The following is a 122,358-nucleotide window of genomic DNA, read 5'->3' on the forward strand; positions in this document are numbered from 1 at the left end:
GATGGCAGCGAATGGAAAAGAAAAAAAAAAGACAAATGAACCTGTTGTCAGGATGGCTGAAAACTCATTTGATGAAAAGTGAAGCTTACGGGCAAGACTGTGTGTCATGTCAATACATGTATCCACTGCTCTGATACTCCCCTGCTCCTGCGAAGCTTTGGAGGGGTAATTAAGTCTTTAGAAGGGTCAGAAACTGAAACACTTCATCAAGGTTTCATCATTGGCATTCAGTGCAAAGTATGAGGGCCAGAAGTTTCCATTATGGATGCAGTTTCTAGGGGTAGTGGGCTGAAGGCACGAGAGTGCATCATCAGTCAGCCCCAATCCTTGTACAGAGCACTTGCGTGCAAAGATGGATTACTGAACGGACCCTACCAGGCACAGGCCCATGGGCCCAAGGTGTCAGGGGCTATCCTGGCCTTCATTCGCAAAATGTCACTCAAGTTAATACGTGCCGACCAGGAAGAGCCTCAAAATGACCCCAGAGAAACATGAACCAACTACTAAGAGACACAAAGAGACTCACAATGACTTTGCAAAGGTGAAAACAATCACAAAGAGGCACAAAATGACTACAAAGAGAGACAAATCAAATACAGAGATATTCAGCGTAATTACACAGAGATATAAAGTGAATACGAAGAGATGAAAAGCAATAGAAAACAGATTCAAAATGACTATAAAATGAAGAAAAGCAATTACAAAGAGACACAAAGCAGCTGCAAAGAGACACAAAGAGACTCACAAGGAATTTCTAAAGGTCAAAACAATCACAAAGAGACACAAAATGACTAAAAAGAGAGGCAAATCAGCTACAGAGATATTCAACATAAGTACGTAGAGATATAGAATGACTATAAAAAGACGTAAAGCAACAAAAACAGGTTCAAAATGACCTCAAAGAGAAGGAAGGCAATTACAAGGAGACATAAAATGACACAGAGACACAGAAATGACACAAAACCACACAGATGTGTGACGACTATGAGGACACACGGTGCCATAGCATTGTTCCGACCTCTCAGTGTTCCGACCTCTCATTAGTCCGATGTCCCGTTGTTCCGATATGTGATTATACTAGGCTTTACTGTATTTGTGTACCATAGAGGATCAGCAACACAACAAAAGTAGGCTACTGGTCAAGATACAAGTGCCATAGAGAGAAGAGAATGAAACACCATAACTTCCTGTTATTAACTCTGAGGTCCAGGTTGCGTGGGGAGCTCTCGCGTATTTCTGCCTTGATGGTGCACCGCGACCGGCTCTGGGTCAGCTGGGAAAGGCTTGAGGTGAAGCAGGCTCACAGCTTATGTGTTTGCCATTTTCTTTTTCATTTTAACCCACACCATGATCTTTTCCTGACCCTAACCAAGTGGTTTTTGTGCCTAAACCTAACCAGACCTTAACCACAGGGCATCATGATGATTTCGGAACAAGGGGACTTCGGAACAAGGGGTTTAATATGGTCGGAACAATGGGATGTCGGACCAATGGGAAGACCCCGGACACACAACCCAAAAACAAAAAAAAAGACCAAACAACTAAAAAATCGTTGTGTCTTACTAAATGAGAAGAGGTAATGGGGCTCTTTGAAATGAACTTATAACAGAGATAAAACTACTTGTTCTTAAGTTTATTTTCTTAGGTTTAGGCAAGAAAATTCTGTGGTTAAGTTCAGGCAACAAAAGCACATGGTTCATTTTAGAATAAAAACCTCATGGTTTGGCTCAGCATCAATACAGGAAGTTAACTGCAGCACCTATCCACCTCCCCTGCCACCCACCTTATTCAGAATTTCTCGCTCTTTATATTACAGTAGTTGGCTGTGACTTCACAAACTGCTGCTACCAAGGATGTGCATCATACTGCTCATGTCTCAAGTCGACATCCACTGATGAAGTGCATTTGCCAAGTTGAGTTGTTGCATGTTGCCTCTTAAACTGACGTGCCTGGTGTGTATCATACCAACACAAAGGATGCAACTGTGCATCCATGTCTCAAGCCGTCATCACTGACAAAGTGGTGGTATTTGGTAGTTGGGAGTGAGAAAGGGCGAAATCCCTCCGTGCTTGCTTGCCGTAAATGCCGCACCATGCTCCTTATTGTATCTGTGAACAGCACATTTTACATTTGTATTGTGTGTGTGTCAATGGTAGGATATATAAACACCTCTCAAATGTTTCACTGTCACACATTTGACCCTCCAACAATATATGTCCCAGTAGGGCGGGATGACATCATGTCACTCCTGTCTTCATGCATCATCAATCCTGTCAAAGCTCATTGCCGCAGTTCATCTCCAAACTGAAGTGTGACACAGGCCTGGTAATGGTATTGGCTTGACTTATCAGGCTTTGTCAGGTAGTCACTCCACGCTGAGCAGACAGTGTTGCGAGGTGCCTGGACCTCATGTTTTACTCAGTCTTATTTTATTACTCATAAATATCAATGAGACATAAATAATAAGGGCACAATAACATGATGCTGCAGCACAGGAAAACAAAATGTGAGGATACCTGCAAGTCCAGAGAGTCTACAGTTTGTGAAATGAAACCCCAGAACAGGTGGCTGCCCCACAGGGAGACTGGGAGCTAATGTGTCTGCGCTCCAAGGAAAGTGTGGATAATTTGGAATCACAGCGAAAACTCTTAAATCTTTTATCATGGCTATAAAACATTTTTAATAGGGGATGCAAAGTAGTTTCTAAATAAGGAATGTCACTAAACTTTTCTAGGCTGTTTTAATCAACATAAGCCAGACTGTACTCTTATCTGCAGAGTAACCCAAAGCAACAGAGTGTTCTAATTTCACAGATTTAGTCACACTGAAAAAGTCAGTCACTGTGAGAGATTAGAGATTTAAACATCTCTACACCTGCAGCTTTCTCTCCCTGCAGGGCCAGCATGCTAAAAAGGAACAGAGTAGCTGTGCTGGGTCCATGTGGCTGTGAGGGGTAGTAGGAAAGTGGGATTATTCACTACAAAAGAAGTTGAATGAATTTTAGTTTCCCAGTACATTGCTGCTAATCTTTTGAAAGTGAGGAAAGGCATTAATGACTTCTGGCAGGACTGTTGTAGGTCATGATGCTACTTTAAAACTTCTTTAATATGTGTGGTATTTTTTAAATGAACGTCTTGAATGATTCTTGCCAGTTGTTCTCATTAGTTCTGATGTGCCTGTTTTTACCAAAAAGCTTTATTTTATTCATAAGACAACACAAGTCACTTTGTTGATGTCACATTATAGAGTGTTCCAGCGATGACGTCTTTCTGTAGGCTGACGTGGAACTTGGCATCGCCTTGTTTTCTCGTCAAAAAGCTAATGGGATTTTCCATTGGATTTTGGATTATTGGAGAAAATAAACTCTGTGGCAAACAAACATTTATGATGCTTACAATTTTGTTCAGCAAGATAAACCACATGAACAAACACCACTTTTATGCCTATAAACAAACTACACCATTGTTGCATGACTTAATGTTGCCACCATACCGAGGCTTTAAAGCCATGTTTGGCCTGATGTGCTGTAGTCTCATTTAGCCACTTGGTAGCAGAATTCACGAGTCGGGTATTTAATGATGTATTTTGTGATGTAGAACAAAACGTGGAAGTCTCATAATCATGTGTTAATCTCAGATCTTATTTTAGTCATCTAATCAAAAACCTATTCAAAAAACCTATTGGCTTCAAGACTAGGGAACTGAGAGAGCAAAAATGCTAATTCATTTCCAGGTTTTATGATTCATTCCTGAGGCACCCTAATTTAATGGAATTTTAAGGGATACTTTGCTGATTTTCAACAAGGTCTGTGTTACTGCGATGCGTGCAGATGAACGAAGTGTGACCTCGAAGTAGTACTCTTCTTGGCTTCTCAGACTCAGTCACTCCTCACTCCTTCACAGCGCCATGCTCTCACCCAAATAGTGGTCACTTCTGGCTCCAAAAACCAAGAAGGCAGTGGCTGAAATGCTGAACTTGAGGCTTCAAAACAGGCATCCACAAACCAATGGCTGATGTCAGGGTAGCTACATCCATTATTTTTACAGTCTACGGTGGCTTCCTGTCTTGCCAGCAGTGCCACGGACTCACCACATGTGCCGTGTACAAAAATCCAGCATATTTTGACTGGCGAATGGGAAGCCATGTTAGTAATGCTAGCTTGAATGCTAATAATACTAAATAAACTAGTACTTTGAAGATAGAAATTGCATTTTTCAAATTACAGAGCCACAATTTTATCTGGCCAATTAAGGATATCTGAAGCAGCTGCAAAACATGAAAGAATTTTTCATCAACCATCAGTTTCTGCTGGCTATGCAAACATTTGTCGCAGTAGCTTATAAATGTTCCCAACTACAAAATGAAGCTCTTGTTGGTGTCTTTACAATTTAGACTTGGCAAAGATGGTTTCAATGAAACATCACTCACACCAACACAGTATTGGGTCCTTCTCTCTACACAGGCTGTTCTCATTCACAGTTAGTATTTTTACCTATGAAAAGTGATGCACCACAATTTGAACATAACCCACATAATTATAAGCCACTAGGCTGTGATCATGTGACCTGTGCACTGCAGGCTGTTTTCCCTCATATGACAGGAGCAAAGGAGGAGGTGAGGTAATGTAGTATTAAGAGCTACAAAGTCCACATATAGAGGCGGTTGGGGTGGCTAACAGGTCAAACAAACACTGGGCTGAGGATCCTGTTCCATGTCAAAACTAAAGTCAAAGTTGTTGCGTATGTGATGTCACAGTGGCAGTCTGAATCTTCGGCTGTTAAACTTTTAAGCACTCCATATTCTTTTAAAGCTGAAACACGTGAAAAGCTCTGAATCATAAAGACACTTATCCTGTCAGTCTGCTAAGGTTTCAGCAGCCACAGTATGTATAGTTGCTGCTAATGCAGGATTTATACTTCTGCATCCCATCAGTGCGTACCCGACTGCCTGAATGTCCACTAGTTGCGAGGCTAATTCATACAGTGTAAAATGCCATAGGTTTGTGCTAATAATTAGCATGTTATACTTGTTTGGACGCGTTTAGTATAGTTGTTTTGTCAGTGAACCTTATGAGTTGTAATGAAGCTGAATTTTGTAACATTACCTTTGTTAAATGTTGTTGTTGTGCCTGGCCTCATATGAGTGGAGGAAAAGCCTGCTAGTCGCTAGGCTAATTTATACAATGTAAAATGCAATAGGCTTGTGCTAAAAACATTAGCATGTTGTATTTTTGGGGAAAATTTGTCCAGCAAAAGGCAAGTGCTTTGTCTGTGACTGCTGCGAGTTATAGTGAAGCAGATTTGTGTACTTGTGTTTGAAATTGTCTCTATTAAGCCATGTTTAATGTGTGTTTTGGGCATGTTTTGAATCAACTAAACTTTACAGCACTGCATAGAAACCTCTTCTGCCGACTAGTGTTTGTAGGTGTAACAGAGTGACACAGGCACACCACCACACAAGTATAAATGCTCACAACAGCGTAGACCATGTGCGTAGATTACAGCATCGGCCCTGCATAGAGCTGACATACAAGTATAAATCCAGCTAAACAATAAAAAATAACACCACTTTTGAATATCATGATTATATGGTACGATATGCTTGACCTAATACAGGTCTTATTTTCACAGCAGTAATCACAATTCAAATTGCATTTAGAAAATTTGCAATCACATATTTTCCTGAAATTGTGCAGCCTTAGTGACTTGATATCAAAATGAGATCTGCCTCCAGTTTTGTCATGAGAGCTTAAATCAACTAAACCAACCTGCACCTGCCACTGAGTTGCTGCTATCTCAGTGATGTAAATAAACATGTATGAATGCCATGATATCCTATTTGAAGTTGGTCAAGGCCAGCCAACCATTCATCTATATGGTATCATCTAAAATAAATGTGCATGTTTCCCTGCTTCTTGCTCCCCAGTGTTTTCCAGTGTCAAGAGCAACACCTGAGGCTTCCTTGACAGAGCTGAGACCCAAAGCGACCTTATTTCATGCTATATGTGAGACTGCACAGACTTCAGCCGAAGTAACAACTTAACAACTCGACCTCTACCTCATACTTCAGATACAATGAATGTTTAATGATCCCTGAGGGGAAACTAGCTCAACTGCATCAGCAAATAGCAACAGGGTACAGCAAAGAAATGTAGAGTAAAAATGGATCGAGTGGTGATACATAGAAAGATAGATGTCTGCTGTAGGGAAGGCTTTTGGATGTCACTTCCTGGAAAGTTTACATTTTGGAAAACAGCGTTAGGACTGTATATAGACAAATGTGAAATGGTTTCTACATACTGTTTATTGCTCACATTCTAACTTTGTTAAGGCTGTTTGGGAGGAGATGTATAGTCTCATGACTGCTGGCAAAAGTGTGATTCTGAAAGTTGCGCCTTGGAGGGATGAGAAGAGCGATGAAGGTGATAACTTTAGAGGGTGTGGGAGTTGGGTAGATTTTTGCTCAGGATGCAGTACAGTCCTTGTTCTCACCTCTGTTGCTGCTTGCAGGGTGCCAAGCTCAGCCCAACAACACATCCAGACTTTTCCACTTCTCCATATCCCCAGTATACCGACAAAAAATGACAGTAGCCATTGCAAATTGGTAGAAGACATGACCTTCTGCCTTCTGTTGGTGGTGCAGATAGAATTAGTCAAATTCACCACAACATGTTGTTATTAATTACTTAAAAAAGTGAAACTAATAAGGTATTAGTAAAATTTGGCCAGACAATAGATGTGATTCACGCTCTAGGCTTCCAAAGTACCAGTGTGCCTCTTAGTGCAGCACAGCAAGATTTTGCACACTAACTGCCCGTGTATTAATGATGTAACATCATCACATGCATTTTCCTGATCTGTCCTGTTGTGTTTATCTCTCTGTGCATCTATTTAAGAAGTTTATTAAAAATATTTGCTGTAAGCGGATGTAAATTCTGCTGAGAATGTCAAATTTGCAAAGCAAGAGCTGCTTGCATTTGGCTAAGTGCTGGTGGTGCATCAGCCGAGATTTACCCCCTTAGCTGTGGGTGACCGGCTGTACGTGACCTTGTTTTTCAGCTGTTGGGTGTTTTTTTTATTGGTGCCTTAAGTGTAAATGTTCTGCTACAAAATAACACTTGCTGATGCCATTTTTGGGGCTGAGAGAACATGAGAGAGAGAATATGAAGGTTTTTTTTTTTTTTGATACAACAGCATTTTATACATATATAGTAGGGCTGCCCCTAATTAAGAATTTTCCTAGTCGACCAATATTCATCATTTAGGGCCATTAGTCGACTAGTCGCCTGCATGTTTACGATATTAATTTATTATTAAATTACATATTTAGGGTGGTTTGAGTTGAAGGTGTGAGAAAGAATAGTATCAGTAACATTGTTAACACTGTGCTACATTACAGACAAATACAAAACCGTACTAATGAACCTTCATTAATATAGGCCTATATTTTATCTACAAGTGCACGTCACACACTGAGCGGGCCGCCTGTTAATGACGCTGTGGGCTAATGGGCATGTAGCTACTTCCATGTTTCAGATGATACGTCATGTTTGTAGTCGACCAATGAAGATGAGTTTACATATCACCTTGGGTTCGTCCTTCACCTTCTCAAAATGATCCCACACTTTGGATTTCCTGCCCGAAACCACAGCCAGCTTTCAAGAGGACAGTGGCAGGTTGCATCTGAGGTTGACAAGCACCATATAACTTGTTTACCTGAAATCCTGAGTGCAGAGCTGATCTTCTTCCAGCCGCTGTTTATAAGTGTGTAGGTCTATCGTCCGTGGGACAGATGTAAAGCTCTGGGTAGCCCTGCACTAACATGACCAACTTTTCTTTGTTGATCAGACTGAATATTTACAGAAGAAGGGAAAGATATCTGTTGGCTGTGATTGTTTTGTAAAGTGACTCCTGTCTGACTGCTGAGCGTTGCCTCTTCCTGTGTCTATCCTTTCAAATTAAATTTCCACATGGTCCAGTTTTGATTTATTTTGACAAGGCAACTGGCATTTTTTTTTCCTGCAACTAAGCGACCAATGGAATCTTGCCAACTAATGACCTTTCTGACTGACTAACTTTTAGGTGGCAGCCCTAAAATATATAATACTAACTATATACTGTGTATTATATATACTATTTTGATGGTAGAACACACATGTAATATTTATTATTTATACAAGTCATATTTGGTACAGGAATTTATGTAATGCAGTTTAGTAAAATATATTCACAATGCTTGTGCTTCACAATGGCACTTCATATTGTATTTTTTTTCTCTCATCTAAATTTACATATATCTGTAAATAAAACAACTTCTAGCACATTTAAGAACTTCAAGAAAGTCAAATTAATATAAAGGGGTAACTTTGCTGAAGAACTACAGGAAGCCTCGAGTGTGCAGCTCCAGGCATCGAGGGTCATTGAACTTAAGTTGCTGATAAAGCCTGTGGTTTATGGTGCTTTCACTTCATGTTAAATGTAGCTTGTCTACAAAAAGACATTGCTCAGAGAGGTCATACTGTGCTGGATCTTAGCTCCTACACTGAAAAGAAGAGTGTACAAGACTTTTTATGTTGGTCAGATTTGTGTTCAGCAAATGGGGAAAAAAAGAGAGTCAGATACTTAAGGTAATTCTTTCTCTCAAACACATTATATCTGTAATGCACCTCTGACAAAACAGTAGCTGCTGTACACGTCAGATAATTTCAGTGGCATCTTAAAGGGGCAAGTTCTTCAGATATGGCTTGTTTTGTCTTTACTCTGTATCACCAGAGGCCCAATCAGCAGTTAAGAATAAAGGTAACTTTGTAACTTTAAAACAACAGGGATTCTCTTTGGAAACAGAACACCTAGATGGCATTTAAGAGTATGACTATACATTCAGCACCAGTACCATTAGCCTGCTGCTCCACACAAGCTCCTCCCTGCACCCACTTTACCAAATCTGGATTTAAGCAGCTTAGTAATAGATAAAATCACTGTAGGCAAATTACTCAAAGCTTCAAAATGTCATTTCAGATAGCTCTGGGTTTGTCTGCCTGTAACCTCCTGTCAATTACTGTCTGCACATATGTAACTGCATTAGTGATTTATGTTCTGTGCATGTTGTTCAGCAAAATGTGAGGTTAGAGTTGCAGGGCAGGACAGAACTTTTCATCTCAAAGAAAACAGACATTTTTCTTTGAAATGGTACATGGGCACAGCTTTGCAGCATAATTATTTTTTTCTATTCAACCTCAGTATTTCTCTGACCTTAACCAAACAGTTTAGTAACAGTAGAAGATCAAATATTTATTATCTGTTAATTATACCAGTATACATTATGTCTTAGGGCTGGGCAATTGATAGAAAACTAATCAAAACCAGTCAGTAATTTTTTTTTTTTTTTTATTCTTTTAATGCTTTCCCCACTGTGTGTGTTCATGTACTGTCCCCTTAAAAACGTACTACTGCATGTGTAGTCACGTGACTCCACGTGACTCTAATGTGGAGGGGTAGCTCGTTCCACAATTTAGGAGCGGCAACGGAAAGAGCTCTGTCCCCTCTGAGCTTCCGTTTGGACCTCTGTACCTCCAGATGCAGCAGATCGGCTGACCTGAGGCACCAAGTAGGAGCGTAGGGGTGAAGAAGCTCAGAGAGGTAAGGTGGGGCCAGACCATTTAAAGATTTAAAAACTAATAAAAGAATCTTAAAATGGACTCTAAAGTGCACAGGCAGCCAGTGGAGGGAGGCCAGGATGGGAGTTATGTGCTCCCTCTTACGTACTCCAGTTAACAGTCGCTGGAGACGTGCGAGGGAGGACTGGCTGACTCCAAAATAAAGTGTATTACAGTAATCCAGCCGAGATGTAATAAAGGCATGGATTACTGTTTCAAAGTGCTGTTGTGCAAGGAAAGGTTTCACCTTAGCCAGCTGTCTAATTTGAAAAAAGCTGGACTTCACTACAGAGCTAATTTGCCAATCCAATTTAAAATCACTGTCCATCTTAAAACCCAAGTTTGAGACTGTTGGCTTTAAAAAATATGCCAAAGGGCCCAAGTCAACGGGGGTGGGTGGGTGGGTGGGTTTACAAAGGCCACTGGGACCAAACCCCATCACTTCTGTTTTTTTCTCATTAAAATTTAAAAAGTTCAAGGCCATCCAGTCTTTGATGTCTTCAAGACATGCCAGAAGTGGTGTGAATGAGAAGGCATTTTCTTTTTTAGTGACACATATATCTGACTATCGTCAGCATAAAAGTGGAAAGAGATGCCATGCTTTCTCAGGATGGATCCCAGGGGCAGTAAATACAAAGAAAAAAGCAGGGGCCCTAAAATCGACCCCTGTGGAACCCCATACGGCAGTGGAGCAGAGCTGGATTCTGAGTTTCCAAGGCTTACACTCATGCCTCTGTCGGCCAGATAAGATATGAACCACTCCAGTGCAGTACCACAGATGCCCAGAACAGATAGAAAATAAAATGTAAACACTGTGGAAAAACCATTTAAGTGACCAAAGGTCATACCACCAATCAGTTTCAGCACTTGGATCACAATCACATGACCGAATATGAACAGTAGTAGCTCCTGATAACACAAACATTTACAAAGACTACACGATATGGAAAAGATTCAAGAAAATGGAAAGAAATAACTGTCACCATTTCCTACTGCACTGCAAAGGATATGGCTCCCATAGCTACAGTGGGGCACAGTGGGTTTAAACACCTCGTTAAAACCCCCAACAGTAGACACAGTGTTATTGTGAAAATACTTTTTACTGAACTGCGGTGCCAAACATGTACAACTCATGTTGTAAAAAGCAAGTGATGCAAGTTATTTTCTACTTTTGACATGGCAATATCTAAAATGTATTTTGTTTGCAAGAGATGCAAGTTATTTTTTTAAATACTGTTTTAGAGAACTTGATTTTTACTTAAAAACTAAAATGTGACATTTTTGAAGAGATGTGAGTTATTTTCTAATTTTGACATGGCAATATTTAAAATGATTTATTTCTTTGCCAGAAAAGTTATTTTTTTTAGGGAGCTTACTTTTTACATTAAAACTAAAATGTGACCTTTTCACAAGATGTTTTCATTTCAAGCAATGTGTGCTTTGATTTCAACCACAAAATATTAAAAAAAAAATCATAAATGGTTCATCTATGTGTTTTTCCTTCACTTATTTTAAAACCACAAAGATAAGGTATGCATTCTTTCATTAGAAAAAGTATTTAATAGTTGAGTAATTTAAAGTACAAACCTTGTCAGTGATCTATGAAAGCAAAAAGCAAAAACAAAATTGTTCATTAATCGTAATCGAGGTAGAATGTTCAGTTAATCGTGATATATCCAAGTGACATATCGCTCAGCCCTATTATGTCTGGTTGACAGTGTCACCTCGTTGATTAATTTCATCTCCACCACATATCACCAACAATGAGGAGAACTTTTTACCAATAAAACTCTCACCCACCATTGCTATTTTTTGATCGGGCAGAAAGTTCTGGATTGAGGCCTCAAGTGCACCTGACCCATACATTTATAAACTGAAATAACTACATTTATTGCAACGTTATTAGGACGTGCCAAAAATGTTAAATTCCTCTTTGATTGCTGCAGAATTATATATATATATATATATATATATATATATACACACATTATTTGGAGCTGTAATCACTGTAAGAAACCCCAGCAGAATAAGTGCTGCAGTGGAGGAGAGTGCAGACAGCTGCAGTTGTAAGGAGTGAAGCTGGGTGTGAATTTAGAAAGCATGAATGTCAGAGGTCTCTACAGGCGTTAAAGTCTGCTAATTACCAAAGTGAAGAAAAAAAAATCCAATCTTTTTTCATTTGTCTTTTACTTAACTTGAGTCTACCAGTTTGTCCTCTTTGGCCTTTTAAGTTGGAGATATGAGACGTGGGACTTCACTGTGGGACAGCTGTTTCGCAGTGGTTTGTTAAAGTCCACCTTGTTCAATGAGAAATCCTTCAATGTTGGACTTCAGAGGTAAATAAATAAAATTAATGTTTTATTTCATTCATTAGTGTCAGAAATTACAAAACATAATGAAAGTGTGTATGTGTGTGTGTCTGCCGTAGTACTGCTGGTGCATTTAGGATCCTATTCATCCACAATCAAGTGTTGATGATGTGGATTGGAGTATCTTGACAGTAAACCCTGGTAATTAATCCCTGTTTATACAATGTCTTGGCTAAAGGAGGAAGTTATGCAACCATCCCTCTGTTACCCCGCTCGCACTGTTACGGAGCCCAAGCAGATTACATTTGAGCTGTTAATGAGGGGTTCAGAAAATCAGGCAGAAACATGCACGCACTGTTAAATACATGTCACAAACAAGAGCGGGAACATCAGAAGCCCTAGAATTACATACATGGGCACTGGCGGTCACACCCACCAGCCCTCAGTGCTAACACAGAGGGTGGGGGGGCACAGTCGAAATGAATGTGAAAGGTCAAATTATTTTATGGCTGACATTTTACAACGTTCATCATTGATTGAACAGTTCAAAAGTCACTAAATGCCATCTGTAATGAAGTCTGTGGTATATTGATGTAACGGTGGTGTCTTCAGTATCACGACTTTTCAGACATTTTAAAAAGAGGTCATCATCATAGGCAGTATGCAAATCAAATGTCTTTGTGGTTAATGTTTTTATGATAAGTGTAAAGGAATCAGTGGTGATGACTAATGAGATGTTGTTGATTGCACTTTAAAGTGGGTTTATTAAAGGCCCTGTGTGCAGGATTTAGAAGGATATATTGGCAGAAATGGAATATAAAACATCATAACTAAATTTTCTTTTCTTTGTGCATGTTCACATTTAGGCTGGTGGTGTCCCAAAACAGAACTGAGGTAGTGGAAGAGGTTTCCAACACCTAAAAACTGCCCTAGATTTCAAGGAGCCCCGACCCAAACTTTCAACAAAGTGGAAGATGAAATTTCCCAGAACACCTTGCGGAGTCAGCAACTTCGGGAACTTTTGGAAAACAATTTGTTACTGTACGATCGGAATGTAGGCTATACAAACAACAACAGATGGTTGGGCTAGCGTGAACTCATCAGCAACTCGGTTGAACACAGCGTCAAAATATTTAAACAAATCAACTTACTCGAACAAAATCGATCAGAACTAGAAGACGTCGTAGGCGCCTTCTGTTTTCAGCAGGACATAAACATAGCACACACCACAACACAAGCGCTGGAGCCGGCATTTTCATTGCGTCGCTACAACGCGTGATGTATGCCTGCACGTCCGCCACGCCGACTTGCATGAAGTGGTGTCCCATTTCTTAGGCAAAGATTTCTACCCTAATATTTCTCACTTCCCTCATCAAGGGTTATCTCGCAAACGAGGGCACTCAATACCAAGTGGAAGATTTAAGGGGTAGATATGGGACAGGAGAATCATTACCTTAGAATCAGCTGTCCCTATCTACATAATTAGCAGGTCCTCGTCCCCAGAGTCCACAACCATTTTCTTTCAACAGTAGCCCAGAATGGACAAACCAAACACTGGCTCTACACTGGGCCATTCACATTTTTGTGTCAGCCACCATAGCTCTCCTACATGCTTGGTGCAGAGGAGAAGCTTCACTTGGTTGCAGTCTGCAGCCTCACAGCTAGATGCCGCTAAATCCTACACATTAAACCTTTAAAGGGGCTTAAAGGTAAATTTTCAAATGCACTTGTACAGCCAGACATATGCTATTTGACAGTTAGCCTGTTGAACTATATTTATCCCTTTACTTGAACTCGTCTTTTAATTTCCCATATGCCTCTCGAGTCCCTTCATCCGTGTTTTGTCACATGGCTGAAATGTCACTTTGATCTCCGTATCGACCCTGCGCCGTAGGTTAATAACATGTCATCCTTACTTGTCACATGTTCTCATATAGTATTTTACTTGCTTTGCTGTAATCAGTTTGAAATACAGTGTGAGGGAATGATGCTTTAAATACATACTGTCAGAAACAGCAATTAAATGGCTGCAGTAATTAGCAAGATCACAGTGTTGCTGGGTTTATTCTGTGTGCTTCTGCAAGTTGGAAAGTCAAGTTGTAAGTACTTTTTGCGAGATATCATTAATCTATGTGACAAATGTTGCTGTTGGTTATCATATACTGTTCCTTATGCAAGTTTAAAGGGGATTTTAATTTATACACATTTTGTGGGCAAGACATGGCAGCAGGATGGTGGGACTGACTCAGTGATTAAAGGACGTTTCCCAGTGATCGATGTGGTTTGATAGGTTTTCTTGAACAAAAATCTACAGTATATCAAAGAAGAAGAAGAAGAAGCTAGTCAGGATACACAGTCAGTATTTGGTAAAAGGATCAGTTCATTGTTGGTTTTAATCTTTTCATGTAATTTTTTGAAGGTATAGAATATTGTAATTTTTAAAAATCAGTCATCACAAGTGTAATGCACTCACTTGAGAAAAAAACATTTATACATATTTGCCCATTTGCAGTGTTTTTCGTTCAATTATAATCTCAGAATTCTGAGAAAGGTTTTCATGAACAAAATGTGCTCTTCTTTTCGAAGATTATATTGTCTATTATCTCAGTTTTTTCTCAAACGAATGAATTACGTGTTTGGACTGTTAAGTATTTTCAGAAAACAACTGATTTTCCTGTTTAACCATTTTATAAGCAAACATCTTGATTGATATGTATCAGCAATCCTTAGAAAAAAAATTATTTTGACTTATTATGATTATTCCTCAAAGCAGTTGGTATATTCATATTCTGGCAATCTCATCATGCACACAGTGATGAAAGCATAAGGGTGAAGTTCTAAAAAGTGAGCCATGTGCAGACTGCATTATTCATGCAGGACTCCCTGCACTCCCAGCTCGGTACTCGCTGAAGAGCCTGTACCTCAGCTGATGAAAGGGCTAGCTGTGACGGCAGGGTGCTGTGGTACATTGCAGACGGTTGTGTAATAATCAGAGCGATTCACATGGCTGTCCTTTGCAGCTGCCACACTGCCCAGTGGAGGGAGAGGTGCCAGCACAGGGGTCCATCAGCCAACTGCTGCTCTGTTTCAAGTGCACTTTCCTGGAAGGAAGAGAGTCACTGGACGGGACTAGAACAGGCCGTGCTATTCTTACATAAAAACTGTCCTATTAAATGAAAACACGCTCCTGGTAGAGTCAAGTCAGGCCTAATCTAATGTCCTGGGCTGTTACCCTAAAAGCAGGTTAGTACTCAAACGACCTTTGTTTACTTGCATATCAGATCACTCAGTGTCACATGCATGCAATTATGCTGCAAAAGCACACACGAGCCTCATTATTGCACTGTAGGCGTAATAAACGATATTCCAACACATGTAACATCCACCAACCGCTTCCTTGCAACTTGCTGAAGGTATGTTAGTTACCTCAGCCTCAGAAAAAGATGCAGTTTCACAGTCAACAGCTCGTCAAAATGACTGACAGGTGCTGAAGTGTAAATTTGGCTAACTGACGCAGAGGAAGGCGGGATCAATCCTTTCCGGGCAGGTTGCAGACGTAGCTATTAAAAAGTCTCAACATGTCAGTTGTAATTTCTAACATATAATTAAAGTGACCTCTTGACAGTTTATCAAATGACAGTGAAGCTGGATAATGTATCTACTTTAAATACAGCTTGTTCAACAACTCTTTCCTTGACAGTAAGTTTAAATATGAAGTCTGTGAGTGGCCACGTAGCTGGTTTCAGTGTGAACTCTAAGCAGCTATTTTCACATATCCTAGCATCCATTCCATATATTATGTTTTACCTGACCAGATCAAATTGATTTGTTTATTGGAAACATTATGCTGTTCTGGCAGTAGTGGGGCTTTGAAAAACCATATAATTTACCACTTTTCTTACACCACCAACAGTGTTTTCTCATACATAAATCTGAATCTGAATAGTAATATAGGCTGTGCATTGATTTCTTTTTAGTATATCAGCAATTGTTTGTCTTTAGGGAGTCAGCATCATAGATATGGATTTGAAGGGGGCTGCTACACCCAGTGTTTCAGATTCAGACGGCCATTATCAGACTATTAAATGGCTGTTAAAGTTATTGTTAAGTGGCACCCTTTCTTGGCTTTAATAATTATGAGCAAAGGAGGAATTCAGGTGACATAGTATGAAGACCAAGAAAGTCCCAGGTGGGTGGTAGGGAGGGAGGTGAGGTGAATGAGGCAAACAAACACAGGACTTTCACCCACTAGAGTTGGAGCAGTGTCCAGTGTAAAGCCAAAAGTCAACTTTGACTTGAGTTAACCAGAGACAGTTGTTTTTTTTTTGTTTTTTTAATATTTTTTTGGGCATTTTGCCTTTAATGGACAGGACAGGTAAGTGTGAAAGGGAGAGAGAGAGAGAAGGGGGGATGACATGCAGCAAAGGGCCACAGGCTGGATTCGAACCCGGGCCGCTGCGGCAACAGCCTTGTACATGGGGCGCCTGCTCTACCACTAAGCCACCAACGCCCCGAGACAGTTGTTTTTAACTGACTTATCATGATATATTTTAGTAAATGTAAATAAATAGTTTTTTCACTTAACCTTAACAAAGCAAAACAAAACAGCAATTGTTTCACGACATTGGATTTGCAACCGCAACATTCAATGGCCTTATAACGACAGCTGTTTCATAACAGTGGATATGCAAATGGCCATATAATGGGCTGATAATGACTTCTGAACCCAAGAGAAGGTGTGACATGCCCCTTTGTACCATATCTTTTAGGCTGAAAACCTCAGATAACACACATTTAATGCACTGATCACATCCAAATTAAGTGATTTATTACTATAGTGTGGTGGTCACTCTGCCATTACAGCATATATAGCCTTCTATCAGTATCTGGATTTCTATCCTTTTTCAGTCTATCTTCTATTAACACCAGCCTCTCATTTCCATCATACTGGAACACTGCAGTGCTGGACTCTTGACAGGTAATTTTAATGCTGTCTGCCACTTTTTTTTCCATTAGCCAAAACAGTAGTGGTAAAGTTTTCATAAAAAGGTGGTTTCTCTCGCAAACTTTGATTTTGGTAGTCTAATTGTGCAGGAGCTGTCTGCTGCCAAGTTACCTGAGCTCCTGACAAGTTGTCAAAAAAGTGGTGGAGAGGAACATTTACTCTAGTACTGTACTGAGATACAGTGTTGAGGTACTTTTACTTCACTTGAACGTTCCCATTCTGCGGAATAATACTTGTTACTTCAATATATTGATTTGGAAAGCTATAGTTACTACTTGCTGTACACACTCTGATTGTATATAATCAGACATAGATGAGCTTATGAAATACACTGCACTGTTAAAAAATAAACCAGTGGTTTCTAGCCTTTTTGGCTTGTGATCCATTTACACAAAAAGCAGTATCTTGGGGCCTCTTGTCACATTTCAGATGTCTATGAAGTGTTATCAGTTTCACCAAAGAGACATATCCCCTCTAAACTTATTACATGACTTCACTGAAGTAACTGTTTTAGGCCACGCTGAGAGCCACTGGACTCAACTAACTGTGTGTAAAAAGTCGATCTAATTCCACCTCGACCAGTAAAACAACGTAAAATGCTGCTCAAACACTGATAGAAATATATCACAGGTACTTTAATGAAGTTTTGCTGATAATGCTTCTGTGATTTTAAGAATGATTTTGACCAAAACAACTATTAACATTAGTACAAGTAATAAATTAATAATGATGAACCTATACACACTGATAAATGCAACCATTTTATTGTAAAATTCCACAGCTATGTGCAATTCCCTTATGAAAAGGATGTTTTTCCAGTACATTTATAGTATATTATGCAGACCCTAACAGAATTGATCAGTGCCCCTATTATACAATACTCAAATATACATAGATGGCAAACAACTAACATAATGTATGTATGAGGATCATATGAAATTCAGTTTGTTCTCAGATACCTTTAACAGAGCCCTGTAATTCCAGTGCGCAATATTTTGTTTGTTTTTTTTTCTGCAGTTTGACAAAATACATAACAATAGAAAATACCTACATGTGCTGTTCACATATATGTGTCATTTGTGGGTCTCAAAATAAATAAAATCACTCTGTCAAAAATAAGTACATTGTCGTAAAAGTCCATGTCAGTGCAGGCGAAGGACTGAGACCGGATGAAACACTGCTTGAGTTCGTCCCAATTCTGAAAAACATACCCAACATGCACACTACTGAATATAAACAGTATCTCCCATACACCTTTATAGATCTGCATTTACAGTAGAGTGCACAAAAAATAAATCAGAGTTAAATAATAAACAAGCTTTTATCATCATGGAAAAAAATAAAATACCATAAAGTATGTTTTTCTGCACCACTGTTCAAACACAAGACATGCTCGGTTATTTACAAACCCAGCGTACTGATAAAGTCAGAAACAGTCTGAATCGGAGATGTCTCCCTCTTCACCCTGATACAACAATTTGATTTTATTGGACTGGTCTACAGTTGAATAATTGGTTCTGTACCATATGAAAAAACAAACAGAAAAAAGCATAAACATAAAAAACAGGGAACATCAGTGTGTCCAACTTCCACTGTATAACATTTCCTTCAAGAGAACCTTCGCTATTCACATATGTCTCTTCTTCAAGGCAATAAAAGTGGATTCACAAATGATATTTTAGTTTGATATTCTCTATTGCATGTGTGTCAGTTTGGCACTTTATAGGATGTAATCACTCTTCTACACTTCTTTAAACTACAGAACACTGATGATGACCAGTCTACGTCGCTATTGACACACATACGTCCCTAAAGATGTGAGCGATAAGAGTATGTGCACACTGAAGACAGGTTTAGACTACTACTGTGAGCGGCAGCTTCGGAAACACAACAGGTCCACCATTGAATACAAAAGGGAAAGAACCTTTAGGAAATATGAGATAATCTAGTAAATGCATGTGTTAGTGTTATCACTGATGCTTTATTAAAGATGAAAGATATCAAGACCGATGAAAAACCCTTGTGGAGGTGGAAAAAAAGTGGAAATAATCAATAGTCACTTAGACGAGCAAATGTTCTTCTTCTGGTGGCTCGGGAACTGTTTTTTGTGATTTTTTTTTTCCCCTGAAAAATATTCAAGTCTACTACTCAGAAGCTGCACAACAGGTAATGTTGCAACTCACTAATTCAACAGATATAACAGTTTGACAGGCCTTTGTGAGAGTAGTGTACATCGATCACAACATAGAAAACACAAGATAAATAAGCTCAAGCTCCATTGACACATCAAACAAAAATGTATCTTTGATATAAATGACAGCATTCTGTGTTTCTTTTCAGGGGCTATATGGACATAAAATACTTTTTTTTGTTCTCATTAAAATGAATAAATAAATACCATCAATGAATAAATAAATAAATACCCCATTACCCCCAAATATTCTACATGGTCAGTCCAGCATAATACAATAAGTCTAATATACTGTAGGATGATATACTGTAACAATGCTGAAATTACAAAATATATACCCTTTTACAAAATCCCAAGGGCTTGACGAGTGTTTTTCTTCCGTTCATAATTTATGTACATAAACAATGTGATTTACACCCATTCCTTGTGAGTTTACAAATCGTACCGAAGCACTGTCTCCATTTGTTGCATACTGGTGTCTATCAAAACTGTGATCTGCAAGGGGTCGTGATTCATGTGCGTCACGTGTTATCATACACAACATTTACAGTTCAGATGCTTTCGCTGTGTTCTCCGCTCTCGTCCCGCAACATTGCAGCATTCGAAGCTAATTTTAATGGAGCCAAAAGTAAAGAAAAATATAAAAATAATGAACTTCTGCCCAGCCAGTGAATCGATTTCCTCTCCATGTAATAATTTACATTCTCAGTGTGTTTCTCCTCAAAGAGACGGGAAGTGTGATGCTTGATAATAAGGCTTACACAGCTTTTCTCGACACAAGCAGATGTTTTTTTTTTTTTTTTTACTTGAATGAAGCTCTTAAATTTATTTGATATCAATTCATATTTTTCAGGCTTTTTTTCTTTGTTCCTATTCGGAAGAATGACACATAGAATTAACCCGGTCCCATTGCAGGGATTTCAAAATACCCAACAGCTGTCTGTATTGATATTCGCATTAAAGTGTAGATTAGTTTGAATTTCTCTCTCTGAAACTCACCCGCTGGTTGCGCAGTTTCAGTTCTCACTCTGCTAATGTAAAGGGGCAAAAAACAATTCTTTTTTCTTTTCTTTTTTTTTGTGGAGAAAACCTAACTTGTTTTAATACAGTTTCTCTTGTAAAAGCTTGCATAACCAAAATACAGTGTGTCATTATGTAAATGCACGCTTTTAACAGCAAATGGAGGAGAGGATGAGAGGTCAGTGTTGTCTATACTGTAAGCTAATAGCTGCGAGGAAAATGATTAAACCAGTTATCTGGGCTGATCCTCCCACCATTATGTAAAGATGGTTTCTCAACTTATAAACGGATAAACTGGGCACAGTTTTTTTTTTCATCATTTCATTTTCCAATTTTCCTAGAAAATAGTATAATTAAATCTTGAATGATAATCAACAGTGCTCTTTTTTTCCATAGCCAACAATAGAAGACCATAAAAGATGTTGATTTTGGCCTGAAAGGTGCATGCAATAAATGTAAACCACTATGTAATAGTAAAATATATACAGTGTCTGTACAGTTGAGCATTGTCCATAAACAGCATCATCTCTCTCTCCGACCACACATGAAGAATGTTTCATTGTGCTAACACTTAAGCATAATAAATTAAAAAATAAATTAGCATCACGGTCTAACATAGCTCTATTAAAGTGCTTCAGATTTTGTGTTTTAGTAAGTGAAAAATGCAAGAGAAAAGAAACCATAAGACGTAATTAATGTCGTTTTGAGTTTTCTGATAGGCGTTTGCTGTGATCTGAATTGCTAGTTATTTAAATTGCTTTCTATGGAAGGAATGAGTCTTTCTAGAAATAAAGCAATAAGTAAAAATCCCATTGAGAGGAAATAAAGAGGACGTTCCAAATAAAAAGTCTGTCATCAAATCATAAACACAAAACTTCTTCTGAAATGCTCACACAATCAATGTTTTCACAACACGTCTACAAACCTCCTCATACCAGTTAAATGTAGTGCTACAAGATTTGCAGTGTCTGTCAGAGTTAAATAAATGACTAAAAGAGATTAAAACTAAGGAATTCAAGGAAATGCTTTGAATCAAATCAGTGGTTATTTCAGTGGGTCCCCTCCTTCAAAATGTCCCTTGCTGGCACAGAGCATATGCAGAATGTAATGAGCTGTATGATAAGGCTGGGTACACACCCAGGCCTAGAGATAGAGATAGGAGACCCAGTAGACCAGGTTGAAGAGACCAAATGCAGTGGGGAAGAAGATGCGTGCATATGAGTCTATCTTGGCGATGCGGATGTGCAACCTGCCGTGCCGCCAGGCTCCGGAGCGGCAGTCTTCGAAACAGCAGAAGAAGCTGGTGCAGTCCTTCCCGTCCAGACACTCGTAGCCGTACTCTTCGTCTCGCTCCTGCATGTGCGTGGCGTTGTTCATCTGAATGGCTGTGGCCGAGCGTGGACGGATGTCTACCGTGGGTGTCTGCTTTTAACAGGACAGAATGACACAGTTAGCCGTCAGAGGTCCAGAGTGCCATAATCAAGACCTCACTGACAGAACAGGGGACCTAATTTGAGCTGCCATTTTCTGTCTTGCGCTTCAGTTTCTGTCAGTAGTCAGCGGAATGTAATTTGCACCTTCAACTTGCCAATGGACCCTTTCAATGTCAAGAAAATACAAATTGACCCATAACTACCACCTGTGGTTGTAATTAGTGAGGCTTATAGCGACAAAGGGTCAGTCCCAGTGGAACCCATGATGCAAATTACACATTTGGGCTGGGGAATAGCTGCCGGCTGACGCAGTCATAATATTTTTAGTACAGTAGTCCATATAGCTTTATTTAGCAGCTATATCAAGCTAGTGCTGGGCAATGCCCCTGCTTTTTGAAAACACTGCAGCACACAGATGTGTGTGTCATTTGTTCTTAGCAGTGTTTTAAAAATGTTTTGCATGCCCAGTGACTCAACAGAGTGTACAAATTTGGACCAGTATGGTTGTTGTAAGCAATTTCTCCAAAATACATTTATACGATATGTTGTAACTGGCTTATGATGCATCATAAAGCTCAGCTTAGGGAGGAGCATGTGTTGGCAGATGTGCAGCACACAGCTCAATATTTCTCCGGCCCACTCTTTCTGTCACTAAATGGGTTAAAATAAATCTCCTTTTCAAACTGCGCTCGCCACTGGAGGGCACATGTCTTTTATTTGTAAAGAAGCCTGAAATAGGACAGTGACATCAGAGAGTCTGTGGCCCTGTCATTCTAAAGGGAGACAATTAGTATTCAAACAGGCCGTTTTCATCAGCTTTTATCTTGAAATACCATGCCACCTTTGCACAAATTGGAATTCTGGCTGTTTGGCAGATTAAATGCTCCCCACCCTTTTACAGAGGTTCCTTGACCTTGCTGATAAACTAGGGTGTCAAGCTCATCATTTAAAAAAGACACAGTGAGTCGAGCGTACTCCAAAGTTCAACTTCTAAGAATTTAACATCACCACTTTCCCTCAGAAAAGTGCCAGTAGCTGTCATTTAGGTTGTTCTTTATGTTTTGTCTGTGTAACATAGGAACAATAATCTGTAAATGACTGTACTTGCACTCCAAGCATGTTTTACAGCATTTATTTATGCCCTGCAATAATTCATTCCTTTTTAATTGCAACAGACATCACGAAACAGTGAATTGTTTTTTTTTTCCATGGATGTTTTTTGCCCCAATTTTGTGTATCTACAATAGGCATGCTTGCTGCAAAATAAAGTAATAAATAAATAAAATAAAAATAGGTCATTGCAGTTTTAGTTTGAACATAACATTATCTGCTGTAAGCATGCATCCTCAAACAAGCTTAAAATACTTAAACTTGATTGAACTGTTCATTCCCTACAACTTCTCATGTTGCCCAGCACTAGTGCACAAACCTGCGGTCCCTTTGAAAACCATACATAACCACAAACAAAACAACATACGGGTTAGTTTCAGCATTTTTAGTCCTTATTAACGGACGGTATGTTGAGGTAATGGGGGGGAGGGGGGCGGTTATCAAAACAGGTTATGACTCAGTTCTCAAAGGGGGATTGGTTGCACTGGAGGAAGCGCAGTGGAAGCTCAAGCAGGAGGAGCATTAACAGCATCCTGCCGCATGGCCTGGTCAAGCTGGGCTGTGCTGTGTCAGTGTTAGCAAAAAAATAAATAAATAAAAAAATAAATAAATAACAACAAAGAAACAACACAGTGGCATCGGCAACTTTAACTGGCTGAAAGTAGACAACCTCTCAGGGGACAAAAGGCGGAAACATTTGGGATTATTGCCTTGTTATCAGCAATACACTTAAACTCTAGACTGAAAATCTGACTCATCTGACCTTTATAATATTGCTCCCTAATGTTGTTCCCTGTAAAACATTAATGTAGACCACTATGTGGAAAAGCAGATTATCTTGTGTTGGGTTCAATTTAGGTCTTTGCTAGCTCCCGCCCACCCTGGATGCTTTTTGGGTGTTTAAAGATTAGCACGTGTTAATCTTCTGATTGGACCTCCACCTCTAATTAGACTTAAGACAGTGCAGGGGTTGTCTGTTTCAGTCTGTTAAGGCTCTGCTGACTCTGTAGGAAGCGTCAGGTTGAGAAGCCCAACAAACACACAGGTATAGATTTACTGGCAGGAGAAGGGAAAGAAGAGGAAGCTATTGCAGCGGCTGCTAGTTCACTGTGGTTACAACAACAACAAAGAGTGAAACAGGACAGAGGGAGCCAGAATGAGTCCACGCTGGGCCTGGACTATTACATTCCTCTGGACACGGGATGTGTGGGATGCTTATTTGAATTTTAAAAACTGTATAAGTACGTCTGGCTGGCTGCCTCCGCACTGTGCACTGCAGAGCGCCCCTTTTTTTTTTGTTATCTCTGATACCTATTTAACAACTGATGAGGAGTACGGCAAGAATGCAGGTTGATAAAGAGGGACTAGAGAGAGGCGTATCTGCTGTAGAACAGACAGAAAAGCAGTGAGGTGCTGGGGGCTCAGAGAGCCAAAATGCAGCAGACACATGCAGTCAGACACAGGCAATATACCTTTGAGGAAAAGAGCCGGAGGAGCTTTTGTCCAGACAGGAAACAAAGAATATGTGGAATTGGAAGAGAGTAACAAAAAACAAAGAATACATGTAAACATAGAATGAAAAAAAGTCCATAAACAGAAAGACAAACACAAGATAATGTGTGAAATATACAATCACTCTACTGTCTAACTCAAAATGGAGAGAGAAGAAATATACTGTAGAGAGACAAACATGTTACAAACAGACACAGGGGGAGATGCATGGTGGGATATATATGTATCTCACATGCTTCTTACGCCAGCATCACCTCAGGAAAAATATTACAGATGCAAAACTGGAGAGATTAAGTGAACACTATCTACTATGCAGAGTTCAAATACTCCCTACGAGTGCGACATCACTACAGCATTTGTCTCACACAGCCCTTTATCAAGCGTCGTTGTCAGTCCTAGTGTTTGACATTTAACAAACATTGTGGTAATGTATGTGGCTAATCTAAAAGAAACAAAATAAACTGATAGGAGGGCATCTGAAAATCGGAAATCCGTCTGCATTTTAAGATCACAAGGAACCAAAACAGCTTCAAAGTAGTGAGAAAAAAGTTCTTTATTTATATTTCCTTGATTTCCTATTGTTTCTGTGCTTTTAACAATTCATGAACACTGAAAGAATCTCAGTCGAAGACTTTCTTTACTCGGGCACTCCCTCCTGCCCACATCTCGGCAAATCATGTTAAGGACCTAGAAAAGCCCCTCTGAGATAGTGAACTGGCATTACACCTTCTGCTTCATTAGTCATTCATTCGTCCAAGAGACAGTTAGACCATGTGCACAACCTTAGTTACAGCGGCTGAAACTAGAGCGCCCCACTTTCCCCCACGTTCCAGTTCAATACTCATGTTCACCCAAGCCCAATGTACTTAGAGGTTTAAGATTTAATATCTCTCAAGTCCAATCCCAACATAAAAAACTTCAAAGATAGTTTTCAGTTACCTACAACCCTTAAAAAAGTATTGCAACTAATTTTTTTAAAAGTATAACAACAATAAACTTTTCCCACTAAGCAGACTTAATGCAAAATCTTGATTTCTTGAACCATAAGGCGACCCCGGCTGATCTGCTGTCAAGGGTAAACGTTCTCGGCTCCATAAGTGCTCATATATATGCTGAGAGATCACGACCCTCCAATTGAGCTACCATGATCTCTGGAGGGATTTAAGGCCCACATGACTGCAACTCTCCTGTCATGTGATGTTGGTTTAAATTACAACTGTAACAGATATGTGGCGGATTAAGGAAAGGTTCAAGCAGCATGCCTTCGCTCATTGAGTAATTTGTGTGGTGGTCCCTGGGAAGATGCTCCCTTCGAGAGGCAGCATATAGCTTTTTTTTCTGAGGCTTAATCCCTGTACTGTAATACAGTGGGGGAGGGTCAGGGAGTGTGTAGGGAGAACTTGAACTCTCACCTAAAGAAAGGATACTATAAACACAGTTGTAAAGATATTACACAAATAAATAACACATGAATCAAAATGTAATTGAGCAATCTTAGTGAAACCTCAAGAAAACTATTGAAAAATACTGCTTGAGTTAGTTTTAGAAATATACTCACCGGGTTTTTCTTCTTCTTGTCCTTTTTGGCACTTGGCTTCCTGTTGCTGACAAAGTAGTGCAGCGTGCCATATTCTATAAGCGCAGCGAAGACGAAGATGAAGCAGACGGATACAAACAGGTCCATCGCAGTCACGTAGGAAACTTTTGGGAGGGATTTCCTGGCAATAGTACTCAGCGTGGTCATAGTCAGCACCGTGGTGATGCCTGGTGTGAGATCGGAGAGAAATCAGAGAAAATGAGATCTGCGCTAAAACAAGGAAAATTAGAAATGTGTAAGTTAAAGTTTTGCACTTTCACATAGCGCTGGATGCTATTGTCACATTCTGTATTCCTATTTTATCTAAAAATGTTATGCTTGTCTTATATTGTGCATAATAATGCTAAAATAAAGCAACACAGTGGTAGTTATAATATTAATCCAAGCACCTTGCAGTGCTTTTTGTGTTTTTAAATCTGTCATGAAGTTGTGCACGGTGCTCACAGCTTTATTCAAGCTTTATTCAAAGACAAATTAATAACATGTTACTAATAGGATATTCTCCCCCATAATAGTTTCACAGTTGGAGGGAAGCTGAAACAAGCTGAACTTCGAGTAGAGATTCAAACTTGGCGAGGATGTTTTTATTAATTTCTACGGATTGCGCACCAGTGTGTTAATACAATTTTAAATTCATACAGCCATGTGCTCATACATTTTTTTCCCACCTAAAAACACATGTGCACCTAAATGTTTCAGTATGGGATGTAAATTTTCAATTTAGTCACAGATGTGCCTCAGGAAATAAATTATTTTATTAATGTCATGCAGGTTACAAATCATCTGATGTTTGTAACTAACAATGTGAGGGAGAAATATGAAGTCATGTGGCTGATATATAAGCACATATATAAATAGGTAAAAGAGGATTAATGCTGGCTGTTCAATTGCGAGCTCTTGCAGTCATGGGGACGGAGTGAGCAGCTGTTTTATTGTCCCCTTGATCCACATACTTTACTGGTTAACGGTTTAGCTGCCACTGACCACCATCACACTGACATACAACATTCCTTTATCCACCATCTGGTAATCCTCTCCTCTTTCACTCCGCTCTGTCTGTCTCTAATGATGATGTAGATGGAGGCGGGCTGATGGCACAAGACAAGGAAATGCGTTTATAAGTACTACACTGATACAAGAGATTACCAACAGCAGTATTACAATCCCCTAAACACCAACAAACAGGCAACTAACAAGAGTGCCTCCTTCCTTTAAACAGATAATGTTTATAAGGGGACTTTGCTTGTATATAGGAGATGATTTATGTCTAAATTTAACAAGGACTGAAAGACATCAGTCTGCCTCAAGCTTAACACCGCAGTGCTGTGGGTGAATTGATATATTTCTGGATGGCACTGAAGGATTAAGAATTATGTCATCTGCATAAATCCGCTTCCTAACCACCTGGCTTCCTGTACCTTCCGCATCATCTTTCAAAGGAAATGAAGATATTTGACTCTTGGTACAATTTTAGCAAGGAATTAATAGTGTTATTATTTCCACTGGAAATCATGTCTGGAGCTGCATAAGCAGGGGGAAAAGAAACAACAACCTATTTTTAGAGAGATTAATGATGGACAAAGTAACGATGACGGTGAGGTAGAATGAGGGTTTCTGCCTGGAGGGATTGCTTTACATTCAGTTATGCTCGCTAATGATCACATCACACGGACCTGAGGTCAGGCTTTGGAGCCTTGAGGGGCCAAAAGGAAAGCTGACTAAGGAATATGCAACGTAACTGCATCACGATTGAACTTCTGAGGATGTCCACTGGACGCCAAGGGCAAGTTCAAAAGCTGACAAATTTCCTTGAAATCCTCACTCTTGCCCTCTTTCTCCATTGCGTGTCCTCTTATTGCATTCAGCGAGCAGGCCACCTGCATTATTATTGTGCTGAGGCTGCATCTCTGCATCTTCCCTGCTGTATTGCATAATTAATGCCTCATTAAGGCATGCATGAAAACATATGTGGCAGGAGAGGCTCTCCTAATCAAGATGGACTAGATTCCTAAGCAGCTGCCCGGTCTCAGAGGGAAACAGGAGGAGGAGGAAGGATGGTGAGTGAGAAGACAGAAGGAAAGGAGAGAACAGCAGGAAAAAAGGAAGCTTAAGCGGACTCCTTTTCAGTTTCAGGTGGCGTATGACTACCACAGGGTGCTTGATGTGTTTCACAGCAGAAAGTAATTAAGGCCAGGATGCCTAATGAATCTCAATGGTACAACTACAGCATGTGTATTCAGGCTGGGTGGACTGATATTAAGATGAACTAGAGCAAAGGCTGTGTCAAGAGATGATGAGCAGTTACAGAGGAGAGGGCTATGGGGTCTAAAAGAGAGAAAGTAAATGTATCTCTTAATAAAAAGCACATAAAATCACATTCTTTCTGCACGTACAATAAATGCTGAACATCTTGCTTTATTGTGCTTCTTACCTAATGACGTCCTGGCAGGTACTGCATCCTTGTTGATCCAGAATGAAACCCAGGAGAGGACAACAATCAGTGTGCAGGGGATGTAGGTCTGGATGGTGAAGTAGCCCATCCTCCTGCTCAGGTCAAAGAAGACGGTCAGCACCACATAGTCTCCTGGAGAGAGAGGAAAACAATTGGAGAAAAGAAATTAAGATTGAGGGCAGTGTGGAATATATGACGAAACATAAGCGATAAAAAGTTTATATGTTAGATGGAATTACGGTAGGGTCTGTCCCAAATATAAGACTGTTGAGTTTAGTGATTTAAGCAAATAATAGCTGGGCTACTAATTTAAGTTTTACGGTATGATAAATAATTATCAATGATGTGGATATAATGACTTAGTGGGTAAGGGCAACAGCTACAACAGTCTGGTAAGCTCAGAAAATGACATCTTCACTATAATGCAGCCTTTTAAACCAGTGAAAGACAACATTTATCACAACACTAATACAATATCAGAATATTGCCCAGCCCTTGATTCAATCCACTTCATTACACAAGTGTAAAAATTGTAGAAACAGTAATTAGTCTTGAGTACTAATGTTCACAGTCAGTACAAGGACAGGATAATCTAAAATGTAGCGCCCCAATAAAGTTTAAAACCCATATTGTTGCGCTATGATCAAACACAGAAACACCAAGCGTGGATTAAACAAACCGTTACGTCATGGACTGATCAATATGTAATGTTGTGTAACCGAAATCTCCACAGCATGTTTGCCCCAAGGCGACTCCACATCCAAAGTGAAACGGAGTGTTTCAGAGAGCTAGAGCCGGACTTGCTTGGATACACAAACCCTCGTCTCCTGCCAGTCGTTAGCTGGACCATGAACACTTGCATCCAGCTGATGATGAGCCATCCCTGGGCTGGCTGTCCGACCCCAGCAGATGTTAGGTGTTAAGAGGTTGAGGTTAGCTGAGCCCAGATAGCCCTGACCCTGACAATATGGATCATCTGGCCTGCCTGTTTAAAATGCAAGCGAAGCACACACATGAACGCACTGGCGCGTGCACCCTCTTGTGCCATACACACACTCTTGCAAATGTGCTTCTAACATCTGTGTAAGGAGGGTGAGTTGAACCAGGATGAAACAGAAAGACAGGCATGCACGAGAGCAAACTCATCCTACACACACATTCAGTGGCGTTCCTGCCAGCTTGCCAATAGTTTCTTTCCTCTCTAACCGTCTACCCATGTACCTGTCTGTCTGCTTCCCTGGGTTTAATGGCAGTTCACTGCTGGCCTCCAGCTCTGTCAGTTGTCTGCTAATTGATTAACATCAGACTGTTAACGGTGTCGGAAACCTCCCCTGGCCTCTCGCTGTGGCTTGTAACCTGTAGGGCACAAACCTACTCACTCTCAGCCATGTATCTACAGTGTGTTTGTGTTTGTGTGTGTGTGTTTAAGCACCCACAGCACATGGAGTAGTCGCTGCAGCTGGGGATAGAACAGCTGGCTAATAATTTTCCTCATGAGAAAGGGCGCATAACAACATACTGCGGCTTATTGAAAAACAGCCAACATCTGTGTATTTGTGTGTTAATGAGAGACAGAGAGAGAAAGAGATGAGACTGTCAGTGTTTATTACGCCTGCGAACATGTGCACTCTGTGTGTGAGTGAGTCCTCGTAGTGTCTGGACAGGGACCAAGTCTTTGTGATTCATCCCACCATGCACCTCTGTTCACCCAGCCATTGATAGCATCATTAAATAAACCAAGTGCAATAACCCCAGCAGCACAACCATAACTGTTCATATCACCACGTGTGTTTTCTGCTGATGCAGGCAGGTGCACGGCATATTACAACGCCCCGCCTTGGTTTGTAGGAGTACGGGAGACGCATGAAGGCTGCTCTCAGGGGTCCCGCAGCCCACTATTTTGTTTTTATTAACATTACATTAGCAGGGGCCCAAAACCGAGACCCCTGACAGCTGAGAAACTGCCGGTTAATACACTTATTCCAGCTTGGTCAGCAGCTCAAAGCCTCCTTCACATTTCCTCGGACTCTTAATGATAATGGGATTTCCACCACAGGGGTGAGGTCGGCTGGTGTAAGACCCTCCTGCCGTACGCCTCTCTCCGTCTGTTCGCAAGTTTCATTATAGGCCACAGCACTCGCCAGGAAGACACTTTGAGGAGGTGTTATCGACCGATGCCCTCCATCCTGGCAGGCTGATGTATCTGCATCAGCCCGCCTGCCATTATGGCTCGGTAGTAATGCATCGCTTTGTTAATGACTTCCTGATTCCACTCAAAACAAAATGGTTTCCAGATCCCTCGCTGGTTTAAGTGTCTGGCCGGGATTTCACAACATTACCGTACAGGGAGCAAACAGTTTAGTGTTCCAGATAAACAGTCCCAACGTAATTAGTGGACTGTGTGAATACGTTTCGTGCTTTGCGTGTTATTTAATACCTCTGCCAAGGAGGTTGTGTTTTCGGTTCAGTTTGTTTGTTGGTTTGTTTGTCAGCAGAATTACAGAAAAACTCCTGGCCCAATTTTCATGAAACTTGGTGGGAGGGTGAAGCATAGGCTGAGGACGAACCCATTAAAATTTGGAGCAGATCTGAATCACGGTGCGGATACACAAATTATTTTTCACTTTTGTTAACAATGCAAGATAGGGCATTTGGGCTTGGCAGAGGTCTGTGCTCTTGGGAACTGCCCATTGGTCCGACATCCCATTGTTCCGACCATATTAAACCCATTGTTCCGAAGTCCGTTCCAAAATCATCATGATGCCCTGTGGTTAAGGTCTGGTTAGGTTTAGGCACAAAAATCACTTGGTTAGGGTCAGGAAAAGATCATGGTGTGGGTTAAAATGAAAAAGAAAGTGACAAACACATAAGCCGTGAGTCTGCTTCACCTCAAGCCTTTCCCAACTGACCCAAAGCCGGTCGCGGCGCACCGTCAAGGTAGAAATACGCCCGCCGGGAGCCGTTGGGATGTCGGACCAATGGGCTGTCAGACCAATGACATGGACCCGTGCTCTTTGAGTGCCCTTCGAGCTTCTAACTGATTGCCTGCTTGAGTTTAAGTGTCATGTTGTTATGTGATTCTTCCATCTTTAAAATAATTCTGAGGGCATATGCTCAAAAAAAACATGGTGAAACTGGTGGTGTATGTGCTATAATAGGTCGCCACCACTAGGAGCAATCAATGTCAGATATTTCAGGACCTTACCCACACCTAGGGGCTTTAAATATTAATATTACACCAATAAAAGAAGTTCATGAAGCTGTCGCTCTGTGTCTCCACTCTGGACACAGGTCACATCAACTTCATCTAAAATTATTGCCATGGTGTGTCCCTTTGCCCCACAGTACACCTTGTTTATCATGCAGCAAGCTTAAATCCTTTAAACGTAGAACTAATTTTGCTCGTTGTTGTTGAAAAACACACTAAAAAGCTGAACCTGATTGTTGTTGCTAAAAATTCCAGTTGACTTTTGTTTAGATTTGAACATTTTTTCAAGTTGTGAAGAAATGTGCTGCTCAGGCAAGGTGCTTCACACGTGTACGCACTGATTCCTGTGTGTGTGTGTGTGTGTGTGTGTGGGATGAAAGGTCCCTGTTTATTCCTCAGTGTAAGACTGCAGCTGGGATATCAAAGCTTCCAAGCCTTGGTGCCTGCGTTCCTCCTAATGGGAGCCCTCAAACTAACCTTAGCCAGCACTCCCCATCTGTCAACGCCAGGAGACGAGGGCGTGTTCACGAGACTGCTCATGCTCACATCTTCACAGGGTCTATAGGAAGCTCTCTTTTTCGAGGCTGTTACCACTGAGGTTAAATTTACCTTCTGTGGATCAACAATGAATATAAATGGCGCCGCTATACATGAGATGCTGTGATCTCACAGCCTTTTGCATGTTATCCAACAACACCCACCTCTCCTGTGATCAAACAGACAGCTACAGTCTGAACTCTTTCATAAGCTTCGCCTCAATTTCGTGTGCTAATTTCTCCAATAACAAGAACACACTCAGAGTTCAGATCCCAGTCGAGGCCTCTCATGTACCCTGTTCCTTTGCTCCTTTTGTTATCAGAATTCCTAAAAGTTCAAATTTCTTCAATCCTGTCATCTTATCGCTATAATTACATCGCTATCAATTTAATCCGTTCCTTTCTGTTTATAATTCGGGAATGAAAGATGCTGATGACAGCTGTGTGAAAAATTTTGCAGACAACAGCTCACAACTATTGTTTGCATTAAGATATGGTTTGAAGTATTTTTATTAGGATCACACATTTCCTTGGTGAAAGCGATTTACTACGCGCTGATGTAATCTACGAAAAGCAATAAAAACTTGGCGGGGATGATCATTCATCAGAAAACAGTGTTGCTTTGTTGTTAAAAGCTGCAGAGACGACACACTCAACAGAATCAGATACACACACACAGAAGAGGAGGGGGAAAAAGACTTCTTCCTCCAGTATGAGAAAAATCCACCACGATTGGATGTTTTATTATTATTAGAATACAGACATTGTCACAACATTCTGTATTTGATGGGAATGTTGGTCCCAATGTGGCTTTACATTATTGCAGAATAGCCACAGGGGAGTTCATGGGAATAAAACATGGTATAAAAAAGGGGAGAAAAAAAGCTGTCACATGAGAATATCGTTCCGCTGGCAGCCAGGCTGTAAATTGGTGTGGATATGGATGGGCAGGAGAGACCTGAGGCACATGCTGGCCATCCAGTGAAGGGAGACGAGCCAGACACATTGCAGAGCCGCTGACAGGCCGTCTTACTGAGCTCCTTTCCTGTCAAGGGTCATCTATATCAGAGGTGACAGCGGATGCTATCGTGCAGCATGCATGTGTGCGTGTTGCCGAGATAGACAGGAGCTTTGCTAATGACCAGGGTTATGCCATGGCTGGTTGCCAGGGTCAACAATACTTACAGACAATGTTAACTCATCACTTTCTGTGACATGACTCGGGGCTATATGCCAGTGATTAACTGGTTACTATGGCTGTGCATTTTGCATCCACGGGCGACGGCAGCTATTCCTGTCCAGCAGCGGGTGGCAAGATGATGTCACGGCAAAAGAGGCAAAGCATTGTCATGGTGAGTAACTGCGGGAACACGGCGGCATGATTAAACAGCAGACAGGAGTCTGCAGAGTTTGATTGCCTTGTTGTTAACATTGTGTTGAATGTGACAGAGACAGATGATGATTTCTCTCAGACACACTAATAGCTCTCAAATTATTGAGAGCAAGGCTGTTTATAGAATTTATGAAAGGTTGTAAGAAGCTGCCAAAACTGTTTTCATTACCATCATTCGAAGACGTTAGCAGAAAGAGGAAAAGTTAGAGAAGGAAGTTTAGTAACTGGTATATCTATGTAAAGGATTTTTTTTAGATGATGATGTCACATGTTATCATGAAGGGCCTTGGGATGAAGTAGACAATGGACACACACACAGTCACAACAATCAACCAGTATTTTAATGCTGGAATATTACTCCACCCAGGAAAATTAACTAAGGTACTAAAACTAGATTTTGACACGTTTCTAGGGCACGGGCTGTGCGTGGAATCTCATACTAACTTGCTGCCTACTACACACAATCTGTGTGTACTACATACTGCCCACTAAATGAATGACTAAGCATGCCATAAACAACAGACTGTTCACACTGAAGTATACTTAAGCAACATGACTTAAAGGAAATGACCACTTCAGAATGAAAATACAGACAGTACTTACTGACCCTCATGCCGACGAGAAGTCCAGTGTAGTTTTTTAATCCACAAAACTCATTCGGGGTATCGGAGGATAACAGCTGGCCGGATTTTTCCATACACTTGAAGTGCATGGAACCCACGTCCAAAATCATTTTGAAAATGTAATAAAACTCTGCTAATGCATTTCAAAAACGTCAGAACGGCTCGTCCGTCGCAATCCAAGTGCCCTGAAGCCGCGGCATGCAAAACTGACTTGAAAAGACGTGATTTACTCCACTTTTATAGCATAATTTCTCACCGTGGTCAGTTAGCCTGCCCTGCAGGAGTGCTGTGTTTACATGGCAATGACATTTTTGAAATGCATTAGTGGAGTTTTATTACATTTTCAAAATGTGGGTTCCATGCACTTCAAGTGTAGCTGTTATTCTGGCTAGCTGTTATCCTCCAAAACCCCGAACGAGTTTTGTGGATTAAAAAAACTACACTGGACTTCTTGTCGGCATAAGGGTCAGTGAGTGCTGCCTGTGTTTTCATTCTAAAGTGGCCATTTCCTTTAAGGACTTTGCACACTGGGTCTATTTTTTCGTCGGAAATTGTTGCAAATTGTCGTCGTTGAGTCAATCACGTTTGCACACTGAGTCATTAAAATTTTCGGACCAGGTTAGATTTTATGGATTTTTCGCATCTGTCAGAAGCCTTTACAGACATTTGACTAAGAATCAGTGAAACAAATGTGGCAGCAGGACACAGCCGCGTCAAGACAGAGGAATGGGATGCACAGAATCATTTAAAGACTCAGACAGCTCACTTTCAACAGGTCAGGTAGTAATATTTAGGTGCATGATCATGAAGAGGAGGAGGATGTGGACTGCACATAGAATGTGGAAGACAGAGAGGGAGGATAGCTCCACCCCTTCATGACGCTGTGGTGCCAAATGAAAGACGGTGAGGGAGTGGTGACAGCCAGTGATGGGCAAAGCATGTTACTGAATCACTAGAATCAGTTCATTAAAAAGATTCGTTCAAAAGATTCATCCACCGAATCGTTCAGTGCTTGGCGGGAGGAGCCCTGACTGTGTCCTGTGTAGTCCGACTCACTGAACTGATACATGGCTGAAAGATTCATGATTCAGTTCAGTTCACGGCCTCCGAGAGTGCTGAGTCTCATTACTGCTGCCAGCCTAACGTTTTAAGTTTGTTTATCTGGAAACTCAGTCTGTTAAAACAATGGGGAGGTTTGTGATTGTGTTCATGTGGCTTGACTCCTGGCTACATTAGCTGTTAGCTTGGAGAAAACGGTCTCTATGAAAGTGTATCGCTGAGAAGAAATGATTTGAATCACTCAGGGATCAGGGTTACGTCGTTCACCAAGTGATTCGTCACGCAGTATGCAGTCCCTCCCTGCATCCTGGCTGCCTCGCGACTCACGAACTGAACTGAGAAATGAACGAATCAGTTCCAGAAGTGATTCACTTCAGTATGTTCACTCAACAGATTGGTTCTTTTGAACGATTCGTTCACGCACAACACAACACTAGTAACAGCCAGATAGGTAACTCCAGTGGAGAAAGGCAAAGGTGGAAATGTGTCTTTTCGTTTTGTCATGTATTGCGAATTTTCACAACAAATAGAACAAAAAATGCATCTGTGTCTGAGTGTAACAATTGTTTTTTGGATGACAGAATACTGACAGATGCTGCATTTTAAAAAATGCATCTGAAAAAATGCAGTGTGTAAAGGCCTTTAATCACATAGGTGATAGTCGCTCTGACTTGGCTAGTGTCTCTCACATCTCTGAAAATGTTGCAACATATTTCCAGGCATTATGTGGATACATTGGCCACATATTGGTAATCTAATAATTATCACCTGAAAAATATTGTGGTGTTGAAGTGATATATTAACAACTTTTTGCCTGGCTCAAAATGTCTGCCGTTGCCAGCTGTTGCATCGTCCAATGCATTGTGGGGCAAATGAGCATGTCCAGTAAACTCATGTCTCATAGTCTTTTGCCGGGCATTTCTTCAGTACACAAAATCCATATACTATGCACTGTGAACACACTTTTATGTCATACTTAGAATGAATGGTATGCTAGTATGTGATTTTGAAAACAGCCCTGGCCTCATAAGTTGGGTAAAAATGCAGCTGCCACCTCAGTGCCACTTTAATTGAGCTTTAAATCATTGGACAGTCACCCCTTGTTCCAGTCTCGGCTACCATCTTAAAAAAAATATCATGCTTTACATCTTATTTTAGGCCCCAATCAAACATCTTGGTTATTTCCTGTCCTCATCTAAAGATTTTATTTATCTACAGAAATTGAAAAGACAATTTTAATAGTTTTAAAAAACCATTAGTGAGTTCGTTTCCATCACGTCATATAATTAAAAACAAGGCCAACACGTTCACAAGCCGCTTCTCTCACTTCTCTCTCAGCCTGTCTCCACTGTATCTGTGTTCCAGCTTACCTCGTCTAAAAATGGCTTCATTATTTCTTATTCACACACTGAGGAGAGATGCGATTCACACTCATTACATAAGCTCCCAGTTCTAAAATTTAACTCTCGCTCTTCTTTCTCCCCCATGTTTAATATATCACCTCCTTTTATATTTTGGTCTTTTTTTATGTTGTAACCACTTTGGCCGGGCAACAGCACTTATCCTCACTGAACAGTCACAACACTGATGGCTAGACTTGTTTGTCTCACTTGCAGTTCAAAATAAATACAGCTAATTTGGGAATGTAAAACGAGCGAGGAGAATGTGATGCCATGTGTGATGCAGTCACGGATAAGCGAGCACACACGACAAAAAGCTTTGCAGAGGCCTCTTGGTAGGGGGATCTGTTCAGCTTTGATTTGTGTGCTCATGCCTCAAAAAGAAAATATACAGGGAACCTTAAAACACAGATGGATGGACAAGTGACTTGATATGTTAAGACAGGCAATCAGAGGGAGATAGATGGACAATATTTGCAAATGTTCTCAGCAATATCTGGCACCATATGGATATCTTTTTCAGTGGTAAAACACAAGAGTGATTCCGCTACACCCGTTTTACATTTCAGCTTTCATCATTCTGCTGTGCACACCTGGTGCAAGACTGTGTCTTTCCAGAAAAAAAAGCCCTCAGCAAAAAAAGGAGTGTTGCAGCAGGAGCAGTAATTTGCTTGCAATAAATAGTACAAACACAGAGTAGTTAGCTTCAGTTGTAATAACCACTGTGGCTGAAAAGCCCACAGAGCCTCCAACAGAAAATCGAAGGGCAAGGATGTCACAGTGGTGGCCATATTTTTTTTTACAACTGAGTAATGATCTTGTGCAAAAACACCACAGCAGTAATAGTTTATCATCACGGCTGCCTTAAAAAAAAATCTGCAAGTACTTCGCACATGCCCCATAATGGAATATAAACTTTGTAATTTTATGACATGATGTTTCAGAACATTTGAAGTGTTAAATGACAGACTGATTGAGCTGTAAAGATTAAAGTCACTTTGCATTGCTGATTACACTCATCAGACTGAGCCAGATAAGAACATGGTTTGCACAACATATACAAAGAGTTCACATTTACATCTCATCTTTCTGTGACTTTAATGAATCATAAACGCTGTCAGATAAACAAGAGAAAAACTCAATATTACAAGAGATCTTCAGGATGATTTCCAGCCCTAATGGCATAATGTACTGTTCTTTACAATAGCAACAATGTCATTTAAATCTAAATTCGATGGATGAGCTCAGACAAACACTGTAGAAGCCAAGACAATCAGTCCCCCACTTCATTGCCAATGGCTTAGTGCTATTACAGATTAGAGTTTTGGATCCCTGGTTTTAAGCTTTGAAATCTAATTAATCATATTCAGCACACTGAATGAATCGCCCAAAACTACAGACAGATTTATGCCTGTACACACTCACACTAAGTAGCTTTTTTTTTAAAAAAAAAAAAAAAAAAAAAAAAGTACCTCACGAGTAATCACAAAGCTTTGCCAAAACAGCACTGCCAGAAAAACACATGTGCAGTAAGCCTTGTGTGCAAATGTGCTCCTTAGGCTTAACTCCATACGTGATCCCAGCTATCCAGCATGAATATTAACAATGCATCCCCTCATACGGATTCATGGACAGTTTCATAGAAGGTAATACATTTCCAAGTCCGAGCTTACATGACTTAAAAATTAATTTCACCACAGCCTTTGCCTGACTTCCTGGTAACAGGCCTCTGTACGTTATCGTATCTGTGACATGTATTAGCATAATATGCAGATATAGCATGTTCTTTTTAAGGCTTAGCAAAGTAATATCATGTGCCATATATGACATATACATATTAAATCTGCAGAGTTCTAATACCACAATAACAAGGCGAAAAAAGCCGGAGAATTCAGGTGATGTTCTGCACAGTGTCATTATGATTCATGGAAAACTGCTCCTTCTGTTTTTATTGCAATCTGAGGTTCATCCTATCAGACACAAGATGTTCCACAACTCTCTCCTCATTTCGTAGAGCTAATTATTTTAAAACCTTGGGCTGCAGGATATTGCACATGGCCAATAAGCTGAGTGGGAAGAGTATCCAGGACCAAACTTTATAACAATTTATTGAGCAATGAGGGCTTGGCCTTGGAACAATTTCTCCGCAGAGTGCCATCAACTTTGAACGCTTTTAGCCTCTAAACCAGCTCCGGCCGTCTCAACAGGGTACAGAGGAGAGACCGTCCGTCCGTCCGTGTGTGTGTGTGTGTGTGTGTGCATGCAGATGTGAGCATGCACAGTACAACTCCATTTAGGCAACAGTAATAACTGTTCCAATCCATCATTCTGCACTCTCTGAGAAAAGGAGCCCTCTTGTTTCACTTTAAAACAACAGTTTGAACAGAAATACAGCGCACCTTCTCTGAACTACACACTAGCTACGATATACACTCCCTATTCAGGTATTTGTGTATTGCAGCTATCTAGTGCTTCTAGGCTTGTGCTGTGTCTGTTTCAAATTCTGAGCTGTGGTACAATTTCGAGGCACTTGTGCTTTACTTGACTACTTCTTTTTTTATGCTTCTTTATACTTTATTATTTCCACAAGACGATACTGTACTTATTTTTTTTGTTTTATAACTTATCTCAATTCATTTGACAGCTGTAGTTTATTTGTTACTTTGCAGATATTTTACATACAAAATATGTGATCAGTAAATAAAATAGGTTGCATTGTTAAAAATGAATCTTCCAACAGTATGTTAAACAGCTCCAGCTCTACCTCTCTAGTCTTCTGACCTCTCAAAGTGCTTTAACAGTACATGTCACATTTACCCCTAGTTCACACACATATTTACACACTGGTGGCTGAGGCTACCACACACGGTGCCACCTGCTACTCAGTAACACAGTAACCACAGCCGACCCAAGGAGCAATTCTGCATACTGAGTATTTTTACTTTAAGTGCACTTGTCTGATTATACTTACATACTTTTACATATAGTTCCTGAGTAATATGTTTCGAGTATGTCGAACACTGGTCTGTTTTTAGTGCACAGTAGGGGCAATTACCACTTATTTACGTCATCAGTTATCCTGTCTATTATTTCCCACTTTTGTTTTCTTTTGGAATTTTGTCCTATTTGGCATAACCAAATGTAAAAGCATATGACAGAAGCACTGTAAAGCCCAAATACTTGTATGAGGCATCATTTGAAAGGTAACATCTTCTAGTTTCTGAAAATTTGCTTAGTTTGCATGTGGCTAAAACACAACTTAAACTACATCAGTTCAAACAAACTATGATAACTCATATTTGAATAACAGTAAGTCGGACATGCTTTATGCCAGACGATGCATACAACTGTCTCTGCTTTCTACATCTTGTCAACCACACCTGTGTAAAATTTGAACCCTCTACGTCTGACCCAATGGGAGCTGTGGGGTTTGTTTTGGTAGTAAAATTTCAGGAAATATAGAAAATTGACTGTCACATTATCCCAGAGCCCAGTGTGGCAACTTCACATGACTTGGCCGCTTTGACCAAAACCAAAAATGTTTAAATATTGACCAAAAATCAAACAGCCTTCCCATAGATCTGTTATAAAGTATCACTATTTATTGTACTGTATAAAAAAAGACAAAGTTGTTGCAACCACATGCCAATACTGCACTACCAACACATTCTCACTCTGACCTCATCACATATTGACTTTTGGTCATGGACCTTCCACGTCCACATACAACATGCAAGGTACCCTGGATGCTTGGTTGTTGATGTTCTTGGACACCGTGTCAAGTTCTGCCTGTTACATGCATTGTATTCTTTCAAAATAAACGCACTATGTTGGTACAACACCGCAACAACAAACACACATGGTTGGGTTTAGGAAAAAAGAACAGGGTTTGGTTTAAGAATCTTACGGGACACAAACAACACTCTCTCGGGTGAAAGTCTGTGTTTATTGGACCCATTCACCACCCCTACCGCCCGCCTGCCCCAGTCGGACTTTCACCATCTTGACTTGTCCCACCATGTTTCCCCTCGACACTGCCAGGCACTGTTAAACCATAAAGGCAGCCAGCTGTGTATCATGTCGAAGTTTAAGGACACCTTTATTTGTTGGTGTGTGAAGCTGCGAGTCACTGCTCAAGCATCTGATTTCGCCGACTTCTGAGCGTGATCGGGCTCGCACTACAGATACAGTGATACTGTAAGTACTAGTAATGGAAACATTACTATCAGAAGCAGATGTAGTATTAGTAGCAGCAGTAACATTAGTAGTACTAGCAATAACAGTAGTACTAAAATAGTTGTGGTACCAGCAGGAGCAGTATTATTAGTCCAAGTATTCATGACTATCTCCCATCCCGCACCTTCAGACTTACAAAGTCACCCACTCTCCCCTTGTCGAAAGCGAAGACCTCCTCAACCCCTTCCACTGCTTCATACTGTTATAGCGTGAATGATGTTTCAGAGTGACAGCTGCACCAGCAGAAGTCAAGAAGGACACAAACCTCCAGAAACAGCATCTCTAACAGCTTTGACCTGTTTTGGTATTGGCTGAACATCCTCTTCTTTTTTTCTCTCTCTCGCTCCTCTTTTTTTTTGTACTTCCATCTCTCCGCCCCATGACCTCCATCTCTGCCTACTGGCATCTCAACCAAAAACAGGAACCAGCAACAACCTCACTTATTTACGTCCACTCGCTCCCCCCCTTCTCCTCTCTCTTGCAAATTAGATGACTTTAATTTTGCAGTCAATGTATTCCAGTGTCCTAGTTTATCGCTCTGAAACTCATGTTGCAGCTACAGTTAGCTGCGCGGTGGAAAGGTTTGTCACTGAAAAAAAAAAAAAATTACATCAGGAGGACGGTTACATTCACGTATCAAGGTGAAGTAAGTTGCAGGAGTGGAGCAGTGGGCTGCCTCTGACACTGGATATTATTCTATTTCTCGACCTTCACTCACTGTCTTCAATCCATATCCCTGTATGCTTCATGGCGGGTCGTCCAAAAAAGAACAAACATCTATACCGAACACACAGAGCGCCGACAGTCTCACAAAGACAAAAATAAAATCTATTTCTCTAAATCTGTGCTGCTCTGCTGTGCACCACAGGCGCTCTTTTATATGCAGGTGGTGGTCGATGGGGAGGAAAACAAGAGCCTTATTTTCCCAAAGCAATCTCTTCTCCTATGGCCTATCACCATTCTCTGTTTTCAGGTTTTAATTACTAGCTTATTAGACTGTCAACTGTGAAAGGCAGAGGGAGAGAAGGTGAGGGGGAAGGGGGGTGTAAAAAGTAGGACACAGGAATACACGGGGCACAAAATAAAAATCATCTCTTTTGCGAGAGTGAGCAGGGAAGAAGGGAGAAGGGGTGAGGGGTGGTGGGGGGGTGTATAGAGCAGACACTTGTTAATGTGAATACTGTTCAGTGTATGGGGCGGGTTAGGGTGTGTGTGTATGTGTGTGTGGAGGATGGGAGGGGGGATGGGGAGGAGTGTAAATTGGTATTTAACTTCACAAAAGGAGGATTCTGGCTGAGTCAGAGCATTTTTCCTCCCACTCCTGCCCATCACAACTATCACCCAGAAGCAAGAGGGAGAACACACACACGGAGACAGTGAGAGAGAAGGGTGGGGTGGGGTGTGTGTGTGTGGGGGGTAGAGATTAGAGAGAGCAGCTATTATAGCAACAGAGTCGCACCACGGCTAATGGATTGTTTCAGCGCTTCTTAACCTTTTTCCTTGAGCGAAGACGGAGTGATCGTCGTCTGATAAAAAAAAAAATTGCAGCGTATTATTACTGTGATTAAATTACTGTTTTCATATACAGCATAATGTCATGGCTAACTTACTGTGCCTATGTTGTAGTTTTTTTCACCATATGTCTGATTTAATACTCTCTAAAGGGATTTTTCAGGAACATTAGGACTTACAGTTTCGTCTCTGAACTGGATTTAATGCACACAACAGTGCCTCTGAAATGCTTGACACAAACATGATTGAAAAACCTTTAACACAAGCAAAAAGTAATATTTGAACATTTTGCTCTGCATCTACATATTCCTCAATCTCACTTTTCTTTTTCTTTTAACATTTTTGGTGACTTATTCTCAGAATGAAGGGTTACTCATCGAGACAATTTATGCATTGGAAACTGGAATAATTTCACACAACATGCTTGTGCTTTCACAGGTGCTTTATTTGATCAGGGATGCAATGTCTCCGTAACAATAAAAAAAAACTATTGGCATTTTGGTTTTATTGCTTTTTGTCTCCCCTCCATCTTTTCTTGATTAAACCAGGCAGGTGGTGACAAGCATCCATGCCTCTGTGGCATCATTCCGTTTTGAGGAATTTGATAACATTTTCCCTTTAATTTGCTTTGGATTTTTGCTATGGAACTCATATGTGGCGTGCATGTTACCACTCCACCACTGGGGGATTTCATAAACCTCCTGACGCCAAGACCATGTTGTCATGTCTGAGCACCTCTGTTTTAAGTGGATATCCTTAAAGGTACAGCTTTCCTGTTTGGCAGTGCAATCGTAAAGCAACACAGTCTTGATAAAATGTATCATAGCTACACCCTGAGGTGGGACCAAGTCATTGTTATGCAAGTCTCAAGTACATCTCAAATCTTTGCATTCAAGTCAGAATTCAAGACAGGCAAGTTTTGAGTCAATTTCCAAGTCCTAAAGTCTGAGTTTGAATTCCTAAGCAAACATAATGCACTCCTCAACAAATGTAATGCCAATTATTAAACTTACAAATATCATGAATACTCTTTAAAATTTGCATTTAGTTGTAAAACAAGTTTGTTAATATGTTTCTTAGCTGTTAAGCTACTGTTAGCTAAGGTAGCTAGCTATGCTAATTTTGGCATTGACTTACTGTTTGTGCAACTCAACAAATGTTGAATGAAGTAGGAAGTTGTTGTGTCTTTGACTGTCATTTTCAACCCACATGTGTCTCATACTGTAATTTAAATTTGCGTTGACCAGCTGAGTAGTTTTTGTACATGAACAAAAAAAATGTTGGCGTAATTTTTTCAACTAGCGCTCAGTAACGTTATGTTAGCTCTTCTTGGTTCTCTCCTAAAACTTGACTAGATGCTGTGAGATTGATTCAAACAAAGTGGATCTGGGAATTAGGCAGCTTGCTGGGAGTAAATAGTCTTGGCTGGTTTTGGAAATAAATTGATTCATGGCACACTTAAAAAAACACACATGAAAAAAATCATACTTTTTAATCTTTGGGCTTGGGGGAAGGTATCCAGTATTTCCAAGTCAAAAGACTCTTGTCGAGTCATTGGTGTAAAAGTCAAGTTGCAAGTCTTTGTTTAATTTTGTCAAGTCAAGTCTAAAGTAATCAAATTCGTGACTCCAGTTTGTCTCAGTTCCAAGTCATGTGACTCGAGTCCACACCTCTAGAAACACCTGATCCAAAAGTAAAATCTTTATATATATATATATATATATATATATATATATGATATATGGACCCAAATCAGAACGAAAGATGCGGCAGATCTGTCTATTTTAGTCATGTATGAGTATGTTTGTGTATCAAGTGTGTGTATCATGATCTAAGTCCCCAGTCGCAGCACCAAGGGCCTAAAGATAGGGCAGCCATGCACTCTGCCAAGCTATAAGGGGAATCCTTTGGCATGTCAGAGAGTGACTGCGCTTACATGAGTGTGTTTATTTATACATACATATATATATATATATATATATATATATATATATATATATATATACACACACCGTGTGCATGGGCGTTCATGTGTTTGTTCGGCTGACTGTTTCCCTCTCGTCGGGCCAATTCCTTTCAACCATAATGCCTCCAGATTCGCCCCATCAAAGAATCATCTGCAAACTGTGGAGCTCCGTAATCGGGAGAGGGCCACTGATGTGTCCCTGGGCTTTCTCCACTCTAACTGAATCACACAGGCGGGCGCACACAGACAACAGGGCTGCACGGCATGGCTTTTGGAAGGTCACTCTAAGAATAGCTTTCAATACGTAGAGAAAAAAAAAGGAGACTCGTATCCAGTGGAGAGTGCACACTGAAATGTGCATGCAAACAAATGGACACATAGGAGCATGCATTAATTCGCGGACACAGGCGCAGACCAGAGCACTCTGAAGACTGTCAGCCACACACAGATGTGTACCATGTAGCACGCATTTGTGCTTGGCTTAAAGGGCGGCAAATTAAGCACCTCCTGCCCTGCTTAAAACATCCAAACGTCCCACAAAAGTGAGTAACAAAACAAGGAAGAAAGACAGCAAATAGCATTGACTCCCTTTATGCTCGAAAGGAAAAGCTCCTTGGCAATCTAAGCGATGCTTTTCTGAGCTCATTTGTTCCGCTAATGTGCTGGGAAGATGGTTAACGGCCTCAGAGAGATCCCTGCGATAGTATTTGGTAGTTAATGTAAATGCACCGCGCTGGCTACATTAATCAGCAGCTTTGGACAAAATGACTAATCACCCATTTCTTGATAAAACAAATCACTCATTCATCTTGGTACTCCCCTCATGATACATCTTCTTTTATCAAACACATGCATCCATAATGTATTAATGCAACCACAGCGCTGTTGTTGGATGCAAATAGGTGGCCATTGATACTTTAGGTGCTAATAAAAACTAACATTAGTTTTATTGAGCTCTGAGAGTGTACTTCAACCTCATGCACACACATTACATATTCCAGCTCCCAAGTCACACTGCAATGCAGAGTCAAAGGTAGAAAGGTAAACCTGTTTCTAATCTCCTGATCATTTGCTTGCAAAACTACCAAAAACCCAATTGGAGAGCAGGTTTATATAATGTTTCTTATGTAGTTATTGAGACACAAGTCCCCAAAATGTAACCTTAGCTGCAGTAAATCCACACATTTTGCTCAAAGCCTCACATCCCGACCTCTGTAAAGTGGAAACATGGCTTCTGTTCTGTAATTTTCCTTTGCAGGACCAATAAAACCCCACAACTATCATCCCTTTACATTTTATTCCCATCCCCCCTCTCTATGATTTGTCCTCACCTCCTCCTCCCTCTGCTCTCTCTTTCTTTCCTCTCTGTCCTTGTCTGCACTATGATGTTCATCCCCAAACTCAAACCTGGCAGATGGGTGAGAACACAGCTCCCAGCATCAAACTTAACCCAGTCACTGAGGGGTTAACTTTGAGGTTAACTTAACAGCAATGGTAGCTTTGTACCCAACGTGCCTAGTGTGCCTTGGCTGTCCTGCCTTCAAAATCCTCTGCATCTCTTTTTAGCTTCTTTCTAGTCCACTGGCGTCCTTTCAAGGGTCCTTGCTTGTCATAAGCAACAGTGAATGTGTTTTTTTATCGGCCTGAGATGGCGTGCGTGCATGCAAATGTGTGTGTGTGTGTGTGTGTGTGTGTGTGTGTGTCTGTTTTTATAAATGCAGGTATAGCCTTCCAGGCAGTACAGGCGGCTCTGATGTGAAGTGACATGTTGAGAGACCAAGCCTTTGGACAGTGGCTGAGGGAGAGAAGAGGAACAAAATAAAAACAGACATAGCCTTTATAAAAAAGCTGCAGCACAACTGCATGAGAGCAGCAGATGGCATGTCACCGCCCCGGCCCCCTTCAATTACAATATCACTCAATCGCTCTTTAATCATGCATCACTTTTTATTAAAAAAAAAGATACTCGGAGAATACAAGCACAGATACATTAATTCGTGAGAGTAGCGCTGTGACAAGTTGAGCCTGGGAGAGACTGGCTTGTCTCATAGAATGAGAGGGAATCTCTTCCTCTGACTATTTGCTGCAGTCTTCATTGCCTGGATCCGGCCAATTCACCTGCCTGCCTGTCTGCTTAGCTTATCATTATGTGTCCTTCTGTGGCCTCACCTGACCCATTTCAATTCTGTTAAACTGATGGTGATTCAGCATACAGCGCTTGAACTGAAATGCTGTGAAAAGCTTTGTTTCTATAGAATAACTGTAACTACCTATAAGTAAGACACACAAACTGTTAGCTGGCAGGGGTTCAGTGTCTCACTCAGGGACGACACAGTGTGATACACACCAGCTGATGCTGAGATGGGAGCTTGAGCCCAGGGTCATATGGTTGAAGGACAGTCTTCCTACTCACTACTGTTTAGCAGTCATACAGCAGCAGAGCTCAAGCTTTGCTCTAGCGCTACGTCTGGAACACTATACTATGCACAACATCCTCCATATGTGTACCATCATTTGACACACTTATGTGTAAATAAACAGTTGCATGTCGCTTCCTGAGAGCTTCCTTGCCAAATGGAGATGCGTAACTATGGTAACCCGTGCCAACATCAGCTCCACCAGCAATTTAAAAAAATATTTTAAAAATGTTTTACGCCTAGCAAAATAAAATCTTCCTCTTGCACTTATATTGAAGCGTTATGGACGTTACAAAGCTGTCTCGGTTGCTGTCCGCTATTGTCTGTTATGGACGCTGTCCTCTACCTCATTGCACTGTGGGATATTTATGCAGGTATAGTATCCAGTGTTTCCATACTTTGATAATTCACTGGAAAAAAATTGCAATTTATGTGCTATTGGTTTCACACTCAGGTTCCGTACATACTAAAAAAACATTTCTCATACTTTTTTCATGTACTAAATGGCATGTTAATAGCATTTAGGATGTAGCCACACGAAAAATGAAAAATTGTTTTTTTATTTTTCTAAGAAAAAAAACACAACTACTTGTATTTGACTGTTTATATTCTACCTTTCACGCAAGATTCAGTCCTTATTGCTTCACATAACATGATTAAAATAGGGAAACTTATCAGATACATATCAGATATGATAAATTATGATAAGTAATAAAATTCTTGTAATAGTCTAACATTTCTATCAGCAATTTGGAAACCTTGTGTTTGTTAAAATTGTGCTATATAAATAAAGTGGATCGGATTGTTGGGCAAGCTACTTGGAAAATGTAGTGACCTAAGCTACTAGTTACTCTAAATCAAAATGAAATTTCACTACATTGAAGCTATCATTAGAGAAATGCAGCAAGCTAAGCTATGAGAAAATGGAAAAAATAACTTGCTCCTGCAAAGCTACTTTTATTTTTGTGTTACTTTGTCAAATCAGTGTTATCTCAGTCAAACACATAGGCAGGCAAAAAAAGGCTTTCTTCTTTTTTTAAAGACTTTGTGACATTCGGACATGTCCTCCAATGACACGACATCATCAGTGGGCCCATCGCTCGCTCTCTTTCCTCCTCTTTCCTTTTCCTACTTCATGCATTTCTCTGTCCTGGCCTCTTTCAGTTGCTCTCTGGCTTTATCAGCAATTCAAAAACATCCAAAATCTATTTTTCATTCAATAAAACCATTATGAAAAAAGACAGTATATAAACAATAAAAAACAACAAGCCTAAATTAAAACTTTTCTTTTTTGGGAGACATTAGAACATGAAATGCAGATAACATTAGTATGTCTCTGTCCTCTCTTCCTACTTAATCCTGTTCTCTGTCTCTCCAGCTCTTTTCTTGGCCCTTGTTGTGTCTATTTCTCTTGTGTCCACTGCAGATCCACTAAATATCTATAGTCTATGGGCAAGACACATGAGAGATTGTCAACAAGTGCAATGTCGCCAATCAGAGGCAGAGTGGGGCGGGTCTTGCCAAGAAAAGCCAATAGTGCCGCAGCAAGCAGATTCCCCTCGTCTACAAACCTTGGTGTGGCGCTGATGTCAGTCACATTACTTATCCTCAGTTTTATTGCCTCCACCAAGGAGGTTATGTTTTCGCCAGCATTGGTCTGTTTGTCTGTTTGTCTGCAAAATAACTCAAAAAGTATTGAACGGATTTTGATGAAATTTTCAGGAAAGGTTGATAATGGCACAAGGAATAGATGATAAAATTTTGGTGGCGATCGGTTGAACAGCGAAGTGGATAAAATAATAAAATGGCAGGAAATCCAAGCTGCTTGGTGGAGGTCTGCGCTCTCCGAGTGCTCTAGTGATCCTTAGTTTTATCCAGACCTCTGCAGAAAAAGGCAGCTGCACTTCAGAGCTTTTCCTGGTAAAAAGAGCTACTCAATTAATTAACTTCGCTACTGAAAAGTTATTTGACTCAGAAAATATTGACGCTACCACCACACTACTGAGAAATGTAGTTAAATTTGTAATGTTGCTACTTGTAGTGACGCTACTGCCCAACACTACTATTTATATGAATCTGAATGCATATTTGACTTTCATAATTAATTAGAAATACCAAGAGATGAAACCATGAAGCAACTTTAAAAGCCAAATGAATCGTCAAGCAAGATTTTCATTGAATTTACTGCAGAAAAAATTAGAATGATATACTGTCAGAGAAGTGGATTTATCATCTCAGCGATCAAAGCAATAAGGCAGAAACATCTAAATCACCACCACAACTGTTTATTATAATAATGATTGTCTATATTTAAAATGCACAGAAGAAGCTGATAATGATGCAGCACATTAAGGAATATTTCTGACATTTCCAGCACACCTTTCAGGAGCGCTACGCACTGCATCGCGAGTGCTTGAGATGACTGGGTAATTATAAGGCCCTAACTGAGTGCTTTTTGAGACAGATGTTGTGTTCATGAATCTTGAAGCAGGTCAGATACCCAAACTGACTGCAAAATGAGACAAGAGGTCTCTCAGCCACAGTCAAGGTTCTCTGCTCTGACAAGAGAGCAGATGGCTGTTTGTGGAAATAACAAAACCAGATCAGAGAGAGAGAGTCAGAGGACGCTGCAGATTCTCCACTACAGCTCACCCTCCTACACAGATCGCCTTTTTATGTTGTCACTTGAAAAATGTTTTGATTTAAACAGAGAGAAAATTTACAAGCACGATTTTATTATTTATCTTTTAATCAACTTGCACCACTGCTGTTCAAGCATTTGGTCTCTCAACGCACATGCACCGTACACACCACAACCCTCCCTGTGTGTGTGTGTGTGTGTGTGTGTGTGTGTGTGAGCATAACGTTGCAGTGACACTCTGTTGAACTGCGGCGAATTACTGAACGACTGGGTGACTTTGGTTATTCCCTTGGCTACTTTGTGTGCGTTTCCATAAAAGCGTATTTCTGTTCTGTGTCACATGGAGCTCGGTTTGTCAGCCAAGTGAGCATTTCACCTTAACGTGATTCTGTGCGTCCGCTGACTATATATATTCAAATATTTAAAATCATAAACTACACTGCAAAGGCCAGTGCAGTACATATGTGTATGTATTCCTATGTAATCAAACATTTCTAAAATGTGCTGACTACAGAAGCTGATGGTTCATGGTGTTCTGTCACAGATATGTTTGTAACCATTACAGAGCAAAGCAAACACTCCAAACACAATATTACCTTAAACTTAACTGTTGATTATAGGGGAGGATTGCCTCTGAGTTCCACAGCTATCCCATTTAAGCTGAACATTAAAGAAGCTGTATGCAACGTATCTATGATTCAGTATCTGATTCAGATTGTCTGCACACAGCTCTCAACATGGAGGTGGCTGAGCCGGCAGCTAGCAGCTAACAGCGCTAACATTTTGAACATCACCAATGACAGCAACTATGCTAAGCTAACTGTGTTAACCTGGGGGGAACTGGAGGGTAGGCGCTACCTTTTGCAACAATATGTTGCCCTTATCAGTGGCAACCGCCTTCTGAGCTAGCTCGCCAGTGGGATATACACACACAGGGACTTGTGCACTAATATGCATGCGTGACAGGACTGTATACCACAACGAAGAACAGGAAGGCTTGGATTACAACACATACAGAGGGAATGTGACTTTTTGCTCAGGATGCCAATATTCTACTATATCTTTATAGCAGTTGTGTCAAAGTCATTTTTCTTCACGGGCCACGGATTTGATCAGAGGTGGGCCATACCAGCAAAACCACTGTGTAATATCCTATAAATTACAAACACAAAATTTTCCCCATTTTCTTGTTTAAAGAAGTACATATTAAAAACACTAATCCATTTACAAATCAGATGACAAACAGCCTGTGATGTCTTCAGAAGAATAAATCCAGCTTCAACAATATACCTCGGTATCACGTTCAGTAAGTTGACTACTCACTGTCACGACATGCATTTTTCGAAACATTTCCACTCCTGTGTAGTAATCCTGACATCACCACACCAAACTAACACCAAAACTAAAGTGAGACTGTACTCTGGTCGGCGTGGAGAGGCCTCTGAAGCAGCATTTTACATAAAGAAAGCTACTCACTGTTTCACTTGTTCCTGAAACCTGGCACCCCTTAGCCTTCAAAAGTGCATCACTATTAGGTGTGCAAAGTCATCCAGTGGGCTGGAATGGGCCCTTTGTATGTTTGACACCCCTACACTTGCATCGCCAAAAACACTCATTCACATGTTGAAAAAGATCAAAACTCTATATGGTAATTTTTCACTTTACTATTTGCCTGTTTCACTACAGTGCAGATAATACTTCTCACAAGACAGCCTGGGCTTTTATTTTGAAAGGGAAGCACTAATGACTAGACATACTGAGCTGCAATTGAAAGCCAGAATAATGACCCTACTGCCACACATCTGAAACAATGACTTAACTTCCTGTAGCTTTTCAGCCTATAGTATATTATAGACAAATGGAGAACAACCAAAAACATCCATTCCCCCTGATCAATATTCACATCACAGATAGATTTGGATGAATTGAACATCTCATAAAAAGAAGATTGCGTTGAAGTACGTAAACCCGTCTATGACCGTGTTTATAGGGAAACATATGGCAGCTTTTCTTTTCTCATCACCTTTAAAGTTGCAAATTTAAGCAAATAATTGCTGAGATGGCTGTATTTCTTTCCAAGCAATTTAACTGTGGGATTCATGAGCGTATATTTTACTTGTACATATATAATAGACCCTTATTTTAATCTTTTATTGTCAGTTCCTCTGGATAATGCAGCTGCTCTAATGAGAATGAACTCTCCTTTGGCCAAAGCTAATCTCTGTGGGAAGGCTTTCTCCGATTCACACCACAGACAGGCGTAAAGAATACATATAATTCCTTGCAGAACATTACATACATTACTTACCGACAGCTCATGAATATAAATGTAAACAAACAAGCATATGCATGCAAACACAGTGGCTCTCCTGTTTTTCCTCGAGCAAATATTCATATTCCTCCATCTTTGTGAATGGAACGCAGCCAGTACACCATAAATATACTGCATGAATGATGCACAATGTCCTCTGTGTAATTTAATCGGCACCACATTATTTATCCATCCCCTCTTGTTAGGGCATGCCATTGTGGACAGTTGACACAAATGTAACAGTAGAGGAATAGGAAATAAATGAAGGTGAGACAGTCAATATGTCAGAGCAGAGTCCTGCACCAGGTTGGGTAAGCTGCCAAGACAAAGCTGTGTAACGGGTAAAAATGTGTATATATATTAATTCATGGGTACGGGCAAAGGTAAAAATGAACTACATGCGTGCAGGCATCTGAGAATAAAAATATCTTTTTTATTTTTCACAATAAAACATAAAGAAGATGTGCAGTATATGTGTAACATTTTGATATCTAAATCACTATTATTAAGCCTCAATTCCTTTTTATTTAAAAAAAAAAAAAAATCAATGACACAAGTCGAACCTCGACCCCATCGTCACATTTGTCACCGGCGTAGAGGACTCCAGGAATGAAGGAATGAAAGTTTGCAGCCTGAGGATGGGGTGGCAACCTACACTGAGTTCAAGACACCCAAGGAGGGTCCTTTTGAGGTTTTATGGTGGTGGAAGGAGCATGCTCAAATGTTTCCTAACCTGGCAGTGATTGCGCGGAATGTTTTTTTTTTATAATAGCGATAACAGCGATATATGAATGCAGTAGGCAGCCCCTGTGGATTGTACATGAGTCAGTGAGAACAAAAGGTGGATAAAAATCACAACAGGTCGTGTCCCTGTCCTGAGTCAAGCTCATGTGGTAACCCCTAGCAACAGACACGAGTCAGACCAGTCTACACATCAGCAGTGATTGCTTATAGGTCAGCCTTGAAAGAGAAATGGCAATTTTGAAAGAGTCAGAGAGAGAAATTCACTTTAGTTTATAATGTGTTTAGAGTCAGTGGCATGCACGGCTAAGCTCGATAATAATAATAATAATAATAATGCCTCTCACTCCACCGTATCATCACATTAAGGTGATGCTGCCTGCACGCTCCTGCCTCCATCAGATTAAATATATCATGCTCAACATGAATGCTGTGTCGTGCAGCACCTGTGGAGTCCCCGATTCTGTTGCTGCATGTTCAAGAAATCACTTCTGTCACTCATTCGACCGTCCTATGACACAAACAGTGTGTCACCGGCAAAGAACATGCAGTCAACCCTCACTGGAGACATGTAGAGGGAAAAAAGGCATGTTAGATCAAAGTGTTTTCTTACCTGAGACAGTCCTGACGATCTCAGAGGTGTTCCTCAGGCCAACGAAGGAGAACTGGTAGAGCCTCCAGGAGCGGATGTCCCCAACCTCCACTGAGCTCCTCTTCCACTTGTACACGATCTCCTCCCTGGGGTAGCCATCTGAACAGGACAGAACAGAAACATGGAGCTTTAGCTTGGTGCAAAAATTCATTCCTTTCAGAAGATATCTTAAGGCTTGACTCCTTGGATAAGCTCTCTGCTATTTAAAACAACATGTTGAAGCGCCATTCAATATAAAACAAAAGCACAGAGCACAGTCTGTTTTATTTCAGAGTAATCCATACACACAGTCAGCTAGCTTGCAAATAAACCTTTTCATGAAAGAACCATTACATAACAGACTCCTGACAAAATATGCAGTCCATCTGTGGAGTGAAACTTTTTTTTTTTTTCTGGAACACTCAGCTGACTTAAAAGCAAAAATTACAAAATTGATCCACGTCTGTCTACGAGTTTGAATCCAGTAATTTTGTTTCCTTGAGAGGATGCTCCCTGCTTCTGAGAATCAAATAACAATCTTAGATGTCTGATATGGATTCACTTAAGACAATGCAGATGCATTATCACAATCAAATGATATTTTGAATTTACGTCTGGTATCCAAATGTGAATAAAAAGGCACAGTTAAGCCTCCTTTAAACTAAGTTGAATTTGGAATGGGGGCTCCTTATCTTGTGAATAGTCTAGTGTTGTCTTTTGTCAAGTGATGAGCTGTGTGCTGCTGAGTGGCTTGAATAATGCAAATGAAACTTCCTCAGCTTGAACTTTAAATGGCTTTATTACTAAAGTGCTCTCAGACATCCAGTAATGCTGGACCTCAGAGGAGCAGGGGATGGAAGGATCTGCCCATTTGCCACATTACAGCCGGGCACGCAGACAGGCAGGCCGTCTGCTCCTTCACTGGCAGTGCGTCCAGGACAAATTATTGATTCAGTGTCCTTACTGAGAAGCTCGAACAACAATGCTCATGGAGCTCAGTGTCGTGAATTCACTTTGGAACATGTTGTGGCTACAGCTAAGAAATTAAAATGATACAGTATATGTCATTGAAGTCTGCTTAAAAGTACATGTGTCCAAAATCACCGCAAAAGAGGTTGCACTGGAAAATCTGCAATGCTTTGTTGCTTTGTGGCACGTGTTGAGAAAATATGCCGCGTGATAAATTGCAGCGCAGTGCTCCGCCTGCTGCCTCTGAGATTGAGCTCATGTACTGTACATCAAGCGATCCTCAAAGTTCTGAAAACATCCATGGCTTTCATCAAATTTAAATGAATGCCTCTGTTCCATTTTTAGGCCTGCTACCCCCACTACTTCCTCTTTCTTGTTACTCTGGAGCTATTTGGGAAGCATTCTCTCTGGAGAATATCCCATGGTGCATTTCTCTGTAGATCCATAGCGGCCTCATTAGCATAACTTACCCCCCGTCCGTTCCTCACACGGAGGGACTGACTCATTTGGACTTGTGTCACTTTTTGAGATGTCTTTTAGAGGAGTATCGACAACGTGCAGGAAAATCAATCAGGACTTTACCTCTGGTCGAGTTAGCAGACGAGACATCTATTATTAAACGCCAGTACATACTTTGAATAAAGATGTTTTTGTTCACATAAATGCATATTGTTGTATTTTCCCTTATCTGTCACAGAGCTCTCTGAAGCATGTGGTAGCATTTTTGCTGGCAGAGAGAGCAAGATGTTCTGTACATACTGTAAATGCATACAAACCTTAATATATGCATACATCTGTGAAACCTCAATATATGACTCATCTTATTGGAGATTAGAGTGATCTAAAAAAAAAAAACTAGTGCAGCTTAAATTCCTTGATTTAGGCTGTTGCATAATTACACCTCGAATGATGTCTTTGTTAGGCTCATATGTTGTTCGTTCATGGCCACAGCGTGTGTGTGTTTGAGATGAAAGAGAGGAAGAGGTAAAACAGTAGGGGATCAGCATATGGCCAAACTTACAGCTTGAAAACTCCAGGGGACACGAGTGCTCATCCATTGGGAAGTTGTTCAGTTTAAGCTGGCACTCGGCGTCGATGGTCAACCTGCAGAGACACAATATTTGGATCCACTGACTCAGTCACTATAGAAGAGTGTATATGCGTGAATATACATTTTAAATGACACACCAGTCCACCACAAAACAACAGTTTACGTTTAAGAGGGTGTTGAAAGGTCTGAATTAAACCCTGTAACCTTATCAGCATTAACACAAGGAATTATTAATTAGAATTTCACTAAACTAAATTGATGTTTTTCACAGCAACACACCCGTCTCTTCCTTTTTCACACTTGAGGGAGTTTGAAGGCAAAGTCATTAAACTTCCACTTAATGAGAGAATGACCTTAAATGACTTTACCCATCCATGCACCCGCTATTGTCATGTATCATTGTCCTCCCAATCACAGCGGTCATCCTAATTAACCACTGGTTAAATTCTGAGTTCCTTAACAAATTAATGAAGTGGAGGGGTAGTGTTCTGCATAGCAGAACATCCATCACAGCTTGATTGAGTCCAGAATAGTTCACTTTCTCTCTTATTATCACTGATGATATATTGTGGTGTTAGTGTGAACGTCTGCTGTATTTATGATGGCATGTAAAATATTATAATAAGCACAATTAATTTTCCCCTTCAATCTATCCTCCTCTTTTACACCTTTAACATGTTCCTTGTTAGTTCCAGGGATTTTACACCAACCCATCAGACAGCAGTGACTTCTTGACTGCTATACTATACTGCTTCCAATCAGTCGCTCTTCAGGCAAGAATGGGCCATTGGATCATCAAGCAATATTTATAAGTTGCATAACATTTATAATATTCAAAAAATATTCCCAAAGATTTCAGAAACTCAAACTAATAAAAAAAAAAACAATAAAAAATTGAAGAAGCCAAATGCTACACACAAAAGTGCCTACAAACATCAGTTTATGGTGATGCAGTTCCAGCGTTTCCTTGTCACTAACAACATCCTGCCTGATTCAGTAGGACAGGTTTCCTGCATGCAGATTAATGTCAAATTTAAAATGCTGGAATTTACAATTGCCCTGAGCCTGTTCAGGATAATCAGTACCGTGAATCATTTATGTCGAGAAGCCGTAAGTTGTTGGGTACTTCGGAATACTTTAGTGAAGTACATGTGTTGCTTGTGGTGGACGCCAGGAAGAGCAGGGAGCCCCTAAAACCCTGTTTCCACTGAGCATTACGGTACAGTTCAGTTCAGTATGTATTTTTTTCCGTTCTCACTGTGGAAAGTTGTGGATGGTACCAATGGAACTGTTCCGCACTGTCCCCATTTTTGGTCCCCCCTCTGTTGGGGTACCTAGCACACAGATCTGGTACTAAAAGGTGGAGCTGTGAACACTGCAGTCTGTTGACTGGTCAATAGCTGACGGTCACTGTGCTCAGGGCTGAGTAGTGGTTGATTTTGAAACCACTGTTCATACTGTGGCAAGTTTTATATTAGTAAACTGCAACTATAAAAATAAAGGATATCTTGCTGTCTCTTGCAGCAGCTGGAGTCTGAGAAAAAATACTCAATTCACTGGGCCGACTGCCGACGACTTTTAAAGGTACAACGTTTACTTGCAATGTTACTCAATGCATTGAGTTGACGACTTGAATCCATCAGCGCACCTTAAATGTCAATATGACGACTTTGACCATTCAGTTGTTTTTTTGTCAGTCTTTGATGCCACAGACTTTTAGTAACTTAGGACTACATTCACAAACCCCCTGTTTTTTAGTATCCCATCGAGAGACTCTCACTGTTCTGTTTTGCTCTGAAAATGTTGGCGTGCAACCTCATTGTGTGGACAGCAAACAAGGTATAGACATCCGATCTATGAAGAAATACAGCGAGTGCTGGATGGAACAGTGGGTGACAACAACCTTGCCCACATTTAAGAGTACTGTTTTCAGTGGAAATGCTCAACAGACCTATGGTCTCGATACCATGTCTGAAGGGTTACTTTTGGTTCCAAAGGTACAATACCGAAAGTGTTTGGTGGAAACTGGGCTGGCAACAAATTGATAATCATCCAAACAAAAACAGAAAATGCTGCATAGTTATTGTTAGTCCAGCTTTAAATGCTCAAATTGTTGAGCTGAGACTAGTTACAATGCATTTTCACTGTTATCTTTTGCTTTCTGCTTTATTCAGCAGAGAGCACTAGAATTAATAGCTTATGTAAATATATTTTGAACTCCCCATCATCTTTGCTATCATTCCACTAAATCTAAAATTAGATGCCTTTTTATCTCTCAGTTTAAACATAGGAGCATTATAACAGGATGCGTGATGGCAGAGATAATGACAGCTGACAATTTAAGCTTTCAGTGTAATAAAATGGTGGTGATAGTGGTAAGTAGAATGATGCAGCCGTCCAGTCACACAATCAATCAAACTGTGAGTCTCAGATGAATGACAAATACCCAAATCAGTTCAACAACTCATATCTCATCGTAAGCATCCCTGACATTCTACCTGAGGGTGTAGAGTATCCGTCCATCATTCCAGATTCGGAGCATGCGATTGGGCGTGGTGATCCAGTGGGCGTCGGCCTTCTTGGAGTTGCGGAAAAAAGTGTCTGGAATCCAGATCTTCCCGACCATGTTGCTGTTGAGACGCAGGACCTTCATCGTGCTGTTGAATTTTAACCTCCTGTCGTACCAGGTCTGGGCGAAGAAGATGTCGATGGTGTATTCCTGGCGACAGATAAAACACAGTCTTACCCGAATTGTTATGTTGAACTTGAGTTTAAAAGCTGAACATGCTTTATGTAACACTCGAGATGAAAGTCTCTGTTTGTCAGGGGAACCTCGCAAACAGTACTGTTTGCAACCACTGCTGTCACCAGTGTGTGGCTTTTAACTGTGAGATGCAATGAGATCAAATGTTGGCTGCAAAAGCACTCATCTGTTTCTTCTGTGAGGGGAACTTTTCTATGTCAGTGGAAACTTAACGCTGGAACACATTTTGCAGGCACTTTTTTTTTTCCTCAGACAAGATGGTTTCTATTCAGGCCAAGAAGTCCTTTTGTCCCGACTAAAGATTTCTGTTGAAAAAGACCATCTTGACGCCCTCAACCTGAAAATTAAATGTTCAACGGGGCAATTAATAATTCCCCTTGTTTGGCTCGAGTATTATCTAACCTCATAACCTGCTGCCTTGGCAGCACTTTGTCCTGAGCTTGACAAAACCTTCTGTCTCCTATTCAGCCCCTGTGAGAGCTGTTGGAAGCTACATATTAGGGATGAAAAGGGGCATGTGCAGAGTTGAAGAGCTGAGAGCAAAGGTGTGATGTGGTCTAATGTGAGGGGGGCAGGAGAGTCAGCGAGTGAGAGGGAGCTATCAGTCTTATTTATTTTGTTATTTGGAATGGTTGAGCCCTGAGGTTCAAAGTGAAGTACAGCAGGAGAGAGAGAGAAAAAAAAAATCTGGGGATTTGTGTGTAAGAGGGCATAGAGGCATTAACTTCCTGACAAAGCTTAGCCCAACAATAAAGCCTAAATCCATGCCAAAGAGTCCTAAACGAGATTTGAAAAACAACATTTTCACCAGGCAACATTCCCATCCTTTCAACATCTTTTTCCCCCCACAAAGGACAGGCAGACAGCTCAAATACAATGATGAGAGAAAGACTGAATGCCTTAGGATCTTCATCTGGGCCCTGCTGAGTAGGATCATCAGTAGGAACATTTTTTTTCCCTTTAACCTATACATACTCTGGGATCTTTTACAGAATCTCACTTTAAATTCAAACAGAAGCACACATTCAAGAACAGCACAGAACAGCTCAGCTCTAGTGGCTACAAAGCATCAATAAATGATTCTACTTCAAATCTCTCCCTCTCTTCCTCTCTGTTAGTCTGTCCCACCCCCCCTCCCCCTTAACATGGGCTGCAATTTACCATATTTCAAAAATGTCTGCTCAATTAAAAATTTAGAATCGTGTTCATGTTGAGATGCTCTTCAGAAAATCTACCTACCACACCACATTTGTCATATCACAGTGCGAACACACTGGCCCAACCACGCTGATTACATATGAATGTGCAGCAATCAGTCATCGTTTCATGTCAGCGTGATGCCCTCATCTCACACACACACACACACACGCACGCACGCAGGCTCCCTAATGTGAGCACAAAGTCACATTTTCTATCTGATCTCATCAATGCTCCAACTTCACTGCGGCTGCCGTTATTGAGAGTGGGTGTTTTTTAGCTAAGACTAAGTGAAATGGAACGCCACCACCATGTAGAGCAGACTGCTCGGCAGAATTACCATAGAAGTGGGTTCTCAGCGGGAACCTGCCACAGAAAACAATGACACAGAAAACAACGCTGATGCGAGATTTGCCAGAGACTCTCATTTTCTAATCCTCCTTCCTCTCTGACAAACATTTCCCTCTCCGCTATCAGATGAACTGTTCTGCCCTATTTTGGTCATCACTGGAGCATGACAGCGTCTGGATATATCCTATTACTATTCCCCAGTTTTCAAATACATATATATATGCGTACAAATACAGTATATCCATGTGTTATTGTGGAAAACGTTACCAAAACAACATGGAGTAGGGTCTTCTTATCTGAATCTGACTTTCAATTGTGGTGATTTTTATAAAAAGGAATACACTGATGTGATTTTTGGAAGCAGGTCTCCCACTCATATTGACTGAAACTGATGTGCATCATTTTAAGAGTAGTATAACAAATGCTACACAGACTTGGCTTCACAAACATCACAAGCTTCTTATTTCTCAAAGGAATAGTGTTGTTAAATGATAAAATAACACTAGAAGTGTACAATAGAAGACATGATGACAAAAATACTAGAAAAATACTAGACTATTTCATGGTTACATTTCATGGTTCTCTAGATTACTGGAAGATTTATTAAAGACACAAAGGTTTTATTTGCACATTTTTATAGATGTAATGTTTAAAGAAAATAAACAGTCCTGCAGCTGTTGAACACAAACATAATTCAGTGCAACCAGTACGCAATTTACATGTGTCACTCTAACCACAACAACAGACAGACATGATCAAAAGCTTAAAAAACAACAACCTTGTCTTCAAACCAGATCCAAGGAAAATCAAAAACCAGTTGTTTATTTGAACAAACCACAAAGAGCTTGAACAGGTGACACCTCAGATTGTCGCTGATGCAATTTCTTGGCAACTACAAAGTGCGAACATCTCAGGATCTGCCAACTCATGCAGCCATTTGCAAATATGCTGCTTTGAGATCTGCCCCGCATGTTGAGCAACACAATTGATCAACTGTTAATTGCATTAAAAGCCTCTCATTTCTGGCAAAATATCCAAATAAGAGGCGTTTAATGCAACGCAGATGCATTAAACGGACCACATTCTTCCCCTGTGGTGCAGAGGCCAGTGCAGTAGTTAAGTAGCTGATTGACACCTGCATTGTGTTGCTGCACTGCAAGGGCAGTGGGGCAGCATAGTGATTAGGTGGACCAACCAATCCACCATGACAGCAAGCATCTGCCCTGCTGAAGTGTGCTTGAGCAAGACAGTGAAACCCTGCCAGCTCCGGAGCAGAGAGCTATACTCTCTGAATCATTATACGCTCAGCTCCCACAGGATCATGGAGGCAGGCTGAACACAAATAGTTAGAAAAAAAAAATTCTTCTTCACTTCTACATGCAGTTTGAGGGTGATTATTGATAACAACGATGACACATTAACAGGATATTGCACTCACCATATTGATGGCATTTACTGGACCGATGCTGTTGACAAACATGTCTGTGTGGATCACTGTTGGTTTCACTGCAAAGAAAGCACAAGAGATGAACAATGATTTATCATGCAGTTACACAACAAGATTTAGGAAGTTGTAGTGGTTATCATCATTATCATCAGCGAAGAAAAAGCAGGAAATAATCTCCCTGTTGCAATGTGTGAATACAAAGCTGCTGCTTACTGCTCAGCTAGCTTTCAGTGTAATATACTTTTAAAGTTTTATCTAATACACATTTGACAGACAGGTGTGTATGATGAAATCATCTCAAAGAAAGTTTTGGATTCTTGTACACTGTCTGCACCAAGTTCAGTGGAACTGTTGTCACCGACCTTAATGAGGATGCAAATTCACAATATGAAACAACATATTTATATTCAAGCCACAGGCTGAAGCAAAAATCAAAAAAGCAATAAAAGACCATCAATAATTGATTAAAACAATACACTGCTAAAATTAGACAATGCAAAGTAGGTGATGGAGAAAGGGCGAGGAAGATCTGATAACAACCAATCAAAGTGTCCTATCCAAATTGGAAATTACTTCAAAACCTTCAAGAGGAAATCTTCATACAAAAGAAATAAAATAGAGAAAAAAAGAAATAAAACAAATTAAATTAAATTAAATTAAATTAGATTAACTTAAATTAAATTAAATTAAACAGAATAAAATAAAAGGAAATGAAATAAAACCAATTAAATTTAATTAGATTAAATTAAATTAAATCAAACAGAATAAAATAAAATAAAACAAAAATATAATACACTAAATATCAAGATAATATTTTCAGTAAAAACATTAAAACCAATAGTAAAATGTTTTATGACATACTGGGTTGATATTTCAATGCACTACTAATGAAGACAAATGTAAAAAGAAAAAAAATGATTGTCTCATTTCAATAATGTTTTTTAATCAATTACTGACGTTGTAATTGTCTCGGGTGTTTGTAATTTGGTGTTTGATTGTTCAATAGGTTGTTGCAGCCTGTTGCTAAGTAAGAATATGTTGTAGATCTCATATTGTGAATTTCTGGCTCTGACTATATAATAATAATTAACACTGTGATGCTACCCATTGGCTTGTGAAGTCCTGTTTTGAATCTCGGACATTCTGCCCTTCGCAGTCTTAGATTTTTGTAGCCAGAGGTGACCATACTTGAACAAGAGGGTAGACTGAGTATACATGGTGAGGCCTCGCAGACAACCTTAGACAAGCCCTTAGTTACGCATAACTTTTAGCCTTAATAAAATGTAAACGGGTTTAAAGTTGTCATGAATGGGGAAATTAGCTATAGAGACCAAAATTGTATTTGTGTTAGGCTGTAAACATGTTTATTTCTGCTGTAAATTTGGACATTTTCATAATGTAGGTCGATGATAATTGCCTCACTTTTGGAGCCAGCCTCTAGTGGCCATTAGAGGAAGTGCACTTCTCGGCACTTCCACATTGGCTGTAATTTTCAGCCCCGGAGATTGATTCATTTTAGCTAAATTCTAGGCCACTGACATTCAATTCACTCAAGCATATACAGTATTTTACTAAAATATTCTGACTGTATTTTTATTCTACTCTTTAACATTATCAGAATGTTATCTGTCGTGAGATGCATCAGAAACTGCTGATGAGAGAGAAATCCCTGTCCCTTTGTCTGCAAGGAGACTACACCACAACCTGCAGGGCCAACTTCATTTCTAAACAGGCTTCCAGCCAATGTCAGAGAACCACATGCTTTGTCTGTATTTACGGCCAAAATCCTGACCCATTTAACACAATACGTTTGTCCCCTCTGCAACATCCCATCTATCCTTTTCTCTACCCTTCTATGCTTCAGGCCACTGAGCTCCTCTTGATAGCCAATCAGTTACTGTCTTTTCTCACAGACCTGCTGATGCCTGACGCTCCCACAGAGACGCACTTTTAGGGGTAAAAGTGCCTCGTAAATATTTTGACTTGGAAAGATTTGACAGAAGATTACCCTTCCTATCAATAAACACTGCAACATTAGAGCAGCAGTTACATGGAAACTGTCTTCTCTTGAGCCCCTGCATGTCTTTATCTGTCCACTGCCATGCATTACACATCTTAGTGTCTTACTGAGGTGGACAGACAGATGTCAGACAAAGTATGGCTGAGGAAATTGGACAGCTTGGTGTCAAACGGGACGCTTATGCTCGGTCACATCCTCTATGTCAGCTTGGATCACTACTGTACGCTTTACTATGTAATGCGTGTGTTTATGGATGAGTGGACGTTATGTTGGAGAGGAGAGGAGAGTCGGGTTAAGACTTGATGTGGGAGCTGCAGTGAGTACGAGTGATAGACGGAGGGAGTGAGTGCAGGTTTGCATCCATTTTTCATGTCACTCACAGGCATACATCAATGTGCATTGCACCCCCACCCTTCAACATACACTTTAACATACATGAGCAAAATCATGCACACACACACACACACACACACACACATAGACACAGGTACACAATGCTCTCAATGAACACTAGATCTCACAGCATTTTCTAAACAATCAAGTATTCCTTTTGTCAGTACATGATGAAGACTAGTGCACATTACTGAGCCGACATAATTGAAATTACTGTTACTGAAAATGTGATGCAGAGATTATGTAACCCTCGGCTGCTTTATTAGTCAAATCTTACATAAAGATACAGGCATGGTATAAATACAATATTAATAAATAAAAACAAATGTGTCTTATTTCATACCGCCAACTGGAAAAGTGGATGTCTTTCATAAATACGGCAACAGATGCCAAGGAAACATTATTCCAAGATGCCAGTGAACATGAAGTGGTTGTGCTAAGATTTCTAACTCGCTGTCTGAGACGACATAATACATGCCAACACACCCACCACAGGCGTCCTGGTAAAAGGCTGATAGAATTAGCTCATAGACCCTGACCAAATGCAGCATCATGCATTAGCAATCATTTGGACCTGTTAATTAAACTCACTGTTTAATAACGTTCTGTCCTTGTCGTTTCTCTCCTTACTTGCGAATTCTATGAAACAATCTTTTTTTATTTTCTAGCAGGCAATGACCTTGATCAAAGCCAGGGATGCACTGTGATTTAAGAATTACAGATTTTTCTCTCTCTCTTAGTGTCTCTGTCCTATTTGCTTCAGTTTTCATACGTACAGTAGACTCCAGGGGCATTAAAATTAAATGAGCATCACAATGGACTTCAAAGGGAGAGTGTGGCACAATCGGCGATGAATCTAAATCCACAGCTTTTCAGCACTCTGAGGAGTGGAGGAGAATCTTTCTTTTGCCTTGGTATGGTTGGTTGATTGGTTGGTGGATCAGATGACAGTATAGCCAGCTAATTATAACCCCTCTGTAGCTGTGGAACTTGGCAGCAGCTGGAATACCACCGCTGAGTGAGCGAGATCATAGCGTGTTTGAAGATGATGGTTAAGACGGTGGCAGCCTGCCGCCCAGCTATGCAGCGGCTCTCTGCGCTGAAGCTGCACCTCAAAGCACATCTGAGCTGCTCTTCAATTTATAGCACAAGCCCTCTTCTAGAGTCTTAAGAATAAAGATGCTGGCCTCCATGAAATGCTTCACATTACATGCAGCATTGTACATATACATAATGTGGAAAGGACATAAAACGGATTTACTCTATGTATCCGTGTTACTCAGCTGCTTTCATCTTGTGCCAACATTTCAGTCAATTCATTAGTCATACTTTAAAGTTGCATCAGGTCAATCCTTGGCAGTGTTATGTCCAGCTTGGTCCACCTGAAATAATTGGCCATGGAGGGGGCAGCTAAGCCCCAAGGAATAGCGCCGTGCTTTGAAGCCAATTTAGCATAGTGGCCAAACCATGGAGTTACAGGGTCCATCACAGGATGCCACCGGAGCCCAAAATAGACTTATACTGCAAAGTAGATCAGTATATCCACTGTAGATCAGTGGATATATTTTTCAAGAGTCACACCTCCCTAAAAATAACTCATTTCACTGATGGGATTTCATCCACTGACTCCAATAACGGTTGTAGTGGCAATCTTACAACGGTTCTCAAATCTAAAAGAGCCGCATATGATCGCCATTCAAGTTAGCAGAGGGCTAAACTGGAAGCTAGCTGCTTGACGGACAGAAGTCTCTCGTGCACTTGTGCAATGGCCCAACGATGCAGAAGGTCTAGTTAATTTCATACCCTGGAAGTTGAACTTTTTTTTGGCCCCATATGCCACTGACAAACATTTTTGGAATGAGCAAGGCTTTGCCTCCAACGCTGTATCCAGTTCTCTTTATACATCCATATACATCCTTATACATCCAGGGATAGCAAGAACCTCTTAGTGTCAGGTGTGAAGAAGCCGCTAATTAGGTTGAACTATACTTCCTCCTTAGGTCAACAGAGACGGGAGCAAAGTCCGCAGCACATTCCAAACCAGGAGTAATAATTAAAAGCTGGGCAGGTTTGGAGCATCGTAGTAGCTGCCATGTAACCACAACATCCAAATTCCAACCATAGTGTCGCATATTATACCTTTCTGTCTCTCCTGCCTTTGTCCAGTCTGCCTACAATGTTCATCTGTCCAATCAGGGCAAAAATACCAAAAAATAGGGAATAATGATAATAAAAATATATAATAAAATAGGCAAGTTTAAATGTTGGTGGCTCCAAGTAGCATGGACACCTAATTAAAACCCAGAAATAATATGAAGTCAGATAAATGAATCTGTTACCTGCCCAGAACATGATTCTACTAACTGAATAAATAAATGAATTGGAAACTGGCTCATCAGTTTGTGATTACTTCATCTGGCAGAGATACAAAAAGGGTCAATATTTCTTCTTTGGAAGGAGCCCTTTGTTGCTGCTGTTACAGGTGCAGGTTGCATATTTCAGTTGCAGTTTTCCTCTCCCTGTGTGTGTGTACACCAGCACAATACACAACACCTTATTTAGGCAAACAAGACAAATGTAAAGTGTCTCCATTGTAACTCTGTGACATAGACTGATAAGGCCGGGGCATTCTGCCAAACTATTCTTGCCATTTGCTGCTTGAACACAGCACTACCCTGCGCCCTTACAGAGGTTGGAGAGGCATTTCATTGCTAGCATATAGAGTGGTATATCTTTATTATTCTGTAAGGGTCTGTGACAGATTCTGACTTAAACCAGTTTTCCCAGGAATACTGACCCATGAATCAAGTATTCAAGGGTACTGAATATCTCCCTATTCTGCTCTTGCAGATGGACGTGACAGGCTTTAGGATATATGTGCACTTGTGCAGACAAGGGAGCCCTACCCAGCTGTCTGTCAAATGGAAGGGTGTAAGCTACTCGTCTATTTCTCACATCAACAAGACGGAGCTTGCAGGACCATGATGGACCGCTATCTTGACCATAACATATGCATGTAGATAAACACAAGTATGCACACTTTATAATCAGCCCAGCAGCCTGTCAACACACTGCACAAACACACACATAGAATAGACAAAGGCAAACACACAAGGACACCTTGTACTACCCAGCATGGAGTAATAATGAACTGTATGCAGCGCATATTAAATCCTCTGTGTTCAATTTCTACAGCCAGTGAATATGCATAGGCCATCCAGCTGCAGCTGGCCTACCATTTTCATTTCATGCCATTAAAAAGTCATTATTTCTTATCATTTCACAATTTGCAGGAGAGATATTCAAATATGTATCAGGTGGCAAGACTAACATTATTACTAGCTCCGACCAGAGGTGAGGAAAGTCTCAAGTAGGTCACAAGTCTTAGCTATGGAGGCAGAGTTAAGTCCAAGTCTTAAACTTTGTGTTTTGAATCTTCAGCAGGTCACGGGTCCTCCGAATTTGATGCCTGCAAAACTCAATGGTAAGCTCCTGGTAAATAAGCAAAGACTGCAAAATGGACCTTCCCCTTGTGTTTGTGCCATGTGACCGGCTGCAGCTGCCATATTAATTAAAAATATATGACTGTTGTCAGGAAGAAAAAAACTACTTTGTATAACATGATTTTAGGCTTTGGGCTTTGGGAGGATATCAATTGATTCCAATCCATCAGGCCAGAGTCCAAGTGAAGTAATGTGTCTCTGGTGTTGAAGTCAAATTGCAAGTCTTTGTTTTTATAAAGACAAAAAGTCAACAGATTCCTGACCCACACACTGTTGTTGTGTGAGAAGCCAATTACACCAGCAATGGTGATTTTCGTTCACTCTCACATCGTCTTCTGCCTGTTGAGGAACATGTCTGACCACAAGGCTGTTTCCTCAGCTCCGTAAGACCTTGTGTTTTTATTTAAGAAAAAAAAATCTGCTAAGTATGTGCACATGAAGTGTCACTAGATGTGTTTTTAGTAGTATCCCCGCAGTTTGCTTAAGTGCCTTAAGATGCAATTCGTCTAATTGCTGCTTGATTCTACCAAAAAAAAGGAGAAATATTCCCTTTAATGTATTTCTTAGTGACAATTTTGAGAATCATATTAAAGATTAAAGAGGGGTGTATTTTGGGGCTGATTCGCTTTCATTAACAAGTGTTTCAGGCTTTACACCGTTGCACAAGCACAGATTATCTGCCTTCAGCAAGTGAAAATATGGCAGGCTCCAGGCTCCTTCTAGAAATCAGTGGGTGACATCACACATGCTACATCCCCTATTTTCTACAGTTGATACGCAAACTGCTTGGATATAAGCATGTATGTCAGTCAATGAGTGCATATATGCAGTTGATTGCACAAATGTGGGTGTATGTCTTTGTGATTCTACGACTAAACGGATCATCTGTGGAAAATCAGCACCCACCTCCGATGTCAGGTCTGAGTTTGTTGTCATATCCGTCTAGTAGGCTGTTTAGGATGTGCGTGACGTCACTCTCGTACACTTTGGGAGTCAGCACCCACGTCTTGTTAGACACCTCATCATCGTCATCAGTCTGGAAGGAGCTGCGGGGAGGAGAGAGAAAATAAATGCATGCAATCAATATTTTTTTTTTAAGGAGAGCAAGCAGTGTTTTTCCTTGTGTGCTCTGCTTGCTTTATAAAGACATGTTTGGAGATGAGAGACACAGCCAGAAAGAAACGTCTTTTGAATTTCTCGATCAAGGTCAGGAGATGAACTTGGGACCATTTTCAGGGCTTTTCATCACCACGTCATTGCTACTACAGACACACCGAAATATATGTGATTAATCTTCCCTTTCTTTTTTCTTTCTTTGATTTCAGGTAAAATAAATGAGCTGCATCACTGAAAGACACTAATAGGAGATGCAGAAAATAGTGATATAATGTGATTATGTATCGTTTGAATCAAATATGGTACACATTCATGTTCTAGAACATACATTTTCTCAAGTTTTTCATACTGTAAGGTTGTCATTACTCAAATATTCATGTTGTTTTGGTCTACTGCCTGTTAAAATCATGTTATCTTCATTATATACCGGTCTATAATATGTAGGTTTATCCTTGGTGAGATGTCTGAATTCTTAGAGGAATGCCATCATTTAATTTTTTTTATTTAACCAGGAAGTCCCATTGAGATTGAACGTATCTTTTACAAGAGAGACCTGGCCAAGGTAGCAGCCAATCAAAGCGCATTTAAAATGCAACAAATACAACCTATAATACAAAAATCCACAATAAAACAACAACTTTTCAAGCATAGTGGCCTCTCAACAAAAACAAGCACATGTCTCTGTCACCACATTCTTTATGATGCCCTTTAATTCATCGATGGAAATAAGTGTTTCTAATTTTAGATCTTTCTGAAGATTGTTCCATGTCCATACTGTAGAGTCGGACAATGCAGTTTCCCCCAGATCTGTTAAAACCCACAGTACATTAAAAAGCAACCGCCTGGAGGAGTGTAGCTGGTAACTACAGGAGCTGACACACACAAGGGTGCAGAGGTAGGCCGGACGTTTGCCCAGTATTCCTTTATAGATAAAAATATACCAGTGCTGTTGTCTGTGAATGGTCAATGATGTCCAAACCACCAAATTATGAAGAAAGAGCCAAAGCGACATCGTCAAATTGCGTATTTGTCCAACCAACTGTCCAAAACCTGAAGACTCTTCATTTACAATCATAAATGACAAGGGAAATACTCACATTTGAAAACTATCAGCAATAATTGGCATTGTTTTTTTGATTGACTTATCGATTAATTGACTAATCTCTGAAGCTCTACTTTAGACTGCATCACTTAACACAGATGAAAAACAAACTGTGTGCTATCTGATGTTTGATGTGAAAATGAGAAGAAAAGGCTGAATGTATTTGCTTTAGATATTTGCATTCCCTGCGTGTCGATGGCATTTCCATTTAATAATCCTACAGTTCTCAGTCTTGTTCGTGCCATAGAACAGTTGGAAGAGATGCAAATATGACAAAAGCACAAAGCAATCATTGCCTGCAAATGGCACAAGGCTCATGCATATATGCTCATCTAAGAGGATATAAAATAGATATATGGAGAGCTTATGGCTGACGGGAATTATGTTGTCACCGAGGAGACGTACCGTCAGATGATTTAGAAGCAGATAACTCATTATCTGAGTTTAACACTTTTTGGTTTATTTTCAATGGAACCGACATCAATGCAAATTAGTGTGCACCACCAATCGAGCAGAGAGCCACTGTCATCTCTGAGACACATAACTCTCTTCCGGTACAGACTTTCTCCCCATCGAGATGTATTAATGTTAAATTAAGTAATGTGGGAAGATAGTCAGCAATTTCGTTAGCATCAGTCATGCAAACCCACCGCAGTTTAATCAGCTGATGTTAGCATTAATGTCAAGTAAATTGGATGTAACATTAAAGGCCCAACTGGACAGATTCATCATGAATTTCTTCCTCTGTTAAGACTGAAACACAGTCAATAATGGCCACTCTTCCAAAGTGAGACGTTTGACATTTGTTGGCTTTCCCTAAAAAAGCTGCATGGCAAAGGACCGGTGTAGAGACGCATGAGATACATTAATACATTAACTTAAAGTGCTGGATTTTACCACTGCAAAAAGTACCATTTATAGAGAGAAAAACTCAAGATCAAACTTCAGTCTTTCCCCTGCTTTTCAAAATGGCCTTCACTGCACAAATGTAGACAAAAGTAACAATGGCAAACGCTCTTAATGTAAAGCCTGGAATTTAAATGACAACCTTCACAATCACCTTCAATAACAGCTAAAGCGCTCCTTCAATTTCCAACTCCGTGAATAAATTGTGAGATGGCAAAGTTGAGGAACTTGACGGCGGAATTGTTTGTCGGATCGTAAATAGGGTTTTTAGGGCCCCCAAGCTTCTGCGAGAGCCGGAGAAGACAAGCCAATTTTCCTGAGTTTACTTCCTCACCACAGACGTCTCAAACTGAAAGGATAATGATGTCTCAAGAGCCCCCGACCACAAATACCACCGCAGCGGGGCCGTAAATGTTTTTCCTGCTCTCCCACAGACAAGTGTGATCTTGGTAAATTATATGTCTGGAATAAAGGTTTATTCTCTGTTACAATAGATCATTTTTTTCAGGTTTGAGACCTCAAATAGAAGATGGAGGTATGACAGTGCATTAGGACGAATAAATGTCAGGAGACTTGATGCTGTCTGCAGTAAGAGGGGAGGTGTGTACTGCCAGAGGGCAGGGGTGATGTGTACTCTCTGTGTGTGTGTGTGTGTGTGTGTGTGTGTGACAAAAAGAGAAGAGCAGACAGACGTTCATGGACGTGACATGTGAATGTAAGTGAAAGAGACTGTCGGCCAGATTTATGTACGTGCATGGGGCAAATTTGCGCTGCATCTTTTCATTCAATTTGTGCGAGCATTATCTGTGTGTAATTACTCTGTGATTTACTAAGGCAGCAGTCCATTACGTAATCAGTGTCTGGGGTTGCTTTCCAGATGTGTTATGTGTGTCAAAGATTCCAAAAAGGGCAGTTTGGTGAGGTGATTTTTGTAAGATTACCAACCTAAAAAATAAAAATTGAAAACAAGTCACAAGATAATGTTACGTGATGAAGTAGCAATCTTCCAAAATTCAGCTGAGAAACTGATTTAGGCATCTGATAAAGTTTTAATCTTGACATTACCTCCAAGAAATGTTTGTAAAGTACAACAGTGGAGTCATACTACTGCCAAAAAATTTCAAAAAGCAACAGGGTGATAAAAGTGGTGCCAAACAAAACACGTCTTTTTAAAAAGAAAAAAACGTTTATCTTGACTAAACATGGAGGAGCAGTGCCTCTTTGAATTATATGTTAAAATTTCAGGTCTGCTCCAATTCTCAGTTCTCTGAATCAATACTTTAAACGTTTGTTTGCCATATCTACATATTTTATTAAATTAACAGTGGGACTATTCATTCATGTCTTGCCCTCCACTGTTACTGCAGTGTGATTTGTGTTATGCTCTTTAATCTGTTATTTTATTGTACTCTTTTTATATGTGTCCTTTACAGTAATATTTCTTTTTTATACATCCTGACTTTTTTTATATGTTAAGTAAAGCGCTTTGATTTATAGAGCACCGTTCAAGAACAAGGCAGTTCAATTTGCCTTGCCTTGACTTATCAAGAGTGCAATCCATATCTTTGTACCGCAGCAGCTCGGGGAATGTCAGCTTTTTGTTTATGACAAAGCCACATCTCCCAGTCCTGTGTTTTAGTTTGTTGTCTTGTTTTTAACCAAACAGTTTTCGATAGATTACATGATAATTAAAATATCTTTTCTCTTATATACCAATGTAAATGTGCATGCATGTCTTTGGAGGGAGGTAATTTTCCATGGAAACCAAGCATCGAGGTGATATACATTAGAATGTGCAATCAGCCTCTTGTTTCATATCTCCTGCTATCTGTGCCATCTTTCCTCAATGCATATGTATTAAAGCGAGGCCTTCTCCCCTAATTACATGGAAATTGTGCCTCAGATGACAGAAAACTTGCATAAATAACACAGATTCTTTCAGGCGTGCAACGCATCACAAGCAAGAAAGAAACAAAAGTGACTGATGAGATAAAAGAGAGTGATTCCAAGAAAGAAGGGTTTGGAGATCTGGCCAACAGCACAAAAGGGCAACAGTGAAACAGTTGGGAGCTTTCAGCAAAGCTTTAAGAGAAGAAAAGAGACTTCTGAATGAAATAATAAAGAATCAGAAAAGGTGAGACTGTTTCCATGGTAAAGCACATAGATAGAAACCCTGATAGCTTTCTCATGTTGGGTGCGAGGAATAATGTTTTGACCAGCACTCTGCCTCAGACTGCATTAAGTGCCATCCATCTCCTCTACAACACTAGTGCCTAAAACATTAAATCTTAATTTTACTCAGGTGGACCATTTTAGATATGCCTTACTGCATGTCATAAAAGATATATCCAGGGAGTATCTGTCCGGCACAGACAGGATAGATGGACAGATGTACAGAGAGAGAGAGAGAGATAAGCAGGGCAGATAAGGCTGTAAGAACTTGAAACTTCTCTGCTGTTTTGTAGGTTGCTGCAGTTTCATCATCTATATTCATCTTGCAGAGTATCTCTGTGTATATGGAAATGCTCCAAAGACAAGCAGATCAAAGGAAGAGCCATGTGTTCTCCACTGCAGGCAGATCTGAGGTTTTGCCTACTAATTCGGTACCTGAAGATCCACAGAGAGGTCTGCGCCAGTGTGTGTGTGTGTATTAGTGTCGAATGTGTGTGCTATTATGTGTTTGTGGGCATATTCGCTTTTGTTTTTCATGCATATGTATGTCCATGGCTGTGTATGTAATGATAGAGCGTACTGGAGTTAAGTGTTGTGTTCACAGCTACTCTCATTGAGGACAATCTGATAGTTTCATATATTCTACCCCTTCACATTTAGCACCATCATCAAGGAACACTCTCATCTGTTCCATATGCAGCAGTCAGAGCCCGTCCCTACTATTAAACAGATCTCAATTAAAATCTCATCTCAGGTTTCATGTAAAGCTGCAGAGAACTGCCCCATCCTCTGCAGTTTTACTTATTCATAAGAAGGTCTAAGTAGGGTAATGATAGCAACACCAGCTATTGAAACAGCTATGTGCCTGCCATTAGCATCCACATCAAGTTCCCTTGAGCTATCATCTGTGCGTGGTTTAAATTGCAGCTAATAAAGGAACCAAATCCAATGAACCCTCGTGTATATTATCAGCCAACATGAAATTGGTCTTGCACCTATGGCAACAACACAACAAACCACTCTTGCACATCAAGTTGCTGCTACAACCCTCCTCCCACAAGCTCTACTGTTCATAAAACAAAATAACACTAATTAACAAACTGTAGTTGTTTAAAGCAGATGGAAATTGTGCTTCTGCATCATCAGTCAGGCTGTCGATTTGCTGAAATGAACATCTGCAGTTATGGCACTTGGATACCGGACTGTTAACGACCAATCACTTGGCTGATGTTAGCCTGCTCTTCTTAACTGACCTCTGGTCGTGAGCAAGTGTATTTACAGGCTGCACTCAGTCCAATCTAAACCAGCTCACATAGATTAGCTGATACTGGCATGCCGTGTTGACAAGGCATGGCCAATGTGCAGTGTTGCCAATGTTGTGTATCAAGTTAAGGGGCCAATCAGAAATCTCTTGGACTATATCAATGTGTGGTTTGACTTAAAGATGATATAAACAAACCCTTAGCAGCAGCAAGCTAAAATATTAATCAGTAATTAAGATGCTGTCTAACGTCTGGGGATTAAAGAGTTCGTCAAATATTAAGGGAGTGATGGCAGGGTCCAATTCTGTGTGTGGTGAGCTTTCCAATTGCATTTGAATCACAGTGCTTTTAACTTTTTGGAGTCTCATGCAACATTGGGTGTTTGGTAATAAACTCTTCCATGCATGTAAAAGCAAGCCACACATGGAGGGGAAGAAAACATCAGTGGACTAGTACTAAGTATCCTCTCTCTACTCTAGTATCTTCATTCACCTGCCATGCACCTGTGTCCTTAAAATAGAACTGCACAAACCCTTTTGGACTTAGGGTAGTAGATCTAAATTTATCCACAGTATCTCTTAGAATAAAGACAGAACTATCAGGGCTGAAGCAGCAGGGACAGCCATAGTGGAAACACTGTAGATGGGACACACTCTCAGCCCAGAAATAAGCCGTGACCCTGCTTCGGGTTTATTGTGATACTTAATGTGCTGAGTAAATTAACTGCCGTTAATTCACGCAACCCTATCTCGGAAATCTAAAATCGCTCTGACCTTAATACCTCATGGGTGATGATTATGAAAGACTCTCTGAACTGTAAGCAAGAGGCAGCTATGGACTCTGACTGTCGTCTTCTACTGTCCTGTCACACTGTCTTAATCAGCAAAGGGAAAAGAAAATTGACAGCTGCTTGATATCAACCATATTTTAGGGATTCAGAAACATAAATACATATGATAGTCATTATGGGATACATGACAGATTGACAGTTTGTCACAGTTATACATCCAGACCATTTCCGAGTGACAGAAGGCAGATATTGTATGAATATGTGACTGAGTCCAGTGCATTTTAAGTTTCCCATTTCAGCAGATGTACTTTTAAAGGAACTGCACTTATTAATAACAAGTGTAACTGGGATACAGAAAGTGCCAGGCTGGATTGCGGGTTGAAATTATAAAATCGGCATTAATTTTGTCCTTTTTTGAAGTTTGTCCTACATTATCCACACTAATGACAGCTCAAAAAAATACTACAAATCTACTAAAGCTGTGATTATTTTTTATACCATCTTCATTTCATGTATTAGATCCACAGTATATTCTTGCTAGTAAGCTAATTTTATCCAGAATTAACATTACAGGTCCAGAGGTCTCATTTGAAGCAACTGATGATAGATTTAATTTAACTCACTTTATCATAATTCCTTTTATATGCAATTATGCCAACTGCTGATAGCTGTGTGGGTGTATATGTTGTTGGCAAGGTATCTGCTACTTGTTTGTTACTTGTTTAGCAAAACGGCGTTTTTGTTAGGTTGCTGTGGGATGTTCCCCTTACGTCTAAACTACATGGAGCACCATATTGCTTTGGAAACTTACTGGAAACCTGCGTTGTTGGCATTGATACGTGGCACGAGCTATGCATGTTCAACATTAAATATTTAGTTGATGAGGGATAGAGTTAAATTCACAGCGCATAATTTTTACATCTAAGGTGTGATGCTGTTAAAACCTTGAAAGATTTCGAGAAAATATGCAATGCCAAGATGTTTTCACTACTTTCTATGGAGAGTAGACAGCCAGTATTATCCTGCTGGATCTACTAGACACTAGTTTTTATTTTCCATAGACTTACGAAAGATGATAAGAAATGCATTTTTCTTTGGCAGAGGAAAATGTCTTGATAATGTAATATAATCTAATGCAAATATTTTCAGTAATGGTAACTTAAACTCAATGATAATCCTGAAATGTGATTTACTAGGAGTTGTAACTCTGGAGAAAGATAGTTGATTGTTACATCTCATTTGCCAAGTCATCAAATATCAACACTTTGGGTAGGTGGGTCGGTATTTGATGACCTGGAAATAAGAGTTATATACAGCACCCTTAAGTATCACATTAAATCACATCAGTATAAAAAAACAAAGCCATAGCAAGAAAGCAGAAAATGGAAGACCTTCAGTAGCAGTTCAGATTCAGTCAGAATAAACTACCTGCTAGATCAGAAAACTTTCTGTTACTGCTGTTACACAGGTAAGACCTAGCCTGCTACAGTCTCTGGTACTGAGGAGCTGCTACAACGGCAACTGCAGGTCCATCTTCAGAGCAACTGCTTGCTCTCCTCCCTTTGAATAGTTCCCATTTAAATACTGAAAAAAAATGTTGATAATGTGGCAGCCACCACAAATAAATCATTGTCTAGGAAAAACTGCACTAGCTTGCTAATTCTTGTTTCATTTGTGGTCTGATGAACAGAGAAAGAACGAAAGGGGCAAGGAGGGGCTGGGCAAATCAATACGCAGCACGCAGCTCTACGATTAAATATGATTTAACCCATTAAAATAGTAAAAAGAAAAAGACATAGAAAATAAACATATGGCTGTCAATGTTGATAACGTGGCCACCACAAATAAATCATTGTATGGGAAAGACTGCACTAGCTTGCTACTTCTTGTTTCATTTGTGGTCTGATCAACACAAGATATCAAGCAGCTGTCAATCAATACTCAGCATGCAGCTCCCCGATTAAATATAATTCAACCCATTTAATTAGTAAAAAACAAAGACATACAAAATAATTATATGGCAGTCAATGCTGATGATGCGTCAGCCACCACAAATAACTCAATGTATGGGAAAGACTGCACTAGCTTGATGTGCAGGCAAGCTAGCGAGCTAGCAGTTTAAGATTACTTCAGAAAATTATGTAATTTTTATTCATTATATTGTGTACAGTATGTGCATTTTACTAAGTAGGTATATTTCATATAGCGCCTTTCACAGAGCAAAGTTACAAAGTGCTTGATGGAATAAAATTGTTAACAAATGAAACCATAAAAACATTTCTTATCGTCCATTATTTGAAAAAAATAAAAGTTAACAAATTGTGATTAATAGTAATAATGACTTGCAATAGAATTGCAATACTTAAAAACTGCAATAAATATCGAATTGGCACGCAAGTCGTGATAGTATCGAATCAAGATAAAAGCATATCGTCTCAGCCCTTTAATTTACCGTAATGCCCCATGTACCAGTGTCCATGTCCATCAAACACATGTAGGAGAAATATAAATTAGTATTAAAATATGTTCTTGTACAGTTGTGGTTAGAAACGTAAAAACAGGCAATTTAAAAAGATTAATTGTAGTTGGGCCTGAATTTGTGATTATATGATGAATTTCATCTCCCACCTAAAATGCTTGAGGTGAGTAAAAGGAACAGTAAACACCATTTGACATAATAGACAACCCTCACTGTGACACTAAAACACTTCCACCTGTCCTGACCACAACACCATGATCTTGGGCCTACATCCTGAGCCTAATTACTGACTGATGGAGCTACATGGTAAGACATTTGTAACAAAATGTCTTGTACTTACACTTGAGGGTGGATGCTGTGATACCTTTGTGTCAGTAATTGACTGTGCACTGGGGTTAATGTATGGTGATGCAATCAGACATCACTACGCATAGTAACTGTCAATGAGTCACAAAGTAGCATAGATTACTGAAAGCATGCTAGAGGCCTTGAAATATGTCTTATGTAAGAGGTCTCATACATGAATCACAATGACTCCCAATGCATCTTACCGGGCAAAAGCTGTCTTTTAATTTTAATACAATGCACAGGACTTGTGTATAATGTATTTAAAAAGATAACATATGTTGCTGTCACAGGTTTGAGCCCCAAATATTACCTTTGCAGAAGTGTTTACACACCGAGCTCACATTCGGCCTTGTTATGATTATCCAAAAAGCACTTCACATCTCGATTTCATTATGTTTCAACCACTCATGCACAACTTAAAATCCATAACCTGCCCGTACATCTCAATTCTGGATGCAATTCAATGGGACAAGGTGCAGTGTTTACTCAAGCATATTGCGAGCACTACTTGTGCATACAATTAGAAAATACACAGGCCTGACAACGAAGGCTGGGCAGGGAGCCCTGAGGTTGCGATCACCATGACAGTGATTGAACGTCGTCTGATTTATCTGCCTCCATTTTTCACCCTCCAGCAGCACAAGACGAAAGCGACGCGAGGAGCCTAACCATCCTTCCTCTTGACTTCTCTCATCTTAGTGCACGAGAATAATGTCTTGACAGGGAGGGGGGCAACCAAACAGCTTCTCTCAACAAACTCGAATCTGCACCTCAGTTCAAGCTGAAATGCCTTTTGCCTGTGTGTGCAAGACCAGGATGAGTCCATATGTGTTATCTTTGTCCTTATTGTGCCTTTACACTCTCTGTGTGATTGTCTGCCATTTTGAAATGTATTTTTTTTATTTGGAATACATGGGAATACCCTCATCTAGTCCTAAATTGCCTTTATAATAAAGCATAAAGCTATTCCAGCTCATCCACATCCGACACCTGCCTTCAATAATGAGGCTTTGGCTCTTAGAATAGACTTGATCCTTAAAGACAGCTTTAGCACAGACTATATGTAGCCTTAGCTTCAAGCAAATTAGCCTGCCACTATGCTATTTCTAACGCTGGGCAGATTGTGTGAGATGCTGCTCTCTGTAGAAATAGCCGGTGTTAAATTAAATGGTTTCTACAGCCGGATATTTAAGGCAGTATGTGGCTGTTTGTCGCTTTTGTTTTCTGTGGAAAAATAAACAGTGAAGCCCGAAATCTCCCTGTGATGCGATGCATGTGTCGCCGTGGCTATGTAAAAAAAATATTATCACACTCCCATGTCGAGGCGCAGTTTAAGGTGTGATTTATCCGCTACATGCATTGGTTTTCTACTAAATCTAGATTCCTTCAGCTACATAATAGCTCAGGGTCCCTCTAAAAGCAGGCTTGTGTGGGCTTTACATGGGAGGCACCGCTGTATAAATTAAAAAACACGCTCCCCAGTAAAGCCGACATGTAATAATGGTTTGGATGGGAAATATGAGGCGGTAATATCTTACCTTGAAGGAAGATTGACGACGATAAACACCCAGAGAAACAGCTTCAGGGGGAGGGAAGCCTTCGCCATTGCTGTCGAGCATTTGGAGGCTAAATTTGGTGGAGCCATCATCACCATCTTCGTTTCCTCTTTATTGCAGATGGACGTGTCCGTCTTATTTACTGTGTTTCCTCTCTACGATACATTACGCACGTTAGCGGGAGCGGGTCTGCAAATCTAGACCCGAGGCGGACGTGCGGTGGTGTGAAATCAGCCAAAACAAAATCGATGCGAGTGGAAAGCTTGATGATTTCGCGTCGCTTGTTTTTTTTTTTTTTTTTTTTTCTGTTCTGTGCGTGTCAGTTGCCCAATCGTCAGCCCTAAACAGGGGCCCTGCAAAAACTCCGGCTGACGGCGAAGCTTCCCCCCCTGTAATATGCTACTCTTAATATCGAGCAGCTGAAAAAAGAAAAAAAAACACACACTCACACACACACACTCAGTGGAGCCTCAGTCTGAATGCAGATTAACACTGGGGTCAGAGAGGAACTGATGCACGTTGCTGCAGCACGGATCAACACATGCGTGGTTTCACCAAGCGGAAGCAGGGCTGCAACTGAGTAAGGGGGGGGGGGGGTGAGGGGAGCGTTAGCTTGGTGCTACAACAAAAATGGTGGTTTTATTTTTACTTTAATTTTTTTTTTGTTGCTGACACTCTGTTGGTGCACACCACGTGATGGCTGTTAATATATTTGTTAATATGTGAAAATAATATTGTGTGAAGATGATGATTTATGTCTTGGCAGCTGCCCGATTTGGCAATTGCTGTCAAATAATATGATGCACACTACTTTAAGTCTCACAAAATGAGATCTGAGGTGACACCCTGGGGTCCCTGCCAGACTAACAAGGAGCTATACACCACTTTATGTACTGTAAAGTATTGCACTTTTTGTATCGCCTCCTGAGACCTGAACTTTTGTTTGGTATGCATTTTTAATTCCTTCTAGCTATTTGGGATCAGTAGGACCGGATAAGTATCAAAAACTAAACATTTTCAATGATAATTAAGTCCCAGTGTCTTCAAACGAGACGATAATGAAGTCGTAATGTCTTCATAAGAGCACTTTGTTGCTATATCAAACTCCAAATATTATTAATCATAAATAAACAAGTTTCAACCATAAAATGTGATCAGGTTTTGGATCCTGTCCACTTTTGTGTCAGGATCGTCTGCAGACTGACTTGGCAGAGACGGCTGCCATCTTGTTTTCACATGGATCAGTGTATTGTGCTCTTACTACCACTAAATGGCACATAAAAGTGTCCACGAATGAGGACAACAGGTCTAAGTTCAATAGAAGTATAAGGTCAAGTAACTCCAAAATGTGATGTCGTTACATGAGGACACAGGCTCTCAGGAGGATAGTGCAGACAAGGAAACATTCCTTTAAGAATTACACAAACCACTTCAGGTGAGGCAGTGTGTGTGTGTGTGTGTTTGTGTGTGTGTCTCCTGATGCCGTACAGATCTATTTAGAGTCCAAAATGAGCCGCATGCCTGAGTCAAGTCCTGTCACGCTTTCAGCACCTTGGACAGCTCTATTAGTTTCATCTGCATAACAAACCACCCATCAGCACCAAGGACAGCTTCTGTCAGCGTGTTGCTGCCTGAATAAGAGGAATCCTGGCTCTCACAGCCCAGTTGGTTTGACAATGAATAAATAAATAAATAAATAAAAACAAATACATAAATACTGTCATCCCTCCTTAAAACGGAGCTGATTACCTTACTGTTTATTTTGTACTTTAATTAATTGTTTGACTGAATGAGGTTAAGTAGCCCATGCCAGATGATATATTTATATTTTGGCAACATGCACAATTCTTTTTATGATATATGTGTTTTTCCAAGTCTTTTGACATTTTTTGAAACCACTCCAGAAAGAGTATCCTGAGGTTTGTATTGTCCTTTGTAAGGTGCTCTGGTACCCATTTCAATATCCTTATATAAGTATGCTAATGCTGCTGCTTTGGTGGGGTGTAACTTCTTTTCCAAGGACTCCTTGAGGGGATGTTTGAGAAAAAATATGTGTTCATAATATAAAATACAAAATGGTAGCCTATCCCACACTGTCTCATAAATTACTTTGATACTGCTGTTACACTTTCACTTTGCAATTTCTCTCCTCCTCTCCCTCTCTCGATCTGTAATGGCGAATTTCGGATTGCTTTAAATGCTGCTTTAAAAGACAGCAGGCAAGGAAATCAAGATAAGAAATACAAAAAAAAAGAAATGCATAAATTACAATTAGTGCTTGTTAGGACTTTGTGCGTGACACGAATGACAAGAGCAAAGTAGGTCCAGTGTCCTCAGCAGCATTGTTCTGTCTTGTGTTTTGACTGACCCAAGGACACATCTGCCAGGTTTCTATTTTAAGGTGTGTACAGTGTATGCTGAAGATATTTTTAATATGAGCTGAATCTCATATGTTGTTATCGTCACTGAAAAAATGAGGAGAACAATTTTCAAACAATACAGCAACATAGTGGCTTACAAAATCAAAAAGAACCCAACATGCAGTGTTTTTTTAATGTCCTCTCCTTATCCAGGGGAAATGTTATTGTCAAACAAGCAAAGAGAAATATAATTAATTGATCTCATTTTAACATGAAAACCCACCAGCGTGAATGCTGAAGGGGGAAAAATGAGCAGCAAGGAGAGTGGCAGGTGCAGTGGAAACAAGCAGGTGCCTGCAAAGTCGTCATCTTGTCATGGCGCATTAGCCCAAATTCCCCTATGAACATTTATACCACAAGCATACAGGCAGTGAACATGCTGCATTATCACTTTTACGGTCCCATGAGGCGACAGCTATGGTTAACTGTAGCACTGGGGGGTTTTTTCGTCTTATGTTTGTGGCCTTATAAACTCAATCACTCAGAGAGACAACCAGCCATTGTCTGGTTCCTGTTTTTTTAAACATTAGTTATTAAAATGCGACTGTGGCAATCAAAGTTGATTGCAGCTGTTGCCGCCTAAGTGTGACATGCATGGAAGATGAGCTGTGTCTGATTTGAAAACACCATCGTGTGTTTATTTGTGGCAAGTGAGGCTCAGCGTAGGTTAATCATCTTAAGAAAATTGACAGATGCTTCATCAGGCATTCGGCACTCCTTAAAGCAGAGTGAACCAGCAAGCACTGCCTAATATAGTATAAATAAAGAGAGGAGGTCTCCTAGTGTTTAGCTCTTATAACCAGTTTGCAGTGCACATTCCTTGGCTATACTGTACCTCACTGACTGTGGACATAGGTTTTACAAGCCAAACTGGGAACACATGACAGTAATACACTCACCGGCCACTTTATTAGGCACACCTGTTGAATTGCTTATCATTGCAAATAGCTAATCAGCCGATCATGTGGCAGCAGCTCAGTGCATTTAGGCATGTAGACATGGTCAAGACGACCTGCTCAAGTTCAAACTGAGCATCAGAATGGGGAAGAAAGGTGATTTAAGTGACTTTGAACGTGGCATGGTTGTTGATGCCAGATGGGCTGGTCTGAGTATTTACTGGGATTTTAACACACAACCATCTCTAGGGTTTACAGAGGATGGTTTGAAAATGTCTTGTTGATGCCAGAGGTCAGAGATGACAGGAAGGCAACAGTAACTCAAATAACCACTCGAGTCTGGATTTCTGCTGCCACATTCAGATGGTAGGGTCAGAATTTGGCATAAACAACATGAAAGCATGGATCCGTCCTGCCTCGTATCAACGGTTCAGACTGGTGGTGGTGGTGTAATGGTGTGGGGGAGATTTTCTTGGCTCACTTGACCCCTTAGTACCAACTGAGCATCATTTAAACACCACAGCCTACCTGAGTATTGTTGCTGACCGTGTCCATCCCTTTATGACCACAGTGTACCCATCTTCTGATGGCTACTTCCAGCAGGATAACGCACCATGTCACAAAGCTCAGATCATCTCAAACTGGTTTCTTGAACATGACAATGAGTTCACTGTACTCCAATGGCCTCCACAGTCACCAGATCTCAATCCAATAGAGCACCTTTGGGATGTGGTGGAACGGGAGATTCACATCATGGATGTGCAGCCGACACATCTGCAGCAACTGTGTGATGCTATCATGTCAATATGGACCAAAATCTCGGAGGAATGTTTCCAGCACCTCGTTGGATCTATGACACAAAGAATTAAGGCAGTTCTGAAGGCAAAAGGGATCCAACCTGGTACTAGCAAGGTGTACCTAATAAAATGGCCAGTGAGTGTAGTTCTCGTACACACTTTGCACATGCGAGAATTTTCAGTTTTGCAGCATCATTGTTTGATGCCAATAAATCCCATACACTGGACTTTTAATTAATATGGCTGTGATACTTACACAATTATATTTATCTGTATTTGTTTTAGCAGTTTTATGATTATTGAAGCTAAAACACTGTGAGTATGAGCTGAGTGAATTTTTCAATTTTATATCACTGTATAGATTTTCTGCATATCTACAGCTTTGGAAATAGAATTGCAAATTTATCCCTTCCTCATTATAAACTGGTCTAAACAGATGCACACACCCATACACACATACATGGCCCATATCATTTGGTCCCTTGGGCCATATATGTCTCTCTGCCCTGCAGCCATGTCACCGCAGCTGTCAGAGACTCCAGCCATGCAGGTCATGACCCAAACGCCAGCACCAGACATCTTGGTTAGCAGTAGGAGGTATCGATCCGGCCAAGATGGATGAGGTAATTTAGATAAATGCTGATTTATCCATTGGCTACTAAATTGTTACAGTTAATTAACCACTGTGGATGTATTGTGTTAGTGGGAGACAGTCATGGTGTAATTAGATACAGGAATAAAAGGATGGGTGTAGCAATAGAGGCTTTTGATTACTTGTTTGCTTTTCCAACATGTGACTAGATGTTTACTTTCAATCTATGTGGCTTATACCAAACATTTATTCTAATGATACAAGGCAGCCAGTTAAAGTTCCAAGCAGAATCTGCCTCTGTTTCTCCTTTTTTTTATCCTCTCTTTCTCTCTCACACACATATTAGCAGACAGAGAGAGAGAAGAGAGAAAGAGAGATGTCAGGTTAGATCCTCTTGGTTCAATAGCCACAGCAGAAATTTGAGCCAAATTGGCGCATCCTCATATCAGGGAAGCACCTGGGCTCTCATGCACTGACCTACCTCCAGCAACATATTCATCTGTGTGTGTTTATTACATTTAGAAAATGCATGTGGGTAGTTACCTTTACTGACATCAATTCATAATTCTAATAGGGCCCCTGGCTTGCACATGTAATAAGAGTTATACAGATATATTACACAGACCTGATCCAAATATCTGTGGTAAGCTAAACTGAGCATTTAGTGCATGAAATATATTGCCTATATTACAATACCTCATAATAACATAATTACCAGCAGACTGGTACAAAGCATCCAGGGTTTTCATTTCTATAATCAAACACACTGGGTCCATTGTGGGCAGTGACAGCACTGGCATGGGAAGGCTTAGTTAAGTGGCATGTCCGTTTTAAAAAAAAAAAAATCAATAATGACTTCATCTTTCATGGCACCCATTCTCTTTGCAGACAGGGTGGCATGTGTGAGTCTGGCTGTGGTGATATGTTGTGTCATCTTTAGATAAGAGCTGGGGGAGGTATAGTCCTCTATAATGGCATCACTGAACACACAGATGCCCAGTTCCACTATCATTCCAGTTTTACAACCCACACATATGCTGTCACAGCCCCACTCGGTTAGCATCAAGCTGTGGGAGCAGAATGATCTACTGTAAGCACTATTGGATATGAGAAACAGGCTGGCAATCAGACCACAGTGATGTAATGTCAGAAGCTTGAATCCAAAAAGACATAAACAACAAATTTTGTAACTTCATGAGGATATTTTAGTGTGATTCTGCTGCAGCGAAGACAAGAAACAGAAAATAAAGAGCACTGAAACTGGAAAGGAAGCATGCATTGTAAGGCCAGGTGTTTTGTTTTTAAAATATAGCAAATGCGCAAACACATCCCTCCTTGCTGAGAGCTTTCGGACGTGAACATGAGAAAGCACTCTCTGTGGTCTGACATTGCTAAAATTTTTAAACCACATCTGAAACGCCACCAGACTGGCTTCCACCTTCTCCTCCATCCAACTGACTCTTTTTATTTCCAGTGCCGTTTATATAGCTCAACTTTCTTTAAAATCTGTCTTTATTAGACCCCATTTAGAAATTGTTCCTTTATCTAACCACATGTCATGCTGAGTCATTTGGTGCTCTCTGCTGATATAATGAGGGCCCCCATTAAGAGTAACGTCACCACATCTTTTGATTTGCTGCCGTTTGTTTTTACCTCCGAGCTGATAATGATTTCTGTCATACTTCGCACATCATGTAAAAAAGAAACACATTGAGATAACCTGGTGGACATTCTCATTAGAGAGTAGCTTTAAAAATAAGCTTCTTTTTTTCCAATAGTGACTCAGCAAATGTAGGTTTTTACCACCTTATATTAAAGCTATCATTGGTAACTGTTAGGAAAATAACTTTGTGTCATATTTGTTGAGACTGTCACTATGTTCTGAAAGAAGTGCATGTGACAGACTAGTCTCGCCACCAGATAATCAGAGATCTCCGCCTTCTGATAGTCTGGGGACACTCCTTTCTAAAGTGTGTTTAACACACCGGAGAAAACAGCCGGCAACAAAGCAACACCTCTTACATTTTTGAAAAGGACACACCCTCCCGGTAATGTGCACTCCCCCTTTTCTCGTCCGCAAGGAAACAAACACACACAGAGGTTGAAAATGGATGCCGAGAGATTTAACTCAGTTTTATCAAACGTGTGCTCAGTCCACAAGATTGTGGAAATGAAGGACTTACAGCGACTTGAGCCATTTTGTACCGCTACACGTGTTTCTAGTTGGACTATGTTTATGAGCACAAGAGTTCAGCGAGCCACTGAAGGACCGCCCTGCGGATTTACTATTGGTTCTGCAACGTAGGGAGTTTTTTTAAACTCTGAAATTGTATCCGCCCATCTAAACACAAAATCAGGGAGAAAGACATCAGTCTTTAGTTAAGCAAAGCGTCTAAAGACTGACTTGTGAGTCTAGTGACAGGCAGTCTCTAAAAAAAACAAAATCATGTCCCTCCTCTTCCTTCCTCCTCTAATGGCATTAGCTAGAATTGATCACAGCATGGCAGCAACAACCAATCAAAGCCAAGGAGCATCAGTCATGTCAATCACCTGGAGAACTCTGATCAAATCGTCATACTAGGCGGTGTTGATCAATTATAAATCAAGATTCTGTAAATGCATTGCCTAATTCTCACCTTAAATGTTTTCAGAAACATATTTTAGTGTACTGTTTAGCTGTAAAATGAGAAGGTTTCTCATTTTACAGCTAAACACAGATTTACAGATTTTACAGATTTATCACTTGTCTTAATTGGGTGTTCTCACCAACACTATACACAACTCTGTGGTCACACTATTGACCCCAACCTACTGTTTCATTTTTACTATTTCATTGTAATGGCACATGTTACAGCTTGGCAGCCTGGAGGTTTGCAGCTGAATAACAACCACGTTTTTCACCATGAAGGATAATATCACTGTAGGCCTCCTGTGAGATGCCAACAACCCCCTCACTGTGGACCAGCAGCTGCAGAGGGTGTGAACTGTTTCATACTTGTGTGCATTCAGATCTGTCAACCTGAAGGGGGCACAAACCGCAGAATCAATCACAGCTCCGACAGAATGGCACGTCTAAACAGGCTTTCACCCTCATGCTGTTTGCATTTAACCTGGCAAACGGCGTGGACTGCATTTGCATCGTGGGTGGATCGCACTTTAAATACTGATCTTTAAAGGAAGGAGAGTCTGCGAGTAAGCAGACATGATGAATGATTGGCATATTAGACCAAGGGTAATGTGCAGTCGGGCAGCAATGAAATAGACATTGTGGCCGCTTGTAGACCAGACATTTTCCACAGGAGTCTGGCAGTAAAGTCCAGTCTAATCGACTGTACAACCACCATAGGCCGATTTGTTATTTGTGGGTTTAGAAGGTGACATATTACAGAAATAACAAATGTAAAATTGTAGAAGATAAGCTCAAAGGGCCAGTTTATGACATATATGTCATGTTTAGAATGGTCTAAAGTCATGGCTTTTTAAATGTTGTCTTAGGTAAGGTAGAATTATTGTACATTAAATAGATACTAGTCCATACCCATTGAGTGCACAGTTGCCCACGCATAGCTTCACATGGTGTGTGTTTGGGATACAGGTCATAGGAAATTGCAGATTAAATAGTCAGCTGAACCCATTAAGAAGAGCAATGTGTTCAGACAGAGTTTTTGTGAATTTGATAGTACGATTGCTTTAATGAAAGTACAGTAGTACCATTGCCAATAGTGGGATAGTTAGTGGGCTAAAACTGTACGTGGGGGGCGCACTGGTAGTTCACATGGGAAAGGTGCAGCTAGCCCTTGTTGCAGCAGCATACCATACCATGACTTAGTCATACCAAAAATTAGAAAAAAACAACAACATTGGTCCACAGGGGGAGCCACAGCGATCGGTCGCATTTTAGCCGTTTTGAAGCATTTTTCTGTTGTTATAGCGCCACCCAGTTGCCAATTAGAGTTAAATTTCTACAATCACCTTGAGGCGTCCTGTTCTACATATCCACCAAGTTTAGTACAAATCCATATGGCGGTTAGGCCTAGATAAGAAATGAGCTCTCTAGCGCCCCCATTTTGTTTGATGGGGTCAATAATGGAGGGGTCCCCTCAGCTTATGTGTGGTCATATGCCTACAAAGTTGCGTGGTGATGGGTGAAACCCTTGAGATGTTATACACCTTTATGTGATGAGCCACGCCCTCCGCAATATTCATTGCCTTATAGAAGCTCAGTTTTAGTAAGTTTTCCAACTTTTGCCAAGAGGGAACTTTAGATATTGGTCCCTAGATTATGTTCACCCAGTTTCATGCAGATCAATCAAACTTCCTAGAAAGAGATCGATTTTAAGTGTTTTTCAAAAAATTCAAAATGTAAAAAAATCTATATAACCGGAAGTTATGGGTTCTTGAGGCAAATTTGTTCCTCATGAGGAGAGGCATCTCTGTGCAAAGTTTTATGTCTCTATGACATACGGGGCATGAGATTATGACCATTCAAAGTTTGCAATTTCAGTTGGTTGCTATAGCGCCCCCCTTTGGCCAACTGATGTAATATTGCTTCATTCACATCCTCCCATGACCCTCTACCACTGTACCACATTTCACATGGATTGACCAAGTCAGTGAGGAGAAAAACGTGGAACAGACACACCCACACACACACACAGACAGAAAGAGTTTCGTCATTATATAGTAAGATAAGATAGTAAGATTTTAGTCCAGTATTCAAATCATTTGCAGCAAACAATGCCTTCAACACAGTAAACATGAATAAATAAATAAATAAATCTAGCACAGTGGCAGTGACAATGCAGGCTACTCAACAAATGCCCTTCAAATTACAGTGGGAGTAGAAAAATCTAAGGGAGAGTGCATCAGCCAAGAAATATAAATAATATCTGAGGTTCAGTTTAGGGTTTCAAGCTTGTTCTACTGAGTTGAAATAAAGTTCAAAAAGACAACACGTATGGCTCTATCTAAATTGTTCTGATCCACTTAACCACCCATTGTATATGGATTGAACAAACCATAAGGATTATTTAGAAATTCAGTTTGCTCTAAGCCTGTAACAGTGAAGCTCAGTGATCTGCTTTCCATGAGGCTTGCGCACATGTTCCTGAACTGTGGCTTGCGAGGCGCCTGCCAGCATCTAACCTCTCCACTGTGATTAGGGAGAAATTTAGCTGGCTGATTTCATAGCCTCTTTATATGGTATTTGGTCTGCTTGACGTTAAGCAGGTATAATCTCCACTCCCAAAGGTAGATCACAGGGAGTTTCTGCTTTCAGCTCTGGTATTATTTCTGAGGCTTTTATGTTCTCTTCAGGGTCACGGCTTTATCAAACACAAACCACAACTGAGCCCAAAGTCACTGATGCAGATACTACAGATTACATATGGGGGAGAAAATGCCAAAATAGAAGATTGCTGCAACTTGCAGGCTGAGCACTGCCAAGTAAGTTAAAGCGGAGGGATACTGGCATACGTGGGGTGTTTTTTCGAATACCTCCACGTTGAACCCTCAGGAATTTGTCGGCTGTTTTTTCTAAAGCCTCTTTGTGAGGAAAAAAAACTGAAGCGTGAGAAAGCTGCAACACAGAAGTGCTTCCACATAAACACCGAGCGAAGATACCAAAATATTTATCTGCTTTGGGATGTACTTACAGTATGATGTGTTTTTCTATCAAAAGTAAATCTCCCTATCATTACACAACAGTTGTCATCAAGATTAGCTGCTCCCCTGGCAGAATGCTAATGCTCTGAATATTCCAGCGATGCTTTTAGTGCTGTACCGAACAACCTCACGAGTGCATTTCTGCCTGTAGCCTTCATTGCACCCTGATGTTTCCGAAATAAAGTTGTTCTCCGCAGTACTGCAAGTGTCGCTGGTATTTTCACCTTCAAGGTGGCCTCCCTGTTTCCATTTACCTTTTTGTTGTTGTTGAAGATCTGCCAGAACCCCACTTTGTCATCTGAAGAACACTAATGCTCTGCCATCTCCCCATTCATCATCGGCTGGAGTCTCCAAAAAAACTTCAAAACTTGTTTGAGAATCCCTGTTATCTTGTCAGGAGATTGAAATATCTTTAAAGACGCATATTTGCTTTGATCACAGCTAATAAAAAAGGCTCTAATGTAGCCTGATGCGTGTGTCAGAAAGAGGAGAGGCCGCTAGCACCCGCTGTCACTAAATGGACAGTCCCTAGGGAACACTACAGCATCACCTCGACCATCAGATATACACTCGTCTCTCTGTGTTTTTATGGTTTCCGAAGTACCACGCTAGAAAAGGAGCCATTTAGTCCATTTTACTCTGGCTGCACCACTATACATTCCCTTCAGAAGGAGAGCGTGTCACCTAAGTCATTAAGAAAACAGCAGGAGAATTGATTCTGAAGGCCATATTTTTTTATGTCTCATTTTGATAATATTAAAAGGGTTTCCTAATGGTGACCAAAGGCTGTGACTCACAATGCTGCAGATGGGGGAGAAAAGCACCACTGTAGCTTAAGTTATTCTATAGCAACATAGTGATGTCACAGCCAAGTTGATTGGGCTATAGCTGTGAGAAAATGCTTATGGATAGTGTGGGCACTATGTGAAACTAAGATTTTAACCAGCAGACATACGTTTCTGAACCTAACATGGGATACTATTCATCGTACAGTATTAGCTGTAAGGAATAAAGATGGTGTAATGTAACTGTGGCTTTCACTGGAAACATTATATGCACCGGGCACAGAGCAACACATCCCTTCCACTTTAGGATGACATTCAAAAGGACTAGAGGAGAAATGAATTACTGTCATTCAGCACAACAGTTTTATTTTTATGAATATGGGGCCTACCTCACTTAATCAGTGCAGTACATCTTCACACACCTCAGTGGTTTTTAATGCCTTTGATTTAAATTCATTGCGTAGGAGAAGGCTTTATCCAAAGCTCATCACTCTTTATCTGCGTCTCCATCCAGATGCTTACGTAATATCTTTTTCAACCCAAGGCCATAGCACTCTGTCCCATTGTGCACAGCAGGCATATTGGTTACTCGCAATAACAGCTGATAATTCACTCTGCCTTGTTGCGCTCATGGTGGAGGGGGCCTCCTATTTAGTCTCTGAGAGGACACACAACAGCCAGAGTTGACACATTTATGGAGTTCAGTGTTTTTTACTTTTAGTTTCCACGACAAACAACAAAAAAAGTATTACTTAAACATGTTCTGTGTGAAAAGTAACACACAACAAAACTGTCCACAATCTGTGTGAACTCTCTGAAACATTCCTCCCCTGTAGGTTTCAAAGTTGGCGATGAAAAATCAGTTGCTCGCTCCTTCAAAGAGGATGGCATCTGTAGTGAGCTTGGACTCACAACAGTTAAAATGGAATTCAGTAGCAACTTAGCTGCATGGCAGAAGAAGAAACGAAAAAATACTGTATCTAACACAAACTTCTCAAACTACTCCTGGAACACAATGCACTTCTCCACTGCCCGTCCCTGTGTGAGTGGGCTCCAAAAAAGTTGCTGCAAGCAGTTTGTAGTATTTAAAGCCAAAACACATGTCCAATAACTGGGACCCAAGCTTTTATTTAGTATGCATTTTTAATTTCTTCTAGCTGTTTAAGATAAATTTGACCTGATAAGTATAAACAACTAAGCACTGTCTTTAAACAGTAAGTAAGTTTATTTTTAATACTGACAAGTGTGTAGTAAAGTATAAATCTGTTTATTTCAGTGCCTGAATATTACTGCGCAAAAATGAAATTAAAAACATTGCAACACTCATTTTTTTTAACTCTGTGGGTTAGGGCAGTGGCTTTCAAATGTGTTTGTGCCAGGGTACACTAAAGGGCAAGCCAACATCTCAAGGCACACAAAAAACAAGGCAGGTACTGACAGTATTTCTCTTTTCTCTGTGTTTTAGGTCGTCTTCGCTGATATTTTGTTGTAATTTGCTCTGTACAATAAAGCGATCCATTGTCTCACTCACTGCTTTCTCCTTTTAAATATTATCATCTCTCACACTGGCTGCCAACCAGGGCTTTTGATGTGTCACATATTTATATTTCCCATGCGCAAACTGCGACAAATAGGTTGTAAAGGCTGTAAAGGTTTTTTGTTTTTTTAAAATCAAATTTAAGATTTCAATCAAAAATGCAAGATTTCAATCAAAAATTCATTCATGACTTTTTGTAAAGGCTTATTGAAAATTGCAATAATACACTAATGTGTGGTTATCAAAATCCCAAGACACACCTGGATTGGCACACCATTTGAGAACCACTGGGTTAGAGGTCATTGTTCAAGCCTAAAACTGCCTAAACATGGCTGTGCAGAAATAAATAAAGAAATAAATGCAAATAATGCAACAAGCATTTTATTAAGCATTTTGTAATGCTGTGTGAATTTTCCTTGCTCCATACTCCAGTCAAGGAATTCCCTTTTTGTCATATTAAACTGTTACTTAAAATATTATGAGCAAAAATAAACAAGTTTTAATCATAAAATTAAATCAGGTTTTGTATCTTACACTTTTGTGTCGGGATCAGCTGTAAACTGACCTGGCAGAGATGGCCACCATCTTGTTTTTACATGTATTAGTGCATTGTGCTTTTGCTATCACTGGATGGCGCATAAAAGTGTCCACAAATGAGGACAACAGGTCTGAATTAAGCAGAATGAAGTAAAAGGTGCAGCAAGCCCAAAATGTAGTCCTCAACATATGAGGATGCAGTGTTGCAGGAGTTAAGGGGGGGCTAGCCTTACCAAAATTCAAGCTAATTTTATGTGCGGTGTGTGTAGAAACTTTCAACGTTTACATGGTCTTGACACTCTTTTACCTTAACGTGTCTTTCTGGGCAAAACATGTTGACTTTAACATGTGACAATTTCCTCTTTTCTCATCCAGCAGTCATGGAGAAACATTAGCATTTACTCTGTCATGCTGCTTGACACATGATTAATCTGAAATTCATTCTCTTTGTAACTTTGTTTTGGTCTCCACCAATTTCTTGGGTAAATATTTGACTCTATAACTGCTCCACTTTGTTTACCAACTAGAAATTAAATGGCTACCTTTTGGTGGTTTGCAGGTACCGTACAGTGAGTTCATCCAAGCTCCTTCTCTCTATGCTACATGCAGAATCAGCTCCAGTGTTTATACCACCTGCTTGCATGTCTGTACACATCTGTATTTGTGTATCTTGAGATTGGGCTGTAAACCTGGTAAGTGCAGGCCGTCTGCCTGCCTCTGTGTCTGTTATCCCTCTCCTCTGAGCAGTGGGGAGTCTGTGGAAACTTATCCCTTTCTGCTCCTCTGATGAGCAGGCTCTAAAGGCCCTGGCGGGAGCCCCAGTGTCGGCTGTATGTACTTGGACAGCAAAGCTGTAACCGTGTGTTGTATGTCTCTACGAGTTCAGATCCCTGGGCTCCTCACGCATAAATACCACCAGTAGAGTTAACTGAGGTGGAGTGCACTGCTGGGGTGATGTTTGGAGACACACCAAGGACAGTACTGTGGTTTTTGAGAAATGAGGAGCACGAAATCTGCCAGCAGCCACAGTCACACTGGAAAAATAAGGGGGGGGGGGGGGGTAAAAGAGATACACAATTACAGCAGAGAGAAGCTAATAGGTAAATGCAGGAAGTGCAAATAAACAAGAGGCTGCTCTCATCTGTAGATCCCTCTTGACAATAAGAGATCACATCAGATGCTGAAGATTTCATACTGTGACTCCTCTGATACATCACAGAGTCTACAAAGAGTGCTTTGTTTATAAAGCAGCCAAATGGATTCTGGATCAGTGGGAGTGCCTTCATGCCTGTTGCCTAACCCAAGGCCATTCGCTCTCGCACTCTCACCTGGGGAGCTGAAACATGCTTTGTGTCTAATTTAGGGAGGAAGTAAAGTGCCATGGGCTGAGAGCGATGCATTTGGTGAAAATATAGTGTCTAGGAATCCACTTTGGGAGTGCGCTTGAGTTCACAGTAGTACCCCTGGTTATGTTTTATTTTTAGAAGCTTTAGGTGATGAGCTGCTACATTCATAAAGCCTTCAAACGGTTTTAGGTAATTTGGCAATATTTCACTGACTCGCACTCATAATTGCAAAGTTTGTTTGAGACTCAGGCTGTATTTGAAACCGCCTGCTATACGAACAGCACATACTGATTTGGCTCAAATGTAGCATGTAGTATGCAGTATGCAAACAAAAGCAATATCTGCAATATGACAAAAATACCTGGGTGTCGCAGTGTCTGGAAAAATTCCGAGTAAGCATCATACAGTCTACCTCACCAACTGTATACCATAATGGGAACAGCTGCACCAACCATCATTTTCAAAATACTTCTCTGTTACTGTGTCATGTAATGTAGTGTGAAGATTTTTAGGTGAGAGTGTAGTTGGTAAAACTTCAAATCAGTGGTTGATTTATCATGATAGAGTCTACTAAAAATTTGCTCAGACGTTTTTGGAGATGTAAGATCTTACTATCTGGACAGCCAGCATGCCTTGCCAGCGGGCGGTCAGTTCTCATGGTACCCTGCCGAGAACAGCCTTATCTCAGCAAGTTCTTTTGAAATTTGCCGTTGGCTTTGATGACTGTTGAGATTAAACATGAGATACAATTCATTTTGGGTATATGTATCAGGCAATCTTTGGTCTTGATTCTAAATCTATTATTCAGTGGCAAAATTACAGTAGTATTTCAAAATTATCACATATTTCTAATACTGTTATAGCATTGTATAATAAATGAGATTTAACTCCACTGTGACTGCACAGAGTGCAAGTACTGAGAACAAAATGCAGTTGAGCATCTAACCAGAAGTGAAAAACCAGCAGCAAAGTGCCATAATTTACATATGTATAGTTGTATCACAGTGTGTGATTAAACAAGATTAACAGTGAAACAGTACTCACAGTGAAACAGTGCTAATGAATATGTGTAGATATAAAGAAAATCAGGGTGTCTGCAGGTCCTTAACAGTCCTTCTTTTTACATTTAACACATTAAATTTAAACTCACCTAATTGTTGTCATTTTTCCTTACTGCACATTTTGAACTGACATCAGTGTGTTTACTTGGAAAGACTGCTTACACACACAGTTTTCCTTTGCTGGTTTGGTCTTAAATTTCATATAAGGTGGTATTAAAAATTGCTTAAAAAGTCCTAAATTTAACTTGGTTATATCTGTAGACACCCTGAAAATTAACATGAGCAGCAAGAGCAGTTGGAGATATGGTATAAGTGTAATAAATAGTGCAGGTGTAAGTACAGTGAATACACTATGGATATACACAGTACAGACAGTGGTGTATATATGAATACACCATAGGTAAGATATAGTATGGACAGTCGTATAAAGTGTTAGGGTGTGTGAGCCTATGTGGTGCAACGATCCTATGAATAAACATAACCCTTGGAATACTTAAAATATACACATATTAATCTTACTATATAATGACGAAAACTCTGTCTGTGGATGTGCCTGTTCCACGTTTTTCTCCTCACTGACTTGGTCAATCCATGTGAAATGTGGCACAGTGGTAGAGGGTCATGGGAGGATGCGAATGAAGCAATATTACATCAGTTGGCCAAAGGGGGGCGCTGTAGCAACCGATTGAAATTGCAAACTTTGAATGGTCATATCTCATGCCCCGTATGTCGTAGAGACATGAAACTTTGCACAGAGATGCCTCTCCTCATGAGGAACACATTTGCCTCAAGAACCCATAACTTCACATCTCAAAGGTTTCACCGATCACCACGCAACTTTGTAGGCATATGACCACACATAATCTGAGGGGACCCCTCCATTATTGACCCCATCAAACAAAATGGGGGCGCTAGAGAGCTAATTTCTTATCTAGGCCTAACCGCCATATGGATTTTTACTAAACTTGGTAGATATGTAGAACAGGACGCCTCAAGGTGACTGGAGAAATTTAACTCTAATTGGCAACTGGGTGGCGCTATAACAACAGAAAAATGCTTCAAAATGGCTAAAATGCGACCGATCGCTGTGGCTCCCCCTGTGGACCAACGTTTGGTTTTTTTTCTAATTTTTGGTATGACTAAGTCATGGTATGGTATACTGTACATAATCATGGAAACTGTCAGTTTGTCATTCTGTCAGTCAGTCATTCTGTCTGTTCCACGTTTTTCTACTCACTGACGTGGTCAATCTATGTGGAACTGCACATAGGCATTGAGGATTGGCAGAGGTAGAAGGTGACAAAGCTACCAATGGGTATGGACTAGTATTTTAAATTGAACAAAAGGAGTCAGGATTGTGTTTTGTATCATATTAGTTTTGTTGTAAAAATACCTTACAGTCAAGGCAACTGCCAAGACAAGCTGAGATGGTGCCTGGCTTACTGCAAAATAAATCGATTTAACAGTTTCAAGCTTCATACTACTATAAAAAGCAGTATGCTGTATGTATAATATTCTGCATACTGCATTTGACGTTGCATTTGTGGTTCCAAATACAGATTAATTTTTAAAACATCCAAGCAGAACTACTATTGACCATCCCAGCACTATGACTGCCCAGCACAACAAACTGCAACATTCTTCTGTAAAACTTTTTTAAAAGAATTCCCTTAACTATATATTTATTCCTTTTCTTAAACTGCATATATTAAATACATATATGCATGCAGCATGTAAAATATTGTGAATAAAAGCATCCACAAAGTTGTATAATACAGAGCTGCAGATGTACAGCTGTCCCAGTTTTTCCTCTTGCTATGTGCAACTTATATTAATTCCAGTATAAAATCATATAATGTTAATTTCAAGTGAGATCAAGCATAGTATTTTACTGTGAAATGAATTCCAGCACTCTAATCATCCAGGACAGTTCAATTAATATTTATGAACATGAACAAGTGAACCCCAAAGCTAAAATCCAGACAACCACGACTATGTGATCCGAATCCCATTTCTTCAGCTGCTCTCCTGTCAGAGAATGGGGGGGCCGACTCTGCAGTCTGACTCTGTAGAATAACTGTTAGGTCTTTTACACCCAAATGGGTTTCATTTTATAAAAGTGCTCAGAGCTCTGAACCAAAAGATGTGCCTATATCCCCAGAAAATAGCCTTGGGCGCTGTCACACTATTCACAAAGTTGGCCCATCCACGGCAAATGGAACAGCTCCAGGAGGTGTCGCTTGATGACATCAAAGATTAGTCTTCACTCTTGTGTGTGACTTCTAGAGAGTTTTCCATGTTTGCATAGGTAGACCAAATAAGCCAAGGTCACAGGAACAGAGTTTACTATTTGACTTAAACATTTAATTCCATCCCATAATGCTTTTGAAAGCTGCAGAGGGCATTGCAGTATTGAAGGTCAGATTGTATTTCATTTTTGCTGTTACTGAGCTGACTGTAGCCGGTTAGATCTGTGAAACCGTGCAGCATGGAAAACTCTTCTAAAGACAAAATAGATAAATAAATACATCAATAAAAGTGCTGGTAGAAATCCCATAATAGTGATTAGTAGTAGGAGATAATGAATGAGCAAGATATTGTGTAAGAGGGGAGAGAGATTCCTTTAAATTATGTTGCAGTTGTAAACAGTTTTTTGTGTGTGAAGAGTCTTAAAGGAATATTTCAGCCAAAAAAAAAAAAGTTAAAATCTCCAAGCCAAAAAGGGACTGAGTGATTGTAGTGTGTGTGTGTGTGTGTGTGTGTGTGTGAGAGAGAGAGAGAGAGTGAGAGAGTGAGTGAGGTGGGCGGGCAATTGATAGCCTTTTCAAAACATTATTTCTGGGTGAAGTACAAAAACCTATCAAGCCAAAGAACTGGACTGAGCTCAAAGCGCAGTGACGCTACATGAGTCCACTCTTGTTGATGTTCTACATTGAAAGTTGATGAGATTCAGTGTCCATTTATATTTCAAAGATTTTCAATTATGCAATGCACCCCTTTGATAGGCGCCACGTAAAGGTCAATTTGGGCTTCACACATTGAAGGTTTGAGTAATTCATTTACTGTGGCACAGTCATTTTTCTTACTTGCAGCAGAACGAATGAGGACTAATGTGTTCTGCCTGTCCAACAGAAAATGCACTTTCACACTAACTGTTATCATGTGACCAATGTTCCATTCTCAAGTCATATGGTGACAATGACCATATGACATCTGCTAAGAAACATTTAGCCCTTCCTTAGTCCTGCCCCTGAAAAAACACCGGCGCTGCCACGACATGGCGCATTTTGTGACTTGCGTAAAGTGCTGCCCCTAGCACACACAGGACATGTCACACTGCAGCTTGTTATCAGGCGACCACACAAAGTTATTACTATTTTTACTGAGGAAAAATCTGTACTTCTTTCACCTTTGTGTTAGCTTAAATCATTTGTTGACAGCCCCTAATTAAACTTGATGTCTCACCTCAAGAGCCAATCTCCAGAGCTAAGACTCGCCAGGCAATATCTTTTTCACCATTGTCTTTATAATGACTGGGATTGCGGGTCGTTTAGCTCGGGATATTTCTCAACCTCAGCAATGAGTCTCTCATCATCCATTCTTTGCCATACATAAGACAGCTACAGCAACAGAGTTCTCTTTATGCATCCATTGTGAGGAGAGGAGTCAAGCTGCCACAGGAGCAGGGAAAAAGAGCTGCTACGGGAGCTGGTGTGTACAAGTAGAAAGCGAGTGGGAGGAAAACCACCAAACCACATTAAGCTAGCCCGACTTTGCAACAGTAGGCTAATGAAGGGAGGCCGAACTTAGGACTGATCAATTTTAAGTTTCAGAAAAAGCTAGTAAGTGGACCTTGAAACAATAAAAAATGAACTACTACAAAAAATACATTACTGAAAAAACTGAAATTGAAGATACGCTACTGTAAAATGACGGCATGGTGGAGCAGTGGTTTGCATTGTCACATCACGGCAAGAGCGTTCCTGGTCGAACCTGGGGTGGAGGGTTCGAACCTTGGGGTGGGGGAGCCCCTCTGTGTGGAGTGTGCATGTTCTCCCTGGGAGTTTTCTCCAGGTACTCCGGCTTCCTCCCACAATCTGAAGACATGCAGGTTAGGTTGATTGGTGACTCTAAATTGGCGGTTTAAACCCTGCAATAGTCTGGTGACTTGTCCAGGGTGGACTCCGACTCTCGCCCAGTGTCAGCTGGGATAGGCTCCAGCCCCCCAACAACCCTTAACAGGATGAGCAGTGATGGAAAATGAATGAATGAATTTTGAAAAATTATGTGCACTAGAGATAAGCTCATTTATCCTGAGTCATCTCTTTTGCACAGTTTGTTGCTGTGTATTCTCCTCATAACACGTAAGGAAGTACCTGCACAGTAATATTTTACTGCTTTGAGAGGAGTAGTGTACTGTTGCTTTAAATGTCCTGATATTTGTTGCATCTGATTACTGTATGTGGAACCTTGAGTTTGCCTGAGCCATTTCTGGCTGAAGGAGCTTAACTCACTTTATTTCTGTAGCTGCCATCACAGAAGGTCATTCAAAATGTTTTCTACAGCTGATCTGAGAACTTGACCTAAAAGGTATATCCTGTAAGTTGTTGACATTTTAAATCATAAGGGATTTCTAAACCTGTCTCTTGTTCCATTTTCACCGGTCCTCCAAAGGCGAATATCACGCTGACTTTGAGAGAGGTACTTATCCTTTACAGTCGCCATTGCTGCTGCTCGGCAGAAGAATAGCATTGTGTTGGGGAGCCTTCATGTGTGTAGCAGTGTGTAACTGAGAAACTGCTGAAAAATCACAGGCGCAATCAATACATCCTCTCTTTATGAAAGGAGATAATTGCATCATAACCATCACCATCATTGTGGTCATTCTTGTCATTGTTGTTGTTTCTTCTTCATTATATCTTAGTGACACCATCCTCATACTGTTTATTGCATCATTAGCATTATAACCATCATCATCGGATTCACACTTCATCCATCCCCCGGATGGATGGGGCAGGGTGAATGATCAGAGGATGGGAGTAGGATGCAGTTTTTCTAATGTGAGAACAATTACCTGGACGCATGATTTGATTTAGAGCAGAGAGGCAGCCACATCCTGTGAAGCATAATGGATTTAGGCTAAGTAACTTCTTAATGCCCTTACTGGAGAGCATTCAAATCCTCTATTGGATTTTTCCATCCTCCCTCCGTCTCTAGCATCGCCTCCATCATTCCTCACCCTGTATAGTCTTCCTTTAGGTCTCTGTTCCTCTGCTCCACCCCTGCTTTCCCCTGCTCTCATGGTGCCACTTGGGTTAAATATGAAACTTGCCTCGACGGTTGAAGACAGCGCCGAAGTGTCACCAGAGATTGCAGGGAAAGAGAGCGTATGTGAGATAACAGTGGTCTCGCTATGCCCTGCCAGTCGTATATCTGATGTATTGTCACTCACATGGTAACCTACCGTGGACCTTACTTGAGATTCAGTGCATCAAGTACTGTACCCTCAGAATACAATACAATAGATCTTTTCCAGGTTCAGTTTGGGTTTTTTATGTTTACATTCAAGGATTTTTTTCCTTTATCTTTGTGACAGCTGAGCAAAGCAGGTTGACGACTCAAATGCCTTTGGTGCAGTAACAGGTATGCAGTCACATCAGCCAGCCAAGTCCAAATGAGGGCGAGAGGGCTGGACCACAAGCTAGGATGGCGTAGCAGACATTTTTGGCATAGCGATGCCTTAAGGGCAGGGTTAAGGAGATGTAACAGTTTTTCTCCATTGATTTTATACACTTCTGTCAAGACTGCAAATGCAGCGATCATAACTTCAAATGCTTTCAGTAATGTTTTAGTGATTTTTGATTCTCTCTACATAATTCCCTTTACCTTCATGTAGAAGGCTTTGCAGAACATTTACACAAGTGCAGGCAAGATGCACAGAGAGTTCTCTGCTCACAATATTGTCATTCTTGTTCTCAGGGAAGATAAAAATGCTTCAGTGGCTTCCACTAATTAACTGTGAGAAAATATGCAGGGGTTCAAAGAGCGAAACGGCATGTACTGTAAAGGTGTGAAAAACCAACCTGGAGTCAGAGAAAAGCCGTGCTGTAGGGTTCTATGAATAAAAGGTGGAGGAATCTGTTGTACAGCCTTGCTACAGTGTTTTTTTTTTTTCCCCCAATTAAATTGAGACATTTTGAAAGATTTTTTTACAAACACAGATATCATGTCACTGAGTCATTGACTTCACCGCTAATTAGGGTTCCCGCAGATCCGCAAAAGTCTTCAAAGGCATTGAATTCATTTATCTTATTATAAAAATAATTGATAACCTCAGCATGGGTTTTCTCTATGTACTCCAGTTTCCTCCCACAAGGCTAGGCTGATTGGTGACTCTAAATTGTCCGTAGGTGTGAAGGTGAGCATGAATGGTTGTCTGCCTCTATGTGTCAGCCCTTTGATAGTCTGGCGACCTGTCCAGGGTGTACCCCACCCCTCAGCCATTGTCAGCAAGGGTAGACTCCTGCTCCCCACGACCACTAACAGGATAAGCGGATTCAAGAGGCATTCAACGTAAAATGAATGCCTCTTAAATTAGCGTCACACAGATCAGGGTGGTGGAACCAACAACATTCACAACATTTTGTTTCTGGCCATTATACTTAGAGTAGAAGATCCACTGTTTGTTAGCTAGCTGTCACTGTTCTTGGGAGGGTTGGGTTTGGGTTAGGGTTAGGTTAGCTGAAACCAGTATGAGGCAGTGCATATGAGGCTTAAGGTTTTTAAATTTGGCAAGGTGGAAATCAAGGCAGTGGAATCACATACGCTAGGCGAGAAACAAAAGTGATTGTGGAAATATTTTACAGTATTTAACATGTCTAACCATGTTACATTACAGGGGAACTGCCCACTGGTCCGACGGCCTATTGGTCCAACCATATTAAACCCATTGTTCCGAAGTCCCGTTGTTCCGAAATCATCATGATGCCCTGTGGTTAAGGTCTGGTTAGGTTTAGGCACAAAAATCACTTGGTTAGGGTCAGGAAAAGATCATGGTGTGGGTTAAAATGAAAAAGAAAGTGACAAACACATAAGCTGTGAGCCTGCTTTGCCTCAAGCCTTTCCCAGCTGACCCAGAGCCGATCGCGGCGCACCGTCAAGGTAGAAATACGCCCGCCGGGAGCCGTTCAGCACCGCAGACAGTTGGACTAATGGGATGTCGGACCAATGACATGGACCCACGTTACAGTAGGTGTAATGTGTCTGACAATCTATTTGTTTATGTAAATGACAGGGACTACAGTGTATGGTGTAGCAATAGTCTGACTAAAATATTTCATTAATTTTAGTGTAATTTCAGTTTGACAAATGACTGCAGGTGTCATTTTATGATTTGATGGTCTGTGTTGAAAAAGAAGATTGTTTATTCTGAGATGAATATTCTCTTTGTGTACATCAGTAGAATCTTTTTTTTTTTCTTCAGAACACAACACCCTTTGGGACCTGACCCTTTGAATATGTTGTTTTGCAAACTGGAATTGAAACTGGTGTTTGTATCAGCCTTAAAAGTGGCCTTTTGGTCTTTACAGTTTGGGATGAAAATTGCTTCAGTTGCGCTTAAAAGTAAGGTATACCCTGTTCTCACAATTTTCACAATTGTCTTTTTCTGCATCTTGCCACCGTTTGCAGCAAATAATAAGTACGATCTTAACTGACTTGGCTGATGAAATTAACTTTAGAGTATTTTTTTTTTAAAAGTATGAAAGCAAGAAAACAGAAAAAAAGACGGTTCAGTGGCCTTAAACTGAATCTATCACCTTCAATGTCAGTTAATTGGCAGTTTGAATTAATAAAAATCTGATTATGTTGACACACACCCATCTGTTTAGACATTTGGTTGCCCAGCATGTTTATGAAACACAGTTTGTTCCATTTACCTAATTGAATTTCAGTCAGAGCATTTTTTTCTCAGAACAAAACACCAACTTAGAAAAAAATCAAATGCAAGAATGTTATGAGTTTGGCTCAGAGACATAATTTGGAGCAGAATAATAAATAAGGTGAGAGAGAGAGCTTTGTCAGTGGTCAGGTTTTTGAAACACAACGATGATTTATTTAGTGCTAAGAAATCACGGTCATACACATGGCCCGTCTCAGAATGAATAATAGCTGGCACCGAAGGCACATCACGACCCGGCTGTGCGTGTGCCTGGGCAATGTGTTAATAATGTAGCACAAAATGAGACTTCACATCATCTCAAAATTGCCACCCGTAAGAAATAATCTGCCGCTTGTTTGTTGTGATTTTGACTCTGTGACACACAAAAAAAGGCATGATTAACATCTGTTATTCATTAAATAATTACCTATTGCTGATGGAATGTGTGTTTACTAACAAGATGTTTTGTGTGTGTGTGTGTGTGTGTGTGTGTGGCTGTTTGTCAAATTCACATCCTATGTTAAAATAGAAGCAGAAGAGAAGTCTTTAAAAACAGAGTGCAGCACCTCAGGCCAATCATTTGCTTGTACCGCTAATGTTACATATCTACAAAACATGTTTGTCTCAAATGATGAAGATCTGGAGAAATTATAACCCATTATTCATTAGCTTTTTTTCTTTGCTGCAGGCTGATGTAATCATTCAAGCTAGTTTACAGCTCAAGCAACATCTCCTCAGTCTACTGTGGCTTGAATTGTACCTCATTTGTATTTCACTTTAGACAAAAGTGTCTGCCAGATTAATAAATGTTAATATAAATGCTACTGGTGGCTCGCAAACAAGGTTAAAATAACTTCTTGGCAACACAAAAGATTTGTCTGACTTCTAAATGACAACCATTACACTGATTACTCTAGGTGGACAATTCTCTGAGAGCTGTGACTTTGGTACCTTAATATCCTATTTAAAAAGGGACACTACTTTGTTGAATCAAGGTCATTGGATCACACATCCTATTTATAGCTGAATTACTAACCAGACAAAATACAGACAACTGCCTTGAGGCCCCAGCAACTCTGGGGCTTGAGGGCTTCAGGGTCACTCTTCTGCAACTAGTTTTTGGTAATTTGCTTAATTGTGAATTTGCTTTGTAGAATTGTATGCCCAACTAAAGCACAATCAAAAGGTCGAAACCTGAAATGATAGGGGCATGAATATGACACCTGCACCATTAGAGCCTATTCTCACCTGGCGTCTTGGGTGATCCAATCACAGATAGACAGATTTAAGTATGTTTGTTCACACCTGGCATTACAATGTGCTTATGTCACGAGTGTCGACTTGCGATTGGATCCCACTTCCCCACTCTATATCCAAATGAGCACCTAGGCTCCATCATTTTAATTTGCAGAGCTAATTGCGTTGTTGTTTTTTTCTTTATCATGAGAAAAGTCAGTGCACCCCACGGTCCCTGCAGCCACCACGCCGATAGTAGGGTTGGGAACGATTAACCGATACGACCGGATATCCGGTTTGACAAGCGAGAGATACGGCTACGTCGGTAGCAGCCTCCTCAATCGATACGAATCAGCCATGAATCCTTAGATGAATCGATTGTAGAGTCATGGATTCGGGTATCGCAAGACTAGCAATTGGTTGACTGACTTTAACAGTTTGCATCTCGAAAACAACACGAGAGCTGGTGGGATGCTCCGTAGTAGGCATTACTGACAACGATAATGGATGTAAACATCAGTGCCAGCTTGACCGGTGGAGATGAGGAACAGAAGCTAATGCTGGTGCACTGCCATGATATCAACTAATAACAGGAGATGTCAGATTCTTACCCTACACTGTTATTATTTATTCTGACATGTTTATAATAAACTTTAATCCAGACTCAAGTACAGACTCAAAAACACAGACAATACCATAAAAACAACACACAAGTAGGTTTAAAACACAAAACAAATTTTATTTAAAGTTCACTTCACTTAAAGTTTAAAACTTCTTCTCATTTTTATATTGATCCCATCCAACAAAATGATGTTCATTCAGCAAGACTTTTTTTGGTCCGTGTCTAAAAATAAATACATTTGACATGTGATTTTGTTGTTTGACTTTTTATTTTATTTTTGCCAGTGCCATACAGCAATAGTGCTTGGGGATGTGGTTTTTTACAAATTTGAAAATACTGTAAGAATGTCACTTTTATAGAATTGACTTCTTTATTTTTAATGTATGATTAATGTCTACATCAACAAATGTTAACCATAGAATCGTATCGAATCGTATCGTTCCTACACTGTATCAAATCGTATTGAATCGTTCTGTATTAAAAATATATCGTTTTTGAATCGTATCGTCACCCGTGTATCTAGATACGTATCGAATCGTCAATCACAGAGAGATTCCCAACCCTAACTGATAGCATGTGCTAACTGGACAGACATTAAATTGACCATTCACCAGGAAGAAAATGGCCCCAGGGAAGGCCCTTCATCACTGCATCGAACGTGTGCAATGGCAGCAACAGAACGTTTGCTTATCCAGTGGGGAGTTGTATAGATGAGCTTCTGACTACCTATGTTCCAAGTCATGACCTGAGATCCTGAAGCCTACCCTCGCTAGTAGTTCCATAGTTCAAGGCTGGTGATTAAAGGTGACCAGGCTTTGGCCATCAAGGCCCTGAGGCTCTGGAATTCTCTGCCTGAGAAGATTGGACTCTTTACCCATTCTTAAACCATTCCTTAAAACATATTTTTATAAGAAAGCGGTCCCTTTTAATGTCTGATTTGTATATTGGTGATTTGTAACTTTTGTGTTTATTTCCTTTGTATTGTCATGTTGTCTTATTTTTATGCACTTTGTAAAGCACTATGTAACCTTGTTTAAATATACCCTGGAAATCCAGAGTTCTCGCGAGAGCATAATTTGAATTTGCTCAGCGAGTCACTCTGGCAATCAGTAATCATGCTCATTACCTATGCCCATGAAACCGAGCTGCACCAATCACATCAGTGTATCTGATATAGGCGGGCCAGAGGCGAGCTAAACAGATGACGACAGCGCTGCGACGACGAAGTCCAGAATCAGTCAGTAAACATTGCAAGATGGCTACAGATGAACACCAGTTGTTTGAAACAGCTTTCGCCGCTACAATGAACGAGTTAGACTTGGCTTTTTCTCTAAAAGAGGAACAGAAGACAGCGCTCGAGTCTTTCCTTTGCAAGAAGGACGTTTTTGCTGATTTGCCGACCGGATACGGCAAGAGTCTAATCTACCAGTTAGCTCCGCTGGTACCTAAGCGTATACGTCACCCCGTGTATTGTTCTGATTGGTCGTAGTGTTATCCAGTTGCGTGCAGTGATATTTACAAATGCATGCTTGGTTTCGCCCCTCGAGTTGGGCCATTTTCATTACTCATGGCCAGACCATAAATCTTTCTAGATTTGGGTCTGGATTTCCAGGCTAGTTTAAATAAGTGCTATACAAATAAATTATTATTATTAATATGAGCAAAGATGTCAGCTTAGTAAGTGGTCCATCAGTGAGGCTCAGGACCCATTAGTGCACACACTGCTGAAAAATGTGGCAATATGGCCATCTCCACGCATTGAGGAGGCATTGGGTGCATTTGCATCTTTACTTAGAACTTATCACCGAAGATGCATTTTAATACAAGGTGTAAACAGGGCCTTACAATTTCTGGAGGCCCCTACTTTTGAATTTCAGTTTTAAGGACTTGCTTATTTCAGTTTATTTTGTGCTGACATGGTGCATATTCATAGATAAATTACTCAATAGGGGCCCAAAACAAATTTTTGCCCTAAGGCCCCCTAATGGGTTAATCCAGCCCTGATCCCATTAGAGTCCTCTTCTTCACAGGCTGTCAAATGTACGTCCATTACTTACTGGCCCGGTGTGATCTGACAGCTCCAGAGAAAAACATCAGGGTCTCATTAGCTTGGCACGGCAGTTTTATAACAACAATTGCTGTGATATGTTTGTCTGCCGAATCAAAAGTTTGTTTAAACACCTTGAAGTGGCTGAGAGCTACACAGAGTGGTGGACCAGGGTGTGGAGCTGCAAATCAAAAATATAAAAAAAAAACAAAAAAACTTCCAAGCAGTAAAAACTCACTTGTAGACACATAGATTGTTTGAAGGCCCATGAAATCGAATGAGTAGATTTGGTGTGACAGGGAACCATAATCCCAAACCTTTTATTATTCTTTTGTTCTGTGATAACGACCACCTACTGAATGCAGCAATCACATTGTGTGTGACAGAGAGAAACAGCTCTATCTTTGTGTCTGGGTTCATCCCAATATCCTGCTCTCTCTTCACTCTCTCTCTCTGCCTGTGTCTCTATCTCCCTCAACCCTTCTCTCTGCTCCACTTTCCCCGCCTTCAAGACAGACAAAATGTCAGAACCTCCCAAGTGAGGGGAGACATTTCATGGTTTTGAACAGCTCTTTCACCGCCCCGCTCCACACGTACCTTTCCCCCGGCCAAGTGAGTTGGACTTGAGCACAAAAAGGAGGGAAGATGGAGTGAGCGAAAGAGACGTGTATAGATCTATAAAGAGAGAGACAGATCAACTGTCTATTAGATATCAAAGGACTCTGTTAAAGACCCTTTGCAGTTTTGTGTATCTGTTTTTAGGCAGCTCCTCTCATGTGTGGGGACAAAAGTTACATGTATTCATATGTAAGTGTGTTTAGTTGGGTTTTTGCAACAGACGGCCAGCAACCAACCAAATATTGCAACACCTCCCCCTGCTGGATCTGCTGCAGTGAGATGAGCAGATGAATAATGGAGGCGCTCTCTCTATCTCTCCCTATCTTATTCTTTCAGTCTCTTACTCTCTTACTCTCTTGAGCTTTCCCTCTTTCTTCGTAGTGTAATATCTGTTTTTTTTCTCCAAGGCTTTGAGTGTTTTAAAGAGCAAATTATCTATCTATCTATCTATCTATCTATCTATCTATCTATCTATCTATCTATCTATCTATCTGTCATCACCTCTCTCCCTGTTGTTGTTTACATGGTGGGTGGGGTCAGAATGCCAGATGACACAATAAGGGGTGGATGAAGAGGGAAAATGCATTGCCTGGGGGTGGAACAAATGTCAACATTAACAAATTACATCAGCATTAGCAGCGTGTTTGTGTGTGTGTGTGTGTGTGTGTGTGTGTACTTGTATGTTTGTGCATAAGAGAGTGGAACAACTGTTTGTTAAGGATTTTGAAATATGTGGCAGTGTTTAAGGTAATCAAAAACACAATTACGTCCTGGATCAAATTATAATTTATATTGGATAAATTTGTCCTTGAGGTGATTCCAAGTGTGTGTGTGTGTGTGTGTGTGTGTGTGTGTGTGTGTGTGTGTGTGTGTGTGTGTGTGTGTGTGAGGCATTTGGGTCCATGTACAGTATGTACAGCCTGCACGTATAACATCATGACAGAAAAAGAACATATTAATTCTGAATCATACAAATGTTTCATTTGAGAAGGAAATCTGCAGGGTTTCTATGAGACAGAGAGAGACCCTCAGGCGCACCCTCATGTAATATGAAATTGTTGCCCAAAAACAACAGTAGTACATCTGTATTTTATAACAGAATGACATGTTTTTTTTCTCCCAATCTGTCCCTCTGTGGCCCATTGTACTGTATCGTGAAATCTCTGAAGAACTTCAAACAAAGCGATTGCTCAGGAGAGCTGATAAAAGCTCAAATAAATGATGCAATGACAGGGCTCCATACTGAAAAAAACAAACAAACAATGTCCTGGTGCTCTTTCATAAGCCTGGTTACAGTTACAGACCAGAATTTTGTACATTATTCCATGTACACATTTATAAACCAATCTGTCATTTGTCATGTGCATTAAAAATAGGTTTTATGTAATCAGTTTACGATGTTACTGTTGATAGCACAGCTGAGTACTGGGGTGCGTGTCTTAACTCTTTAAGGGCAAGTCAAGCAAAAGTATTTAAAAATTTGCAATATGTGATTTCAGACTGTTTTACCATTAAAATGACATGGCACATTTTTCTCTCAAAGCTGTGGCAAGTTGTTTTTTTTCCACAAAGCTGACTGACCAGTATCAGCAACAGACAGTTATGGCTGGGGAAGCTAAAGAGGAGCTTTATTATAGCTCAGTCCATAGGGACTTGGGTTGGGAACCAGAGGGTCGCCTGTTCAAGTCCCCGTCCGGACCAAAATATGGAGCGTGGACTGGTAGCTGGAGAGATGCCAGTTCACCTCCTGGTCACTGCCGAGGTGCCCTTGAGGAAGACACTGAACCCCCCAACCGCTCGGAGCGCCCGTCATGGGCAGCCCACTCTGACATCTCTCCACTTAGTGCATGTATAGAACATGTGTGTAATTGACAACAGAGTGAAAAAAAAATTGAATTTCCCCCTCTGGGATTAATAAAGTACATAAAATTAAATAAAAAAAAAAAAAGCTAAAAAACAAAATAAAATACAAAAATAATATGATATAATACTAGCAAGTATATTTAAATGCAATATAAGAAGGTCAGGCGTACACTGAGTATTTACCAATGCATTATGAAATACAGCACGCATCTTTTTCACAAACCTAATTATGCTGGCTAAGACTTTGCTAATACAGGCAAAATGAATTTCTAAAAAGAATTATAAGCACTCCGTAACCCATCAGAATATGGATTCTAAGGAGGCAGAGTGTTTGTCCACTAATCAGACGGTCGTTGGTTCTATCCCTCGTTCCTGCCGTCTACATGTCAAACTGCCCTGGGGCAAGACACTGAACCCTGAATTGCTCCCGATGGCTGTGCCATCCGTGTGTGAGTGTGCCTGTGAATGGTTATTGCTCCTGATGAGCAGGTGGCAACTGGCATGATAGCCTCTGCCACCAGCGGAGGAATGTGTGTGTGTGTGTGTGAGTGGGTGAATGCTGGCTTGTGTTTGCAAAGCCTGTTGAGTGTTCGCTAAGACTAGAAAAGTGATATATAAATGCAATTAATTTACCATCTGGGGTTGTTTTTCAATCACATTCATTTATACAGTTACAACATTTATATATATATATATATATATATATATATATATATATATTGGTAATATTAATTAGCCTTGTTAGAGTCATGTTGAACGAGTACTTCACCCTCATTATGACCATTCGTAAATCAGTTATTCATGCAGTTACCTTGAATTTGGGAAGAAGCCTTTTTTTTCTTGCATGCCTCCAAGGAAAACATAGTGATTTATTGATTGATAGGGGATTATGTTTATTAACAGCAAAACTCCATTTCAATGTCCATTTACAAACTCTAGATACGTTTCACTTTCAGTTCAGTTTTAAATAGTAAGGTTTAAGCAAAACTGCACGTCTTTGTGGAGTAGTGAGCATACAACTGGGTAAATGAGACCTTGATAATACTGTAGGAGTTGTGTGAGTTTGATGTTTTGCTGGTGTTAAACGTGGTCTCCAATCAGTCAATGTTGTCACTGTTTCCCTGGAGGCATGCAAGAAAAACAAAATTTTCGTCATGAATTCAAGGTCACATAGAATGACTTAGTGTTATAACAAATAGTATTCCTTTAAAGGGCCAGTGTGTAAAATGGGTTGAAAACAGTGACATCAGTGGTCAAATTCTAGATTGCAGGGCTCACTCGCTCACCCTTCCCGTCGGGTAAATGACGGTGGCCTCATAGGGACAAAAAGCCTTGCCCACGAGTTTTTCAGGAGTAGGTCTATCTAGCGACGAGGTGAATGTTTATTCAGAAATCTAAACCATGTTACGATATTGTAATGAATCCCTCACGAGCAGGAGACCAGAGGAGCGTTCGGGAAAAAGGACCGTTTATTTGAGCACTCCAGAAACTCCGGTAACACTCCACTCCGTCCCAAACTCTGACTCTTCTGGCGTAACAGACACACTTCATAACTTTACACACATACTCGTTTACCATACTGAGTGGGGACCCCCTCCCCTCTCTGCTCAATCTCCAGCCCACACACTGACTGACAGCGTAGCCGGTAAACAGAGCTCAGCTGTTTATTTAGCCTAGCAATATCTCCGGACTATAGTAGCTGCAATGGACGACTTTGAACGCGATTTTGAAGAGTTTCTTGTAGCGGACACAGAGCCATACCTGTTTGAGCTGGAGCATACAGATGAGGAACTCCATGTGTTTGATGCTGAGCGAAGAGAGGCTGAATGCACAGAATGGGATTCGTGCTACCATCTTTGGGGAGACATATCATCAGGAGGAAAAGCGCCAGAGAGTGCATCACAAGGAGTGAAGTTGCGTCTTCTTTTCCTCGCAGATGACGGTTCGGGTTCATTCTCTCCTGTTGCGTGGTAAGTGTGGTCCATTCGCAAACTTTATAACTAAAAAAACTTTTCACTACTCTCTATTGATGAACTACTAACACTCTCTGCTGTTTCCTCCTCCTTCTTCCTTCCTTCCGCTGTCTTCGTTGGTTTATTTATACACGCGAAACGCGTTCTCTGGCTGGCTGGATTGTCTGCTCGGTCTGCCGTACATACATGGCGGCACAAGATGGCGACCTCTCTAAAGCAAGGCCCTTGCTATATATATATATATATATATATATATATATATAAAAGCATAATTATAAGGCTATGAAAACCAAACGAATTTTATTTTATAGCGATCATACACTTGTATAAACATATTAATGGGTAGAATATTCAGATTCAGATTCAGATTGACAATAAACCATGCCAAATATTACACACTGGCCCTTTAATAGATAATAATATTCTTGTACAAAACATGACACTAGAGCATCCAGTGTCAAGTTACTCAAGTCTCACAGCAGTAAAGTCTGAGTCAGGTCTCAAGTCTTTTTAGTAAATACTAATACTATATTCTACCAGTTACGTTTTTTCATATCTAGTCTTGTCATGTCCCTTGCTATAAGCTGCAATTTTCACTCAGCAAACAATATATTTTGACTACACTTTGTAACAACTGCCATTCGGCCTGTTTAGAAGCGCTCCAGAGGAGAGCACCATATGTTTTGATTTGCTTCTAGTCTGATCAGGATCCATTTGCCTTCCCCACTATTTGCATTTAACCTGCTAACTGTTGATGGATGCTTCAGCCTCCCATGCATCCCTGGAGAGATGATGTGAGATATGTGTCGATTCAGTGTACACAGTCTATCAAGGCTTGATTTATGGTTCAACATACTGCAGTTTATGCTGCCTACCACACACAGAGCAGCGGATTGAGAGCTACACCATACATCTAAAGATAAAAAGGCTAGCCCATGTTGGTGAAGAGGGTTTCGATATTGTGAGGCAGTGTGGTGAAAAGATGACAACAGAAATGGAAGCGGGGAAGCATGTCCTCCTGAAATCTGGTTTTCTTGTGATGATTCCCCTCATAATTGCATTGCAAAAGCATGATGTAACTTAACTATACATCCAATCAATGTTTTACCCAGTGCTTCCTCGGTCACACGCCGTGTTATCCTCTAAGTTCTTTATTGATTTATGCTCTTGAGACTGGAAAAGCACTGGCCTCGAGAGGAAATCATATTTTGTACCTGTACAAGCCAATACATTTATTAAGGTTACAGCCAGCACTGTGTCACACTCTCAGGAAGTCAGTTTTACAGGGTGATCCCCAGTGGAAAACAGGGCAAACCTTTTTCTGAAAGTCCATAGTGCAATTATCTAGAATAAGGAAATGTGATAGGAAGTCAGAAGAAAAAAAATGTTATGCTCTTGTGATTGAATTCGATACAACTTGTGCCCTTTGAAAGGCTGTTTTTCCTCCCCAGAATAGATGGTTTCAAGAGGGCACGTCATGGTAACAAGATATGATTGAATGGCAATGTGCGGCTGAGCAGAAGTGAGCTTCATTGCCTTTTGAACTGCAGAGCTTGTTAGTGATATGCATAGCAACTATTGGTTTTGACAAAGAACATCGGAAAGGCCTCGGAGAAAGATGGAAAATTGGGAGGGATGGAGAGAAAGGAAAAAAAGAGGGTAGGGTAAAATAATATTACAAGAGAAGAATGAACACAAGTGATCCCGTCTGAATCCCTGAGGGGGGAAACAGTGCTAAGGTTGAACGGGGCACAAGATTAAGACGAACCGTAACCAGGTGATGCTTGCACTGACCGTGGTAAATGTGGGTTTACACTGTGATTTATGGCCCTGAAAAGGAGAGAAACTCTAGGTGGGACACACACAAGCCCCATGCACATTCACACATAAGCATAGTATGTACACACACGGAAAACATCCAACATAGAAACAAAATCACTGTGGCCAAGGTGAAGCTATAAATCTATTACATTCATCAGCTTAGCTGTGGGCAAATGTGTGTGTACCTGGTCTTCAACAGGCCTCCTGGCTGTGTCAGGTGCAGTACTATATCTGCACTGGGTCAATACCCAACATGCCTCCTAGAGCTTACATTAATACAAGACAGCTGACAGCACACACATTTTGATAATACCCTGTAAGGAAAGTCATTTCCACACACACAAAAAAATGTTCCAAATAGCCTCGCACTGAACCATGCAAACACATTGTCCATGTTGGATCCATGAGTATTTATGCTTTGACCTTCAAGAATTAGGCAGTGTTTACTGACTGTGTAGCCAACTAGCTTACAGCAGCAAAACTGAAGCCAGGGTCCATTGTTTGGAATAAAAGAATTCAAAACCGCAAACGGGTCGAATTTGTTCCACATAAATCCAGTTGTATTACTACAATGAGTGGATTGTATGCTGCAGATATGGTCACTGAATCCACAAGCACCACCTCACTGCTGTACAAAAGGAAAAAGTGCACTGCAGATAAAAAGTTATACACATAACTTTAATGAGTGTACATATTTAGTTGGTGCAACCTAAAGAAATCTGCACACTACAGTTATTAAGTAAAGCTGTTTAATTATTAAGTGTTCATTAGTTCATAAAAGCAAAACTAATTGTGTTTTAGAGGTGGTCCAAAAATGACAAGGGGCTCCATATGCCTTTATAATGTACTCTATCTGTGACTATAAACTGGTGGAGTTGAAGTGGTGTCTCTGTAAGCAGTCTAAAAACTAGTTAATTCCCCATTAAAGCCCTTACTTGCAATTTAATGGAACAGGATGCATTTTGTGATGTAAGCCAAATAAATTACCCCTCTGTTGTCTGGTATTAAATATAACCATGGATTGCAACAAGCTTAACACGACTTTCGATTCAGGATGCTCGGCTGGCAAGTGGAGAACACACAAATGTAATCCAATGACGGTAAAACAGCAACTTTTAATTATGTTACATAACTGCTATTACATAAGGCAACCCTACAGACAAAGTGAATGTGTGTTCCATGAAAAAAAGCAATTTTGTAGATGACAAAGCGGATTTTGTCTTGTTAAAGTCCGGCATACATATTTAGAGGTGGAGGAGGAGGAGGAGGAGGAGGAGGAGGATGTAGTTTGTGATTTGAAAGAGGCAGATTTGTAATTCATCTATAAAAAAAGTAAAAAAAAAAAAAAGGAGGATGTCTGTGAAGCAAGGTGAGATGAAAGGGAAACACAATAGTCAAAAGGGCAAAGCTGATTAGAGACTAGCTCAGAATACAATCAACCCTCGACAATCATTACAGTATATTTTTTTAAAAAAAGCTTCTATGAGTGTTTTACTTTCATGTACCTTACAGTGGTAGTGTACTTGATACTACACAAGTGGTTCTACGCTCTACTACAGCTCTGTTCTCCAACCTTTTATTGTTTCTGGGCTTCACAGTGACCTTCTCTGAACTTATTGTCATCTTTTGCTTCCTCCTGGATATTTTCAAGTCTCCATAATGTATTCAGGTTGTCTGTTCCATTCTCATGAACATGATTACAAGAACCCTTCGAGGTAATTTCTTGTACTGCTGAACTGATTTGATTTTGGTGGGTAAAAGTCAAGGTCAAGGTCACTGTGACCTTGTTTGTCCTATTCCCATTAAGACAATATCACCAAAATCACCTTGAAGGAATTTCTTCAAATTTGGCACAAATGTGTACTTGTACTCAATGCCGAAGTGATTAGATTTTGGTGGTTAAAAGTCAAGGCCAAGGTCACCGTGGACTTGTTTGTCTTATTTTCATTAAGAGGATATCTGAACTGATTCGACTTTAGTGGGTAAGAGTCAAGGTCCCTGTGACCTTGTTTGTTCCATACTCGTTTAGAGAATATCACCAAAAACACCTTGAAGCAATTTTGTCGAATCTGACACAAATGTTCACTTGTACTCAACGCAGAAGTGATTCAATTTTGGTGGTTAAAGGTCAAGGTCAGTGTGACCGTGTTTGTCCCATTCTCGTTAAGACAATATCTCCAAAAACACCTTGAAGGTATTTCTTCGAATTTGACACAAATGTTCACTTGTACTCAGTGCTGAACTGATTAGATTTTAGTGGTTTAAAGTCAAGGCCAAGGTCACCATAACGTTGTTTGTCTAATTCTCACCAAGAGGAAATCTCCAGAAACACCTTCAAAGAATTTCTTCAAATTTGACACAAATATCTACTCGTACTCAACGCAGACGTGATTTGATTTTGGTGGTTAAAAGTCAAGGTAAAGGTCACTGTGACCTTGTTTGTCTCATTCTCATTAAGAGGATACCTCCAGAAACACTTTGAAGGAGTTATTTTAAATTTAGCACAAATGTCCACTTGTACTCAATGCTGAACTGATTGGATTTCCATGGTCAAAAGTCAAGGTCACTGTGACCTTGCATACATGTCATTCTCATCACCATGATATCTCATGAGCAACTTGAGGGAATTTCCTCAAATTTGGTACAAATGTCCACTTGGGCTGAAGGGTGAACTGATTAAAATGTGGTGGTCAAATGTCACTGTGAGGTCACAAATTATGTTTTTTTTTTGCCATAACTCAAGAATTCACAGCTACTGTAGTTAGAATTTAGAACAGACAAAATTTTACACAGATGTATATAGAATAAAATGATGAAGAGATGACATTTTGGGCTCTAGTTTCCTGGTGCAGCGCAGGGTGGCGCAGGGTGGCGAACCCTGCGCAGAGCTAGTTTCAAGCGGCGCAACCCGAGGCGCGCTCAGTTTGGCAGTTTGGTAGACCGAGGTGCGCAGAGATGGGTGTGGCGGCACAGCAGGGGGAGGTGTCGACAGATCCAGCTTGGCGCAGTGACAGTTTCGTGGCAAAAGGCTTCGCCGAAGGTGCGCTAAAAGCTCGCCAGCTGAAACCAGGTCTACTGTCCGCGCAGGCGGAGCGCAGCCGGCGTAAGTAGAAGTTTGACTGACCAGCGGACAGTGCGCACACGTCACCAAAACCTCATAGGCAGGTCTCCGGAATGTCAGGTACGTCAGTTACATCTGATGTCAGCCACAGCATCAGATAGGGAGTATATCTTCAGCACCTGTCATCTTAGAAAAGTCAAAAGAAAAGAAACAGAGTGAGACTGTGAGAGAGAAAGAGAGAGCGTGCACGCACGAGAGAAACGCAACATTGATTTACAATTGTGGTGACCTCCTCCCAGGCTACCTTTGCATCATCAGCCCGTGGAGGTCTGCTCACAGTTCCGTATATTCGGACACTGCGAGCCTGGACCTCCCGGACCAAAACATCAGTTTCCTCCTGGGAGAAGTTTGGCCGTGTGACGCTGCTGCTCCCTTCTGCCATGGCGTATTGAGTAAACTCTCATTACGCCTTCGCGCGGCGCATTTAAGGGCGAGGAGAGGGGCTCATTTGATTGGTGTGATGTGTGTAAAACCCACTCCACGCCTTCTCTCCTCCCTCTTTCTGACTTGCACAGGTAGGAGGGACGGAGGTGGGAAAGAGGAGTAGCTGCGCCAGGCACACGGTGTGCCAAACTTGCAAAATCTGCCTGGCCACACCCAGTTGGTGAAGCGCAGGTGCGCGGCGCCTCTGCCTCGCCCGGTCTGTGAAACTAGAGGCCTTTATATCCAAAAGGTCAAAGGTCAGCTTTCAGTGTGAGATCATCTTGTTCCTCAGAAACACTTTCCAGCCAATAACTCAGAAACAGAAGGAGAGACATTTGGTCAGATACTGAATTGATGACACTACTCTTGGGTGTCCAATTTGAAACTGTGCTGATTGTATGGCTCTTCTGTGCTGTTGGGTTGAAGATGTTATGAAGCATCCACGTTTTAGGTTATTCTTCTTCTTTGCAGAAACATATTGAAGCATTGTCACACTCATGGCTACATATGAGTCTGGTTTTGTAATTACCCATGTTTTTCCCCCTTTGCCTTCCATTCTATCCCCCTCATCCTTTCCTCCATCTCTGACTTTTTCTGCCTCTGGACCCTCTCTCATTCTTGTTGATCATCTCGCCCTCTCCCTTAATCTATCATCTTACATGCCCTTGTGCGCCCTCATCTCCTCCCACCCTACTACTCCCTTTCCATCCAGCTTCTTATGTCCTATTCTCTCAGTTCACCTTTAGTTACTTGTGCTCTCTGTCTTCTGTACCTCATTTCAGTCTTGGCACGAGTCACACTTCTTCTGGAGAGCAGAGCAACAAAACATCAGCTGCTGTCAGAACTGATGAGACGGTTGAATAGGAGATCAATGGTTCAGTGGTCAGGCTGACCCCAGATGTCAACTTCAAAACAACGAGGAAGACAAGGAGATAAAAAAACAAACAGAAATACAAGACTGTGAAAACGAGGTATATGCACTACTCCAGTCCCAGGAACTAAATCTAAATGTGAATGATAGAAAGGGAGAAGACAAAAGAAGACATTTGTGTTCTAATGAGAACTGTGGGACGAAGGACAATATGCTGATGATATCATGATGGCCTCAAGAATATGTCCCATTCTCAGCTCTACCATCACCCAGTCTTTCCTCCGGACTGACGAGTCTTGCCTTCGGCTGCTTCCACCATCATTAGCTGATGCCCTGCAACGTTCAAACAAGACTTAACGACTAGCTCGTTTAGATAAACCTGTCACTGTGGTGGCTCTGCAAATGTCGTGTTATATGACTAACATTATCCTTATTGCAAAAGAACAGCTCGTGGGCTAACGTCTGTATTGCTCTGTCTCCACGAGCTGGCCTGGCCAAGTTTAGCAAGTCATTTTCTGTGTTCTCTGCAACATTATGGCTCCAAATGGTAACATCCCCCAAGAGGGACTTCTTTTTTTTTTGTGGTATTTGCATCGAAGCACATTTGAGGTTGATACTGTCGTTATGAGGGGCTGCTTTGTTTCTTGGTAATTTGTGGAAATCTCATGCAGTGCGACAGAGCCCCTCGGGGAAACTGCGCCGTCGTCCAATAAGGTTGAAATGAACAAAGCACAGTTCTTCTGGGGTTCAGTTTGGGGTTGAAAACCATTGACAGAAAACGTTGATGTGATAACTTTCCTTCTCACATTGTTGTCGCTTTTCTTGGTAAAGAAGTTATTTTACACCAGCCAAAAGTTAACCTTTCCTGTGGAGTTGAGCCAGGGACAGATTTTTTTTTTTTCTCACTGCAGCAATGCAGATATAAATTCATATGGGCACCATGTTTATAGTTTTATGTTGTTGGTTTTTTTTGTGCACAATTTAAAATACACAGAATGACTTACTAATAGGACATCTGTCCATTTATTTTTTTAAAAACAGCACTAATTATGAATAATAATAATTATAACAAGTGTTCATACTATTTTCTTGAATATTTACGATTATGATATTTTTATAGGAATCACGTGACTTTGTGTAATGTGAAAAGAGTCAGTCATAGTGACAGACCCACAGAAAATGATCAACTCTGCTTGTGTTTTAGTGTCTTTCAGCTTATTCTTTTGATTTTACGACCCATAATTTTGCCATTTTCATCAAACCTTACCCCAGCTTTAGCAGCAAGGTGTTTTTAGTGACAGGAGTTTGATAAAACCACTACACGCTACCTGCCTATCATGTAATAGTTGAATAAAGGTATCAACTAGCGGGCAGTGGAGCATGTCAAAGCTAAAGAATTGGCTGAGTTGGTGGAGACCAAAACAGAGATCAAGGGAGATTAAATATTAGGCTTTTTTTCTATCAAGTAGACAGAAACATTACTCAGAATGAATGCTAATGTTGCCCTGTGTCTGCAGGTTGTGGTGACTCTAGTAAAGTGTCTTAACTTTCTACTTAAGTTGAGTTACTCTAGTACATTTTATATAGCACATGGACATCCTAAAAAATCTCATAACATTAAGATTTTTTTTCTTTCAATAAAAGAATGTAAGCAAAAACTAGAGAATGTATCACCATTAACAGAACATTTTATTTAAAATTTGCTATTACTGATTGTTTCTTTTTCTTTCCTTGTTTTTGCCAAAAAAAGTTAACATCCACAGAGCCTCTGTATCGCCCCCTCCCTAGTGTATTCTCATAAAATAGTTCGGTCCTGCCCCTAAACCTGGCGCAAACAGCATTTTTTAGCAGAGTGGAATGAGGAGTGTCAGTAGAGCTGAGCACATGTCTCAGCTTCCAAAGGTTAAATCTGGGTAGCAAAAATGAAAGGAGACACAGGCGAGAGTAAAGAAAGGGTGACCATATGTCACCAATTCTTGACAAAGAAAGGTGAGTCACCATGAGTGGTGGAAATTAACCTGTTAAAATCACAGAGGAATATGCTACCTTTGCATCCCTTCTGTCCAATGACATGTCAGTTGATTGTAACAGAAATTTTGGTTATGAAGTTATTATCAGTCTTGGAAGAAGTCCTCAGATTTTTACTTAAACAAAAGCAGAAATACCACAGTCTATAAGCATATACATATGTGATATTTTTTCATGGGGCCCTAAATTCCTGGCGGTGCTCCAGGACATAATACTACCTCACATTTCTGCCTTGCCCAACAATTTGCTGCTATGGACTGGGCATATAAATTATCTTTGCTTATATGCAGGAGGAGCTTTTGACAATGGATGACATTCACAATGGTAATGGCAGCTTTGAAGAGTGCAATCCAATAATGACTCCTTAAGCCCTGTTGAGGAAAATAAATGACTGATTTCAGTTTTTATAAAGCAGCCACCCTGCAGGCAAAAAACAAAAAACAAAAAACATATTTGGGAGAAGGGAGCTTCTATTGTACATAAACAGTTTGCAGCCCACGTGCAGATGGAGAGTGTTGTTAAGAATAAAAACAATGCTGTCCTTGGGCACAAAACCTTTATAACAGAAGCATTTACTTTCAGTGGGTGCAGAACGTAAAGTAATTATCTTTTGCTCCAATTGCGTTTTCCTCGCTGTTTACGCATTCATTTATTCATTTCAGTTGAGGGAGAAAAGCAAATCGCACATCCTGATACCTGGCCAAGTAATCTGTGGAGTCTTCCAAAGGATAATTGGGGAAAGTGAGACAGCAGGCAATGGAAGAGACACTGAAGCAAAGGGACAGAAAAAAATGAGCAAGCAGGGAGAGAACTAATAGAAATCTCAGGAGATGTGAGTCCGTGTTGTGCCTACTGCTAAAGAATTTAAAACCTGGAGGATCGGACGTGGCAGAAGCTACTTTGGGTGTGTGTGAGAAAGACAGAGTGACTCCTAATTCCCTTTTGGTTGATCTGGAGCCTCCATCATCCCCGTGGAGAATGCGAGCTTCCATGAGAAATAAGGGTTTACATGATAAATCTTACATATTACTCAGAGTGCCGTAATAAGCTAAATGCAACACCTTTTCCCCTCTCTTCATTAACGAAATGAAGAAACGAATGTTGGCCAATTCGCAATAAGAACCCCAACAAAAAAAACATTTCAATCACTCACTGAAAGGTTGTTCTGAAAAAAATATGTGTAACTTGTTCCTTTGCATCAGCTTTATTCAGCTTTGATTCACAACAGTCACAATAGATCCCAATAGCCACTGAGAGCCAAAGCACTGTGGTTCTGAGTTGGATTATGTTGTGTTAAGGAGGGTGATCACTGGTAAGCATTTCTCTGATTTGCCTTTTTTTTGTGCAGCTATTGCTGTGTCTTGACGGAGCTGCAAGCTCTTGTGTAAGATGCAGGGATTGGTTGAATTTCCATTCATTTCTGCAAAAAACACGATTCATGGACAGACTGTTAAGCGCGCCTCTAAATGGAGTTCCCAGGGAAACTAGGAGACGAGGAGAAGGACTGTCTTCTTTAAAGGGAAAGCAGGGTTTGTACGTGTGACAATAGCCGTCCACACAATGCTTTTGTTAAATTCAAATGCATGTCTAAAAACACAGATGAAAAACACAGTATATGCATTTAAGGCAGAAACAATTGGAATACAATTCATCTTGTGCCTAAGACTGAGTGGGACATGTCCCCATGACCCCCCACCCCCCCCACCCCCCCCCCAAAATCTGTGCCTATGAGGGAAAATGTGACAGACATAGAGAGAGGGAGGAGGAGAACCAGGCAGAGAGAAAGAGAAAAAGCCTCTTCTCTGTGCTCTTCTGCCAGCAAGAAGCAGCTTTATTACATAACAGTCTCAGGGCTTGGCAGCTCACATGCTTTTAAGGAAGAAGCACACGTTCCCCTGCACCTGAAATCTCATGGCAGGGTGGGAGAAGATGGGGATGAGGTGGAGGCTTGAGAGCAGAGGCGTCAAGAGAAGAGTGAGGAGAAAGGCAATGAGAAACGAAATACAGATGTTAATGGAGAAATGGTTGGACCTCCTTTTTTGGACGCTTGAAGAGAAGCATCAGCCAATCACTGAAACTCACACTGATGACGATTACTACTGATACTATACTGTCAATAATAATAATAATAATAATAATAATAATAATAATAATAATAATCTAACATGTTATACATTCTGCTTTTATGAATGCTCTGTATTGGAAAGAACTATTTGGCTATATTTGAGGGGGGCAAAGGAAACAATGCAACGGTAAAACTGCACCAGCAGTTGTTGACAGAGACTGCAAATAATAGACCAACATCCAAATTCGTTGTTAAAATATCAAAGGAAAAAAGGCCTTGCAACACTGTTGGATTGCAAATGTATATATTTAAACCTGTTTCAACCACTTTAAAGTCAAGGGGGAAAAACACCTACACAGATCAAGGGAAAGCTGCTTTTGCCCGATGGTTCTTTGAGTTCTGAATGCTAATGTCAGCATGTTAACATGCTCACAGTGACAGTGCTGACATGCTGATGTCAACCAGGTATCATATTTTCCATGTTCACCGTCTCATTGTAGCTTGTTAACATGCAGGCATTTGCTAAATGGTAATTATACACAAAATACAGCAGAGGAGAGCAGAGGGGGACACAGCTGTGTGACGTCACCCATTGGTTTTTTGGACTACCAATTTGAAGCCTCAAGTTTAGCATTGTGGTGTCGCCATCTTGTTTTCTGAGAGCCAGAAGTGGCCATATTTGGATGAGAGGGTGGAGCAGCGGAGGAGAACCAAAGGCACCACCATGGTAGTGCCTTGTCAATTATAAAGTAGCCACACCCTAAATCATACCCTCCTTTGTCATCTATTTTGCTCTAAATGGGATCATAATTTACTAAATGAACATCATGCTGAACTGAAGAAGTGTTGAAAATAGAGATTGAGACCATAGACTCATTAGGAAAATGTTTGCTGAGGGAATAAATCAAGTGAGAAGTAGGTCATTTTCTCATTGACTTGTATCCAGACTTATTTTTGCCCCCTGCTGGCCATTAGAAGTAATACAGGTTTACGGCACTTCCACATCGACTTCACTTGACAGACCTGGAGATAACCCCTTACAGATGTTTAGATATCTTACAGGACAAGTGAAAATCTTGACCTGCTGATGGTGGTAGAGGAAAAGTCAGGGGGTGACCAAAGTCAGAGCGATTCAACCCCCTGGGGCCAAATGTCGGTCCAAACTTTCATGACAATCCATCTAACAGTGGATGAGATATTTCAGAGACCAAAGCTGCGGACTGACTGACTGACTGACTGACATTTCCATCAATGAAGACCGAAAAAGAACAAAAACACCCAACCTGAATTGGCGCTTTTAAAACGTCCTTACAAATGGAGTGGACATTTGGAATGGGCCAATTGACATTATTCCGACAGTTATCAGTTATAGTGAAATATAATGTCAGAGCTGCTGCTATTTTTAGCCTCAAATATAAACCCTCCCCTGGCGTGTGTCAGGATTCTGGGACCCCTGATTCTTTCAGAGTTCCTCCTATCCCAAATTGGACCGCTGTTTTGTGTAAATACAGCTATTGCCATAAACAAATACCGTATGTTGCTGTTAACAAAGCCTGCTTATTTACCTCCTCATTTTTGTTTTCTTTCAGCTATCCAGTCAAACACTTCCAGCAACACTTTAACTGAAATGTCAACACATTTCGGTGTGAGGTGACACACGTTCTGAAATCGATGCATCTTTAAAAACATCATATGATTCTCACTTTAACTTC

At 40.5% G+C, this 122,358-nt stretch overlaps 1 protein-coding gene across 4 annotated transcripts; it reads right to left on the reverse strand.

The window, feature by feature from the left end:
* Positions 1–18,308: 18,308 nt before the first annotated feature.
* Positions 18,309–78,918, reverse strand: gabrg2 (gamma-aminobutyric acid type A receptor subunit gamma2). 4 transcript variants are annotated; one of them, XM_049591743.1, is made up of 10 exons: positions 78,367–78,918; positions 67,560–67,699; positions 60,729–60,796; positions 57,477–57,697; positions 54,949–55,031; positions 52,941–53,078; positions 28,264–28,416; positions 25,794–25,999; positions 24,196–24,219; positions 18,309–21,602 (listed from the first exon to the last, which is right to left on the reverse strand). In XM_049591743.1, the coding sequence occupies exons 1-10, from the start codon at positions 78,480–78,482 to the stop codon at positions 21,324–21,326; spliced, it is 1,428 nt and encodes a 475-aa protein (XP_049447700.1). In that variant the 5' UTR covers positions 78,483–78,918; the 3' UTR covers positions 18,309–21,323. The 4 variants fall into 4 exon arrangements, with proteins under 4 accessions (XP_049447700.1, XP_049447699.1, XP_049447702.1 ...); XM_049591742.1 differs by having other exon boundaries at positions 18,309–21,605; XM_049591745.1 differs by lacking the exon at positions 24,196–24,219.
* Positions 78,919–122,358: the final 43,440 nt, after the last annotated feature.

This window comes from Epinephelus fuscoguttatus, linkage group LG12, assembly GCF_011397635.1.
Source record: "Epinephelus fuscoguttatus linkage group LG12, E.fuscoguttatus.final_Chr_v1".
NCBI lineage: Eukaryota > Metazoa > Chordata > Actinopteri > Perciformes > Serranidae > Epinephelus > Epinephelus fuscoguttatus.

Excerpts from the sequence above, each read along its gene's own strand:
- gabrg2 (XM_049591742.1), bottom strand. The coding sequence starts at position 78,482 with ATGGTGATGATGGCTCCACCAAATTTAGCCTCCAAATGCTCGACAGCA. Across the intron at positions 28,417-52,940 it reads GATCGTCAGGACTGTCTCAG|GAGACTATGTGGTGCTGACC; the intron begins GTAAGAAAACAC and ends CTCTCTCTCCAG. Across the intron at positions 24,220-25,793 it reads ACAAGAAGAAGAAAAACCCG|CTCCTCCGGCTCTTTTCCTC; the intron begins GTGAGTATATTT and ends TCTGGACAAAAG.